Source organism: Genypterus blacodes, unplaced genomic scaffold (genome assembly GCF_046128005.1).
Source record: "Genypterus blacodes isolate CSIRO-AG114 ecotype Tasmania unplaced genomic scaffold, CSIRO-AGI_Gbla_v1 ptg000291l_1, whole genome shotgun sequence".
Classification (NCBI taxonomy): Eukaryota; Metazoa; Chordata; class Actinopteri; order Ophidiiformes; family Ophidiidae; genus Genypterus; species Genypterus blacodes.
This window is the reverse complement of record NW_027467082.1, coordinates 275,936-420,114: the sequence shown is the minus strand read 5'-3', so window position 1 is coordinate 420,114 and position 144,179 is coordinate 275,936. Positions and strand designations below refer to the sequence as shown.

Sequence of the window (144,179 nt, the reverse complement as noted above, 5' to 3'; positions counted from 1 at the left end):
GCTCCAGGTCAGACTGTCCTATTACAAGCAGACAATACTTGGATTTGTTTCAGAAGTTAGCATTTAATATTTCCCTATTTCCTGAAGGAATTTTGTTTACTTTTCAAATATTTGCTTAAAATTGCACTCTGTATGAGTACTGCACTGGAGTCCTGCTGTATGTGGGTTGATGATAATATCCTGTACTCTATTTTTGTGCCAGTCTGGTTCAGGCCCAGAAATGACATCATTCTTTGTCTGAACATTGCAGTAACACTCCTGCCTTCAACAAACTATTTGAACACTGGTGTAATTCCCTTAAGAGTCCTCCTCTAAGTTAAAACTGATAATAATTTTTTTTATACGGTTTCACATTCTTGTCTCAGATCTTCAGTTATACTACAATTATCTACTGGTCCCCGATGCATTCAGGAACCTTGACTTCAAATTACTGAAAAATTATGATTCAGGGTCAATGTGCAATTAATGATCATTATCGTTTTTCCTTTGAACTATCACATTCATGTTTGTTCACATCACAGCAAAGGTTTCTGAAAATGTTCATGCTCTTAATTAACTGTATAAAAGTCACTGTACAGCTCTTCGTCAAAACGTGTGGATTCGTGTTGGTCTGTATCCCCACCTAGAGGTGAAAACGATCATGGGCACGGTGGGTTCTACTCCCAGACATGTTGGTTGTATTGATTTCCTGCATTTCACTTCGGTGCAAAGGTAAAAATGGCTGACAGAGACGGAGCAAGTTGACTTCTGTTTTTCTTCAATCGGAAGTCACTTTGGTGGTTTAGGTGCAGTTTTATGGAAACATATCATGAAAGCCCACGTAACAGGAAACAAACCAACTGCAAATACAGCTGGTGCTTTCATTTTGACTTTGTGTGCGCTTGTGTATTTGTGTTATGTGTCCAGTTGTGTTTTTTTTGTGTCTTTTCTACATGTTTTCATAATAAGGCTTCCACAATCGCATAACCATAATAACTGTATTGATGTTTTGTTTTTCATTTAGTTGCATGGATAGTCGATGTACTTGCTAGGATGCACTTTAAATTATAATTAAATATGATGACTTGCTCTTTATGTGTCGGGAATGTTCATCGACATTGTCATGCTGTGCTGTGATTTATTTTAGAACTTCCGACTCAGAAGTTCTTACTTGTTTTTCTGGCAGAAATGTCCCACCCGGACTCAATCCGTCATGGTTTAAACCAGATTATTATTATTTTTTAATTACTGGGAAATGTGTGTCGCTGTCTTTCGACAACAAGATGGCGTCAACAGCTAGGAACCAAACTTTGCCTTAGCTGCTGATGTGTTATTGTCTTATTTAGAGGTGGTTTTTCGGACTTGTGATGCTTCTTGCTGAATGTTGAAGCTCTTACATGATGCTTACGCTCTGCTGTTGTATATAACTAGCTGTGGTATATAACTAGCTGTGGTTGTTACTTTCTTGGCTGTGTGTTTACCTTTTATGTTCATGTACAGCTGGAAATGTACAGCACATGCAATAGACCTTTTTCATTGCATATATCCTGCTTCTCATGAAAGCTGTTATCAAAAGTTTAGGATGTTGGGACTTCAAAATGACGTTCACCACTCTATTTGTGATATGCTATTATCCTAAGCTTTAACGAAGTGTTGAATGTGTTGCCGCTTCCGGTAAACCACACGAGCAGCTAACATATATGCCTTCCAAAAAACAGTCCAAGTTTGCTAGCGTCTGTCTTCATTCACCTGGAAATGTATTGGCTAATAGTGCTCTGGTGACACCAACAAGGATTAACTAGATTTACTATTGCACTTGACTTTTAACGAGCACTGAAATTGCAACACTTGTGTAGTGTACTGAAATGTCATTATTTTCATCCAAGCAGTTGGAAACTTGAGAGCAAGTAGGCTCGTCTCTAGCATTGACAAATTGTGCTCTTAGGACATCACCTACTCTGTCCTAGCTCCTCTGATGCTCTTGTTTTCTAATCTTTCATTTCTAATTTGTCCTTTTTTCTTTCATTTCTAATTTGTCCTTTTTTCTCATTCATCATAGTACCTAACTTATTGCACTTCTACTCTAGCTCTAGTTATGCTCTTAGCTGTTGGTTTAGGAAGGAAATGCGCTTACGATTTCTTGTGACCTGAAGTTCTTTTATCTACCTTTGTTGAACACACTTATTGTAAGTCGCTCTGGATAAAAGCGTCTGCTAAATGATCGTAATGTAATGTAATGTAATGTGCTATCATTACTAATCATGCTATCATTAAGTTCCAGGTTTAAATTCTGGGGTGAGTACTGTGGTTTTTACTACACCATCCTGCAAGTTTTCTGCTCTTCTATGTAGGCTGAAATCCCAAATAACTGATATGTTATGTAATCTTCTCCTAGATCTTTAAGCATTGGTTCTCTGGGCCTTTAAGGCTGCATGAGTCCTATAGAGGAGTTAGCGATGACTCACCCAAATCATTTGAGTCACACCCCTTTGATGGAAATAGATTTTCAATTTCACAAGTACATTTTAGTTTAACAAATACATTTTAAACATAAACCTTCTTTTCCCCCTTCATTTATTTTTATTCATTAACTACATTCACCCATCACCGGGAGACATATTGTACATTGTATTTGTCAGTCCAAGTGTAAACACACATCGGCAGGATTTCACAACAGTCAAACCGGTGGGACAAAACCAAACCACACTTTTACTGAAAGTCGACTAGATGGTGCTATTTGACCACCTAATGAGCAACACATCAGCTCATCACACACTTCATGGATGGGATCAGGTTCACAGGAAAGCCTCACAATGTGAAATCCAACAACCATATTTCCGCCATCCACATAGCACATTATTCTATGTTTAAGGTAATTGTTGAATAGAAATGTGCTAAAGCAGACGTGATGGGACAGGGTGGTCATCTTTCCTTGGGAAAATGATGGAAAAGAATCACAACTGGAGGATAGCACTCCATCTCCCATTTCCTATGCATGGGCAATTTCTTAAAGTTATGATAGAAACACAGTATCTCCAACATATTTCACATCCATGATAGATATATATATATATAGATCTATATATCTATATCTATATATAGATATATAGATCTATATATAGATATAGATATATAGATATATATGTATAGAAACAGTCTAATGCATAGATTCATGAATAGATGTGTGTGTGTGTGGTGTGTTTTGTGCTGATGACCAACAGGTGGCTCTGCAGCTCTATCACAGCATCACAGCCTATAACCTCCTCCTATAAGACTCCTGTCACATCAATCTCGTTTTTCTTTACTATTTAAGTGTTGTTTATATATGTAACCTGATGAATAAATGACTCTGATTTGTATGTCTGAAGCATACTCTGTATTCTGTCCATACACATATGGAACAAAGAAGTCATAACCCTTGAAGGCTCAGATTTAGAGTTGAGGCTTTCATTTCTTTATGTGAGACATTAAAAATACTACATTCAATATTTGATACACTGTAGATATACAGTCAAATGTGTCCAACAGTACATGTATATACACTGGGCATGTGTGTGTATGTATCCAAATATAGCATAGTGTTCACTTTGTGTTTTTGTCTGTCTTTTCCCCTCTTGGTAATAGGACTTGTAGCCACATGTGAGCATTATTTCATTATTTCAGCATTCATTCAGTGACTCCATCCCACCACCAGCGTCACAGACTTGGGCCGGCTGCCACAGGGTCCTCTGCCAATAAAGGCCACGCACTGTGCTGTGGAGATGACTCCAGAGGCAGCCAATGGTTAGCCTGGATGAGCTAAGTGTCATCCCTCCCAGATGTGAATTCCTTCAAAGCTGCAAGCTACACAGCTCTTACTCACAGTGAGTGTGCATATATGTAAACTATTGAAAATGGAGCACACAGATATCTCTCTTGTCATGGGGATGTACCTTAATCTTGACATGTAAAAGTCCTCTTAAGACCTAACAGCACTGGCAAGCTGCAGCTCATGACGAGCATTTCATCTGGGAAATGTCAAATCACTACTGCTTCATGTAGAGCTATAGCTCACTCTTCTGGACAGTTTGAGTAACACAGAAAATGTTGGTACTGTGCCAGTGCACACAATGATTTGCACAAGTAACTTTAAAACAACAGACATGGAGTTTTGTGTCATAATGCATTTAATCACTGTATTCAAGAAGGCAGAAATGTGCTATTTTTCTCCAAAACTTTCTCCCGTTATGATGGAAAAAAAACACACACACACAAAATAACATGAAAAAACTAAACACAACTCAATATGTGAAGTGTGACAAAAATGCCAGGATTCTTTTGTTAAACCATGCTCCCTAAAAAATAAAAATCCATATTAGGGCCAGGAAATAGTGATCATCATCCCTCTGTGCTCCTCATCATTTGGTCTGAAATGAAAAAATCAGAAAATCAGACGGGATCTGTTGGACGGTTTTATATTCAAATTGAACTGTCAATCTCACCTTGATGAGCGTGACTAAGACATTATAGATGATGGACACAAGGAAAAGGAAGAGGACTGTGAAAACCATATACATGTACACATTCTCCTCCTCCAAGTCCCGGTTGACATCAGCATGCACGTTGTAATCAAAGACAGCACTTGTCTCTGGGATCACTGTAAAAGAATCATGTTGAGAGATGTCTGTTAAGTATGATCAACATTGACTTTGCTACAGTACAAGCTAGATAGTTGCATGGGAGTAAACCATTTCAATTTATGGAGCAACTGGCACCTGGTTTAGATATATTCAGGGCTATGGTGACAGTAGTGTGTGTCACGATGCAGTTGTAGACCACCCCAGATGCCCAAATGCCTGGGTCCAGACGAAGCCGGCTTTGGATGCTGAACTTTCCCTTTGGCCCTTGGTGGGGTTCACTGGTGTTATAGTCCAACAGCTCTGTGGTGTCATCCAGAAACCAGGTAATGTTGATGTTTGCGGGGCTGAAGCCAAACACCAGGCACATCAGCTCACCAGCGCCATGGAACAAGGTTGCAGAAGGTTGCGACGGGGTTACTGCAGCTGGGAATACACACATTGGTATGAATTGATGCTGGGGAGCTTCACGTTACTACAGCTATTGACTCTTTACTCACCAAAAATATCTGTTATTGTTCTTTTGAGAGGAATTTCAGATGATTCATGTTCAACAACACAAGAATACGATTCCTGCTCCTCTGTCCTGGATGCGTTGAGTCGACTGCTCAGTGAATAAGTGCTGCTCCCTGTGTATTTCCACGTAGGGCTGTTGGTGTAGTGAGATAAGGGTAGCTTGTCTCCCTCTCTCTCCCAGTACACTATGACATTGGATGGGAAAAATCCCGTAACCATACAAACCACTGTGAGCATGTTTGATGTTGTCAACTCAGACATTGTCGGCTGAATTATCTTCAGCATTGGTGGATGTAGGGCTTTAGAAAAAAAGAATGCACAATATTAATAGGGTTTACATTTTGCTGGGTCAGAATTAGCAATAACATTCTTATGCATAGTTGTTGGGATCCTACCTGTGCTTCTGCTTACACGGTCCTCGTAGACCTTATTGGAACATTTGTGCTTTCCTTCACAAGACACTTCTTTGTATGAATTCCAGGCCCTTGTTGATACATTGAGGAAGCTCAACAAAGTCTCTGTTCCATTGCTGTGACTGACGGGTGACATTGTAAGGACATTCAGTTGAGATTCTTTCCCCCCTATTTTCCAGGTGATCAAGAAATCTCGGAGACTCGGACCAACCAAAAGACAAGAGATATTCATCTGTCCACTGTTCTGGAGCTCTTGAAGGGTCGGTCCCTGAACATACACACCAACTATATGGGATGATGGTGGTGTAACTGAAAAACAGAATGTGATGGTAAACTTTTTATGGCACTTTTGTAGTGGATAAAATACCAATGTTTGACTCCACCTGAAGTTTGTTGTTATGGCGGTTGAATGTTTCTTTCGTACTACTTTATTTTACCTGCTTCCATTTGGCAGTGGGTTGAGACTGTTATTGTGTTAAGTTTCACTTTACCTGAACAGACGCTGATGTTCTTTGTTTCTTTTTTGATCCCTGACTGGTCAGAAACCTCACATGTGAAGACCTTCCCTGTTTTCCACTCTGTTTGAGGGACAGGAAGTTGACTTCTTATGCCCACACGTCCATTTGCACCCATGCTGATGTCACTGGTTGATGCAGGTGTTTGTGGGGACCCAGAAATCCATTTAATTTGAGGGTTGAAGCCCCATGCAGAGCATAGGAGTGTCTGTGGTTGTGTTTCTTCACTGGGGACAAGAGAGAGCTCCATTGATGGGTCCTCTAAATATATTGAAAAACATATATCAATCAAATGGTCCAATTAAAAGGAATAAAGAGGGAACTTGCATCTGCAAATCAACCGTTTAATGGAAGAACAGTAGCTGTGCTCACCAAATATACCCCCAATGGAGTTGGACTTCCAGCTGTTGGAGAAGCCTTGATTCACTTTGCATGTGAAAGTTTTCCCATCATTCCAGTAAAGCTCAGGGACAGGGAAGTGTCTTGTGACTGAATGGTGGCCTGGGGCTTCCGGGAGTTCAACAAACAGTTTTTCAGAGATGTCAACCCCGTTGGCCTGAAACGTGACATAAAGGTCGCTGGAGGAGAGCTGTGTGATGTCACACTCCAGCACAAACCTGTCTCTCTTCTGTACATCTGGCAACAATCTTCTGATGGCCACAGATGGAGTTGAAAGTGAAGGACCTGGGTGAGAACCAAAACATTATGTTTTTTCATATATTTCATTGGAACGCCACAGCTGATTTGAGTGCTGCACAGTCCTCTTACCTGTAATATTCACAGGCTCCTCTTTGGTTTGGAAGCAGCTGTGTTTAGCGCTGCAAGATACATGCTTGAGGGTTTTCCACTTTTTTAAGGGAACTGTCAGATTGCTGATGATATGAGATGTGTTTCTGGCCTGGCTCACTTTCTTGGGTGTAGACCGTCCATCCATCTTCCAGGTCACTGTGGCATCAAAGACAGTGTTGACCAAGCATGTTGCCTTCACCTCAGACCCTGCAAGCATTACTGTCCTGAAGCTGGGGAGCTCCACATGAATGGAGGGAGAAGTCTCTGAATGAGTTGTTACTGGAACCACAGAAGAAGAATTATTTATAGCAGGATGCAAGACATAATCTTGAGTAGATTGCAATATTACTAAAAAAATATTTTTCATAGAATAAGACCATGACCCACTTAAGACTTTTCAATTACAAGCTTTTGATAAGAGCCACTGCTTCTATTTGGCAGTGGGTTGAGACTGTTATTGTGTTATGTGTTCACTTTACCTGAACAGACGCTGATGTTCTTTGTTTCCTTTTTGATCCCTGACCGGTCAGAAACCTCACATGTGAAGACCTTCCCTGTTTTCCACTCTGTTTGAGGGACAGGAAGTTGACTTCTTATGCCCACACGTCCATTTGCACCCATGCTGATGTCACTGGTTGATGCAGGTGTTTGTGGAGACCCAGAATTCCATTTAATTTGAGGGTTGAAGCCCCATGCAGAGCATAGGAGTGTCTGTGGTTGTGTTTCTTCACTTGGGACCAGAGAGAGCTCCATTGATGGGTCCTCTAAATATATTGAAAAACATATATCAATCAAATGGTCCAATTATAAGGAATAAAGAGGGAACTTGCATCTGCAAATCAACCGTTTAATGGAAGAACAGTAGCTGTGCTCACCAAATATACCCCCAATGGAGTTGGACTTCCAGCTGTTGGAGAAGCCTTGATTCACTTTGCATGTGAAAGTTTTCCCATCACTCCAGTAAAGCTCAGCGACAAGGAAGTGTCTTGTGACTGAATGGTGGCCTGGGGCTTCCGGGAGTTCAACAAACAGTTTTTCAGAGATGTCAACCCCGTTGGCCTGAAACGTGACATAAAGGTCGCTGGAGGAGAGCTGTGTGATGTCACACGCCAGCACAAACCTGTCTCTCTTCTGTACATCTGGCAACAATCTCCTGATGGCCACAGATGGAGTTGAAAGTGAAGGACCTGGGTGAGAACCAAAACATTATGTTTTTTCATATATTTCATTGGAACGCCACGGCTGATTTGAGTGCTGCACAGTCCTCTTACCTGTAATATTCACAGACTCCTCTTTGGTTTGGAAGCAGCTGTGTTCAGCTCTGCAAGATACATGCTTGAGGGTTTTCCACTTTTGTAAGGGAACTGTCAGTTTGCTGATGATATGAGATGTGTTTCTGGCCTGGCTCACGTTCTTGGGTGTAGACCGTCCATCCATCTTCCAGGTCACTGTGGCATCAAAGACAGTGTTGACCAAGCATGTTGCTGTCACCTCAGACCCTGCCAGCATTACTGTCTTGAAGCTGGGGAGCTCCACATGAATGGTTGGAGGGGAGTTTCCGTGAACTGTCACATAAAATAGTTCTGGTCAAAAACGTTACTCACTCTGATGGAGGCATTTCACGCTTTTACTGTGATACATTCACTTACCTGTACAAATGCTCATTGATGCATCGGATTCCCTGTTGCCATGGTTGGACTTGCATGTATACGCTGAGCCTTCTGTCCACTTCTTCATGTCCGGCTCAATCTGACTGGTTACACTGAAGGTTTTCCCCACCTCCTGCACACTCTGCAGCCTTCTTTGGATTGGCACAATGTTTAGAGTACTTTTGTCCACTTCCCATTTCACACTGAGTTCTCCTGGAAAGAAGTCACTTAGCGTGCAGATGAGTTTGACTGTTGAGGCCCCAAATTCACCTTCCCACACAGGGTAGAGTGTGATGTTTGGAGAGACAACCCGTAGCACTGAGGTAAGAACACAGGTTATTTTTTAACAATTAGTTTATTGTCCAAGCTCTCTCAGGACATTTTAGAAATGTACATCATTCAATCAGAAATGTAGATGTACATACCTTAAGTGATTGATCAAGGAACAACTATACAGTCTCAAATCTAGGTGCCTTATTCTTTTATTTAGACTAGATGGCAGACTTGTACTTTTACAGTTTCAGGTGGAAATGTAGCTGGAAGTCTGTTGCACAGATGTTGCAGAATGACAGAGCAGAGTGATCAGTGCGTGCAGCAAGCAGAAGCATTGGGTAACACCCAGATCACAAAAAGTCTCCGAAAAACAGAAGTGAAACATGACACTGAGCAACGGTGCATCACATACAGCAGGTGTGAGGTGTGGTTATGCCAGTAAGAGAAATATACTATACATTTGAATATCTCACAACTGTTTACATATGTTATCATTCAAATCCTTTTTACATGATAACTTGTGACTTTGCTACAGGTTTCAGTTCTCATGGCTATTAATAATAGAGTTGAGAACCAACAGAGTATTTGCATATTGAATTGAACATGGTCTGTTGATTTCCAGATGCTGACCAGCTCAGAGACGTATGATAAAACATAATTATGAAGTAAAAAAATATGATACATAATTAAAGGTTTTAAAGGGGAAAGTGAGTAACAAACATGTTATAATTGATCATTCAAACTCAAAGATAAAATGGCTAAAGCAAGAACATGAAAAGTGTAATGGACATCATATTTTTAGAAATGGAAACACATTTTTAAATGCTATCTTTAGTTAAATGTTTATTTAGGTAGTAATGCTAATCTAAGTAAACCTGAACAAGACAGTGAGAACAATAACAAAGTATAAGAGGACGTCAATGTGGAAATGTTTTAAAACAGAAAGTTAATTTCTTTTCATTTGACCTGAAAAGAAAAACAAAACAAAAAAGTCTTAGTGCACAAACAATATAAACAAAAACACATACATTCTAATTCTATTTGAGCTTAATGCACATCATATACTGTATACAGATCATAGCTGCATCATGAAATGGAGGGAAACCCTCATGTGGGATCCATCTGGTTTGACCTGATTATACATCTCAAGGTTGAAATAAATCAATACATTGTTGCATGAACAACTCAAAACACTGAAAAATGTATAGATATATGCTAAACATATGATCAGTAAAATTTCAGAAAAAATAATGCTTTTGATAATATAATGTAACACTAAATTACATTATGATATAATAACTGTTCACAACTACGCACAACTATGTGTACAGCATATTTGTCATTATTGTCAGCACTATGCGATATGTATTTTGCCAACTTGATTTTAAGTCATTAAAAAATAAAATCATACCTTGAAAGCAGTGGTTCCAATGCTGTACAACAGAGTGATGAGGAAGAGGAGGATGAAGATGAGGCCTGTGATCTCCATGCTGTCTTCATATGCTGTCAGGTCTTTGCTTAATTGGCTGTCAGTCACAATCAGGTAATCTGGATCTATTTAGTATTAAGTCAGAGAGCTTCAGTTATTGCTTTTATGTAAGTGGCCATTCACAACAAGTTCTGGGTGTGTTTTGAAAATAATCACAAAGCTTTTTGGGCTGTGGCGTTTGTCTCTACAGGGGTCAGAATGCATTATGCCACATAGTTCATGGCTTCTTGGCAGTAATGAATATAAAAGTACTGCATGCTTGTTCTGAAATTAAAGTCACACTTAAGTCAATAGAAGGAGTTTTGGACAAGAGGGAGGATGAGAACCGAACTGAGATCCCAACCCCTTAAAAAACATAATTCTAGGTTCAGCTTTTTCTGCTGCCTCCAGCAGAACAAAGTAAGAGTGATATGGTGACCCTGACTTGCTAAATACAAGACTTCTACCCAGTTGTTGTAAAATTGACTTATTGCCGAATCTCCTTGAGCTCTCGTTTCGCATCATTAGGATAAATACTGGCTTGCAAAAGATTGGAGACCTAATTTCATGCCAAGTTATTGTAACTTGACACTTTTGTATCAGATCTAATAGTCAAGACCTATTTTGGACACCGTAGCAGTTACAATCATCCTGATTTGTTTCTGAAAGACCCCACAGGGATGCACGACTTGGACCCAGTAGAGGAACACAAGCAGACAAAGACGAGGCACAAACATTGATGGTGCACGGCTATATTTAGTTGGATTGAATGTTAATCTTAAAAGTAGTTGGGTGGATTAAATGTGAGAAAGTTTATGCCCTGCTATTTTCACTACACCCTGAAGCATATGTTTGATTGGAATACCTTGGCTTGAGGCTAATATAGATGAGCACAGCTGCACTTAAACACATAGACTGCACGAGACGTACATCAACAGTTACAACAGAGTTACAAAGTGATTTTTTTTTATTTTGATTTTGAATTTGCATTTAAAACACAAACAGCACATCATATCACACAAGCAACAAACATTTAACAACAAACAGCAGTAGACACAGCAAGACACCACAACATCTACTGGGCCTAGCACGTTTGAGGGACGTTCATGTTGAGGTTGACCAGGTTGACATTCTCACGTGATCTCTCAGCCATGGACCTCATAATGACGCCAGTTGAGTCCAAAATGGATTCGTGGTAAACTACACAGTTATATACCACATCATTATCTACCCAGTCCTCACGGCTGAGGGTTAACTGGCCATAGACAGAATAGGAGTCATTATTTTCTACAGGGATTGTGGTGGAGAATGTGCCCGCCTCTGCAGGCTTATCATCAATAAGCCAAGACACCGCAATCTGCTGTGGGTAGAAGTCTTTCACATAGCAAGTCAGGGTCACCATATTGCTTTTACGTTGTTCTACTGGAGGCAGCAGAAACACTGACGGACGCTGAAACTTTCCTCCTGCAATCAGGAAAGAACAATTAGGCCTTTATGCTGCAAACCTTCCCAGACATTTCTGCTTCAAACTACATTGATAATGACAATTTCTTACCTCTCTGCTTTTGATAAACTGTCTCAATTGGTGTCAGCAACTGTGAATGGTGTACATAACAGATTCTCTTCAATCCATCGGCCCAAGTTTCATAAGGGATTTCAAGAGAGAGGCTGAGTGATTTCTTTCCATTTTTTTTCATTGTTTTAAGCTTATTCCCGTTCTCATCCTCCCAGATAATCTCGTTCAAATGGTCTGGATTTGACTTCAGTGTGACTTTGCACACCACGTTTGCTGTTTTGTTTAGAAACAATGTAGCAAGTGAAGGGGGGATGATCTCTACTTTCACCAAATCATCAGAGGGAGGCTCAATGGAAGGATCTGTCGGGTGAAGGATCAGTGATGTTTCATTGGGTTGTAATTAACTTACATTAACCAAAAAGAAGAAAAACAGGTCTACTCACCAGTTCCACACTTCTTGCTCCAAGTTGCATTCCAAGTTTGAGGACCTTCTGCATCTTTCCCGTTAAACTTGCATGTAAACACGCCGTCAGTCTCATTGGTCAGAAGAAAACTTGCTGCACTGTACACTTTGGTTCCATTGCCATACTTTGTTTCACCAGCAGGTGTTTTGATCTCATTATTGTCTTTCTGGATTTCCGTTCCATCTCTCAGCCATTTGATGTCATAATCTTTAGGTGAAAACTCTTTGGCAAAGCAGGAGAAGGTCCTTCCAGTCTCCTCATCAGAGGAGGCCAACACTTCAAGAGTTGGCGCCTTAAAAAACGGCACTGAAAAACAAACATATACACAAATATATGTATGCAGAAGCAGGGAATAATATATATGAAGAAGCAACGTGAACTATACCCTACAATGTTGTATTATTAGGTTATAATTTTCCAGGGAACTTGCATGTACAAATGCACACACTTGATGCGAACATGAAAGCTATTTGCTAAAGTCTGCAGAGGTGTCCAAAGGGAAAACAAACTAAAACGACTGAGCCCTTCATGCTTGCTTCTGCATATACATTGATTGTAGAGGCAACAGATTGAACCTTACAGGCTTTAACAGTGAATTATCATCGACAGATCAAGTGAAAGCAGTCAGCGAGGGGAAAGAACAGGGATTATGCAGATGGAGGGGAAAAAGCGGAACATTAACAAACCGCTAAAATAGGTGAAAAGAACATATATGAGTGTGAGAAAGTCAATGAGCATAAACAAACTTCAGCCTTTTCCTTCCACCTTCCTGTCTGGCACACAATTACAACTATTACAACTATCCATGGATCCATTTACATTAGTTTACAAACAAAATAGAATTATTGTTGGATCAGCAAAAGCAGCACAACTAGTTAATTTTGCTTACATATCTGGAATCATAGTTTTCCAGACTAATGATCCTTATTGCTAATGGATTTAGTTATTCCCGTTTTACCAATCAAACGATGTTAGGTTAAAATTGTAAAAATAAATAGGACAGTACAGTACAGTGTGACTGATAGGACTTGGAATGCACAATAACAAACAGTCACTTTTGAATTCCGCCCCAATAAACTAGGATTAATCAATTTAGTACAAATAAATATAAACCAAGATATAGAGATTAGCTTTACGTAAAGATATAAAGGTGCAAATGGATATAGTATATATCAGTTAAATGACAATTATTATTCCTATTAGTTATGTTGATAGTTTTAGAGTCTTACCGGGTGGTCGTGGTATCTGGGCATCAGTAGTATCTCCTCCTGGCAGTGTCGCAGAACATTTAAAAACGTTCGCGGTCGCGGTCCATTCTGCACGATTCACAGTGATCTTAGAGACTCCGGTGAAAAAGTTGTTTTTCTGCACCGAAGGATATTGAACAAAGTCAGGCAGGTTGTTTCCATTTTGGGTCCATTGGAAGGTCAGTGCGGACGGTGAGAATACGGTGGCAAAGCAGCCGAGAGTGACCGTGGGCTCAGACCCAGAACGACATGGCATCAGTGGAAACACAGTCGGTGCTCTTGGTGTGCCTGAGAGAAGACAAGCAAGCATGTGGCATTAAGATAATGAAGCAAAAATTAACCTCAACATCAATTTTAATTCAAAGATCGCAGAAAACCAACAGTCACGTTTAAACTTTGTGTTGCCCTATTCTTCATGACCTTCCTGATAATTAATCATATTTCATTCAGAGTAAGTTAGACAAAAAAACAAATTCAGCATTTCCCTCAAATATGAGGATGATATTAATGTCATTGATAGTCGATGATCATGGCAGCATTAATGTCACCCATATCATTTTATCCCCCTGAATATTACCGAATAAACTGTATATATAAGAAACTTTGCAATAATACAGCAATTATTTACAAGGACAAATCGATTCTTACCTGATGTCACAGTTACTGTTGTACCTTTGCCCCAGTAATCAAAAGCACCGTAGTACCACAGTGCCAAATCTACTACTACCAGTTAATATGTAAGGTCACTTTTGCTGAATAGTCAGTATAAAAACTCTGTCTTTACACTAACATGGTATTTCGTCATTAGATAGACAACTTGAATAAAAAAAGCCATGAAATACATTTCACACAGCAGTTTTCGACACAATGAGTAATACTGAGAAATAAAACTCTAAACATGGCGATGCCCAGTGTGAAACATGTGCCGCTGTAGACTCTAATGTATAAATATTAATCAAACTCTTACCTGATGATACTGTTACTGTCGTGCCTTTCCCCCAATAGGCAAAAGCCCTGTTATCACAGTTGTGAAATGTAACCTACACTGTTCACAAAAACTATCCTCCCATCATGTAGCACATTTGTACACTAAAGGTAATGTCATTTTCTAAAAATCACAATAACATTTTAATAATGTGATTACATTATTAACAGTCTCACAAATTATGTATTACTGCATTAAAAAACCTGCATCCACAAACCCACACAGGGCTTTGTATTGCTTTTATCTTGCGTTGGCTTACCTGTTTGGTTATCTGGATGAAATGAAATAATTTCAACCAACAAACTATTTTGCCGGGTTATCATGACACTCAAAGCATCACAATTGGTAAAAAAATACATTTCAATTCAAACATTTGGACACACTAAAATGAAGGGCTTACCTGATGTGACAGTCACCATTGTGCCTTTTCCCCAGTAGTCAAAACCATAGTCACAGTATAATATTCTGACACAATCAGCGTACAAAAACATGCTCCTAAAAGCTGTTGAATTCAGCCACTGTTTCGAATATTAAACATTAAACGGCGCATTTTGAGAATGAAAATAAAACAAAGCTTTTACCTGTTGTAACAGTCACCGTTGTCCCTTTTCCCCAGTAGTCAAAGTAGTAATCACAGTGACAGATTTAATAGCGCTTTAGCGCAAAGACATAGTCCAATTTGAATCACCGAATGAAATGATTCAATACATTATACGCCTAACACTTAAATCAATAAAGACAAACGTTTTTCACTGACAAAGCCCCTCTTTATTAACCGTATCCCATGGGATGTTCATTTCCTGTGGTCTGGGTTACATAAAATTAAGTGTGTTTGCTAACAGTTGGTGAAAACTTCCTCTTTTTCAAACATTCCTGCCAACTCTATTTCCTGCAGCATATTCATACCACCAAACATACCAATGACAGAAAGAGGAGTGAATGACTATGGAGTTGAGATATGTACAATTCTTGCATTTTCAGAAAATGGCTTTTAGTATATTTAGGAAATCCTTCCAGACCATCGGTGAACTACCATACAAGTAGTAAGCTATTATAAGCTTTACATGCAAATGTGTTTGAAAGTACAACAATGGGAAAAAAAAAATAATAATAACAGAGTATGTGTTAGTCTTTATAGTACTATTTTGAAATTGTACACATGTACGAGTATTTGCTGGGATAATGGGAGTGGAATGAATCCTCCTAGTTTGACTTCTAAAGGAATGCATGTGGATGTCCTCTGTAGGGGACATGAATCAATCATCTTCATTTCAAAAACCGAAATTGGCTACAATATTGAAACCTGTGGAGAGGACATCCAGGGCATTTCAGTAATATCTCACCTGTTGGGATTTGTGACCAAATCAACTCACTCTCTTCAAATTGGCAGATATGGTGTTTCTAAAGGCGGCCACGGGGACAGTAATCTCTATGAAAAAGGAAGGCAGCTACAGAAATGGTCATCAGAAAACGTTTGCAACAGTAACATAGGACGAGTGCAATGATTGCATATGAGTGAAATGATTGCATATGATTAGCTACGATCAGATGTTAGGCCTGAACTGGGAAATGGACACAATGCTCAGATTTGTTGAACTGTGTGCCATTAACAGCTGAATCCAGTACAGATCAGACAATCAAGTTCTGGGAGACTTAAGGAAGACACCCATGAACATGATTGTCCAGGAACAATCTGATTGAAGTCCTCAAAGTCATGTGGGGAGCACTGATGATGAAAAAACAAATTCATTCACGGTCAAAAAGTTCTCATTCTTCTCCCAGGTGCACAATTCATACTCTAGGATAGATTATTTTCTTAAAGACAACTCTCTCAAATCCTGTGTCGCTTCCTCTGATTACCTAAGCATCCTAATATCTGACCATGCCCCCTGGATTATTACATATCCAACTGTCTACATACAAATCCTCCCCTCCCGTGTGGAGGTTTAACTCATTACTGCTGGCAGATAACAATCTCCGATTCCATTGATGACTTTCTTTTGTTTAGTGAAAACGACTCTACTTCATACTCATTGCTCTGGGAGTCGCTGAAAGACTTAGAGGTCAAATTATTTCCTACTCTTCTCACTCCAGTAAAAAACACAACAGCAAGGTTAAAAAACTCTCTGCTACCATCACCTCCCTCGACCAAGAGTGCGCATCGGATCCCTCCCCAGAACCTTTCAAGAAACGCCTTAACCTTCAGACCGAATTTGATCTTATATCCACCAAGGATACCGAGCGCCTACTACTACAAACCCGTGCTACTTACTACGAACATGGCAATAAACCCAGTCGTCTATTGGCACATCAGTTAAAAAGACAATCCACCTCCCGTCTGACACCCAAGATCTGTACTGAAACGAACACCCCCACTACTGACCCCGTGGAAATAAACACCACATGTTAATCATTCTACTCCTCCCTTTACAAGTCCGAATTTCCTTCAGACATCACAGAGATGAATCAGTTCCTTGCCAACCTCAATTTCCCAAACATCAAATCCGACATTGCGATAGCACTGGATTCTTCAATTTCTCTTGAAGAATTACACTCCGCAATCAGAGCCATGCAATCCAACAAAGCCCCAGGCCCCGATGGATTTCCCATAGATTTTTTCAGGAAATTCAGTACTAAACCTGCACCCCTACAATGTTTAATGAATCTCTAGAGAAAGGCACCCTTCCGCCCACCTTGGGTCAAGCTTCAATAGCTCTCCTCCCCAAAAAAGACAAAGACCCCACCGCCTGTGGCTCCTATAGACCTCTATCCCTTGCAATGTCATGTAAAATGCTTGCTTCAACTAAAAAAAACATTCACACCAAGTATCATAATCTAACCATCAAATAATGTAGTCTAGGTCAAATAATACATTTGACAAACAAACCAAATATGTTTAATTTTAAGATGGAAATTTTAATACTAGATATCCTGATTTTATTACTTGATTTGGGCATTTATCATCGGATGCCTGCCAACATTCAATATTCAATGTGGCCTTCTTCCTTCAGTGTGGCATTCTTTGTGTGCACCTGTCAGTCAGAAGTGTTACAACCACAACGACACCCGTGCCTCACCTACAGGTAAGGTCGGAAACTTGGGGCTGAGTCTGACACTAGAAATGTGTTAGTTTGGGGAAGCAAAATGTGTGAAATGTTTTGTGATTGAATTTGAAGGTGCAACTTCTGTATATCAGTCTGCAGGCTTTATACGTAATTGGCAATCACGCCATTGTTGATTCGTCAAGAAAGCTGCATCGACTGAAGAATGCCACACTGAATGATGAATGCCACATCAAATAATGAATGTCGGTATAAAAAATGTAATGGTATGAAAAAATGTAACTGGGCACGAAAAGCAAAAGAAAGACAGAAGAGACAAAAATGGGGGTGGGGGGTGCAGTTGGAATGGCAGAGACATGGGGGTCGGGACCCTCACCCATTTTAATTAGTTTTAGGGATTCAGCAAGCTTAAGAGCCTGAAAGCGTTTCAACAGCTGAGCAAAGGTTTGTCCAACAACAGTAGAGGATGGTATCATTTACATTAAAGTGATGCATTTGTAATTGTAGAGTAAATTTTATTGATAGATAACGAGAATTGAGAGTGGACCTAAACAGGAGCTTTGTGCGACATCTTAATTACATGTTTAGGCGTCAAAGGACTCTTACCACTCTTACTACATTTTATCTCCCAAAGGTACTAGTTTTTTCAGTAGACTGATTCAGTGCAAACAATTCATTTATGTGTACCGGACAAACATCTTTTCTAATATAATTGTTTGAGTGAGTAATTCCAGAGCTTTTCTGCAGCATGAAATTTGCCACTGGTGTGAGAGCCTTTGGCCGTCACATTTAGTTAATAGGTTCCAGTCTGTGGTTTCAGTTTGTTAACTGGATGCGGAAGCACCTGTTGTGGTGAAGTTTCCTGTGTGTTATAGAAATATTACCCAGATAGGATGTTGATTGCCAAAAGTTCAAAATGTGTACAGTTCTGAAAAATACCCCCAGATACTTTTTGAGTACAAAGGAGGAAGCTCACTACAGCCAACAGAGGTTTTTGTCATGCCATGTATCACTGTGCCAGTTCCCGTATACACAGTGACACATCCTCATACAAAAACCTCTGACCTTCTCTTTTAATGTTGATGTGTGGCAACATTTTCTTTTCTTCAGCAGGCTCATTTATTTTGTAGTACCTTTGTTCCACAATCAAAGTCATCATAATAAATGTAATATTACTCTAGTTAAGCAAAAACAATAAAAATGCGACTTTCAACTTTTGACACTTTTCTATCTATAATTTTAATTATTATTTTATAATATTATTATTTATTATTACTATTTTATGTGTATAATATAATATAATCATAACACAAACCCTCTACACTCTCCTGGAATCTGAGGCATTGAAATTCAATTTCCTCACACATTTTTTGCCCCTTTGGATGACCTTACCTAAGAGGGTGATCATCTTTAGTTATTTAGAGAAGTGCAAGTAGTGGTGGTCTCTGTTAAAAACAAATGATCCCGTTACACATGTTATTGTTATCTACAATCATTTCTTCTATGGAAAAAGCTCATATTGCGCATCAACAAGTGGATTGATTGCACATTAATAGAGACATAACTTTCAAGGATTGGAACGAGTGTTGTAATATAATATATGTAATATTATTTTCCCATTAAATCACTGTTATGATATTACTTTTCACACTTATGGGTAGTTGCTAACTGGATTTTGTTAACTTTGTGCTCAATAACAGTAAAGTTGATGAACTGATTCCTATCTTATTCATTTTTAAATGTAATACATGTGCTTGATAATGCACTCTATGTGAAATCGTACCAAATGTGTCACAAATTCTGCATGGACTCACTGTTGCTACATTTTACCTGTTAAATTGACAAAAGACAAAAGTCCATCAGTGTAGTGAATTTAATCATCCAACTGACCTCTACTAACATAAAACATACCCCCGGATTCTTTGTGAGTACAAAGGAGGAAACTCACTAAAGCCAACAGGTTTTTGTCATGCCATGTATCACTGTGCCACATCCCCCCTTACACAGTGACACATCCTCATACAAAAACCTTTGACCTCCTCTTTTAATGTTGATGTGTGGCAACGTTTTCTTTTCTTCAGCAGGGTCATTTATTTTGTAGTACCTTTGTTCCACAATAAAAGTCATCATAATAAATGTAATATTACTCTAGTTAAGCAAAAAAAAAATGCAACTCTCAACTTTTGACACTTTTCTATATATACTTTTAATTATAATTTCATTATTTTATTATTTCACCTGGATAAATAAATCTCTTGAGCTTATATATTTCACTATCAAAAGCTGGATCTGTTTTAACCCCAGTTAATAAACCATCATGGGATACACGTGAATATTTTCAATGTGAGTGGGACTTTAGTATTGAAGACATTTTATAAAACATCAAATATGTACAATACTAAAGAATTAGTGTCAAAAATGCCATTTCAATTATAAAAGAATCCTCTATCAATCTCCAACTCTGCTGAAAGTCATTCACACATTGCAGAGTCTTTCCCTCTGGTTGTAGAGGGTGTTTTTTGTCATAGGTTATATCACTGTGGTAGCTGCTGCTATATGAACCACAGTGATACAAATCTTTACAAAAACCCCGCCCTGTCTTTCAGCTTCCACATGTCACAACTACAGTGCATTCACTTTAAACCAATACGCTTCTACTCCAACTGTTATCTACAATCATTTCTTCAATTATCTAACGTATATATATTTTTTAATAATTTCTTCTATGGAAAAAGCTCATATTGTGCATCACTAAGTGGATTGATTGCACATTAATAGAGACATAACTTTCAAGGATTGGAACGAGTGTTGTAATATAATATATGTAATATTATTTTCCCATTAAATCTCTATTATGATATTACTTTTCACACTTATGGGTAGTTGCTAACTGGATTTTGTTAACTTTGTGCTCAATAACAGTAAAGTTGATGAACTGATTCCTATCTTATTCATTTTTAAATGTAATACATGTGCTTGATAATGCACTCTATGTGAAATCGTACCAAATGTGTCACAAATTCTGCATGGACTCACTGTCGCTACATTTTACCTGTTAATCAGACAAAAGACAAAAGCCCATCAGTGTAGTGAATTTAATCATACAACTGACCTCTACTAACATAAAACATACCCCCAGATTCTTTGTGAGTACAAAGGAGGAAACTCACTAAAGTCAACAGGTTTTTGTCATGCCATGTATCACTGTGGTACCCACTGTATACACAGTGACACATCCTCATACAAAAACCTTTGACCTCCTCTTGAATCCTCGAATGTTGATGTGTGGCAACGTTTTCTTTTTTCAGCAGGGTCATTTATTTTGTAGTACCTTTGTTCCACAATAAAAGTCATCATACTAAATGTAATATGACTCTAAAAATAAAATGCAATTTTCAACTTTTGACACTTCCTGTATAACTATAGGTTAAATTCTGCTTCATTAAACCTAAGCAACTATTGTCATGTAATAATAAACTATTATCTACTAACATTTCTTCTTTTGAAGAAGCTCATATTGCGCATCAACAACTTTCAAGAATTAGACCTAGTGTTCATTTGCACTAAAACACTTCAGAGAGGTTTTGATCACTGTGTGAAGCACTGTGGGTCCCCGTGTACACAGTGAAACAAAGCACTGCCAAAACCTGCTGCACACTCACAACAGTGCCACCATCATTCATCCTTTCATTCACATGCATTTACATGTAGTTACTGTAAAACTGAATATTATCATCAAAGGCAGCATCTTTTGTTTTATTTGTAGTTTTGTTTGTTTGAAGGAACATTTTATTGTTTTTCAATTACACAAATACATTTTTGTTTTACAAATACATTTGCCCTAAAAAGGAAATCACATGAGGCAACATTTAGAGTTTGTTCATTGCTTAACATCGTAGCTATTGAAATCTTGCAGTGCTGTTCTGCTGGTACAATCGAAATAACTCCGAACATTACACTGAATTACACTGAAATATAAATGTGAATGCAATGTGGAGCAAAAAACATGCAACTTAACTTGTCTGATTTGTGTTGTGCACATAACTGCAGGGGAAAGCGATTCTCAATTGAACTGAAATGAGTCATGCTCATCATTTATTCTTTTTATTCTTTACATACTCTTGATTAACAACAGCAGACGTGACACAATTGTTGTCACAACTTGGTTTTTGTTATGGTGTGTAACACTGCCTTGATCTTGGGCCTCCTGGGCAGCGGTCAGCTACAGATTGCAGCAGCTTCTATTTTTTTAGGCTCATGCATATATAAATACACAGAGACTGGCCAAGAGGTCAGAAAATATGTACGGTCTTCCTCTCACTATACGATTCTACTGATAAAACCAAATCACAAATATGTGATGAGCCAGAGACTTTATAGTAGTTATATGTACCCATAATGTTTGTATTGTGTTGTTGTATTTCTTCTGGCTATGCTTTAGGATCTTCAGTGTCAATTAAAGCTTGAACACTACTCATAATTACGTAAGTGTTGTGTGCTTTTCTGACCTTCCTGTGCTTCTTTCTTTCTTTTTAAAAGCTAGAAGTAAATAAAATTATAGCTTAATGATGGAGGTCACAAAATGAAATAGACATGGTCAGAACCCTAAAATGTCCTTGATGTCCAAATTCTGCAATTTCTCACACTCTACAGTTACACCTTTTTATACTAACTGGGAGTATTGGCTCATTAGAAGTATTAGTAAAAGTAGTAGTCTTGCTAAAAGTACTGCTAAAGGTACTACTAGTTGTAGAACTGGTATGAGTATTGTTTTATTGTTATATTGTTGTATAATAGTAGTACTAAAAACACTTCCTCAGAGTGGTAGCAGTCCTAGTATGAGTACTACTACTATGAAACGGTTGGCTTGGTCAGTTTGGTCACTGTTTTGGCAGAGCTTGGACGTCCTGGGCCTCTGGCCAGTACAAGTACCTATACTAGTATAAGTAGTATTAATACATTTTAATGACATGATCGTTTGCTGTGGATTAACATGTGTATGAAGTATGCACATGGATGTATTTTTCACCTATCTGTCACTTTTAATCTAGCTAATACTGCCCCCTCCTGTACGTCAGGGCCCCTGTACTGGTGAGTCACTGGTGAGGCTTGTGTCAACACAGTCATTACAAATATATAACCGTCATTCTATATTTGTTATGACTCAGCACTGAAAAATACATTAAGAACAGGATAGATTTTAAGTCCCTTTTAAACCAAATGTGTTGACCTTTTTACCCTGAAAATGTTTTATTTTGGAGACAAACAAAACAAGAATTTTAAAGGAGCAATCATTTATTTTAGAAAATTATTCTAAAAGCTGTATAAATGTATTTATTATGTATTTAGATCACATAAATTATTATCATGATGATTTATAGAACAGAGACGTTTGTGGAAAAAAACCCTTTTTTTTTGTGAGACTAAATGTTTTGTCCAGTCTAGCAAAACATGAAAAGTCTAGAAGTCCAATGAAAGCCAATAAAAAAGAAATTACAATTACAAAGTCTACTGCCAGCACCGTTCTATTGTAACTGCCTGATGCTGATGTGACTTTAATTTTCATCCACTCCATTTGTTGGTATCTTCCATGTTGTCATGCAGCAAAGCATCTTAAAATGAACGTGTAGATTTCCTTAGTAACTGTTCTCACCACTAAAAAGGAAAACACATCAAACATTTATCTTATATGCACTGAAAACATTTATTATGCCATCCAGTTCAACACAACGAATACATCTAAGCTTAAATATTGCACATCCACTACCATACGCTGTAGTCAATGTACAAAAGAATAAAAAGAATAAAATACCATATGTATATGAAGATCTATCTATGCTATGGCTGTCATATGTAATTGCAGTAAGACAATCAGCACAAACACTTGATATACCAATGGACACACACCAAAGGATGTTTGTCTTGTTTCGAGGAAGGTTATTTGTAGCTCTGACTGTTTGTGTGTGGGGTGGGGGAGGGAGGGGAAGCTCTCTAGGGAAGATATCTTTAGAAGCCACAGGAAACACAAATACCTCCTTCACTTAACTGATAACAGAAGTGAGAGCACAAAAGACCTCAAAAGCATTTACAAAGACAGTATCATACCAAGTTGGAGTCATTTACACGTTTGAACACATGTTACATCTGTATTCAGTTGTCTCTCCCCCTTAGTTTAAGAAAGCCCACTTACAGACATGGCCATAAAAGCCCAATAATAAATGTGGTGATATTTACTTTACAAACTGCCACAGATACATCTCATTTACATATCAATGGAATGTTAATTAACAAGTTGAAAGTTGTTACAAAAACTAAATCATTCCTTAGCAACATTAGGTTTGGGTATCATTTCATATAGGAAATATAGGTAACTTTGTTTTGCTAGTTTTTCTACGACTTCCATTTGTAAAAACAAAAAATCCAAAATGCCGATCGGCTACGACTCCCTTTACTGTCTCTGCATCTGAAAGAAACAACGAAAATGTAGTTAAAAAACAACTTAAAACTACAGCTAAACAGTTACAAATAAAAAGCAGTCACCCTCGCACTCGTGATTAACCCCTGCAGGCCCCCCTACAAATCTACAGGCTGTCCCCGTCTGTCCCATATTGTTCTTCTTATTGGTGCTAGAAGCTGCTTCCTGTCATTCGTTTACCTTGATCAGGCTGAATATCATGGTATAGGAGAGAGAGAATATGAAGAGGAATATGAAGGACGAGGCTGTGGACCACAGACTGCTGAACTCATCATAGTCCACGTCATTGTCTGTGCAGTTTAGAGCACAATCCGTAGGCAGCTCTACGAAGGAGAAGGTACATGAGATTAGCTGAGGTATTCTGTAAATGTGTATGTGTGTGTGTTTTATATTAGTGAAATTATACCAGAATTTAATCTTGGAATATGTATTATAGTATTTATAATATAGCAATTAAACTACTTGCATGATCAGCATGTGTGAAACTGAGTACAGTATGTGAGCTCTCTGCTGACACAAACCTTTCACTTTCTTTGCTCTTACTTTGCATTTAAGTCAAATCAAGGACATTCAACAAAAAGCGTCTCCATGCTGCAACATTTATTGAAACACGTATCACACTGACAATGCAGTGACTTGCACAGGTACAACATTAAGCACATAACACGACGACAAAAACCAAAGTGACACGTACAAAGCCATCACAGAGTGAACGTTTTCCACAGAGAGACAGAAGGGCAACATACACAAAAGACCACGTCTAAAGGTGAAGCCTATTTACTTTCACATGTGTTACGCTGCTCCTTAGACACTCCTCTTGGTTTGACAGCATAATCGGCGCCAGCATACCAAACATTGCAGGAGAAAACTACATTCTTTTCCCACTTCTCCTTGGTGGTGGTGTAAACATTTGTAACCGAGAAGCCATTTTGGGTCTCCCTTGGTGGGAAGGTGATGCCGTCAGTGTAGCTCCCAGTCTTATTGCCAACTTGTTCTGACCAGGTGATGTAGTAATCACACTGCGAGGCACTGGAGACCAGACACACCAGACTGACGGAGCCTGATTGGCTGATTTCCTCCTCTGGAGGCACATAGACTGTTACTTTAAGGTCCTTTCCATCTGAAACAGATATTTGGTTTACCATGGAGGCTGATATATGAGCCTTATGCCTATATGACATGTCTGTGTGTGTAGTTTAGTGAGTATAGTAACATCAGATGGCAACATACCTCCTTTGTGGAGAGAGAGATCTTGAATAACTGGTGTCATGTCCTCCCACAGGGCATAACAGCGGACTTTGTTAACAGTGGCCCAGTCTCTGCGAATCAGCGTGTTGGTTTTGCTGTAAAGTTTTCCTTCCTTCTTTAGCGGTAGATTTGTATCACTGCTGACATTTTGCCCATCAACCTGCCAACTGATTCTAGTGTTGGATACAATGTCGTTGTCCACTCCAGTAATGGTGCATTCAAACTCTGCCTGGTTGTTCTTGAAGATCATGTGTGCTCTTGGAGGATGCAGTGTCATTGTCACAGGAGCTACAGGAGGGAGTGACAGAGAGAGAACACACGTCCATGTCCACATGACAGGAGAAAGACACCATTCTGTCCTAATCCTTTCAATGCTAGATTACTTTCAGATAGTGACAACCTGGCTCATACTGTACCTGTTGAGGCTTTCTTTGTAATGGTTTTTCCACTGTGAATGACCTCACAGCTATAGACATCGTTACTGTCCCACTCTGTCTTGTTGACCTTCAGGACACTGACAGCAGAATGGAGGGAACCCGTTTTCAGGGTGGACCACTTGTTGAAACCATTCAGCTCTTGGTTATTTTTCTTCCATTTGACTGACAAGGTTACAGGGCGAAAGGCTTCAATCATGCATATGAGGGACTGGGTATCTCCATTTGGCACTGAGAGTAAAGTTACTTCTGGGTGAAATACAGAATCTGAGAACAAGGGGAAACATAGGTATAGAGGTCATTCATTGTCAGATATAAATATCAAAATGATTGTCTTCAATGAGTATATAAATCTTAGAAAGACGTAACATTTTTACTATCACATACTTTCTACAGTCACTGTTTGAGGGGTTCCTTCATGATTTACAGAACAACGAAAAGAGCTCCTGGAATCCCATTGAGATCTCGCTACGTGGACCAGGCTGACCCCCGTATAAGCGTTGTTCCTCATAACCGAGGGATATTGTTGAGAAGACAATTTGCTGCCACTGCTACTCGTCCACTGAAAAGTGACAGCTTCTGGGTAGAAGCCATATGCGAGGCATCCCAGTGTGATTGTATTTCCAGCCCCAGTGCTGCATTGATGCAAAGGGACCACAGACGGTGGTGTTGTTGGGGTTTGAACTGTGTAAAGAAGTTGTAAAAGGTGTTATAACACATGAATACAAAGACATCTAAATTGTAAAAAAAAAAAAGAAAACTAAATGCACACAGATATTTACATTCAAACACAATTTATCGAATCTCTCAAACTGCATTTTTGTCACTGTAATCATATCAACAATATTAGTATCACTATGTTTCAACATGCATCTGCTGTAGAGATCTTTGAAAAATTTGGAAATTTCAATTTATAATTTCACAAATTACAATTACAATATACATTTGAAATAATTAAAAAAAATGGATTAATGGCAAGTTGCAAAAACAGAAGACTTATCAAATCAAAGTTATTTTTGATTTGAATAAAGGAAGATTACTCAAGAAAAACATTAACGTGACACAGTTTGATCGACGTCCACAGGACAAACAATTAATTATTTGAAAATGTAACGTTTTCAGTGAAATAATTCATTGAAAACGTTCCGATGATCAAGTTTGACCTGTAGTATATTTGCACTTTGTCGTTTTAAAACAAGTTTCTTGAAAATATTTACTTGCTGGTGTCTATTCAATTGTTAAGTGAAGGACGTGTTTTAGATTTCATATTTAACAACTATTGTTTACACACAGTATACTAAAGAAAACAAACTAAAGGGTAATAAAGGCTCTACACAGATGCAGACATTCATCACCAGCAGTTACATTTTACCTTCATAAATTAATATCAAACTGTATAGTTACGGGGTTTTTTTCAGCTTTCTAAAAACCTGTTGCATCAAATATCTTTCATCTGTCTAACCTTAACCGAAAACCACAAAGACACCAAATCTGCTCTCTACCCTCAGGACACTTGACCTTGACACTTTCAAGGTATAAATGTAAAATATCCTGGTGAACAGTAGATATTCTGATCAAACGTGACTTACCTGAAGAAACGGTGACTTTGGTCCCACGACCCCACAGGTCAAAGTAACACAGTGATACATCTCCATTCAGTGCTTGAACAAAAACCCTGAGCATCTAAAAACCACACTAAAACTTCAGTAAATGCATGAAATAAACAGTAACATGGTTTATCATGTGGGTAATATAATATATTACAGTCATCCTAAATGTTTTAATGTTTTATTGATACATGAGCAGATCTATAAGTAACATTTACTGGAAGACGTATTCTTTTATCTGTGTAATAACCCAAACTTTTGCCTACTAAATAACTCACAAACATCATGACATAACCGTTACGTCATGATATAAAGACAAGATATACAAATGTCTTTTTCCTTTTTCCTTTTCTCATCACGAATGTGCATAAACTTGAGGTTTTTGCACTTTGGTTTTTGTAAAGGCATCTTTCTTAGTGGCCCATCCCATAGTGCCACAATGATACACACTGATACAAAAACCAAACTCCACTGGAAATCTCTCATGCACAGTGTTTACAATAGTGATATACTACGCAAACTACAGTATATAGAAGGATTAAAAGACATATTTCTTACCTCGAGGGCTCTGCTATAAATAGAACATTTTTCAGTTTTCAGTTGAGCTCTGTTTTCCTGTTGTATAAGTGTGTAGCTTCCACACACTCACAGAGTTCTGCTGCTGGGTGCTGACTGTAGCTAAAGAGCATACTGTATACAAGAAACACAAATGGATAATGGATGGATATTTGGGTGGATGAGTGGAAAGAAAATGTAGGAATAGACTGGCGGGAGGTCGAGCGGTTAGACATGCAGACAGACAGAAGGATGGGTGGGTGGATGGGTGGGTGGATGGGTGGGTGGGCGGCTGAATGCTCTGTGCTTGACTTGACAGAGTACAGGAGGGTGAGAAATTTTGTGAGACATTTACTAAGTCCAGAATGTCTATCAACATTAATTATCATTTACACTCAGTTTATCATGTTTGTGACTTGACAGAGTACAGGAGGGTCAGAAATGAAGGATTTTGTCCAGCTGCTCAATCTACTCCAGCCACTGTGGCTTTCGAGCACAATAATAAACAGCAGAGTCTTCGGTCTTCAGGCTGTTCATCTGCAGATACACCTGGTCCATGTTGTTGTCTCTAGAAATGGTGAAGCGGTTCTTCACAGACTGGGAATACGATATAGTGCTACCACTCGGAGCAGAAATGTAGGCGATCCATTCCAGTCCTTTCCCTTCAGCTTGTCTGATCCAGCCAATATGAGCGTCATCATCTGATATTCCTGCATATGTACAGGTCAGTTTGTGAGAGTCTCCATGCTGCTTTACCACTGCTTCAGACTGAGTCAGAGTCTGAAGCAGTGAATGAAAGATATGTTGCGTCCTTCACCAGTCAAAGCTGACAGCATTAGAAATGTGACACACGTAGCTGAAGCCATGATGATCTGCTCAGGAGTCTGATCTCACTTCTTCAAATACAGAAGGAACACAGCAGGGTTTTGCATCGACTCCTCCTCGCAATCATGAATAGTCAAAATATGGTGTGTGGCCATCAGAGTTTGTGGTCGCTTCTCTGGAGTAATATCTTTGTTCAAGAGATGTAGTGCAAGAGAACAGTGCAGGAGTTGATTCAGTTTCTTCTACTTCTTGGGATTTTATTATTTTTTTCTTGCAAACAGAACCCATTCATGGCAGGAAAACAAACACATAATCTGATAATTAGTCAATTGATGACTTGCAGGATTTCTTTGATTTGGACTGATTCTTCTTGCAGATGAGAAGGCAAACCACCATCAGATCATCAGAACTTAGAGATGACTTGAGCTCCTTCATAAAGATATACATGATACATCTTATCCTATAATTGTATGCACAATGTCATGTAAAATGTTTGCTTCAATAAAAACAAATAGCACAAAAAATAAATAAAAAAATTATTCCACCAACAACACCTGAGGAGGTGCAGTGTCAGGAAACTGTATGTGGATTATAAAGGAAGAACATTATGGACTTGTTGTGTCTTTAACATGAACTCAGTTGTTTCTGAGGTCATTTTATACAGCTGAAGCTTTTCATGATTCAAGACAGTGAGTGTTCTCAAAGTTTGAGTTCAGTAGGATTTTGTACAGCTGCTTCACAACTTCAGTCACTGTGGCTCTCGAGCACAATAATAAACAGCAGAGTCTTCAGTCTTCAGATTGTTCATCTGCAGATACACCTGCTGTCTGCTGTTGTCTCTGGAGATGATAAACCGGCCCTTGACTGACTGAGAGTAGTAAGCAGTGCTACTATAATGATTAGCAACCCACTCCAGTCCTTTTCCAGGAGCCTGTCTGATCCAGCCCATCCAGTAGCTGCTGAGCGTGTACCCAGAGACTGTACAGGTCAGTTTGTGTGAGTCTGCAGGGTTTTTAACCACTGCTTCAGATTGTGTCAGAGTTTGAGCAGCAACACCTGTCAAGATAATAAAAGATCATTATATACATTGAAGTGCATTCTTGACATCATTGGAAACATCAGATCCAGATGTGTAGAGCTTCACCTGCCCAGCAGACAGCTAAAAGCAGCAGTGCTGTCCTGTAGTCCATCATGCTAAAGTGTGTGTCCACTGTTCTCTGTCAGCCTCTCTGCAGTCACATATGTAGAGGAGGAAGACATCCAAGTTTTGCATTGACTCCTCCTCACAGGGAGGAAGGACACAACTGGACTGGACTTTGCTCTCAGTTGCTGTTTAGTCAAAATGTAGAACAGCAAAATTATTTTGTGTTCATGTATTTACATATAAGAAACATACAGGATCTTTTTATACACAAAGCCTTTGTCACACAGCACAACAGCAAAGATCAATGGTTGATTTTTTTTGTCATTTCATGGCCATCAATGTACAACAAACTCAATCTACCCTTCATAGGTTTAAACAGGAAAATATGTTACATTTGTATCTGGAGGAATGAAACTATTCTCTAAACTTCTGTCTCCAGTAAAACATTATAAAATATTAATAATAATAATAATAATAATAATAATAATAATAATAATAATAATTATTATTATTATTATAATTATAATTATAATTATAATTATAATAACCATAACATATTAGTACAGCTCAGCTTCATGGTGAAGTTTTGGATCAGTTCATCTATTTATTTGTTTATGAGGCAGTGTTTGGTTTTGTGTAATTTACTGTATTTATTTCTACATTATATATGCTAATTACACAAACAAATCAATAGTTCAATATAAATAGTTTAGAAAAAAGAGAGTGGGTCATGATTAAACTACTCTGATGTCAAATAACTGACAACAACTGACTAACATTCCAGTGCTTCAGCTAAATAGAGGAAGTGGTTTGTGTATGTTGTCTCTGTTACTGTTTCCCACTGTGTTCCTCCTGCACAGTGATACACTGCAGTGTCCTCGGCCTTCAGATGGTTCATCTGTAGGTAGACTTTCTGGCTGGAGTCGTCTCTGGAGATGGTGAATCTGCCCTTGACTGACTGGGAGTAGTAGGTGGAAGTACTACCTGTGTGTATGAAAGCGATCCATTCTGGTCCTTTACCCGCAGCCTGCCTGATCCAGTTCCACACTGTGCTACTAAAACTAAACCCTGAGGTTGTGCAGGTGAGTCTGTGGGATTCTCCAGGTGTTTTGAGCACCGGTCCAGACTCGGTTATGCTCCAACCTTTAACACCCGTGCAAACAAACAGAGCAGCAAGCAAGAGCGTTAGCTTCATGTCAGCCATGTTTACAGCGTGCTTAGAATGTCTTCAAAGCAATGAAAGCCCTTTAAATATGATGGGAGCTGTCTCCCTCACACAATTTGTTTATTGCAAACTCCTCCCACATCTCAGCCAGCATCTGTGATTCCATGCATCTGGAGCAAAATATCATGCAAAACAAAAGAACATGTGAGTGTTTACAGTGGTGGTGTTATTAGTGTTGGTTATTCTATTGTTCAATATCAGGTTCTGGTTGATTTTCACTTAATTCCTTTGCCTAAATATGAGAGATATTCTTAATTTATTAACTCTATCATCTTTTGTTGATTTGTTCATGTGGACATTTCACTATCAATATTTTTCTAAATATGCGATATTCATTTCATTTTTTATTCTATATCTTATTCCAGCTGTAGCTCTGGTTAGTATTTTGGGCTTAAGAGGGAGAAATATCAAACTTTGTACCTTATTTAAGGATTCAAAGAGCTGTCAGTGATGTGAGACAGTGAGTGTTCTCAAAGTGTGAGTTCAGTAGGATTTTGTGCAGCTGCTTCACAACTTCAGTCACTGTGGCTCTCGAGCACAATAATAAACAGCAGAGTCTTCAGTCTTCAGATTGTTCATCTGCAGATTCAGCTGCTGTCTGCTGTTGTCTCTGGAGATGATAAACCGGCCCTTGACTGACTGAGAGTAGTAAGCAGTGCTAGTATCATGAGAAGCAACCCACTCCAGTCCTTTTCCAGGAGCCTGTCTGATCCAGCCCATCCAGTAGCTGCTGAGTGAGAACCCAGAGACTGTACAGGTCAGTTTGTGTGAGTCTGCAGGGTTTTTAACCACTGCTTCAGATTGTGTCAGAGTTTGAGCAGCAACACCTGTCAAGATAATAAAAGATCATTATATACATTGAAGTGCATTCTTGACATCATTGGAAACATCAGATCCAGATGTGTAGAGCTTCACCTGCCCAGCAGACAGCTAAAAGCAGCAGTCCTGTCCTGTAGTCCATCATGCTAAAGTGTGTGTCCACTGTTCTCTGTCAGCCTCTCTGCAGTCACATATGTAGAGGAGGAAGACATCCAAGTTTTGCATTGACTCCTCCTCACAGGGCGTGAAGTTGGTCTGGACTCTAACTCGTGTTTGGTGAACTGTGAGTAGTGCTTGATTGTACATCTAAGGAGTTTGGCCGCCCCCTACAGGTTCAAGTAGAGACGACACAATCTCTGTATAAACGTGGAAAGGACTTTACAACTACTGTATATTATTGTGAATTCTGAATGACTTTAGGTGACATTTAGTTGTTGTTTATTTCCTACAGTACTGCAGAGGTCAATGTTTCACATTTATAATGTTTCTACAAATGTTATCGAGTGTTGTTTGTATCAAATATACAGCGTGTCATCATTGTGAATGGTTGAACTGCTCACTCAGTAGATCTTTTGTGCTTGGTTATTCATTAAGCAAATTGAATTATATATGGATGTTCAGTCTGTATTCATGGTGATGTAATACTTTATACTGTGGTAAGTAGACATTACAGTGGAGGGAGGGGAGGGAGGATCGCTCTTTGAAAAGCTCTGTGATGATTTTGTTCAGCGTTGCTTGCTCTTGTGTCACTGTGCCTCACGAGCACAATGATAAAGTGCAGAGTCTTCAGCTTTCAGACTCTTCACCTCTAAGTACACAACATTTCGGGAAGTGTCTTTGGTGATGGTAAACTGGCCCTGGAGACTTTGGGCAAATATTGTTCCAGTTCCACTGTCAATACGTCCGATCCATTCCAGTCCTTTTCCTGGTTTCTGACGAATCCAGTGCAGCCATGCAAGAGGAAGTCCATCCACCTTACAGGACAGTGTGACGGACTCTGCGGCGCTCCTGACCACAGCCTCTGAGGAGGTGAGGGACTGGCCACCAACAGCTGAGAGACACACGCAGAGTTTAGATGATGGGAAGACAGCAGGCGATCCATTTTCCAACAGCGAATAAGTACTTCACTCACCTGAAATGAGAGCCAAGAGGAAGACACTTTCCACAGCTGCCATGGTGGAAACCTTACTGAATCTGCCACTGCTGGAGATGAAGAGATGTGTGATACGGACAGACTGGGTGGAGACTGTGGCTCAATCCTCATATTTGCATTGTTACCAGTCTTGATCTGGAGGTACTTAAAGATCACAAAGACAAGCACTGTTTGTCAAATGGGCAACAGCTGATAGCGTGTGTGGAAATAGAGGAAATAGAGGAAAAGCAATCTTGAATGTTTTCTTCTTTCTGAATTATTTCATTGTTAAAAACATATTTACTCAGATGTAAAAATGTGTTCTGTTCATGTTACAAACTTTGGTGCATTCAGTGTCACCCTAAACCCATTTTGGCATTTGCTGATAATAGCTGGATGCCAATTTTACACTATGGCTCTGTGGTTTGGGGATTCAATGTGACATTTACTGCTACTCAAATACTGCGATTTGTATTCTCAGCCTCGTCAAAAGTGATTTAATCTAGCAAACTCCATTGATCAAATATGTTTCCATTCGTCAGATGCTTTGGAGTTGTCTTTCTGTTTTGGTGTGTTGGTTTAAATGATATAAACATTAGTCAAAGAAACTGAAGAGTGGTCAGACAAAACTGTTTTATTTGTTTTATTTTTAACAAATAAAGTTGTGCCTCCATAATAAAACATTGCCCTCCATGTGCATCTTTCTTCCTGATCAGTTTAAAGTGTGAAAATACATGGGCTCCTCCTCTGGTCACTTTGTGCATCAACTGTGCAGACACTGAGGGGTTTTTGTGCAGGTCCACTGATGGTTTGTATCATTGTGAGTCTCTGGCACAGTAATACACAGCAGAGTCTTCAGGCTGCATATTCTGTCCGTTCAGAGTCGCTGTGTTTGTAGACGTTTCCAAGGAGATACTGAACTTGTTTTTAAGTGAATCTTTGAAGAAAGTGTAATGAGTACTTTTCATTCCAATCCACTCCAGTCCTTTCCCTGCAGGCTGTCTGATCCAAGCTGCATAATAGCTGCTAAAAGAATACGTGACCTGACATCTGATGGTCAGCTGTTGACCTGGCTGCACACTCACAGAGGCTGGCTGTGTCAGCTGTTCACACCTCACACCTGTAAAGAAAAACATGTTCAATCTTCAGTCGGTGTTGAACAGAGTGAGACCTATAAAAGAGTCTCAGTGAAACTCACAGGATCCAGCAGACAGCAGCAGCAGCAGCAGAGCTACAGAGAACATGGTTGGTATTGAAGGTGATCTGCTGGGAGCTTCTCTCCTTCTGCCTCAGCTGACAGCATGATAGGAAGAGTTTATAGCAGACTGGAAGGAAGTTCACTTTGCATAGAAAAGGAAACTGACAGGCTATAAAAGAGGCTCCAGGTCAGACTGTCCTATTACAAGCAGACAGTACTTGGATTGTGTGTATGAGTCATCTTTTAATATTTCAATACTTCCCCCAGAAAATGAGTTTATTTTTCATACATTAACTGAAACTGAATGTGTTGCAGGTCCTGCTGTATATGTTTAGATGATAATGTCCCTTACTCTTTATTTGTTACGTACATTTGAAGTGTATCAAGTATGTCACAGAAAGGAAAAACAAGATAAATGATTAATATGTGATCATGCTCTTGTCTCAGACCTTCAGTTATTATTCAGTTCTCAACTAGTTTTAACTTGAAGGCTCCTTCATTTCAGATTATTGGAAAATTACTGGGATTCACCATTGTAATTGTTGTTGTACAGAGTGTTGCTCTCTCCTGTGTCACTGTGGCTCTCCAGCACAATAATAAAGAGCAGAATCTTCAATATTAGAGGTTGTTGTAGTGTTAAGTATGGTGTTGATGTGAAGATACACCTGCTGCTGTCTGCTGCTGTCTCTGGAGATGATAAACAGACCTCAGATTAACTGACAGTGCAGCTCCTGTATATATACCTAAGTATAAAGACATTAACTATATGGGTATGTATGATGGGTATATCAGCTCAGTGTAAGTATGAGTACAGTAGGACTTTGTCCAGTTGCTCAGCTAACTTTAGTCCCTGTGGCTCTCCAGCACAATAATAAAGAGCAGACACAGATTAACCTCTGATTATTTTTTATGAATATTGTCTCTATTGATTATGGCAATTTTCATCAGAGATTTCTATCAAATCCAGCTTTTTATTTGTCCTATGCTTGTCATTATAACTCATGATTATAATATTCATCATTACACTTTCGTACATGCAACGTTGTTCAACCATAAGCACAGCTGTTTCTTTCACACTGACTTCACATCAACTAAGGAGCAGTCCTCATTGTCTTCATTTACACCTCCTGCTGCCCCCTGGAGGTCAATATATAAAACACTTCTTTGGGTTTTTGTAAAGCCTCTCTCCTTGTTCTCATCACTGTGAGTCTCTGGCACAGTAATAGACTGCAGAGTCCTCTGGCTTCAGGTTGGGCAGTCTCAGATAAAGCATGCTGTTGCTATCATCTCTTGTGATTTCTGCACGTCCTTTCACACTGCTGGCATAAGCTGTTGTGCTTCCACCGGTGCTAATATACGCCAACCATTCAAAAGCTTTTCCTTCAGCTTGTCTTATCCAGCCCATATAATAGCTGCTGAAGGTAAAGCCAGTACCCCTGCAGGAAAGACTGAGAGTTTCCTGAGGCTGTTTCAACACTGGAGTGGAGGGAATGGACTCCATAGCCTGGCCATTCACAGCTGCCAAACAACAAGAGAACAGACAGAAGGTGAGAAAAAGGAGAATAAGGAGGAACTGTAAAACAACCAAAAACCTTTTTTCCTCTTTCAAGCAGCATGAAGCGTCACACACTCACAGGGCAGGAAGAGAGCTGTCAGCAGAAGGCACAGTTTGTTGGCCATCCTAGAGTTGAAGATGTGAAGTCAGCTGCTCCACACAGCACAGTGAGACAGCCAGTCAGTGTGAGGACAGATGTAAGCACTCTGCAGCTCTGTATTTGCATTGTGATGAAGGTCAGAGGTTATTCAAATACACCTTTACATACAAATGATGACATCACAACTGCCGGTGCTCCTGATCTTTACAAAGTGCACGCAACCAAAAACAGGGAGGAGGGAGTGGCTACAGTACTGCCACTCATGTACAGCTTCTCTGTATCTGAGTGGATTCAGTGTTAGTCATGTTTTATCTGTGTTGTTCCTGAAACCTGAGTAGCACAAAAATATGAAGAGTAATAATTGTAAATATATATTTGTAGATATTATTATGTTGATCTGCAGGATAAACTCCATATCTCACAATGTAACAGCAGGTCATGTTAGAGTTTACATCCAGCCTTGACTTTCTCTGATGTGGATGACATCATCATGTAATATTACTCATTTTACTACGCTGTCTGTTCAATTCTTTGTTTTTTTAAATTCTCCACTTTCACAATTTTATATGAATGTCTGCATGATTGAATAACATTCAGTGGCCTCTAACATGTTAAGCAGGGAATCAGTCTTGAATGATTGTGAGGTCTCATAGCGCCTCCTCTGGTGGGTTTGTGGAACTGTGCAGACACTGAGGGGTTTTTGTGCAGGTCCACTGATGGTTTGTATCATTGTGAGTGTCTGGCACAGTAATACACAGCAGAGTCTTCAGGCTGCATATTCTGTCCTTTTATAGTCACTATTCTGGCAGAAGTGTCTCTGCTGTAACTGAATTTGTTCTTCAGAGCTTCATTTTTATAAAAGTCGCCTCCACCCCACTGATGGAAAATCCAATCCATTGGTTTTTCTTTGCTTTGTCTGATCCAACCTGTTGCATAGCTGTTATCAGTCAAAGAATAACCAGAGACTGTGCAGGTGATGGATAAAGACTGTCCAGGCTGAACGTTCACTGAGTCTGGCTGGATGAGATCAATACTGTACACACCTGTGGAAAGAGAAGAAACAATAAATCTTCATCATTCCTCTCACTGCTCAGTGTCTGTAATGTGCGGTGGTATGAATCCACTGGAAGCTACTCACAGGATCCAGCAGACAGCAGCAGCAGCAGCAGAGCTACAGAGAACATGGTTGGTATTGAAGGTGATCTGCTGGGAGCTTCTCTCCTTCTGCCTCAGCTGACAGCATGATAGGAAGAGTTTATAGCAGACTGGAAGGAAGTTCACTTTGCATAGAAAAGGACACTGACAGGCTATAAAAGAGGCTCCAGGTCAGACTGTCCTATTACAAGCAGACAGTACTTGGATTGTGTGTATGAGTCATCTTTTAATATTTCAATACTTCCCCCAGAAAATGAGTTTATTTTTCATACATTAACTTAAACTGAATGTGTTGCAGGTCCTGCTGTATATGTTTAGATGATAATGTCCCTTACTCTTTATTTGTTACATGAATTTGAACTTGAAGTGTATCAAGTATGTAAAGGAAAAGTAAAACACGATAAATGATTACAATGTGTTGATGCTCTCAGACCTTCAGTTATTTTACAATTCTCAACTAGATTTAACTTGAAGGCTCCTTCATTTCAGATGATTGGAATGTTACTCATAGATGTGCGATTTATCATTGCTAATGTTTTTGTTTGTGATGTAGACCAACACAGTACTTTTCAGATTACTTAACTTAGTAAATATATATTCAGAAATATTTGTGTTTACTTGACTACACATCCAAATTAAAATATATATTTGTAGTCCATTATTTTCCAACCTTTGATGATGGATGGATATTTAGGCCACTGTGGTACAAAAAATTAAAAAGAATTGCAATGTTGGCAAAAAAAGTGTCAATGAAATATTTAAGATAAAAAGTCAGAAAGTGACAGAGATTACATAATATTATGGTAATTCAGATTAAGTTCATGCCGGAATCAAAAGTTCTGAATGTCACCAAGAGGAGAAAGAGATTATTTTACTTTCAATACTTGAGTACTGTTATTATCCACAAAATACTTTTGATACTTGAGTAGAATTTACATCAACATCTAAGTTCATTTTACTCAAACATTTTTCCTCATTGATGTCTTTCACTTGTAACAAAGTCATTTTGGAATGAAGAATAAATGATGAATCTATACTTTAACACAAGTGCAGCTTCCAGGTTCTTGCTCCTCCATGTTGTATCTGTAATAGTTATATTTTCCACATCACATGAAGTTCACCTCACAGTTCTGATTCAGTGAACACATTCATGTGTTTATGCTCTTCATCATTATTGACGGTGATGAGTCAAATGTTGCTAAAGAGACTTTTTGGAGATTTCAGATTGTGTCAAAATAATGTTTCAGCAGAATCTGTATTGTGCTTCATTCCTCTCTGTTGTAACTGCTCACATTATGAGTTAGAGAGAGAAAGGTCAAGATAAACAGTGGTGTGATGGCGCCCCCTCTGGTGGCTTCGTGAACAACTGTGCAGACACTGAGGGGTTTTTGTGCAGGTCCACTGATTGTTTGTATCATTGTGAGTCTCTGGCACAGTAATACACAGCAGAGTCTTCAGGCTGCATATTCTGTCCGATCAGAGTCACTGTCTTTGTGGACGTTTCCAAGGAGATACTGAACTTGTTTTTCAGTGAATCTTTGAAGAGAGTGCCACCAGTATTTTTCATTCCAATCCACTCCAGTCCTTTCCCTGCAGGCTGTCTGATCCAAGCTGTCCAATAGCCAAGAGAATAAGAGACCTGACATCTGATGGTCAGCTGTTGACCTGGCTGCACACTCACAGAGGCTGGCTGTGTCAGCTGTTCACACCTCACACCTGTAAAGAAAAACATGTTCAATCTTTAGTCGGTGTTGAACAGAGTGAGACCTATAAAAGCAGACAATGCTTGGATTTGTTTCAGAAGTTATCATTTAATATTTCCCTATTTCCTGAAGGAATTTTGTTTACTTTTCAAATATTTGCTTAAAATTGCACTCTGTATGAGTACTGCACTGGAGTCCTGCTGTATGTGGGCTGATGATAATATCCTATACTCTATTTTTGTGCCAGACTGGTTCAGGCCCAGAAATGACATCATTCTTTGTCTGAACATTGCAGTAACACTCCTGCCTTCAACAAACTATTTGAAACTGAGTTAAAACTGATAATAATTTTTTTTATACGGTTTCACATTCTTGTCTCAGATCTTCAGTTATACTACAATTATCTACTGGTCCCCGATACATTCAGGAACCTTGACTTCAGATTACTGACAAATTATGATTCAGGGTCAATGTGCAATTAATGATCATTATCGTTTTTCCTTTGAACTATCACATTCATGTTTGTTCACATCACAGCAAAGGTTTCTGAAAATGTTCATGCTCTTAATTAACTGTATAAAAGTCACTGTACAGCTCTTCGTCAAAACGTGTGGATTCGTGTTGGTCTGTATCCCCACCTAGAGGTGAAAACGATCATGGGCACGGTGGGTTCTACTCCCAGACATGTTGGTTGTATTGATTTCCTGCATTTCACTTCGGTGCAAAGGTAAAAATGGCTGACAGAGACGGAGCAAGTTGACTTCTGTTTTTCTTCAATCGGAAGTCACTTTGGTGGTTTAGGTGCAGTTTTATGGAAACATATCATGAAAGCCCACGTAACAGGAAACAAACTAACTGCAAATACAGCTGGTGCTTTCATTTTGACTTTGTGTCAGTTGTGTATTTGTGTTATGTGTCCAGTTGTGTTTTTTATGTCTTTTCTACATGTTTTCATAATAAGGCTTCCACAATCGCATAACCATAATAACTGTATTGATGTTTTGTTTTTCATTTAGTTGCATGGATAGTCGATGTACTTGCTAGGATGCACTTTAAATTATAATTAAATATGATGACTTGCTCTTTATGTGTCGGGTATGTTCATCGACATTGTCATGCTGTGCTGTGATTTATTTTAGAACTTCCGACTCAGAAGTTCTTACTTGTTTTTCTGGCAGAAATGTCCCACCCGGACTCAATCCGTCATGGTTTAAACCAGATTATTATTATTTTTTAATTACTGGGAAATGTGTGTTGCTGTCTTTCGATAACAAGATGGCGGCAACAGCTAGGAACCAAACTTTGCCTTAGCTTCTGATGTGTTATTGTCTTATTTAGAGGTGGTTTTTCGGACTTGTGATGCTTCTTGCTGAATGTTGAAGCTCTTACATGATGCTTACGCTCTGCTGTTCTATATAACTAGCTGTGGTATATAACTAGCTGTGGTTGTTACTTTCTTGGCTGTGTGTTTACCTTTTATGTTCATGTACAGCTGGAAATGTACAGCACATGCTTCAAACCTTTTTCATTGCATATATCCTGCTTCTCATGAACGCTGTTATCAAAAGTTTAGGATGTTGGGACTTCAAAATGACGTTCACCACTCTATTTGTGATATGCTATTATCCTAAGCCTTAACGAAGTGTTGAATGTGTTGCCGCTTCCGGTAAACCACACGAGCAGCTAACATATGCCTTCCAAAAAACAGTCCAAGTTTGCTAGCGTCTGTCTTCATTCACCTGGAAATGTATTGGCTAATAGTGCTCTGGTGACACCAACAACCATTAACTAGATTTACTATTGCACTTGACTTTTAACGAGCACTGAAATTGCAACACTTGTGTAGTGTACTGAAATGTCATTATTTTCATCCAAGCAGTTGGAAACTTGAGAGCAAGTAGGCTCGTCTCTAGCATTGACAAATTGTGCTATCATTACTAATCATGCTATCATTAAGTTCCAGGTTTAAATTCTGGGGTGAGTACTGTGGTTTTTACTACACCGTTCTGCAAGTTTTCTGCTCTTCTATGTAGGCTGAAATCCCAAATAACTGATATGTTATGTAATCTTCTCCTAGATCTTTAAGCGTTGGTTCTCTGGGCCTTTAAGGCTGCATGAGTCCTATAGAGGAGTTAGCGATGACTCACCCAAATCATTTGAGTCACACCCCTTTGATGGAAATAGATTTTCAATTTCACAAGTACATTTTAGTTTAACAAATACATTTTAAACATAAACCTTCTTTTCCCCCTTTATTTATTTTTATTCATTAACTACATTCACCCATCACCGGGAGACATATTGTACATTGTATTTGTCAGTCCAAGTGTAAACACACATCGGCAGGATTTCACAACAGTCAAACCGGTGGGACAAACCAAACCACACTTCTACTGAAAGTCGACTAGATGGTGCTATTTGACCACATAATGAACAACACATTAGCTCATCACACACTTCATGGATGGGATCAGGTTCACAGGAAAACCTCACAATGTGAAATCAAACAACCATATTTCAGCTATCCACATAGCACATTATTCTATGTTAAAGGTAATTGTTGAATAAGGGAGGCAGTAGCTCAGTGGGTAAAGCCGCCGCTTGGAAACCGGAGGGTTGCCGGTGTGTCCCTGCCGAGGCGCCCCTGAGCAAGGCACCGAACCATCAATTGCTCCCCCCTCTGTAATGGGTGGTAATGTAATGTAAGTCGCTCTGGATAAAAGCATCTGCCAAATGATCGTAATGTAGTGTAATGAATAGAAATGTGCTAAAGCAGACATGATGGGACAGGGCGGTCATAATGTAAAAGAACCACAACTGGAGGATAGCACTCCATTTGCTATGCATGGGCCATTTCTTAAAGTTATGATAGAAACACAGTATCTCCAACATATTTCACATCCCTGATATATATATATCAGGGATGTGAAATATGTTTGAGATACTGTGTCATCAGCACAAAACACATCACACACACACACCTATTCATGAATATATGCATATATATATATATATATATATATATATATATATATATATATATATATATATGCATATATATATATGCATATATATATATGCATATATATATATATATATATATATATGCATATATATATGCATATATATATATGCATATATATATATATGCATATATATATATATCCTATAAGACTCCTGTCACATCAATCTCGTTTTTCTTTACTATGTAAGTGTTGTTTATATATGTAACCTGATGAATAAATTACTCTGATTTGTATGTCTGAAGCATACTCTGTATTCTGTCCATACACATATGGAACAAAGAAGTCATAACCCTTGAAGGCTCAGATTTAGAGTTGAGGCTTTCATTTCTTTATGTGAGACATTAAAAATACTATATTCAATATTTGATACACTGTAGATATACAGTCAAATGTGTTTAACAGTACATGTATATACACTGGGCATGTGTGTGTATGTATCCAAATATAGCATAGTGTTCACTTTGTGTTTTTGTCTGTCTTTTCCCCTCTTGGTAATAGGACTTGTAGCCACATGTGAGCATTATTTCAGCATTCATTCAGTGACTCCATCCCACCACCAGCGTCACAGACTTGGGCCGGCTGCCACAGGGTCCTCTGCCAATAAAGGCCACGCACTGTGCCAGATGACTCCAGAGGCAGCCAATGGTTAGCCTGGATGAGCTAAGTGTCATCCCTCCCAGATGTGAATTCCTTCAAAGCCACAAGGTACACAGCTCTTACTCACAGTGTGTGTGCATATATGTAAATTATTGAAAATGGAGCACAAAGATATCTCTGTGTTGTCAAGGGGATGTACCTTAATCTTGACATGTAAAAGTCCTAGTTTGAGTAACACAGAAAATGTTGGTACTGTGCCACTGCACACAATGATTTGCATAAGTAACTTTAAAACAACAGACATGGAGTTTTGTGTCATAATGCATTTAATCACTGTATTCAAGAAGGCAGAAATGTTCTATTTTTCTCCAAAACTTTCTCCCATTATGATGAAAACAAACACACACACACAAATTAACATGAAAAAAATAAACACAACTCAATATGTGAAGTGTAACAAAAATGCCGGGATTCTTTTGTTAGACCGAGGGCTCTTAAAAATAAAAATCCATATCAGGGTCACAAAATAGTGATCATCATCCCTCTGTGCTCGTCATCATTTGGTCTAAAATGAAAAAATCAGAAAATCAGTCGGGATCTGTTGGAGGGTTTTATATTTAACTTGAACTGTCAATCTTGCGTATCTCACCTTGCTGAGTGTAACCAAGACATTAGAGATGATGGACACAAGGAAGAGGACTGTGAAAACCATATACATGTACACATTCTCCTCCGAGTCCCGGTTGACATCAGCATGCACGTTGTAATCAAAGACAGCACTTGCCTCTGGGATCACTGTAAAAGAATCATGTTGAGAGATGTCTGTTAAGTATGATCAACATTGACTTTGCTACAGTACAAGCTAGATAGTTGCATGGGAGTAAACCATCTCAATGATGATGTTAAACTTGGCTCTTCTGTAGTGGATAAAGTACCAATGATTGTCTCCACCTGAAGTTTGTTTATATGCCGGTTGAATGTTTCTTTCGAACTTTGCTTTATTTTACCTGAACAGACGCTAAGGTTCTTTGTTTCTTTTCTGATCACACGCCAGCACAAACCTGTCTCTCTTCTGTAAATCTGACAGAAATCTCCTGATGGCCACAGATGGAGTTGAAAGTGAAGGACCTGGGTGAGAACCAAAACATTACTTTTTTTCTTATATTTCATTCAAACCCCACAGCTTTGGTTTGGAAGCAGCTGTTGGAATATAACAATGTCAAACATATATAAGTAAATGCAGGAACTGAGATTAATATAGTTACAGTAACCAAATTGCTGGCTCCGGCAAGTCTGGTAATGAAACAGTAAACCAGAGGATTTGACAATCCTCACTCCAGGTGGGCTAGATAACACATATCTGCCAACAGGTGAAGAGTGCAGCTGAGGTTCACTCTATCACCTTATCAAAGCCTAAGCATTTGTGGGCCAGCAAAAGGTAGAAAAGAGCCTCTCGGTTTGGGGGTCTTAGCCAGATCAAAGGAGGTTACCGAAGGGTTAATCTGACGTACTGTTGTTCTTTAATTTAAACAAAGACATATTCTGGGTTTTCCACTGTTTAAAGGAAACTGTCAGATTAAGGAAACTGTCTTTTGATTGGCTCAATGTTTAGAGTACTTTTGTCCACTTCCCATTCCACACTGAGTTCTCCTGGAAAGAAGTCACTTAGGGTGCAGATGAGTTTGACTGTTGAGGCCCCAAATTCACCTTCCCACACAGGGTAGAGTGTGATGTTTGGAGAGACAACCCGTAGCACTGAGGTAAGAACACAGGTTATTTGTTAACATTTAGTTTATTGTCAAAGCTCTCAGGAAATTTTAGAAATGTACATCATTCAATCAGAAATGTAGACGTACATACCTTAAGTGATTGATCAAGGAATAAACTATACAGTCTCAAATCTAGGTGCCTTATTCTTTTATTTAGACTAGATGGCAGACTTATACTTTTACAGTTTCAGGTGGAAATGTAGCTGGAAGTCTGTTGCACAGATGTTTCAGAATGACAGAGCAGAGTGATCAGTGCGTGCAGCAAGCAGAAGCATTGGGTAACACCCAGATCACAAAAAGTCTCCGAAAAACAGAAGTGAAACATGACACTGAGCAACGGTGCAGCACATACAGCAGGTGTGAGGTGTGGTTATGCCAGTAAGAGAAATATACTGTACATTAACATTCTCACAACAGTTTACATATGTTATCATTCAAATCTTTTTACATGACTACTCGTGACTTTGCTACAGGTTTTAGTTCTCATGGCTATTAATAATAGAGTTGAGAACCAACAGAGTATTTGCATATTGAATTGAACATGGTCTGTTGATTTCCAGATGCTGTTGAGGTCAAAGAAGAGGTAACGAGAGGAAACACATAATAAAACAGTGATAAAGAAAAAAATATGATACATAGAAGTGATATAACTTCATATATTTTTCAAAAGGAAAGTGAGTCATAAGTATAAGTATAATGTATCAAAGTTGAAGATAATGGCAATTAAATGAAATGTGAAATGGACATTTCCTGAATGTTATCTTTAGTTAAATGCTGATTGAGAGCATTCACAGAGTATAGAGAAGGATGTCAATGTGAAAATGTTAAATGGAAACTTCATTTCTTTTCATTTGACCTGAAAGGAAAAACAAACAAAAAAGAGGAAGTATAAGAATTACTGCACAAAAAATGTGAAAAATACATAGACATATCCTAATATTTGGCCAGTAAAATACATTACAATTATAATTTAATTTAATTTAAGTTATTATATTTTTTCACCAACAAATGAATGAATGTCATTTGATTCATATGTTTTACAACAACATCTAACACAGTATCTGTGTGATAACGTGCAGTCTATTCACAAAATCCAATATAAATACTACATATCCATAATAACGCTTTGTATTTTGCCTACTTGGTTTTAAAAGCAGTGGTTCCAATGCTATATAGCAGAGTGATGAGGAAGAGGAGGATGAAGATGAGTCCTGTGATCTCCATGTTGTCTTCATATGCTTTCAGGTCTTCGCTAAATTGGCTGTCAGTCAGAAACAGGTAATCTGGACCTGTAGTATTCAGTCAGAGAGCTTCAGTTATTGCTTTTATGTGGCAATCAGCAACAAGTTGTGTGTGTTTTAAAAACACACAAAGCTTTTTGTGCTGTGGCGTTTGTCTCTGCATGGGTTAGAATGCATTATCCCACATACACCATGGCTACTTGGCAGTAATGAATCTTACTGAAAGTACTGTTTATTCTAAGTTTGGGGACATTTTCTCTTTAATGGCAGTGGAAAGAAAAGTTTCTTTGCTGGAGAACGGAACTGAGCTTGCAACATCTTTAAAAAAAAAAAAAAAAAATGTAAATTGTTCTCTCATGCTTACGGGAGAAACATTTCAGCGTCCATCAGCTTCTGACAAAGTAAAAGCGATATGGTGACCCTGACTCGCTACGTGAAAGACTCCCCAGAGCAGATTGTAGTAACTTGGCTCATTGACAAATCCCCTTGAGCTCACAGTCAGTGAAAAATGGGAATACAGGTTATTGCTACTTTTGTATCAAATCTAATACTCAAGACATATTTTAGACACCTTAGCAGTTACAATGATCCTGATTTGTCACTGAAAGACCCCACAGGGATGCACAACCTAACCCAGTAGAGGAACATGCAAACATAGAGGAGGCACAAACATTGATGGTGCACTGGCTATATTAAGTTGGCTGATTATTTAGTGGATGTTAATCTTAAGAGTAGTTATCAGTCAGATGGTGGTGGAAACTTTATGCCCTGCTATTTTCACTATACTCTGAGGCATACACAGTATGTACTATGTTTGATGGGAGTACCTTGGTTTCAGACTTAATGTGGATGAGCACAGGTGCACTTAGCTAAACAGATAGACTGTACGAGACGTACATCAACCTCAGTTAGAAATGGATTTGTTTTAATTTTGATTTTGAATTTGCATTTAAAACACAAACAGCACATGATATCACAAGCAACAAACATTAAACAACAAACAGCAGTAGACACAGCAAGACACCACAACATCTACTGGGCCTTGCACGTTTGAGGGACGTTCATGTTGAGGTTGACCAGGTTGACATTCTCACGTGATCTCTCAGCCATGGACCTCATAATGACGCCAGTTGAGTCCAAAATGGATTCGTGGTAAACTACACAGTTATATACCACATCATTATCTACCCAGTCCTCACGGCTGAGGGTTAACTGGCCATAGACAGAATAGGAGCCATTATTTTCTACAGGGATTGTGGTGGAGAATGTGCCCGCCTCTGCAGGCTTATCGTCAATAAGCCAAGACACCGCAATCTGCTGTGGGTAGAAGTCTTTCACATAGCAAGTCAGGGTCACCATATTGCTTTTACGTTGTTCTACTGGAGGCAGCAGAAACACTGACGGACGCTGAAACTTTCCTCCTGCAATCAGGAGAGAACAATCAGGCCTTTATGCTGCAAACCTTCCCAGACATTCCTGCTTCAAACTACATTGATAATGACAATTTCTTACCTCTCTGCTTTCGATAAACTGTCTTAATTGGTGTCAGCAACAGTAAATGGTGTACAAAACAGGTTCTCTTCAATCCATCGGCCCAAGTCTCATAAGGGATTTCAAGAGAGAGGCTGAGTGATTTCTTTCCATTTTTTTTCATTGTTTCAAGCTCATTCCCGTTCTCATCCTCCCAGGTAATCTTGTCCAAATATCCTCTTTTTGACTTAAGTGTGACTTTGCACACCACGTTTGCTGTTTTGTTTAGAAACAATGTAGCAAGTGAAGGGGGGATGATCTCTACATTCACCAAATCATCAGTGGGGGCCTCTGTCGGGTGAAGGATCAGTGATGTTTCATTGGGTTGTAATTAACTTACATTAACCAAAAAAAACAGGTCTACTCACCACTTTGACACTTCTCTTTCTTGCTCCAAGTTGCATTCCAAGTTTGGAGACCTTCGGCATCTTTCCCGTTAAACTCGCATGTAAACTCGCCGTCAGTCTCATTGGTCAGAAGAAAACTTGCTGCACTGTACACTTTGGTTCCATTGTCATACTTTGTTGCAGCAGGTGTTTTGATCTCATGATTGTTTTTCTGGATTTCCATTCCATCTCTCAGCCATTTGATGTCATAATCTTTAGGTGAAAACTCTTTGGCAAAGCAGGAGAAGGTCCTTCTAGTCTCCTCATCAGAGGAGGCCAACACTTCAAGAGTTGGCGCCTTAAAAAACATCACTGAAAAACAAACATATACACAAATATATGTATGCAGAAGCAGGGAATAATATATATGAAGAAGCAACGTGAACTATACCCTACAATGTTGTATTATTAGGTTATAATATAAGCACTTCATGCTTGCTTCTACATATACATTGATTGTAGAGGCAACAGATTGAACCTTACAGGCTTTAAAAGTGAATTATCATGGGCAGATTAAGTGAAAGCAGTCAGCGAGGGGAAAGAACAGGGATTATGCAGATGCTGCTAATAGATATAGTACATAGTTATAGTACATTTCATTTATTTTATGTTGATAGTTTTAGAGTCTTACCAGGTCGTATTATCGGACCATGAACAAAAACTCCCCCTGGAAGTGTCGTGGAACATTGAAAAGTGTTGTTTGGGGTCCAGTCTGCATCCTTCACCCGGATCTGAGAGACTCCTGTAAAAAAGTTGTTTTTCTGCACCGAAGGATATTGAACAAAGTCAGACAGGTTGTTTCCATTTTGGGTCCATTGGAAGGTCAGTGCGGACGGTGAGAATCCCGTGGCAAAGCAGCCGAGAGTGACCATGTCCCCGGTCTCAGAACCACATGGCATCAGTGGAAACACAGTCGGTGCTCTTGCTGTGCCTGAGAAAAGACAAGCAAGAATGTGGCATTAAGATAATGAAGCAAAAATAAACCTCAATGTAAATACATTTTAATTTAAACATTGCAGACAACAAAAAAAGTGACATTTGAACTTTATCTTACTTTATTTTATCTTTTTCTATATTATTTTCCCTATTCTTCCTGAGCTTATCCTACCTGTATTAAGCATTATCCTCAAATATGTCATTGATAGTCGATGCCCATGGCATCATTAATGTCACTCTTATACAGTTTATTCAGTAATATTCAGAGGGATTCAATTATAAAATAATATTTGAAATAATACAGCGATTTTTGACCAGAACAAAATGTATTCTTACCTGATGTTACAGTTAATGTTGTACCTTTACCCCAGTAGTCACAAAAACCTTGCACTGTAAAAACAGTAATGTCAGTGAAATTAATGGTTAAATTATGTAAACATTGCAATAGTTAAAAACTGTAAACTGCCAAATATTGAAAATTGTGTTTTACCGTTGTAAAAATATGCTAAAATAGCAGTATCTATCAGTGTTACTGAAAGAATGTCATTTTTTTCACAATAGAATTTACAGTGCAGTTTCTTTAAAAGTTAAGTTTGGTCATTACAAACAAAGAAGGAAACCGTATTCTATGCAGGTAAATTTCCAATTATGACAATCATAACATTTTATTAATGTGATTAAAAATGTATCTTGCTTATCATAAATGTTGACATACCTGAGGAGACAGTGACTGTAGTCTCTGTCCGCCAACATACGCATTCTTTACACAGTGTAACAAATTAATTGCCACAGCATTCAAAAACCTGCTCCCACAAACAATCATCTTGCTTCTGCTTTCCTTTTTGTTTTTGAGTACAGAAAAGCGGCCATATGCATCGATATCATTACAAATAATATTGAGAAACAATTCATCTTGACTGAAAGTGATTTTATTTTACTTACCAGAGGTCACAGTGACTTATGTAACTTCCCCCAGTAGTTTATTTATCCCCAGTAGCTGCTACAGTGATGCCTAGATATCTGCATTTAATACAAATAATTGAAATGAAGAAAGACCAATATGTTTCACTGACAAAGCCCCTCTTTATTAACCAGATCCCATATCCAGTTTGATGTAACCCATTTCCTGTGGTTGCTCTGGTTGGTGAAAACTTTCTCTTTTTCAAACATTCCTGCCAAGTTTATTTCCTGCAGCAACAACCAAAGCAATAACATAGAGGAGTGATGAATAATGATCATCAAGTTAAAATATGTACAATTCTTGCAGAAGTTTTTTCCGAAAATTAAGTTTTTTTTAAGTAAATCTTTCCATTAGATCAGTGGTTCCCAAACTTTTCTACCTCATTGCGTGTGCAAACACACACACACACACACACACACACACTTTAGCTACCAAACTCCACTGGAATTTATTTTTAAAAAGTCTAACCATTTAATACTGTGTAGCTTTTACTGTGAAAGAGCATTTCTGCTTTCAACTTATTTTCTTTTTTTTGTATAAAGGAGGAAGGGTTTTTGTCATGTGATGTATCACTGTGGTAGCCCAGTGTACACAGTGACACATACTCAACATACTCACATACAAAAACCTTTGACCTCCTCTTTTAATGTTGACATTTTAAAACATAAAGAACTTTTTACTTTTAGCACAACTAGTATAATTGTAGGTTATTATTATATTAGAGTTTACCTATTATTGTTAAACTATAAAATCATATTTTTTTCGCCGTACATTATACAGCTTTAAGAAATCATACACTTTAAATTCTTCTAGCAATGTTCAAATTGTGTCTTCATGTAAGACATTTGTTACAGCCACTTAATTTCATTTGTTTATGTAAAGTTGACAGTATTTGTAATTACTGTACATCAGGGGTGCCCAATATGTCGATCGCGATCGACCTGCGATTGCATCGCATTCCGAAAAAAAATAAAATAAAAATATATATATATATATATTTTTTTTTTTTTAAGCATATCGTTAAAAGTTAGCAAACACCGGCAAGTACGCCGCTGCACACCCGGCCGAGTCGGCACCCTAATCTAATGGTCTATGAGAATAAAGTAAAGAGTGCACAAGACAGTGTTGTGTCTTGTGCTCTGTGTCTTGTGTCTTGTGCACTCTCTCCCCCCCCCCGCCAACAGAAAACGCTTTCTTACTGGAGCAAATTAAGGAAATATCTGCAGCAAACAAATAAGTAACTTGTTTGTAACACACCCCTTGCTATGATGTGCCCATAACTGCAGGGGAAAGCATTTATAAATTCAACAAAAGTGAGTAATGCTCATCATTCTGTCTTGTTGTGCTCCGCTTGGTGTCACAACCTGGTTTTTGTTATAGTGTGTAACACAGTGCTCCCCAAGGGGTCACCACAGTGGCATATGCACGTGCAAAAACCTTGGCACAAATGTTAGGATAAAGGAGTGAGGAAACTAATGCAATTACATCAAGTTGAGAGATACCAATAGTACTGAAGCTACTAGTAAAAGTACTACTACTAGTAGTAGAACTGGTACAAATGATAGCAGAAATGGTTTACTAGGACTTAAAGTAATAGTAAAAGTAGTAGTAGTAGCAATACTGGTATGAGCAGTGGGCTTGGTAAGTTTAGTCACAGCTGGGGCAGGATATTCTGGCGTCTGGCCAGGGGGCTGTTGGGTCATTCCTGGTGGGTCATAGAAGAAGTACTAATAGTACTAAAAGTAATTGCACCAACGTATACTACTAGTAGTATGTAGTAGTACATTTGAATGTTTGTATGTACATTGTCGTATTTCTCACAAATTGGTTTCACTTTGTGAGTTCTTTCTCACTGTTGATGTACATCATACTGCGTACTACTGTACATCAGTGCATGTCCTAGCTTTTGTGGAGAGATTCGGCCCAGTTACTGCCACTTGGGATTCATTACATTACATAACATTACGAGCATTTGGCAGAGGCTTTAATCCAAATAGGAGGATACCTTGTAAAAAAATGATACTCAATAGGAATGTTATAGATGTAAAAGTATTTTACATACTTTCTACATTTTTATCTTAGGCCTGTCTTTGATCTGCGTCCTGTTTGTTTGCCTGTGAGGTGACGACACCTGATTTTCCACAGGGTACCAAAAATGCCTATCTGTTGCCTGTATGAACAGTAAGGGAACACCCTGCAGTAAGGGAACACCCTGCGGACAACATATATGCCTGAGTGAGGACATGGAGCTCAGCAACTTGAACAGAACAATTATCTTGTAGGCAGTTGGTTTCAATGACACCAGAATCACTTTCAACAGCAAAAGCCGCGTCCCCTAAGCCTACAGCACTCAACAGTTATGTTTGGAAGGCAGAACAGGATGTTGTTGTAAAGAAGCCATCTCGCAGGAGATAAGTGTGATGTCTTCTGCTCGAGTGGGATGGAATAAAAAGCGTGAAGAACGGGCAAATTCAACGGAGCACAACCCACAATATCATGTGATACAACAACAGCCTTCTCAGCAGCTGCCACAGCCCTGAGGCATAACGGAACTCCTAATGCACCACTATCTCATTTGGAGGGGAAGTATGCAAAACCTTAATCGTGAATTTACCACTGTGGCGTTGTAGCGAACGGACATCAGGAAATCCACTTTCTTATCCGCCGTCTCAGTGGCTAGAAGGTCAGGGTTAGGCAGTCCTAACGTTGGAGTCCTAGAGTCTAGGACCCCAACATTTGTTGTAGACACCTTTACCATGAGATTCCACGTGTTGAATCACAAAATGTACCATTCTAAATAAAAATACAAGTAAAACCCCCACATTTTTCAATAAACGAAAATGAAATTCTTGAGCTTTTACATCACTAAGGAGTCATACAACAAGAGGCGTGGACTCGCCTGTGCAACAATCAAAAACCAACAGGAAGAAGACACACATACATTGAACAGTATATATTGTATGAAAATCAAAGCTTCGGGGCTTATGTTGTGAAAATGTAGACTGCTAACTGGGAAGCAGATGAGACCTCAACTGAGACCACGAGTCCTCAGCTGAGTCAATACTTCTCTATTGCTTAATAAACAGCTTTTTATGTGACCTCTCTCTACTTGAATTCCTGCTTGCCGGCCTGAAGAAGAATTTTGAATGTGACAGTCCTTTTCAGAAAGGCTAAAATGTTTTTTATAATTCATATTTTTACCACATCAATGTACAAAACCTGCATTTGCAGTAATATTCGGCCAGCAGGCGCACGCTGGATTTGGCAATGACCGCCCTGTAAACAGCCCCGATAAAAGGCAACAAATTACGAATGTGAATGGCAAGTGTGTGCGTATCTCATTTGCGAACCCGTCTGTGGAGCGCCACTCCACCAAAGTCCACGGCAGCTTTTCACGGGACTTTCCAGCTGCTAGCAGGGCGTCATGTGTGAAGAATTCCCTAGAGTTCCCATATCATGTCTTTTAGCTCTTTTAGGTGAACAATGGGAGCCGTCTCCCGTCCAAGAGCTGTTTCAATTTTTTCTGCAACTTAACACAAGACAGAATGATAGGATGGTCTCGGTCTACTACAGGTACAGAGTAGTGCGCGAAAAGATGAGTGACAGCTGGGGGAAAAAGCAGCATTTGGATGCAATTTAACAATTGAGACAACAAAAAGGCAGAATGCAGAATTTGCAGAAGTAAGCTGTCATGTCGAGTAGGGTCCTTAAAAAAACCTGCACAGACATGAGAACTGTGCATCCAACAGTCCATTGCTAAGAAAAAAGAAGCTCCACCCAGGCTCTCAATCCAGTGTGTGTTCTTCCAAACAGGAAAACACTCCAAACTGTATGACAGAGAACGTGCTTCACTGCAAGTACATTACAGAACTATTTTAATTCTTCGTGAAAATGAAACCACATTCACTATCATTTTATTAACATCAGAACAGAATGAATGCATGTGAAGTACAGATGATATGGGAACTACAGGGAATTCCCTGAATTACAGGGAATGTGAAGGGAAGTTGTGGCAGTGATATGTGGACAGACAGAAAATGAGAAATATGAAGGTATAGTATTAGTTAAATAGTAAAATAAGTAATAACATTGTTTTGTTTTTTTACTATGAGATTAATATCATGTGAATTTATTGGTTTTGAGGTTGATACTGAAAATGTATACAGAAAAAAACAAGCTCATGTTGTTGAATTGAAGTGCATTTTGATACAAAATGTGAGTGTTGAGTGTTGGATATCAACATTTTGTAAATGTTCACACAAAAGACGCTTATTCAGCTGGTTCGGGTGGAGAATCGGCCATGTGGATAAATGTTACGAAAAATGTAAAACATGAGTAGCTCTCGGACACTTTTATTTTGTCAAAGTAGCTCTCCGAGACAAAAAGGTTGGAGACCCCTGCTTTAAATGATATCGCGTCATGGCCACATATCTCCAGCAAACAGCACACGATTGGAGCAAGCAGGGTGTTGCCTAAAAGCTTAGAAGCTCTGCTATTGGAACAAACCAACATTGATAAAGTCAGTGTAGGTGGGATAGAGTAATGTCCACGAGAAGTGCTTAGTCAGTTTTCTCTCAAGCAGCTCATTGAGTCTGAGCGGATAGCTTGATTTATTATGAGTTTGCCAGATGCAGATGCAGATGCATGCGTCTGATGAAGATGTGTAGCTTCTGCAGAAAGAAGTTTTAAGGTCAGCGAGCATAAGGAGTGAGTCGGTCAGTAACAGTCAGTCCATGGCCATGAGTGAATTCAGAGAGTGGGGATTCAAGGGCTGCATAGTCACAGATCCACTGTTGACAGTAACCTGTCACACCCAGAAATGACATCATTTGTTTCCATGTGATCCCTCCTCCTCAAAGCTGTTTGGTATTTGTGCCGGTCTGCTGGTGGTTTGAATCATTGTGGTGTCCCCGCAGAGCACATACTCGATTATTGGTTGTTTGTTTTTCTGTGGGGAGACGTACACAGTAATACACAGCAGAGTCTTCAGGCTGCAGGTTCTGTCCTTTTATAATCACTGTCTCAACTGAAGTGTCTCTGCTGTAACTGAATTTGTTCTTCAGAGCTTCATTTTGATGCAAGTCGCCTCCATCCCACTGATGGAAAATCCATTCCAGTGGTTTTTCTTTGCTCTGTCTGATCCAACCTGTTGCATAGCTGTTATCAGTCAAAGAATAACCAGAGACCTGACAGGTGATGGACAAAGACTGTCCAGGCTGCACATCCACTGAGTCTGGCTGGATGAGATCAATACTGTACACACCTGTGGAAAGAGAAGAAACAATAGATCTTCATCATTCATCTCACTGCTCAGTGTCTGTAATGTGCGGTGGTATGAATCCACTGGAAGCTACTCACAGGATCCAGCAGACAGCAGCAGCAGCAGCAGAGCTACAGAGAACATGGTTGGTATTGAAGGTGATCTGCTGGGAGCTTCTCTCCTTCTGCCTCAGCTGACAGCATGATAGGAAGAGTTTATAGCAGACTGGAAGGAAGTTCACTTTGCATAGAAAAGGACACTGACAGGCTATAAAAGAGGCTCCAGGTCAGACTGTCCTATTACAAGCAGACAATACTTGGATTTGTTTCAGAAGTTATCATTTAATATTTCCCTATTTCCTGAAGGAATTTTGTTTACTTTTCAAATATTTGCTTAAAATTGCACTCTGTATGAGTACTGCACTGGAGTCCTGCTGTATGTGGGTTGATGATAATATCCCATACTCTATTTTTGTGCCAGACTGGTTCAGGCCCAGAAATTACATCATTCTTTGTCTGAACATTGCAGTAACACTCCTGCCTTCAACAAACTATTTGAACACTGGTGTAATTCCTTTAAGAGTCCTCCTCTAAGTTAAAACTGATAATAATTTTTTTATACGGTTTCACATTCTTGTCTCAGATCTTCAGTTATACTACAATTATCTACTGGTCCCGGATACATTCAGGAACCTTGACTTCAGATTACTGACAAATTATGATTCAGGGTCAATGTGCAATTAATGATCATTATCGTTTTTCCTTTGAACTATCACATTCATGTTTGTTCACATCACAGCAAAGGTTTCTGAAAATGTTCATGCTCTTAATTAACTGTATAAAAGTCACTGTACAGCTCTTCGTCAAAACGTGTGGATTCGTGTTGGTCTGTATCCCCACCTAGAGGTGAAAACGATCATGGGCACGGTGGGTTCTACTCCCGGACATGTTGGTTGTATTGATTTCCTGCATTTCACTTCGGTGCAAAGGTAAAAATGGCTGACAGAGACGGAACAAGTTGACTTCTGTTTTTCTTCAATCGGAAGTCACCTTGGTGTTTTATGTGCTGTGTAATGGAAACATATCATGAAAGCCCACGTAACAGGAAACAAACCAACTGCAAATACAGCTGGTGCTTTCATTTTGACTTTGTGTGCGCTTGTGTGTTTGTGTTATGTGTCCAGTTGTGTTTTTTATGTCTTTTCTACATGTTTTCATAATAAGGCTTCCACAATCGCATAACCATAACAACTGTATTGATGTTTTGTTTTTCATTTAGTTGCATGGATAGTCGATGTACTTGCTAGGATGCACTTTAAATTATAATTAAATATGATGACTTGCTCTTTATGTGTCGGGTATGTTCATCGACATTGTCATGCTGTGCTGTGATTTAATTTAGAACTTCGGACTCAGAAGTTCTTACTTGTTTTTCTGGCAGAAATGTCCCACCCGGACTCAATCCGTCATCTTTTAAACCAGATTATTATTATTTATAAATTACTGGGAAATGTGTGTCGCTGTCTTTCGACAACAAGATGGCGGCAACAGCTAGGAACCAAATTTTGCCTTAGCTGCTGATGTGTTATTGTCTTATTTAGAGGTGGTTTTTCGGACTTGTGATGCTTCTTGCTGAATGTTAAAGCTCTTACATGATGCTTACGCTCTGCTATTGTATATAACTAGCTGTGGTTGTTACTTTCTTGGCTGTGTGTTTACCTTTTATGTTCATGTACAGCTGGAAATGACGTTCACCACTCTATTTGTGATATGCTATTATCCTAAGCCTTAACGAAGTGTTGAATGTGTTGCCGCTTCCGGTAAACCACACGAGCAGCTAACATATGCCTTCCAAAAAACAGTCCAAGTTTGCTAGCGTCTGTCTTCATTCACCTGGAAATGTATTGGCTAATAGTGCTCTGGTGACACCAACAAGGATGAACTAGATTTACAATTGCACTTGACTTTTAACGAGCACTGAAATTGCAACACTTGTGTAGTGTACTGAAATGTCATTATTTTCATCCAAGCAGTTGGAAACTTGAGAGCAAGTAGGCTCGTCTCTAGCATTGACAAATTGTGCTATCATTACTTATCATGCTATCATTAAGTTCCAGGTTTAAATTCTGGGGTGAGTACTGTGGTTTTTACTACACCGTTCTGCAAGTTTTCTGCTCTTCTATGTAGGCTGAAATCCCAAATAACTGATATGTTATGTAATCTTCTCCTAGATCTTTAAGCGTTGGTTCTCTGGGCCTTTAAGGCTGCATGAGTCCTATAGAGGAGTTAGCGATGACTTCACCCAAATTATTTGAGTCACACCCCTTTGATGGAAATAGATTTTCAATTTCACAAGTACATTTTAGTTTAACAAATACATTTTAAACATAAACCTTCTGTCCCCCTTCATTTATTTGTGGAACGCTTCATTTACTACATTCACCCATCAACGGGAGACATATTGTACATTGTATTTGTCAGTCCAAGTGTAAACACACATCGGCAGGATTTCACAACAGTCAAACCGGTGGGACAAAACCAAACCACACTTTTACTGAAAGTCGACTAGATGGTGCTATTTGACCACCTAATGAGCAACACATCAGCTCATCACACACTTCATGGATGGGATCAGGTTCACAGGAAAACCTCACAATGTGAAATCCAACAACCATATTTCCGCCATCCACATAGCACATTATTCTATGTTTAAGGTAATTGTTGAATAGAAATGTGCTAAAGCAGACGTGATGGGACAGGGCGGTCATCTTTCCTTGGGAAAATGATGGAAAAGAATCACAACTGGAGGATAGCACTCCATCTCCCATTTCCTATGCATGGGCAATTTCTTAAAGTTATGATAGAAACACAGTATCTCCAACATATTTCACATCCATGATAGATAGATATATATATATAGATCTATATATCTATATCTATATATAGATCTATATATAGATATAGATATATAGATATATATGTATAGAAACAGTCTAATGCATAGATTCATGAATAGATGTGTGTGTGTGTGGTGTGTTTTGTGCTGATGACCAACAGGTGGCTCTGCAGCTCTATCACAGCATCACAGCCTATAACCTCCTCCTATAAGACTCCTGTCACATCAATCTCGTTTTTCTTTACTATTTAAGTGTTTTTTATATATGTAACCTGATGAATAAATGACTCTGATTTGTATGTCTGAAGCATACTCTGTATTCTGTCCATACACATATGGAACAAAGAAGTCATAACCCTTGAAGGCTCAGATTTAGAGTTGAGGCTTTCATTTCTTTATGTGAGACATTAAAAATACTATATTCAATATTTGATACACTGTAGATATACAGTCAAATGTGTTTAACAGTACATGTATATACACTAGGCATGTGTGTGTATGTATCCAAATATAGCATAGTGTTCACTTTGTGTTTTTGTCTGTCTTTTCCCCTCTTGGTAATAGGACTTGTAGCCACATGTGAGCATTATTTCAGCATTCATTCAGTGACTCCATCCCACCACCAGCGTCACAGACTTGGGCCGGCTGCCACAGGGTCCTCTGCCAATAAAGGCCACGCACTGTGCCAGATGACTCCAGAGGCAGCCAATGGTTAGCCTGGATGAGCTAAGTGTCATCCCTCCCAGATGTGAATTCCTTCAAAGCCGCAAGCTACACAGCTCTTACTCACAGTGAGTGTGCATATATGTAAACTATTGAAAATGGAGCACACAGATATCTCTCATGTCATGGGGATGTACCTTAATCTTGACATGTAAAAGTCCTCTTAAGACCTAACAGCACTGGCAAGCTGCAGCTCATGACGAGCATTTCATCTGGGAAATGTCAAATCACTACTGCTTCATGTAGAGCTATAGCTCACTCTTCTGGACAGTTTGAGTAACACAGAAAATGTTGGTACTGTGCCAGTGCACACAATGATTTGCATAAGTAACTTTAAAACAACAGACATGGAGTTTTGTGTCATAATGCATTTAATCACTGTATTCAAGAAGGCAGAAATGTGCTATTTTTCTCCAAAACTTTCTCCCGTTATGATGAAAAAAAAACACACACAAAATAACATGAAAAAACTAAACACAACTCAATATGTGAAGTGTGACAAAAATGCCAGGATTCTTTTGTTAAACCATGTGCCCTAAAAAATAAAAATCCATATCAGGGCCAGGAAATAGTGATCATCATCCCTCTGTGCTCCTCATCATTTGGTCTGAAATGAAAAAATCAGAAAATCAGACGGATCTGTTGGACGGTTTTATATTCAAATTGAACTGTCAATCTCACCTTGATGAGCGTGACTAAGACATTATAGATGATGGACACAAGGAAAAGGAAGAGGACTGTGAAAACCATATACATGTACACATTCTCCTCCTCCAAGTCCCGGTTGACATCAGCATGCACGTTGTAATCAAAGACAGCACTTGTCTCTGGGATCACTGTAAAAGAATCATGTTGAGAGATGTCTGTTAAGTATGATCAACATTGACTTTGCTACAGTACAAGCTAGATAGTTGCATGGGAGTAAACCATTTCAATTTATGGAGCAACTGGCACCTGGTTTAGATATATTCAGGGCTATGGTGACAGTAGTGTGTGTCACGATGCAGTTGTAGACCACCCCAGATGCCCAAATGCCTGGGTCCAGACGAAGCCGGCTTTGGATGCTGAACTTTCCCTTTGGCCCTTGGTGGGGTTCACTGGTGTTATAGTCCAACAGCTCTGTGGTGTCATCCAGAAACCAGGTAATGTTGATGTTTGCGGGGCTGAAGCCAAACACCAGGCACATCAGCTCACCAGCGCCATGGAACAAGGTTGCAGAAGGTTGCGACGGGGTTACTGCAGCTGGGAATACACACATTGGTATGAATTGATGCTGGGGAGCTTCACGTTACTACAGCTATTGACTCTTTACTCACCAAAAATATCTGTTATTGTTCTTTTGAGAGGAATTTCAGATGATTCATGTTCAACAACACAAGAATACGATTCCTGCTCCTCTGTCCTGGATGCGTTGAGTCGACTGCTCAGTGAATAAGTGCTGCTCCCTGTGTATTTCCACGTAGGGCTGTTGGTGTAGTGAGATAAGGGTAGCTTGTCTCCCTCTCTCTCCCAGTACACTATGACATTGGATGGGAAAAATCCCGTAACCATACAAACCACTGTGAGCATGTTTGATGTTGTCAACTCAGACATTGTCGGCTGAATTATCTTCAGCATTGGTGGATGTAGGGCTTTAGAAAAAAAGAATGCACAATATTAATAGGGTTTACATTTTGCTGGGTCAGAATTAGCAATAACATTCTTATGCATAGTTTTTGGGATCCTACCTGTGCTTCTGCTTACACGGTCCTCGTAGACCTTATTGGAACATTTGTGCTTTCCTTCACAAGACACTTCTTTGTATGAATTCCAGGCCCTTGTTGATACATTGAGGAAGCTCAACAAAGTCTCTGTTCCATTGCTGTGACTGACGGGTGACATTGTAAGGACATTCAGTTGAGATTCTTTCCCCCCTATTTTCCAGGTGATCAAGAAATCTCGGAGACTCGGACCAACCAAAAGACAAGAGATATTCATCTGTCCACTGTTCTGGAGCTCTTGAAGGGTCGGTCCCTGAACATACACACCAACTATATGGGATGATGGTGGTGTAACTGAAAAACAGAATGTGATGGTAAACTTTTTATGGCACTTTTGTAGTGGATAAAATACCAATGTTTGACTCCACCTGAAGTTTGTTGTTATGGCGGTTGAATGTTTCTTTCGTACTACTTTATTTTACCTGCTTCCATTTGGCAGTGGGTTGAGACTGTTATTGTGTTAAGTTTCACTTTACCTGAACAGACGCTGATGTTCTTTGTTTCTTTTTTGATCCCTGACTGGTCAGAAACCTCACATGTGAAGACCTTCCCTGTTTTCCACTCTGTTTGAGGGACAGGAAGTTGACTTCTTATGCCCACACGTCCATTTGCACCCATGCTGATGTCACTGGTTGATGCAGGTGTTTGTGGGGACCCAGAAATCCATTTAATTTGAGGGTTGAAGCCCCATGCAGAGCATAGGAGTGTCTGTGGTTGTGTTTCTTCACTGGGGACAAGAGAGAGCTCCATTGATGGGTCCTCTAAATATATTGAAAAACATATATCAATCAAATGGTCCAATTAAAAGGAATAAAGAGGGAACTAAAATCTGCAAATCAACCGTTTAATGGAAGAACAGTAGCTGTGCTCACCAAATATACCCCCAATGGAGTTGGACTTCCAGCTGTTGGAGAAGCCTTGATTCACTTTGCATGTGAAAGTTTTCCCATCATTCCAGTAAAGCTCAGGGACAGGGAAGTGTCTTGTGACTGAATGGTGGCCTGGGGCTTCCGGGAGTTCAACAAACAGTTTTTCAGAGATGTCAACCCCGTTGGCCTGAAACGTGACATAAAGGTCGCTGGAGGAGAGCTGTGTGATGTCACACTCCAGCACAAACCTGTCTCTCTTCTGTACATCTGGCAACAATCTTCTGATGGCCACAGATGGAGTTGAAAGTGAAGGACCTGGGTGAGAACCAAAACATTATGTTTTTTCATATATTTCATTGGAACGCCACAGCTGATTTGAGTGCTGCACAGTCCTCTTACCTGTAATATTCACAGGCTCCTCTTTGGTTTGGAAGCAGCTGTGTTTAGCGCTGCAAGATACATGCTTGAGGGTTTTCCACTTTTTTAAGGGAACTGTCAGATTGCTGATGATATGAGATGTGTTTCTGGCCTGGCTCACTTTCTTGGGTGTAGACCGTCCATCCATCTTCCAGGTCACTGTGGCATCAAAGACAGTGTTGACCAAGCATGTTGCCTTCACCTCAGACCCTGCAAGCATTACTGTCTTGAAGCTGGGGAGCTCCACATGAATGGAGGGAGAAGTCTCTGAATGAGTTGTTACTGGAACCACAGAAGAAGAATTATTTATAGCAGGATGCAAGACATAATCTTGAGTAGATTGCAATTTTACTAACAAAATATTTTTCATAGAATAAGACCATGACCCACTTAAGACTTTTCAATTACAAGCTTTTGATAAGAGCCATTGCTTCTATTTGGCAGTGGGTTGAGACTGTTATTGTGTTATGTTTTCACTTTACCTGAACAGACGCTGATGTTCTTTGTTTCCTTTTTGATCCCTGACCGGTCAGAAACCTCACATGTGAAGACCTTCCCTGTTTTCCACTCTGTTTGAGGGACAGGAAGTTGACTTCTTATTCCCACACGTCCATTTGCACCCATGCTGATGTCACTGGTTGATGCAGGTGTTTGTGGAGACCCAGAATTCCATTTAATTTGAGGGTTGAAGCCCCATGCAGAGCATAGGAGTGTCTGTGGTTGTGTTTCTTCACTTGGGACCAGAGAGAGCTCCATTGATGGGTCCTCTAAATATATTGAAAAACATATATCAATCAAATGGTCCAATTATAAGGAATAAAGAGGGAACTTGCATCTGCAAATCAACCGTTTAATGGAAGAACAGTAGCTGTGCTCACCAAATATACCCCCAATGGAGTTGGACTTCCAGCTGTTGGAGAAGCCTTGATTCACTTTGCATGTGAAAGTTTTCCCATCATTCCAGTAAAGCTCAGCGACAAGGAAGTGTCTTGTGACTGAATGGTGGCCTGGGGCTTCCGGGAGTTCAACAAACAGTTTTTCAGAGATGTCAACCCCGTTGGCCTGAAACGTGACATAAAGGTCGCTGGAGGAGAGCTGTGTGATGTCACACGCCAGCACAAACCTGTCTCTCTTCTGTACATCTGGCAACAATCTCCTGATGGCCACAGATGGAGTTGAAAGTGAAGGACCTGGGTGAGAACCAAAACATTATGTTTTTTCATATATTTCATTGGAACGCCACGGCTGATTTGAGTGCTGCACAGTCCTCTTACCTGTAATATTCACAGACTCCTCTTTGGTTTGGAAGCAGCTGTGTTCAGCTCTGCAAGATACATGCTTGAGGGTTTTCCACTTTTGTAAGGGAACTGTCAGTTTGCTGATGATATGAGATGTGTTTCTGGCCTGGCCCACGTTGCTGGGTGTAGACGCTACATCCATCTTCCAGGTCACTGTGGCATCAAAGACAGTGTTGACCAAGCATGTTGCTGTCACCTCAGACCCTGCCAGCATTACTGTCTTGAAGCTGGGGAGCTCCACATGAATGGTTGGAGGGGAGTTTCCGTGAACTGTCACATAAAATAGTTCTGGTCAAAAACGTTACTCACTCTGATGGAGGCATTTCACGCTTTTACTGTGATACATTCACTTACCTGTACAAATGCTCATTGATGCATCGGATTCCCTGTTGCCATGGTTGGACTTGCATGTATACGCTGAGCCTTCTGTCCACTTCTTCATGTCCGGCTCAATCTGACTGGTTACACTGAAGGTTTTCCCCACCTCCTGCACACTCTGCAGCCTTCTTTGGATTGGCACAATGTTTAGAGTACTTTTGTCCACTTCCCATTTCACACTGAGTTCTCCTGGAAAGAAGTCACTTAGCGTGCAGATGAGTTTGACTGTTGAGGCCCCAAATTCACCTTCCCACACAGGGTAGAGTGTGATGTTTGGAGAGACAACCCGTAGCACTGAGGTAAGAACACAGGTTATTTTTTAACAATTAGTTTATTGTCCAAGCTCTCTCAGGACATTTTAGAAATGTACATCATTCAATCAGAAATGTAGATGTACATACCTTAAGTGATTGATCAAGGAACAACTATACAGTCTCAAATCTAGGTGCCTTATTCTTTTATTTAGACTAGATGGCAGACTTGTACTTTTACAGTTTCAGGTGGAAATGTAGCTGGAAGTCTGTTGCACAGATGTTGCAGAATGACAGAGCAGAGTGATCAGTGCGTGCAGCAAGCAGAAGCATTGGGTAACACCCAGATCACAAAAAGTCTCCGAAAAACAGAAGTGAAACATGACACTGAGCAACGGTGCATCACATACAGCAGGTGTGAGGTGTGGTTATGCCAGTAAGAGAAATATACTATACATTTGAATATCTCACAACTGTTTACATATGTTATCATTCAAATCCTTTTTACATGATAACTCGTGACTTTGCTACAGGTTTCAGTTCTCATGGCTATTAATAATAGAGTTGAGAACCAACAGAGTATTTGCATATTGAATTGAACATGGTCTGTTGATTTCCAGATGCTGACCAGCTCAGAGACGTATGATAAAACATAATTATGAAGTAAAAAAATATGATACATAATTAAAGGTTTTAAAGGGGAAAGTGAGTAACAAACATGTTATAATTGATCATTCAAACTCAAAGATAAAATGGCAATAGCAAGGACATGAAAAGTGTAATGGACATCATATTTTTAGGAATAGAAACACATTTTTAAATGCTATCTTTAGTTAAATGTTTATTTAGGTAGTAATGCTAATCTAAGTAAACCTGAACAAGACAGTGAGAACAATAACAAAGTATAAGAGGACGTCAATGTGGAAATGTTTTAAAACAGAAAGTTAATTTCTTTTCATTTGACCTGAAAAGAAAAACAAAACAAAAAAGTCTTAGTGCACAAACAATATAAACAAAAACACATACATTCTAATTCTATTTGAGCTTAATGCACATCATATACTGTATACAGATCATAGCTGCATCATGAAATGGAGGGAAACCCTCATGTGGGATCCATCTGGTTTGACCTGATTATACATCTCAAGGTTGAAATAAATCAATACATTGTTGCATGAACAACTCAAAACACTGAAAAATGTATAGATATATGCTAAACATATGATCAGTAAAATTTCAGAAAAAATAATGCTTTTGATAATATAATGTAACACTAAATTACATTATGATAATATAATAACTGTTCACAACTACGCACAACTATGTGTACAGCATATTTGTCATTATTGTCAGCACTATGCGATATGTATTTTGCCAACTTGATTTTAAGTCATTAAAAAATAAAATCATACCTTGAAAGCAGTGGTTCCAATGCTGTACAACAGAGTGATGAGGAAGAGGAGGATGAAGATGAGGCCTGTGATCTCCATGCTGTCTTCATATGCTGTCAGGTCTTTGCTTAATTGGCTGTCAGTCACAATCAGGTAATCTGGATCTATTTAGTATTAAGCCAGAGAGCCTCAGTTATTGCTTTTATGTAAGTGGCCATTCACAACAAGTTCTGGGTGTGTTTTGAAAATAATCACAAAGCTTTTTGGGCTGTGGCGTTTGTCTCTACAGGGGTCAGAATGCATTATGCCACATAGTTCATGGCTTCTTGGCAGTAATGAATATAAAAGTACTGCATGCTTGTTCTGAAATTAAAGTCACACTTAAGTCAATAGAAGGAGTTTTGGACAAGAGGGAGGATGAGAACCGAACTGAGATCCCAACCCCTTAAAAAACATAATTCTAGGTTCAGCTTTTTCTGCTGCCTCCAGCAGAACAAAGTAAGAGTGATATGGTGACCCTGACTTGCTAAATACAAGACTTCTACCCAGTTGTTGTAAAATTGACTTATTGCCGAATCTCCTTGAGCTCTCGTTTCGCATCATTAGGATAAATACTGGCTTGCAAAAGATTGGAGACCTAATTTCATGCCAAGTTATTGTAACTTGACACTTTTGTATCAGATCTAATAGTCAAGACCTATTTTGGACACCGTAGCAGTTACAATCATCCTGATTTGTTTCTGAAAGACCCCACAGGGATGCACGACTTGGACCCAGTAGAGGAACACAAGCAGACAAAGACGAGGCACAAACATTGATGGTGCACGGCTATATTTAGTTGGATTGAATGTTAATCTTAAAAGTAGTCGGGTGGATTAAATGTGAGAAAGTTTATGCCCTGCTATTTTCACTACACCCTGAAGCATATGTTTGATTGGAATACCTTGGCTTGAGGCTAATACAGATGAGCACAGCTGCACTTAAACACATAGACTGCACGAGACGTACATCAACAGTTACAACAGAGTTACAAAGTGATTTTTTTTTATTTTGATTTTGAATTTGCATTTAAAACACAAACAGCACATGATATCACAAGCAACAAACATTAAACAACAAACAGCAGTAGACACAGCAAGACACCACAACATCTACTGGGCCTAGCACGTTTGAGGGACGTTCATGTTGAGGTTGACCAGGTTGACATTCTCACGTGATCTCTCAGCCATGGACCTCATAATGACGCCAGTTGAGTCCAAAATGGATTCGTGGTAAACTACACAGTTATATACCACATCATTATCTACCCAGTCCTCACGGCTGAGGGTTAACTGGCCATAGACAGAATAGGAGTCATTATTTTCTACAGGGATTGTGGTGGAGAATGTGCCCGCCTCTGCAGGCTTATCATCAATAAGCCAAGACACCGCAATCTGCTGTGGGTAGAAGTCTTTCACATAGCAAGTCAGGGTCACCATATTGCTTTTACGTTGTTCTACTGGAGGCAGCAGAAACACTGACGGACGCTGAAACTTTCCTCCTGCAATCAGGAAAGAACAATTAGGCCTTTATGCTGCAAATCTTCCCAGACATTTCTGCTTCAAACTACATTGATAACGACAATTTCTTACCTCTCTGCTTTTGATAAACTGTCTCAATTGGTGTCAGCAACTGTGAATGGTGTACATAACAGATTCTCTTCAATCCATCGGCCCAAGTTTCATAAGGGATTTCAAGAGAGAGGCTGAGTGATTTCTTTCCATTTTTTTTCATTGTTTTAAGCTTTTTCCCGTTCTCATCCTCCCAGATAATCTCGTTCAAATCGTCTGGATTTGACGTCAGTGTGACTTTGCACACCACGTTTGCTGTTTTGTTTAGAAACAATGTAGCAAGTGAAGGGGGGATGATCTCTACTTTCACCAAATCATCAGTGGGGGGATCTGTCGAGTGAAGGATCAGTGATGTTTCATTGGGTTGCAATTAACTTACATTAACCAAAAAAAAGAAAAACAGGTCTACTCACCCCTTTCACACTTCTCTTTCTTGCTCCAAGTTGCATTCCAAGTTTGAGTACCTTCTGCATCTTTCCCGTTAAACTTGCATGTAAACACGCCGTCAGTCTCATTGGTCAGAAGAAAACTTGCTGCACTGTACACTTTGTTTCCATTGTGATACTCTGTTTCACCAGCAGGTGTTTTGATCTCATTATTGTCTTTCTGGATTTCCGTTCCATCTCTCAGCCATTTGATGTCATATTCTTTAGGTGAAAACTCTTTGGCAAAGCAGGAGAAGGTCCTTCCAGTCTCCTCATCAGAGGAGGCCAACACTTCAAGAGTTGGCGCCTTAAAAAACGGCACTGAAAAACAAACATATACACAAATATATGTATGCAGAAGCAGGGAATAATATATATGAAGAAGCAACGTGAACTATACCCTACAATGTTGTATTATTAGGTTATAATTTTCCAGGGAACTTGCATGTACAAATGCACACACTTGATGCGAACATGAAAGCTATTTGCTAAAGTCTGCAGAGGTGTCCAAAGGGAAAACAAACTAAAACGACTGAGCCCTTCATGCTTGCTTCTGCATATACATTGATTGTAGAGGCAACAGATTGAACCTTACAGGCTTTAACAGTGAATTATCATCGACAGATCAAGTGAAAGCAGTCAGCGAGGGGAAAGAACAGGGATTACGCAGATGGAGGGAAAAAAGCGGAACATTAACAAACCGCTAAAATAGGTGAAAAGAACATATATGAGTGTGAGAAAGTCAATGAGCATAAACAAACTTCAGCCTTTTCCTTCCACCTTCCTGTCTGGCACACAATTATAACTATTACAACTATCCATGCATCCATTTACATTAGTTTACAAACAAAATAGAATTATTGTTGGATCAGCAAAAGCAGCACAACTAGTTAATTTTGCTTACATATCTGGAATCAAAGTTTTCCAGACAAATGATCCTTATTGCTAATGGATTTAGTTATTCCCGTTTTACCAATCAAACGATGTTAGGTTGAAATTGTAAAAATAAATAGAACAGTACAGTACAGTGTGACTGATAGGACTTGGAATGCACACGAACAAACAGTCACTTTTGAATTCCGCCCCAATAAACTAGGATTAATCAATTTAGTACAAATAAATATAAACCAAGATATAGAGATTAGCTTTACGTAAAGATATAAAGGTGCAAATGGATATAGTATATATCAGTTAAATGACAAATTATTATTCCTATTAGTTATGTTGATAGTTTTAGAGTCTTACCGGGTGGTGGTGTTGGTGGTGGTATCTGGGCATCAGTAGTATCTCCTCCTGGAAGTGTCGCAGAACATTTAAAAACGTTCGCGGTCGCGGTCCATTCTGCACGATTCACAGTGATCTTAGACACTCCGGTGAAAAAGTTGTTTTTCTGCACCGAAGGATATTGAACAAAGTCAGGCAGGTTGTTTCCATTTTGGGTCCATTGGAAGGTCAGTGCGGACGGTGAGAATCCGGTGGCAAAGCAGCCGAGAGTGACCGTGGACTCAGACCCAGAACGACATGATATCAGTGGAAACACAGTCGGTGCTCTTGGTGTGCCTGAGAGAAGACAAGCAAACATGTGGCATTAAGATAATGAAGCAAAAATTAACCTCAACATCAATTTTAATTCAAAGATCGCAGAAAACCAACAGTCACGTTTAAACTTTGTGTTGCCCTATTCTTCATGACCTTCCTGATAATTAATCATATTTCATTCAGAGTAAGTTAGACAAAAAAACAAATTCAGCATTTCCCTCAAATATGAGAATGATATTAATGTCATTGATAGTCGATGATCATGGCAGCATTAATGTCACCCATATCATTTTATCCCCCTGAATATTACCGAATAAACTGTATATATAAGAAACTTTGCAATAATACAGCAATTATTTACAAGGACAAATCGATTCTTACCTGATGTCACAGTTACTGTTGTACCTTTGCCCCAGTAATCAAAAGCACCGTAGTACCACAGTGCCAAATCTACTACTACCAGTTAGTATGTAAGGTCACTTTTGCTGAATAGTCAGTATAAAAACTCTGTCTTTACACTAACATGGTATTTCGTCATTAGATAGACAACTTGAATAAAAAAAGCCATGAAATACATTTCACACAGCAGTTTTCGACACAATGAGTAATACTGAGAAATAAAACTCTAAACATGGCGATGCCCAGTGTGAAACATGTGCCGCTGTAGACTCTAATGTATAAATATTAATCAAACTCTTACCTGATGATACTGTTACTGTCGTGCCTTTCCCCCAATAGTCAAAAGCCCAGTTATCACAGTTGTGAAATGTAATCTACACTGTTCACAAAAACTATCCTCCCATCATGTATAGCACATTTGTACACTAAAGGTAATGTCATTTTCTAAAAATCACAATAACATTTTAATAATGTGATTACATTATTAACAGTCTCACAAATTATGTATTACTGCATTAAAAAACCTGCATCCACAAACCCACACAGGGCGTTGTATTGCTTTTATCTTGCGTTGGCTTACCTGTTTGGTTATCTGGATGAAATGAAATCATTTCAACCAACAAACTATTTTGCCGGGTTATCATGACACTCAAAGCATCACAATTGGTAAAAAAATACATTTCAATTCAAACATTTGGACACACTAAAATGAAGGGCTTACCTGATGTGACAGTCACCATTGTGCCTTTTCCCCAGTAGTCAAAACCATAGTCACAGTATAATATTCTGACACAATCAGCGTACAAAAACATGCTCCTAAAAGCTGTTGAATTCAGCCACTGTTTCGAATATTAATCATTAAACGGCGCATTTTGAGAATGAAAATAAAACAAAGCTTTTACCTGTTGTAACAGTCACCGTTGTCCCTTTTCCCCAGTAGTCAAAGTAGTAATCACAGTGACAGATTTAATAGCGCTTTAGCGCAAAAACATAGTCCAATTTGAATCACCGAATGAAATGATTCAATACATTATACGCCTAACACTTTCCCTGATCTACATTTGTAGTTTTCTGTATTCATCCTATTTAAAGGAAGGCTGCAATATACATCAACATAATGACAATTAAAATTGAAAAACAATATATCTTGACTTGACATTGATTCTAATATTACTTACCAGAAGTTACGGTGACTTGTGTTCCTTTCCCCCAGTAGTCAAAGTAGTCCTCACAGTGATGTCAAGTTATCTGTGTGTAATACAAATACCAAAACATAATTTTAATCAATAAAGACAAACGTTTTTCACTGACAAAGCCCCTCTTTATTAACCATATCCCATGGGATGTTCATTTCCTGTGGTCTGGGTTACATAAAATTAAGTGTGTTTGCTAACAGTTGGTGAAAACTTCCTCTTTTTCAAACATTCCTGCCAACTCTATTTCCTGCAGCATATTCATACCACCAAACATACCAATGACAGAAAGAGGAGTGAATGACTATGGAGTTGAGATATGTACAATTCTTGCATTTTCAGAAAATGGCTTTTAGTATATTTAGGAAATCCTTCCAGACCATCGGTGAACTACCTTACAAGTAGTAAGCTATTATAAGCTTTACATGCAAATGTGTTTGAAAATACAATACAATCATCTTCATTTCAAAAACCGAAATTGGCTACAATATTGAAACCTGTGGAGAGGACATCCAGGGCATTTCAGTAATATCTCACTTGTTGGGATTTGTGACCAAATCAACTCACTCTCTTCAAATTGGCAGATATGGTGTTTCTAAAGGCGGCCACGGGGACAGTAATCTCTATGAAAAAGGAAGGCAGCTACAGAAATGGTCATCAGAAAACGTTTGCAACAGTAACATAGGACGAGTGCAATGATTGCATATGAGTGAAATGATTGCATATGATTAGCTACGATCAGATGTTAGGCCTGAACTGGGAAATGGACACAATGCTCAGATTTGTTGAACTGTGTGCCATTAACAGCTGAATCCAGTACAGATCAGACAATCAAGTTCTGGGAGACTTAAGGAAGACACCCATGAACATGATTGTCCAGGAACAATCTGATTGAAGTCTCAAAGTCATGTGGGGAGCACTGATGATGAAAAAACAAATTCATTCACGGTCAAAAAGTTCTCATTCTTCTCCCAGGTGCACAATTCATACTCTAGGATAGATTATTTTCTTAAAGACAACTCTCTCAAATCCTGTGTCGCTTCCTCTGATTACCTAAGCATCCTAATATCTGACCATGCCCCCTGGATTATTACATATCCAACTGTCTACATACAAATCCTCCCCTCCCGTGTGGAGGTTTAACTCATTACTGCTGGCAGATAACAATCTCCGATTCCATTGATGACTTTCTTTTGTTTAGTGAAAACGACTCTACTTCATACTCATTGCTCTGGGAGTCGCTGAAAGACTTAGAGGTCAAATTATTTCCTACTCTTCTCACTCCAGTAAAAAACACAACAGCAAGGTTAAAAAACTCTCTGCTACCATCACCTCCCTCGACCAAGAGTGCGCATCGGATCCCTCCCCAGAACCTTTCAAGAAACGCCTTAACCTTCAGACCGAATTTGATCTTATATCCACCAAGGATACCGAGCGCCTACTACTACAAACCCGTGCCACTTACTACGAACATGGCAATAAACCCAGTCGTCTATTGGCACATCAGTTAAAAAGACAATCCACCTCCCGTCTGACACCCAGGATCTGTACTGAAACGAACACCCCCACTACTGACCCCGTGGAAATAAACACCACATGTTAATCATTCTACTCCTCCCTTTACAAGTCCGAATTTCCTTCAGACATCACAGAGATGAATCAGTTCCTTGCCAACCTCAATTTCCCAAACATCAAATCCGACATTGCGATAGCACTGGATTCTTCAATTTCTCTTGAAGAATTACACTCCGCAATCAGAGCCATGCAATCCAACAAAGCCCCAGGCCCCGATGGATTTCCCGTAGAGTGTTTCAGGAAATTCAGTACTAAACCTGCACCCCTACTCCTTGCAATGTTTAATGAATCTCTAGAGAAAGGCACACTTCCGCCCACCTTGGGTCAAGCTTCAGTAGCTCTCCTCCCCAAAAAAGACAAAGACCCCACCGCCTGTGGCTCCTATAGACCTCTATCCCTCGCAATGTCATGTAAAATGCTTGCTTCAACTAAAAAAAACATTCACACCAAGTATCATAATCTAACCATCAAATAATATAGTCTAGGTCAAATAATACATTTGACAAACAAACCAAATATGTTTTATTTTAAGATGGAAATTTTAATACTAGATATCCTGATTTTATTACTTGATTTGGGCATTTATCATCGGATGCCTGCCAACATTCAATATTTAATGTGGCCTTCTTCCTTCAGTGTGGCATTCTTTGTGTGCACCTGTCAGTCAGAAGTGTTACAACCACAACGACACCCGTGCCTCACCTACAGGTAAGGTCGGAAACTTGGGGCTGAGTCTGACACTAGAAATGTGTTAGTTTGGGGAAGCAAAGTGTGTGAAATGTTTTCTGATTGAATTTGAAGGTGCAACTTCTGTATATCAGTCTGCAGGCTTTATACGTAATTGGCAATCACGCCATTGTTGATTCGTCAAGAAAGCTGCTGACTGAAGAATGCCACACTGAATGATGAATGCCACATCAAATAATGAATGTCGGTATAAAAAATGTAATGGTATGAAAAAATGTAACTGGGCACGAAAAGCAAAAGAAAGACAGAAGAGACAAAAATGGGGGTGGGGGGTGCAGTTGGAATGGCAGAGACATGGGGGTCGGGACCCTCACCCATTTTAATTAGTTTTAGGGATAGAGTCAGCAAGCTTAAGAGCCTGAAAGCGTTACAACAGCTGAGCAAAGGTTTGTCCAACAACAGTAGAGGATGGTATCATTTACATTAAAGTGATGCATTTGTAATTGTAGAGTAAATTTTATTGATAGATAACGAGAATTGAGAGTGGACCTAAACAGGTGCTTTGTGCGACATCTTAATTACATGTTTAGGCGTCAAAGGACTCTTACCACTCTTACTACATTTTATCTCCCAAAGGAACTAGTTTTTTCAGTAGACTGATTCAGTGCAAACAATTCATTTATGTGTACCGGACAAACATCTTTTCTAATATAATTGTTTGAGTGAGTAATTCCAGAGCTTTTCTGCAGCATGAAATTTGCCACTGGTGTGAGAGACTTTGGCCGTCACATTTAGTTAATAGGTTCCAGTCTGTGGTTTCAGTTTGTTAACTGGATGCGGAAGCACCTGCTGTGGTGAAGTTTCCTGTGTGTTATAGAAATATTACCCAGATAGGATGTTGATTGCCAAAAGTTCAAAATGTGTACAGTTCTGAAAAATACCCCCAGATACTTTTTGAGTACAAAGGAGGAAGCTCACTACAGCCAACAGAGGTTTTTGTCATGCCATGTATCACTGTGCCAGTTCCCGTACACACAGTGACACATCCTCATACAAAAACCTCTGACCTTCTCTTTTAATGTTGATGTGTGGCAACATTTTCTTTTCTTCAGCAGGCTCATTTATTTTGTAGTACCTTTGTTCCACAATCAAAGTCATCATAATAAATGTAATATTACTCTAGTTAAGCAAAAAACAATAAAAATGCGACTTTCAACTTTTGACACTTTTCTATCTATAATTTTAATTATTATTTTATAATATTATTATTTATTATTACTATTTTATGTGTATAATATAATATAATCATAACACAAACCCTCTACACTCTCCTGGAATCTGAGGCATTGAAATTCAATTTCCTCACACATTTTTTGCCCCTTTGGATGACCTTACCTAAGAGGGTGATCATCTTTAGTTATTTAGAGAAGTGCAAGTAGTGGTGGTCCCTGTTAAAAAACAAATGATCCCGTTACACATGTTATTGTTATCTACAATCATTTCTTCTATGGAAAAAGCTCATATTGCGCATCAACAAGTGGATTGATTGCACATTAATAGAGACATAACTTTCAAGGATTGGAACGAGTGTTGTAATATAATATATGTAATATTATTTTCCCATTAAATCTCTGTTATGATATTACTTTTCACACTTATGGGTAGTTGCTAACTGGTGCATGTGCTTGATAATGCACTCTATGTGAAATCGTATCAAATGTGTCACAAATTCTGCATGGACTCACTGTTGCTACATTTTACCTGTTAAATTGACAAAAGACAAAAGTCCGTCAGTGTAGTGAATTTAATCATCCAACTGACCTCTACTAACATAAAACATACCCCCGGATTCGTTGTGAGTACAAAGGAAGAAGCTCATTAAAGCCAACAGGTTTTTGTCATGCCATGTATCACTGTGCCACCCCCCGAGTAGTCACAGTGACACATCCCTATACAAAAACCTTTCACCTCCTCTTTTAATGTTGATGTGTGGCAATGTTTTCTTTTCTTCAGCAGGGTCACTCATTTTGTAGTACCTTTGTTCCACAATAAAAGTCATCATAATAGATATAATATTACTCTAGTTAAGCAAAAACAATAAAAATGCAACTCTCAACTTTTGACACTTTTATATATAAACTTATAGGTTGAATTCTGCTTCATCAAACCTAAGCAAGTATTGTGGAGTAATATCAACTATTTTTGTTATTTGTTGTGGTTTGTGCTTATGAGATCTTGTTAAGCAAATATGTAGCAGGCTTTTTCTAACATCATCATCTTCTGAATGTAACTGGCTGGCTGACATCACCTTAGTTACACACTTAATGGTAGTCGTATGTTTTGGTCATATTATTTCACCTGTATAGATAAATCTCTTGAGCTCATATATTTCACTATCAAAAGCTGGATCTGTTTTAACCCCAGTTAATAAACCATCATGGGATACACGTGAATATTTTCAATGTGAGTGGGACTTTAGTATTGAAGACATTTTATAAAACATCAAATATGTACAATATTAAAGAATTAGTGTCAAAAATGCCATATCAATTATAAAAGAATCCTCTATCAACCTCCAACTCACACATTGCAGAGTCTTTCCCTCTGGTTGTAGAGGGTGGTTTTTGTCATAGGTTATATCACTGTGGTTGCTATATGAACCACAGTGATACAAATCTTTACAAAAACCCCGCCCTGTGTATCAGCTTCCACAAGTCACAATTACAGTGCATTCACTTTAAACCACAACGCTTCTACTCCAACTGTTATCTACAATCATTTCTTCAATTATCTAACATATATATTTTTTCAAATCATTTCTTCTATGGAAAAAGCTCATATTGCGCATCAACAAGTGGATTGATTGCACATTAATAGAGACATAACTTTCAAGGATTGGAACGAGTGTTGTAATATAATATATGTAATATTATTTTCCCATTAAATATCTATTATGATATTACTTTTCACACTTATGGGTAGTTGCTAACTGGATTTTGTTAACTTTGTGCTCAATAACAGTAAAGTTGATGAACTGATTCCTATCTTATTCATTTTTAAATGTAATACATGTGCTTGATAATGCACTCTATGTGAAATCGTACCAAATGTGTCACAAATTCTGCATGGACTCACTGTTGCTACATTTTACCTGTTAAATTGACAAAAGACAAAAGTCCGTCAGTGTAGTGAATTTAATCATCCAACTGATCTCTACTAACATAAAACATACCCCCGGATTCTTTGTGAGTACAAAGGAGGAAGCTCATTAAAGCCAACAGGTTTTTGTCATGCCATGTATCACTGTGGTACCCCCCCGTATACACAGTGACACATCCTCATACAAAAACCTTTGGCCTCCTCTTTTAATGTTGATGTGTGGCAACGTTTTCTTTTCTTCAGCAGGGTCATTTATTTTGTAGTACCTTTGTTCCACAATAAAAGTCATCATAATAAATGTAATATTACTCTAGTTAAGCAAAAAAAAAAATGCAACTCTCAACTTTTGACACTTTTCTATGTATACTTTTAATTATAATTTCATTATTTTATTATTTCACCTGTATAGATAAATCTCTTGAGCTCATATATTTCACTATCAAAAGCTGGATCTGTTTTAACCCCAGTTAATAAACCATCATGGGATACACGTGAATATTTTCAATGTGAGTGGGACTTTAGTATTGAAGACATTTTATAAAACATCAAATATGTACAATATTAAAGAATTAGTGTCAAAAATGCCATATCAATTATAAAAGAATCCTCTATCAACCTCCAACTCTGCTGAAAGTCATTCACACATTGCAGAGTCTTTCCCTCTGGTTGTAGAGGGTGGTTTTTGTCATAGGTTATATCACTGTGGTTGCTATATGAACCACAGTGATACAAATCTTTACAAAAACCCCGCCCTGTGTATCAGCTTCCACAAGTCACAATTACAGTGCATTCACTTTAAACCACAACGCTTCTACTCCAACTGTTATCTACAATCATTTCTTCAATTATCTAACATATATATTTTTTCAAATAATTTCTTCTATGGAAAAAGCTCATATTGCACATCAACAAGTGGATTGATTTCACATTAATAGAGACATAACTTTCAAGGATTGGAACGAGTGTAGTAATATAATATATGTAATATTATTTTCCCATTAAATCTCTATTATGATATTACTTTTCACACTTATGGGTAGTTGCTAACTGGATTTTGTTAACTTTGTGCTCAATAACAGTTAAGTTGATGAACTGATTCCTATCTTATTCATTGTTAAATGTAATACATGTGCTTGATAATGCACTCTATGTGAAATCGTACCAAATGTGTCACAAATTCTGCATGGACTCACTGTCGCTACAATTTTACCTGTTAATCAGACAAAAGACAAAATCCCATCAGTGTAGTGAATTTAATCATACAACTGACCTCTACTAACATAAAACATACCCCCAGATTCTTTGTGAGTACAAAGGAGGAAACTCATTAAAGTCAACAGGTTTTTGTCATGCCATGTATCACTGTGGTACCCAGTGTATACACAGTGACACATCCTCATACAAAAACCTTTGGCCTCCTCTTGAATCCTCGAATGTTGATGTGTGGCAACGTTTTCTTTTTTCAGCAGGGTAAATTATTTTGTAGTACCTTTGTTCCACAATAAAAGTCATCATACTAAATGTAATATGACTCTAGTTAAGGAAATTAAAAATAAAATGCAATTTTCAACTTTTGACACTTCCTGTATAACTATAGGTTAAATTCTGCTTTATTAAACCTAAGCAACTATTGTCATGTAATAATAAACTATTATCTACTAACATTTCTTCTTTGGAAGAAGCTCATATTGCGCATCAACAACTTTCAAGAATTAGACCTAGTGTTGATTTGCATTCTAAAACACTTCAGAGAGGTTTTGATCACTGTGTGAAGCACTGTGGGTCCCCGTGTACACAGTGAAACAAAGCACTGCCAAAACCTGCTGCACACTCACAACAGTGCCACCATCATTCATCCTTTCATTCACATGCATTTACATGTAGTTACTGTAAAACTGAATATTATCATCAAAGACAGCATCTTTTGTTTTATTTGTAGTTTTGTTTGTTTGAAGGAACATTTTATTGTTTTTCAATTACACAAATACATTTTTGTTTTAGAAATACATTTGCCCTAAAAAGGAAATCACATGAGGCAACATTTAGAGTTTGTTCATTGCTTAACATCGTAGCTATTGAAATCTTGCAGTGCTGTTCTGCTGGTACAATCGAAATAACTCCGAACATTACACTGAATTACACTGAAATATAAATGTGAATGCAATGTGGAGCAAAAAACATGCAACTTAACTTGTCTGATTTGTGTTGTGCACATAACTGCAGGGGAAAGCGATTCTCAATTGAACTGAAATGAGTCATGCTCATCATTTATTCTTTTTATTCTTTACATACTCTTGATTAACAACAGCAGACGTGACACAATTGTTGTCACAACTTGGTTTTTGTTATGGTGTGTAACACTGTGCCACCCCACCCCACCCCACCACAGTGGCATATGGGTGTGCAAAAACCTTGGCACACATTTTTGGATAAAGGAGCGAGGAAACCGATGCAATCACATCAAATTGAGAGATTCCAGGTCACCTATACCCACTTGGAATAGGAATAGGAAACCAGACCACCCAAAAGATGATAACCGGGCCGGGTTTGACCACAGGACCTTCTGGTTATGAGGTACGCGTTGGGACCAACCTGGATTATTTTTAGAATCCTCATTTGGAGCAGACAAGGGTTAAGCATTTTTAAATGTGAGACATCAGCGTTATGATCGACATCTTCGTGTTCTGGTCTGAGCCTTGATCTTGGGCCTCCTGGGCAGCGGTCAGCTACAGATTGCAGCAGCTTCTATTTTTTTAGGCATATATAAATACACAGAGACTGGCCAAGAGGTCAGAAAATATGTACGGTCTTCCTCTCACTATACGATTCTACTGATAAAACCAAATCACAAATATGTGATGAGCCAGAGACTTTATAGTAGTTATATGTACCCATAATGTTTGTATTGTGTTGTTGTATTTCTTCTGGCTGTGCTTTAGGATCTTCAGTGTCAATTAAAGCTTGAACACTACTCATAATTACATAAGTGTCGTGTGCTTTTCTGACCTTCCTGTGCTTCTTTCTTTCTTTTTAAAAGCTAAAAGTAAATAAAATTATAACTTAACAAAAAATGAAATAGACATGGTCAGAACACTAAAATGTCCTTGATGTCCAAATTCTGTAATTTCTCACACTCTACAGTTACACCTTTTTATACTAACTGGGAGTATTGGCTCATTAGAAGTATTAGTAAAAGTAGTAGTCTTGCTAAAAGTACTGGTAAAGGTACTACTAGTTGTAGAACTGGTATGAGTATTGTTTTATTGTAATATTGTTGTATAATAGTAGTACTAAAAATACTTGCAAAAGTCCTCATAGTGGTAGCAGTCCTAGTATGAGTACTACTACTATGAAACGGTTGGCTTGGTCAGTTTGGTCACTGTTTTGGCAGAGCTTGGACGTCCTGGGCCTCTGGCCAGTACAAGTACCTATACTAGTATAAGTAGTATTAATACATTTTAATGACATGATCGTTTGCTGTGGATTAACATGTGTATGAAGTATGCACATGGATGTATTTTTTTTACCTATCTGTCACTTTTAATCTAGCTAATACTGCCCCCTCCTGTACGTCAGGGCCCCTGTACTGGTGAGTCACTGGTGAGGCTTGTGTCAACACAGTCATTACAAATATATAACCGTCATTCTATATTTGTTATGACTCAGCACTGAAAAATACATTAAGAACAGGATAGATTGCACCCTTTTTACCCTGAAAATGTTTTATTTTGGAGACAAACAAAACAAGAATTTTAAAGGAGCAATCATTTATTTTAGAAAATTATTCTAAAAGCTGTATAAATGTATTTATTATGTATTTAGATCACATAAATTATTATCATGATGATTTATAGAACAGAGACGTTTGTGGAAAAAAGCTCTTTTTTTTGTGAGACTAAATGTTTTGTCCAGTCTAGCAAAACATGAAAAGTCTAGAAGTCCAATGAAAGCCAATAAAAAAGAAATTACAATTACAAAGTCTACTGCCAGCACCGTTCTATTGTAACTGCCTGATGCTGATGTGACTTTAATTTTCATCCACTCCATTTGTTGGTATCTTCCATGTTGTCATGCAGCAAAGCATCTTAAAATGAATGTGTAGATTTCCTTAGTAACTGTTCTCACCACTAAAAAGGAAAACACATCAAACATTTATCTTATACGCTCTAAAAACATTTATTATGCCATCCAGTTCAACACAACGAATACATCTAAGCTTAAATATTGCACATCCACTACCATACGCTGTAGTCAATGTACAAAAGAATAAAAAGAATAAAATACCATATGTATATGAAGATCTATCTATGCTATGGCTGTCATATGTAATTGCAGTAAGACAATCAGCACAAACACTTGATATACCAATGGACACACACCAAAGGATGTTTGTCTTGTTTCGAGGAAGGTTATTTGTAGCTCTGACTGTTTGTGTGTGGGGTGGGGGAGGGAGGGGAAGCTCTCTAGGGAAGATATCTTTAGAAGCCACAGGAAACACAAATACCTCCTTCACTTAACTGATAACAGAAGTGAGAGCACAAAAGACCTCAAAAGCATTTACAAAGACAGTATCATACCAAGTTGGAGTCATTTACACGTTTGAACACATGTTACATCTGTATTCAGTTGTCTCTCCCCCTTAGTTTAAGAAAGCCCACTTACAGACATGGCCATAAAAGCCCAATAATAAATGTGGTGATATTTACTTTACAAACTGCCACAGATACATCTCATTTACATATCAATGGAATGTTAATTAACAAGTTGAAAGTTGTTACAAAAACTAAATCATTCCTTAGCAACATTAGGTTTGGGTATCATTTCATATAGGAAATATAGGTAACTTTGTTTTGCTTGTTTTTCTACGACTTCCATTTGTAAAAACAAAAAATCCAAAATGCCGATCGGCTACGACTCCCTTTACTGTCTCTGCATCTGAAAGAAACAACGAAAATGTAGTTAAAAAACAATTTAAAACTACAGCTAAACAGTTACAAATAAAAAGCAGTCACCCTCGCACTCGTGATTAACCCCTGCAGGCCCCCCTACAAATCTACAGGCTGTCCCCGTCTGTCCCATATTGTTCTTCTTATTGGTGCTAGAAGCTGCTTCCTGTCATTCGTTTACCTTGATCAGGCTGAATATCATGGTATAGGAGAGAGAGAATATGAAGAGGAATATGAAGGACGAGGCTGTGGACCACAGACTGCTGAACTCATCATAGTCCACGTCATTGTCTGTGCAGTTTAGAGCACAATCCGTAGGCAGCTCTACGAAGGAGAAGGTACATGAGATTAGCTGAGGTATTCTGTAAATGTGTATGTGTGTGTGTTTTATATTAGTGAAATTATACCAGAATTTAATCTTGGAATATGTATTATAGTATTTATAATATAGCAATTAAACTACTTGCATGATCAGCATGTGTGAAACTGAGTACAGTATGTGAGCTCTCTGCTGACACAAACCTTTCACTTTCTTTGCTCTTACTTTGCATTTAAGTCAAATCAAGGACATTCAACAAAAAGCGTCTCCATGCTGCAACATTTATTGAAACACGTATCACACTGACAATGCAGTGACTTGCACAGGTACAACATTAAGCACATAACACGACGACAAAAACCAAAGTGACACGTACAAAGCCATCACAGAGTGAACGTTTTCCACAGAGAGACAGAAGGGCAACATACACAAAAGACCACGTCTAAAGGTGAAGCCTATTTACTTTCACATGTGTTACGCTGCTCCTTAGACACTCCTCTTGGTTTGACAGCATCTTTGGCGCCAGCATACCAAACATTGCAGGAGAAAACTACATTCTTTTCCCACTTTTCCTTGGTGGTGGTGTAAACATTTGTAACCGAGAAGCCATTTTGGGTCTCCCTTGGTGGGAAGGTGATGCCGTCAGTGTAGCTCCCAGTCTTATTGCCAACTTGTTCTGACCAGGTGATGTAGTAATCACACTGCGAGGCACTGGAGACCAGACACACCAGACTGACGGAGCCTGATTGGCTGATTTCCTCCTCTGGAGGCACATAGACTGTTACTTTAAGGTCCTTTCCATCTGAAACAGATATTTGGTTTACCATGGAGGCTGATATATGAGCCTTATGCCTATATGACATGTCTGTGTGTGTTGTTTAGTGAGTATAGTAACATCAGATGGCAACATACCTCCTTTGTGGAGAGAGAGATCTTGAATAACTGGTGTCATGTCCTCCCACAGGGCATAACAGCGGACTTTGTTAACAGTGGCCCAGTCTCTGCGAATCAGCGTGTTGGTTTTGCTGTAAAGTTTTCCTTCCTTCTTTAGCGGTGGATTTGTATCACTGCTGACATTTTGCCCATCAACCTGCCAACTGATTCTAGTGTTGGATACAATGTCGTTGTCCACTCCAGTAATGGTGCATTCAAACTCTGCCTGGTTGTTCTTGAAGATCATGTGTGCTCTTGGAGGATGCAGTGTCATTGTCACAGGAGCTACAGGAGGGAGTGACAGAGAGAGAACACACGTCCATGTCCACATGACAGGAGAAAGACACCATTCTGTCCTAATCCTTTCAATGCTATATAGATTACTTTCAGATAGTGACAACCTGGCTCATACTGTACCTGTTGAGGCTTTCTTTGCAATGGTTTTTCCACTGTGAATGACCTCACAGCTATAGACATCGTTACTGTCCCACTCTGTCTTGTTGACCTTCAGGACACTGACAGCAGAATGGAGGGAACCCGTTTTCAGGGTGGACCACTTGTTGAAACCATTCAGCTCTTGGTTATTTTTCTTCCATTTGACTGACAAGGTTACAGGGCGAAAGGCTTCAATCATGCATATGAGGGACTGGGTATCTCCATTTGGCACTGAGAGTAAAGTTACTTCTGGGTGAAATACAGAATCTGAGAACAAGGGGAAACATAGGTATAGAGGTCATTCATTGTCAGATATAAATATCAAAATGATTGTCTTCAATGAGTATATAAATCTTAGAAAGACGTAACATTTTTACTATCACATACTTTCTACAGTCACTGTTTGAGGGGTTCCTTCATGATTTACAGAACAACGAAAAGAGCTCCTGGAATCCCATTGAGATCTCGCTACGTGGACCAGGCTGACCCCCGTATAAGCGCTGTTCCTCATAACCGAGGGATATTGTTGAGAAGACAATTCGCTGCCACTGCTACTCGTCCACTGAAAAGTGACAGCTTCTGGGTAGAAGCCATATGCGAGGCATCCCAGTGTGATTGTATTTCCAGCCCCAGTGCTGCATTGATGCAAAGGGACCACAGACGGTGGTGTTGTTGGGGTTTGAACTGTGTAAAGAAGTTGTAAAAGGTGTTATAACACATGAATACAAAGACATCTAAATTGTAAAAAAAGAAAAGAAAACTAAATGCACACAGATATTTACATTCAAACACAATTTATCGAATCTCTCAAACTGCATTTTTGTCACTGTAATCATATCAACAATATTAGTATCACTATGTTTCAACATGCATCTGCTGTAGAGATCTTTGAAAAATTTGGAAATTTCAATTAATAATTTCACAAATTACAATTACAATATACATTTGAAATTATTAAAAAAAATGGATTAATGGCAAGTTGCAAAAACAGAAGACATATCAAATCAAAGTTATTTTTGATTTAAATAAAGGAAGATTACTCAAGAAAAACATTAATGTGACACAGTTTGATCGACGTCCACAGGACAAACAATTAATTATTTGAAAATGTAACGTTTTCAGTGAAATAATTCATTGAAAACGTTCCGATGATCAAGTTTGACCTGTAGTATATTTGCACTTTGTCGTTTTAAAACAAGTTTCTTGAAAATATTTACTTGCTGGTGTCTATTCAATTGTTAAGTGAAGGACGTGTTTTAGATTTCATATTTAACAACTATTGTTTACACACAGTATACTAAAGAAAACAAACTAAAGGATAATAAAGGCTCTACACAGATGCAGACATTCATCACCAGCAGTTACATTTTACCTTCATAAATTAATATCAAACTGTATAGTTACGGGTTTTTTTTCAGCTTTCTAAAAACCTGTTGCATCAAATATCTTTCATCTGTCTAACCTTAACCGAAAACCACAAAGACACCAAATCTGCTCTCTACCCTCAGGACACTTGACCTTGACACTTTCAAGGCATAAATGTAAAATATCCTGGTGAACAGTAGATATTCTGATCAAACGTGACTTACCTGAAGAAACGGTGACTTTGGTCCCACGACCCCACAGGTCAAAGTAACACAGTGATACATCTCCATTCAGTGCTTGAACAAAAACCCTGAGCATCTAAAAACCACACTAAAACTTCAGTAAATGCATGAAATAAACAGTAACATGGTTTATCATGTGGGTAATATAATATATTACAGTCATCCTAAATGTTTTAATGTTTTATTGATACATGAGCAGATCTATAAGTAACATTTACTGGAAGACGTATTCTTTTATCTGTGTAATAACCCAAACTTTTGCCTACTAAATAACTCACAAACATCATGACATAAGCGTTACGTCATGATATAAAGACAAGATACACAAATATGTTTTTCCTCTCCGATTTTCTCATCACAAATGTGCATAAACTTGAGGTTTTTGCACTTTGGTTTTTGTATAGGCATCTTTCTTAGTGGCCCACCCCATAGTGCCACAATGATACACACTGATACAAAAACCAAACTCCACTGGAAATCTCTCATGCACAGTGTTTACAATAGTGATATACTACACAAACTACAGTATATAGAAGGATTAAAAGACATATTTCTTACCTCGAGGGCTCTGCTATAAATAGAACATTTTTCAGTTTTCAGTTGAGCTCTGTTTTCCTGTTGTATAAGTGTGTAGCTTCCACACACTCACAGAGTTCTGCTGCTGGGTGCTGACTGTAGCTAAAGAGCATACTGTATACAAGAAACACAAAATAATGGATGGATATTTGGGTGGATGAGTGGAAAGAAAATGTAGGAATAGACTGGCAGGAGGTCGAGCGGTTAGACATGCAGACAGACAGATGGATGGGTGGGTGGATGGGTGGGTGGGCGGGTGAATGCTCTGTGCTTGACTTGACAGAGTACAGGAGGGTGAGAAATTTTGTGAGACATTTACTAAGTCCAGAATGTCTATAAACATTAATTATCATTTACACTTAGTTTATCATGTTTGTGACTTGACAGAGTACAGGAGGGTGAGAAATGAAGGATTTTGCACAGCTGCTCAATCTACTCCAGTCACTGTGGCTCTCAAGCACAATAATAAACAGCAGAGTCTTCAGTCTTCAGGCTGTTCATCTGCAGATACACCTGGTCCATGTTGTTGTCTCTAGAAATGGTGAAGCGGTTCTTCACAGACTGGGAATACGATATAGTGCTACCACTCGGAGCAGAAATGTAGGCGATCCATTCCAGTCCTTTCCCTTCAGCTTGTCTGATCCAGCTGATATCAGCGCTAGAATCTGATATTCCTGCATATGTACAGGTCAGTTTGTGAGAGTCTCCATGCTGCTTTACCACTGCTTCAGACTGAGTCAGAGTCTGACTCCAAACACCTGCAGAGAAAACAGCTTGATGAGAACAAAACCAAATAACCTTAACAATGAATGAAAGATATGTTGCGTCCTTCACCAGTCAAAGCTGACAGCATTAGAAATGTGACACACGTAGATCATCAGAACTTAGAGATGACTTGAGCTTCTTCATAAAGAAAAAAAAAACATGATAGATCTTATCCTATAATTGCATGCACAATGTCATGTTAAATGTTTGCTTCAATAAAAAAAAATAGCACAAAAAAAATAAAAAATAAAAAAATAAAAAAATAATATACATGAAACATTTTTTGCCATATTTCGTTTGAGTATAAAACTTGAAGTAAATAAATCTATAGAGTATAAACTAGAGAATGAGATACAATATACATAATGACATTTATGAGCTGGTACGTTGTAATGTACACATAATGAATAAATAATAATGTATCAAAATAGATTGTTAATGTATTTTCAATTGTTATTGTGAATGAAGTACTGTGTCTTTTTCCTTTTTTAGATAAGAGCAACAATTCCACCGACACCACCTGAGGAGGTGCAGTGTCAGGAAACTATGTGGATTATAAAGGAAGAACATTATGGACTTGTTGTGTTTTTAACATGAACTCAGTTGTTTCTGAGGTCATTTTATACAGCTGAAGCTTTTCATGATTGAAGACAGTGAGTGTTCTCAAAGTGTGAGTTCAGTAGGATTTTGTACAGCTGCTTCACAACTTCAGTCACTGTGGCTCTCGAGCACAATAATAAACAGCAGAATCTTCAGTCTTCAGATTGTTCATCTGCAGATTCAGCTGCTGTCTGCTGTTGTCTCTGGAGATGATAAACCGGCCCTTGACTGACTGAGAGTAGTAAGCAGTGCTACCACTATGAGTAGCAACCCACTCCAGTCCTTTTCCAGTAGCCTGTCTGATCCAGCCCATCCAGTAGCTGCTGAGTGTGAACCCAGAGACTGTACAGGTCAGTTTGTGTGAGTCTGCAGGGTTTTTAACCACTGCTTCAGATTGTGTCAGAGTTTGAGCAGCAACACCTGTCAAGATAATAAAAGATCATTATATACATTGAAGTGCATTCTTGACATCATTGGAAACATCAGATCCAGATGTGTAGAGCTTCACCTGCCCAGCAGACAGCTAAAAGCAGCAGTCCTGTCCTGTAGTCCATCATGCTAAAGTGTGTGTCCACTGTTCTCTGTCAGCCTCTCTGCAGTCACATATGTAGAGGAGGAAGACATCCAAGTTTTGCATTGACTCCTCCTCGCAGGGAGGAAGGACACAACTGGACTGGACTTTGCTCTCAGTTGCTGTTTAGTCAAAATGTAGAACAGCAAAATTACTTTGTGTTCATGTATTTACATATAAGAAACATACAGGATCTTTTTCTACACAAAGCCTTTGTCACACAGCACAACAGCAAAGATCACTCGTTGATTTTTTTGTCATTTCATGGCCATCAATGTACAACAAACTCAATCTACCCTTCATAGGTTTAAACAGGAAAATATGTTACATTTGAATCTGGAGGAATGAAACTATTCTCTAAACTTCTGTCTCCAGTAAAACATTAGAAAATAATAATAATAATAATAATAATAATAATAATAATAATAATAATAATAATAATAATTATAATTATAATTATAATTATAATTATAATTATAATTATAATTATAATAACCATAACATATTAGTACAGCTCAGCTTCATGGTGAAGTTTTGGATCAGTTCATCTATTTATTTGTTTATGAGGCAGTGTTTGGTTTTGTGTAATTTACTGTTTTCATTTCTACATTATGTATGCTAATTACACAAACAAATCAATAGTTCAATATAAATAGTTTGGAAAAAAGAGAGTGGGTCATGATTAAACTACTCTGATGTCAAATAACTGACAACAACTGACTAACATTCCAGTGCTTCAGCTAAATAGAGGAAGTGGTTTGTGTATGTTGTCTCTGTTACTGTTTCCCACTGTGTTCCTCCTGCACAGTGATACACTGCAGTGTCCTCGGCCTTCAGATGGTTCATCTGTAGGTAGACTTTCTGGCTGGAGTCGTCTCTGGAGATTGTGAATCTGCCCTTGACTGACTGGGAGTAATAGATGGAAGTACTACCTGTGTGTATGTAAGCGATCCACTCTGGTCCTTTACCCGCAGCCTGCCTGATCCAATTCCACCCTGAGCTACTAAAACTAAACCCTGAGGTTGTGCAGGTGAGTCTGTGGGATTCTCCAGGTGTTTTCAGCACCGGTCCAGACTCGGTTATGCTCCAACCTTTAACACCCGTGCAAACAAACAGAGCAGCGAGCAAGAGCGTTAGCTTCATGTCAGCCATGTTTACAGCGTGCTTAGTATGGCTTCAAAGCAATGAAAGCCCTTTAAATATGATGGGAGCTGTCTCCCTCACACAATTTGTTTATTGCAAACTCCTCCCACATCTCAGCCAGCATCTGTGATTCCATGCATCTGGAGCAAAATATCATGCAAAACAAAAGAACATGTGAGTGTTTACAGTGGTGGTGTTATTAGTGTTGGTTATTATATTGTTCAATATCAGGTTCTGGTTGATTTTCACTTAATTCCTTTGCCTAAATATGAGAGATATTCTTAATTTATTAACTCTATCATCTTTTGTTTATCTGTTCATGTGGACATTTCATTATCAATATTTTCCTAAATATGCGATATTCATTTTATTTTTTATTCTATATCTTATTCCAGCTGTAGCTCTGGTTAGTATTTTGGGCTTAAGAGGGAGAAATATAAAACTTTGTACAGTATTTAAGGATTCAAAGAGCTGTCAGTGATGTGAGACAGTGAGTGTTCTCAAAGTGTGAGTTCAGTAGGATTTTGTACAGCTGCTTCACAACTTCAGTCACTGTGGCTCTCCAGCACAATAATAAACAGCAGAGTCTTCAGTCTTCAGATTGTTCATCTGCAGATACACCTGCTGTCTGCTGTTGTCTCTGGAGATGATAAACCGGCCCTTGACTGACTGAGAGTAGTAAGCACTGCTAGTATCATGAGTAGCAACCCACTCCAGTCCTTTTCCAGGAGCCTGTCTGATCCAGCCCATCCTGTAGCTGCTGAGTGAGAACCCAGAGACTGTACAGGTCAGTTTGTGTGAGTCTGCAGGGTTTTTAACCACTGCTTCAGATTGTGTCAGAGTTTGAGCAGCAACACCTGTCAAGATAATAAAAGATCATTATTTACATTGAAGTGCATTCTTGACATCATTGGAAGCATCAGATCCAGATGTGTAGAGCTTCACCTGCCCAGCAGACAGCTAAAAGCAGCAGTCCTGTCCTGTAGTCCATCATGCTAAAGTGTGTGTCCACTGTTCTCTGTCAGCCTCTCTGCAGTCACATATGTAGAGGAGGAAGACATCCAAGTTTTGCATTGACTCCTCCTCACAGGGAGGAAGGACACAACTGGACTGGACTTTGCTCTCAGTTGCTGTTTAGTCAAAATGTAGAACAGTAAAATTACTTTGTGTTCATGTATTTACATGTAAGAAACATACAGGATCTTTTTCTACACAAAGCCTTTGTCACACAGCACAACAGCAAAGATCACTGGTTGATTTTTTTTGTCATTTCATGACCATCAATGTACAACAAACTCAATCTACCCTTCATAGGTTTAAACAGGAAAATATGTTACATTTGTATCTGGAGGAATGAAACTATTCTCTAAACTTCTGTCTCCAGTAGTAAATAACAGTAACAATAATGATATAATATCAGTACAGCTCAGATTGATGTTGAAGTTTTGAATCATCAATCTCTCCGTCTCTTTGTTTATTTCCAATAACTTAACTAGTTTTTATTGTGGTTCACTAAATTGATTCTTCAAGATAATCATTGATAGATTCATATTTATACTTTAATAATTAAATGTACAAAATGAATACATTATACCTTAAATGTGTGTATATAGTGTATGTTGATGCAACATGAAGTACTTTTGTGAGATCATTTCCCTGCTTGTTGTCTGTGGAGGTTTGGTCACAGCTGCTCCACTGTCTTCAGTCACTGTGGCTCTTCGAGCACAGAAGTAAACAGCAGAATCCTCTGCTGTCAGGCTCCTGGCCTCCAGGTACTGAGTGCTGCTGGGCACATCTTCAGTCAGCGTGAAACGGCTTTCAAAGGAGCTGCTATAGCTAGCAGAGTTTGAACCTGAGTTCATTCTTGCCATCCACTCCAGAGCTTTCCCTGGTCTCTGCCGTATCCAATGAATATAATAATCTGTCATGTCAAACCCAGATATGACACATGACATCTTCACTGTCTCTCCAGGTCTCTTTACCTGAGAGGGAGACTGGTCCAGTTTGATGTCACCTAACACTCCTATAAGCAAAGAAAAGGACATCCATCAAATGTTAAACTCTCATGTGAGTCAGTGACACAGAAAGCTTAAAGTGTGTAACTACACAAATCCCTGACTTACCATGAAGAGTTACTAGAAAGAACAAACTGCACACAATCATCTTATAAACAGTGTGATGAAGAGTTTTCTGCTCAAAGTTCCAGTTGTTCTGTCACAAATGTCACTGGTTGTTGGTATATAAAGAAGGAAGAGTTTGCATAGACCGCCCCCTACAGGTTTAAATAGAGGAACATGTTACACAAACAAGTTTCACTGTTCAGATCTCAGATGATGATGTGTGAGTCACAGCTTTTGTAGATATCACACATGTTTTTGAGTTTTTGGACAAAGATTAACAGTTTCATCATAGTTTCATTCAGATGAGTCTATGATCAACCGCATGTTATCAAAGATCTGTTAATATTGGGGACATGAATCTGTAATGCACTCGCACTTTATTGATCTGGACTACAAGAAGACAGACATCAATAGTCTCCTATCATTCACTTCTTTATTTGTCAGGAAGAAACACAATCACACTAAGTTTTGCTTTGTTTATTCCTCTGTGTCTCATTGGGACAAACACACACAGCTGCATTCAGTCCTCAGTCTCTGCCCTGAAAGTGCTGCTTGCACAGGATGTGTCTCCAGCTGAGGGGTTTTTGTGCAGGTCCACTGATGGTTTGTATCATTGTGGGTCTCTGGCACAGTAATACACAGCAGAGTCTTCAGGCTGCATATTCTGTCCGTACAGAGTCGCTGTGTTGGTGGAATCATCTAAGGAGATACTGAAGATGTTCTTTAGTGAATCTTTGTAGTATGAAGTTGATGATTGTTTCATTCCAATCCACTCCAGTCCTTTCCCTGCAGGCTGTCTGATCCAAGCTGTGTAATAGCTGTTAACAGAATAAGAGACCTGACAGGAGATGGTCAGACGTTGACCTGGCTGCTTACTCACAGAGCCTGGCTGTGTCAGCTGTTCACACTTCACACCTGTTTAAAAAAGAAATATGTGTGAGAAATTAGCCAGTTCCTTTGCAAAGGGAGAAATGCTGATGCAGTCCAACTCTGAGACACTCACAGCATCCAGCAGTCAGCAGCAGCAGCAGCAAAGTCACACAGAACATGATTGTGTTGGAGCTGAAGAGATGGAAGCTTCTGTTCCTCTTTAACCTCCACTGACAGGCGGATATGAAGTCTTTATATCTGAACATGGAGACTGAGTCATTTACATACTGAGCACATGACACACTGACGTGAATATAACAGAGAAGCAAATGGATGAAGTAGATTTGAGTCATTTGCAGAAACAGCTTACTGAGCTTCACTGTAACACTTCACTTCAACCTGCTGTCTGCTGGTATTACAGCCAGCTTATGATACTGCAGACTGTGTCAGACATGTTAGACTGGATTCTGGCTGTCAAACTTCATGAAAACTTCCATGGGCCTCATCATCAATATTTGTTCATATGAACAAAGACGAAAAGTCACGACTGGTTGATGAAATGTGCACAAGAGTTTGTTAGTTAGTTCATATATCACATGACAAGAAGAGGAAAAACATTGTTACTGCTTATCAGAATACTTTCTGTTTGAGTGGAGTTGAGAAAAATACTTATTTTTACTGTGAATCAAGAATAATTCTGTTGAAGGTAAATATATAGAGAGAGATTTATATTTATAATAGCTGTTAATAATCCAGTGCTGCTAATTCTCTCAGGGGGAGAGGATGTGCTGGCCCTCACTTATTCTACATGAGTCGCTCTAAAGACTTCATTTGAATTTTGTGAGACATTTACGAAGTCCAGAATGTCTATCAACATTAATTATCATTTAAACTCAGTTTATCATGTTTGTGACTTGACAGAGTACGGGAGGGTGAGAAATGAAGGATTTTGCACAGCTGCTCAATCTACTCCAGTCACTGTGGCTCTCTAGCACAATAATAAACAGCAGAGTCTTCAGTCTTCAGGCTGTTCATCTGCAGATACACCTGGTCCATGTTGTTGTCTCTGGAAATGGTGAAGCGGTTCTTCACAGACTGGGAATACAATTTAGTGCCACCACTCGGAGCAGAAATGTGGGAGATCCATTCCAGTCCTTTCCCTTCAGCTTGTCTGATCCAGCTGATAAAAGCGTCATCATCTGATATTCCTGCATATGTACAGGTCAGTTTGTGAGAGTCTCCATGCTGCTTTACCACTGCTTCAGACTGAGTCAGAGTCTGACTCCAAACACCTGCAGAGAAAACAGCTTGATGAGAACAAAACCAAATAACCTTAACAATGAATGAAAGATATGTTGCGTCCTTCACCAGTCAAAGCTGACAGCATTAGAAATGTGACACACGTAGCTGAAGCCATGATGATCTGCTCAGGAGTCTGATCTCACTTCTTCAAATACAGAAGGAACACAGCAGGGTTTTGCATCGACTCCTCCTCGCAATGATGAAAAGTCAAAATATGGTGTGTGGCCATCAGAGTTTGTGGTCGCTTCTCTGGAGTAATATCTTTGTTCAAGAGATGTAGTGCAAGAGAACAGTGCAGGAGTTGATTCAGTTTCTTCTACTTCTTGGGATTTTATTATTTTTTTCTTGCAAACAGAACCCATTCATGGCAGGAAAACAAACACATAATCTGATAATTAGTCAATTGATGACTTGCAGGATTTCTTTGATTTGGACTGATTCTTCTTGCAGATGAGAAGGCAAACCACCATCAGATCATCAGAACTTAGAGATTACACTACAATCGTTTGGCAGACGCTTTTATCCAAAGCGACTTACATTACATTATATTACCACCCTTCGCAGAGGGTGGAGCAATTGAGGGAACGGTGCCTTGCTCAGGGGCACCTCGGCAGGGACTTGAACCGGCAACCCTCCGGTTCTCAAGCGGAAGCTCTACCCACTCGACTACTGCCTCCCAGATGACATGACTTCAACGTCTTCATACAGATATACATGATACATCTTATCCTATAATTGTATGTGCAATGTCATGTAAAATGTTTGCTTTAATAAATACAAATAGCACACAAAAAATTAAAAATAAAAAATAAAAAAATTAAGATATACATGAAACATTTTTTGCCATATTTCGTTTGAGTATAAAACTTGAAGTAAATAAATCTATAGAGTATTAACTAGAGAATGAGATACAATATACATAATGACATTTATGAGCTGGTACGTTGTAATGTACACATAATGAATAAATAATAATGTATCAAAATAGATGGTAATGTATTTTGAATTGTTATTGTGAATGAAGTACTGTGTCTTTTTCCTTTTTAGATAAGAGCAACAATTCCACCAACAACAACTGAGGAGGTGCAGTGTCAGGAAACTGTATGTGGATTATAAAGGAAGAACATTATGGACTTGTTGTGTTTTTAACATGAACTCAGTTGTTTCTGAGGTCATTTTATACAGCTGAAGCTTTTCATGATTCAAGACAGTGAGTGTTCTCAAAGTGTGAGTTCAGTAGGATTTTGTACAGCTGCTTCACAACTTCAGTCACTGTGGCTCTCGCGCACAATAATAAACAGCAGAATCTTCAGTCTTCAGATTGTTCATCTGCAGATACACCTGCTGTCTGCTGTTGTCTCTGGAGATGATAAACCGGCCCTTGACTGACTGAGAGTAGTAACCATTGGCATTATTGTGATAAGCAACCCACTCCAGTCCTTTTCCAGCAGCCTGTCTGATCCAATGCATCCAGTAGCTGCTGAGTGTGAACCCATAGACATAACAGGTCAGTTTGTGTGAGTCTGCAGGGTTTTTAACCACTGCTTCAGATTGTGTCAGAGTTTGGGCAGCAACACCTGTCAAGATAATAAAAGATCATTATATACATTGAAGTGCATTCTTGACATCATTGGAAACATCAGATCCAGATGTGTAGAGCTTCACCTGCCCAGCAGACAGCTAAAAGCAGCAGTCCTGTCCTGTAGTCCATCATGCTAAAGTGTGTGTCCACTGTTCTCTGTCAGCCTCTCTGCAGTCACATATGTAGAGGAGCAAGACATCCAAGTTTTGCATTGACTCCTCCTCACAGGGAGGAAGGACACAACTGGACTGGACTTTACTCTCAGTTGCTGTTTAGTCAAAATGTAGAACTGCAAAATTACTTTGTGTTCATGTATTTACATGTAAGAAACATACAGGATCTTTTTCTACACAAAGCCTTTGTCACACAGCACAACAGCAAAGATCACTGGTTGATTTTTTTTGTCATTTCATGACCATCAATGTACAACAAACTCAATCTACCCTTCATAGGTTTGAACAGGAAAATATGTTACATTTGTATCTGGAGGAATGAAACTATTCTCTAAATTTCTGTCTCCAGTAGTAAATAACAGTAACAATAATGATATAATATCAGTACAGCTCAGATTGATGTTGAAGTTTTGAATCATCAATCTCTCCGTCCCTTTGTTTATTTCCAATAACTTAACTAGTTTTTATTGTGGTTCACTAAATTGATTCTTCAAGATAATCATTGATAGATTCATATTTATACTTTAATAATTAAATGTATAAAATGAATACATTATACCTTAAATGTGTGTATATAGTGTATGTTGATGCAACATGAAGTACTTTTGTGAGATCATTTCCCTGCTTGTTGTCTGTGGAGGTTTGGTCACAGCTGCTCCACTGTCTTCAGTCACTGTGGCTCTCGAGCACAGAAGTAAACAGCAGAATCCTCTGCTGTCAGGCTCCTGGCCTCCAGGTACTGAGTGCTGCTGGGCACATCTTCAGTCAGCGTCAAACGGCTTTCAAAGGAGCTGCTATAGGTAGCAGAGTTTGAACCTGTGTTCATATATGCCATCCACTCCAGAGCTTTCCCTGGTCTCTGCCGTATCCAATGAATATAGTAAGCTGTCATGTCAAACCCAGATATGACACATGACATCTTCACTGTCTCTCCAGGTCTCTTCACCTGAGAGGGAGACTGGTCCAGTTTGATGTCACCTAACACTCCTATAAGCAAAGAAAAGGACATCCATCAAATGTTAAACTCTCATGTGAGTCAGTGACACAGAAAGCTTAAAGTGTGTAACTACACAAATCCCTGACGCACCATGAAGAGTTACTAGAAAGAACAAACTGCACACAATCATCTTATAAACAGTGGGATGAAGAGTTTTCTGCTCAAAGTTCCAGTTGTTCTGTCACAAATGTCACTGGTTGTTGGTATATAAAGAAGGAAGAGTTTGCATAGACCGCCCCCTACAGGTTTAAATAGAGGAACATGTTACACAAACAAGTTTCACTGTTCAGATCTCAGATGATGATGTGTGAATCACAGCTTTTGTAGATATCACACATGTTTTTGAGTTTTTGGACAAAGATTAACAGTTTCATCATAGTTTCATTCAGATGAGTCTATGATCAACCGCATGTTATCAAAGATCTGTTAATATTGGGGACATGAATCTGTAATGCACTCGCACTTTATTGATCTGGGCTACAAGAAGACAGACATCAATAGTCTCCTATCATTCACTTCTTTATTTGTCAGGAAGAAACACAATCACACTAAGTTCTGCTTTGTTTATTCCACTGTGTCTCATTGGGACAAACACACACAGCTGCATTCAGTCCTCAGTCCTCAGTCTCAAACAGGTAAGACTGGATTTGGATTTGTTTCAATTAACCCATGTAAAAAAAAAAAAAAAAAAAAGTAGGAAAAAATCTGGCACTCAAACTTCATGAAAACTTCCATGGGCCTCATCATCAATATTTGTTCATATGAACAAAGACGAAAAGTCACGACTGGTTGATGAAATGTGCACAAGAGTTTGTTAGTTAGTTCATATATCACATGACAAGAAGAGGAAAAACATTGTTTCTGCTTATCAAAATACTTTCTGTTTGAGTGGAGTTGAGAAAAATACTTATTTTTACTGTGAATCAAGAATAATTCTGTTGAAGGTAAATATATAGAGAGAGATTTATATTTATAATAGCTGTTAATAATCCAGTGCTGCTAATTCTCTCAGGGGGAGAGGATGTGCTGGCCCTCACTTATTCTACATGAGTCGCTCTAAAGACTTCATTTGAATTTTGTGAGGCATTTACGAAGTCCAGAATGTCTATCAACATTAATTATCATTTAAACTCAGTTTATCATGTTTGTGACTTGACAGAGTACGGGAGGGTGAGAAATGAAGGATTTTGCACAGCTGCTCAATCTACTCCAGTCACTGTGGCTCTCTAGCACAATAATAAACAGCAGAGTCTTCAGTCTTCAGGCTGTTCATCTGCAGATACACCTGGTCCATGTTGTTGTCTCTGGAAATGGTGAAGCGGTTCTTCACAGACTGGGAATACAATTTAGTGCCACCACTCGGAGCAGAAATGTGGGAGATCCATTCCAGTCCTTTCCCTTCAGCTTGTCTGATCCAGCTGATATCAGCGTCATCATCTGATATTCCTGCATATGTACAGGTCAGTTTGTGAGAGTCTCCATGCTGCTTTACCACTGCTTCAGACTGAGTCAGAGTCTGACTCCAAACACCTGCAGAGAAAACAGCTTGATGAGAACAAAACCAAATAACCTTAACAATAAATGAAAGATATGTTGCGTCCTTCACCAGTCAAAGCTGACAGCATTAGAAATGTGACACACGTAGCTGAAGCCATGATGATCTGCTCAGGAGTCTGATCTCACTTCTTCAAATACAGAAGGAACACAGCAGGGTTTTGCATCAACTCCTCCTCGCAATGATGAAAAGTCAAAATATGGTGTGTGGCTATCAGAGTTTGTGGTCGCTTCTCTGGAGTAATATCTTTGTTCAAGAGATGTAGTGCAAGAGAACAGTGCAGGAGTTGATTCAGTTTCTTCTACTTCTTGGGATTTTATTATTTTTTTCTTGCAAACAGAACCCATTCATGGCAGGAAAACAAACACATAATCTGATAATTAGTCAATTGATGACTTGCAGGATTTCTTTAATTTGGACTGATTCTTCTTGCAGATGAGAAGGCAAACCACCATCAAATCATCAGAACTTAGAGATTACATTACAATCATTTGGCAGACGCTTTTATCCAAAGCGACTTACATTACATTATATTACCACCCTTCGCAGAGGGTGGAGCAATTGAGGGATCGGTGCCTTGCTCAGGGGCACCTCGGCAGGGACTTGAACCGGCAACCCTCCGGTTCTCAAGCGGAAGCTCTACCCACTCGACTACTGCCTCCCAGATGACATGACTTCAACGTCTTCATACAGATATACATGATACATCTTATCCTAAAATTGTATGCACAATGTCATGTAAAATGTTTGCTTCAATAAAAAAAAAAATAGCACAAAAAATAAATAAATAAATAAATAAATAAATAAATTAAGATATACATGAAACATTTTTTGCCATATTTCGTTTGAGTATAAAACTTGAAGTAAATAAATCTATAGAGTATTAACTAGAGAATGAGATACAATATACATTATAACATTTATGAGCTGGTACGTTGTAATGTACACATAATGAATAAATAATAATGTATCAAAATAGATTGTTAATGTATTTTGAATTGTTATTGTGAATGAAGTACTGTGTCTTTTTCCTTTTAAGATAAGAGCAACAATTCCACCAACAACAACTGAGGAGGTGCAGTGTCAGGAAACTGTATGTGGATTATAAAGGAAGAACATTATGGACTTGTTGTGTCTTTAACATGAACTCAGTTGTTTCTGAGGTCATTTTATACAGCTGAAGCTTTTCATGATTCAAGACAGTGAGTGTTCTCAAAGTGTGAGTTCAGTAGGATTTTGTACAGCTGCTTCACAACTTCAGTCACTGTGGCTCTCGAGCACAATAATAAACAGCAGAGTCTTCAGTCTTCAGATTGTTCATCTGCAGATACACCTGCTGTCTGCTGTTGTCGCTGGAGACAAACCGGCCCTTGACTGACTGAGAGTAGTAAGCAAGCCACCATTATGAGCAAAAACTTCTGTCTCCAGTAAAACATTATAAAATAATAATAATAATAATGATAATAATAATAATTATATATATATATTATATAATGTATCATTTCTACATTATATATGCTAATTACACAAACAAATCAATAGTTCAATATAAATAGTTTAGAAAAAAGTGAGTGGGTCATGATTAAACTACTCTGATGTCAAATAACTGACAACAACTGACTAACATTCCAGTGCTTCAGCTAAATAGAGGAAGTGGTTTGTGTATGTTGTCTCTGTTACTGTTTCCCACTGTGTTCCTCTTGCACAGTGATACACTGCAGTGTCCTCGGCCTTCAGATGGTTCATCTGTAGGTAGACTTTCTGGCTGGAGTCGTCTCAGGAGATGGTGAATCTGCCCTTGACTGACTGGGAGTAATAGATGGGAGAACTATCTGTGTCTATGTAAGCGATCCACTCTGGTCCTTTACCCGCAGCCTGCCTGATCCAGTTCCACCCTGTGCTACTAAAACTAAACCCTGAGGTTGTGCAGGTGAGTCTGTGGGATTCTCCAGGTGTTTTGAGCACCGGTCCAGACTCGGTTATGCTCCAACCTTTAACACCCGTGCAAACAAACAGAGCAGCGAGCAAGAGCGTTAGCTTCATGTCAGCCATGTTTACAGCGTGCTTAGTATGGCTTCAAAGCAATGAAAGCCCTTTAAATATGATGGGAGCTGTCTCCCTCACACAATTTGTTTATTGCAAACTCCTCCCACATCTCAGCCAGCATCTGTGATTCCATGCATCTGGAGCAAAATATCATGCAAAACAAAAGAACATGTGAGTGTTTACAGTGGTGGTGTTATTAGTGTTGGTTATTCTATTGTTCAATATCAGGTTCTGGTTGATTTTCACTTAATTCCTTTGCCTAAATATGAGAGATATTCTTAATTTATTAACTCTATCATCTTTTGTTTATTTGTTCATGTGGACATTTCATTATCAATATTTTCCTAAATATGCGATATTCATTTTATTTTTTATTCTATATCTTATTCCAGCTGTAGCTCTGGTTAGTATTTTGGGCTTAAGAGGGAGAAATATCAAACTTTGTACAGTATTTAAGGATTCAAAGAGTTGTCAGTGATGTGAGACAGAGAGTGTTCTCAAAGTGTGAGTTCAGTAGGATTTTGTGCAGCTGCTTCACAACTTCAGTCACTGTGGCTCTCGAGCACAATAATAAACAGCAGAGTCTTCAGTCTTCAGATTGTTCATCTGGAGATACACCTGCTGTCTGCTGTTGTCTCTGGAGATGATAAACCGGCCCTTGACTGACTGAGAGTAGAGAGCAGTGCTACTATAATGATAAGCAACCCACTCCAGTCCTTTTCCAGGAGCCTGTCTGATCCATCCCATCTCGTAGCTGCTGAGTGTGAACCCAGAGACTGTATAGGTCAGTTTGTGTGAGTCTGCAGGGTTTTTAACCACTGCTTCAGATTGTGTCAGAGTTTGAGCAGCAACACCTGTCAAGATAATAAAAGATCATTATTTACATTGAAGTGCATTCTTGACATCATTGGAAACATCAGATCCAGATGTGTAGAGCTTCACCTGCCCAGCAGACAGCTAAAAGCAGCAGTCCTGTCCTGTAGTCCATCATGCTAAAGTGTGTGTCCACTGTTCTCTGTCAGCCTCTCTGCAGTCACATATGTAGAGGAGGAAGACATCCAAGTTTTGCATTGACTCCTCCTCACAGGGAGGAAGGACACAACTGGACTGGACTTCCTCCTCATCTTCATATTCTCTTGCATGTTTGCATGTCTTAAGCAGAATAACTATCAGCATTAACATAACAACAAGCCTATAGGCCTTGAATAGTTAATATACAGTTCATCATGTCCCAGGTAACACACACATAGTGTTTATCAAAGGCAACGTGGGACATCTTCAACTCATTCAAATCTTTAAAGTATAAATCTAAATCCAACCTATAAGTAATGACCTCTACATAAAAACAGAGCAATCTCTCCGTCTCTTTATTTATTTCCAATAACTTAACTAGTTTTTATTGTGGTTCACTAAATTGATTCTTCAAGATAATCATTGATAGATTCATATTTATACTTTAATAATTAAATGTACAAAATGAATACATTATACCTTAAATGTGTGTATATAGTGTATGTTGATGCAACATGAAGTACTTTTGTGAGATCATTTCCCTGCTTGTTGTCTGTGGAGGTTTGGTCACAGCTGCTCCACTGTCTTCAGTCACTGTGGCTCTCGAGCACAGAAGTAAACAGCAGAATCCTCTGCTGTCAGGCTCCTGGCCTCCAGGTACTGAGTGCTGCTGGGCACATCTTCAGTCAGCGTCAAACGGCTTTCAAAGGAGCTGCTATAGCTAGCAGAGTTTGAACCTGCGTTCATTCTTGCCATCCACTCCAGAGCTTTCCCTGGTCTCTGCCGTATCCAATGAATAAAGTAACGTGTCATGTCAAACCCAGATATGACACATGACATCTTCACTGTCTCTCCAGGTCTCTTCACCTGAGAGGGAGACTGGTCCAGTTTGATGTCACCTAACACTCCTATAAGCAAAGAAAAGGACATCCATCAAATGTTAAACTCTCATGTGAGTCAGTGACACAGAAAGCTTAAAGTGTGTAACTACACAAATCCCTGACTTACCATGAAGAGTTACTAGAAAGAACAAACTGCACACAATCATCTTATAAACAGTGGGATGAAGAGTTTTCTGCTCAAAGTTCCAGTTGTTCTGTCACAAATGTCACTGGTTGTTGGTATATAAAGAAGGAAGAGTTTGCATAGACCGCCCCCTACAGGTTTAAATAGAGGAACATGTTACACAAACAAGTTTCACTGTTCAGATCTCAGATGATGATGTGTGAGTCACAGCTTTTGTAGATATCACACATGTTTTTGAGTTTTTGGACAAAGATTAACAGTTTCATCATAGTTTCATTCAGATGAGTCTATGATCAACCACATGTTATCAAAGATCTGTTAATATTGGGGACATGAATCTGTAATGCACTCGCACTTTATTGATCTGGGCTACAAGAAGACAGACATCAATAGTCTCCTATCATTCACTTCTTTATTTGTCAGGAAGAAACACAATCACACTAAGTTTTGCTTTGTTTATTCCACTGTGTCTCATTGGGACAAACACACACAGCTGCATTCAGTCCTCAGTCTCTGCCCTGAAAGTGCTGCTTGCACAGGATGTGTCTCCAGCTGAGGGGTTTTTGTGCAGGTCCACTGATGGTTTGTATCATTGTGAGTCTCTGGCACAGTAATACACAGCAGAGTCTTCAGGCTGCATATTCTGTCCGTACAGAGTCGCTGTGTTGGTGGAAGCATCTAAGGAGATACTGAAGATGTTCTTTAGTGAATCTTTGTAGTATGAAGATGTTCCAACTTTCATTCCAATCCACTCCAGTCCTTTCCCTGCAGGCTGTCTGATCCAAGCTGTCCAATAGCTGTTAACAGAATAAGAGACCTGACAGGAGATGGTCAGACGTTGACCTGGCTGCACACTCACAGAGGCTGGCTGTGTCAGCTGTTCACACTTCACACCTGTTTTAAAAACAAAAAACAAATATGTTTGAGATATTAACCAGTTCCTTTGCAAAGGGAGAAATGCTGATGCAGTCCAACTCTGAGACACTCACAGCATCCAGCAGTCAGCAGCAGCAGCAGCAAAGTCACACAGAACATGATTGTGTTGGAGCTGAAGAGATGGAAGCTTCTGTTCCTCTTTAACCTCCACTGACAGGCGGATATGAAGTCTTTATATCTGAACATGGAGACTGAGTCATTTACATACTGAGCACATGACACACTGACGTGAATATAACAGAGAAGCAAATGGATGAAGTAGATTTGAGTCATTTGCAGAAACAGCTTACTGAGCTTCACTGTAACACTTCACTTCAACCTGCTGTCTGCTGGTATTACAGCCAGCTTATGATACTGCAGACTGTGTCAGACATGTTAGACTGGATTCTGGCTGTCAAACTTCATGAAAACTTCCATGGGCCTCATCATCAATATTTGTTCATATGAACAAAGACGAAAAGTCACGACTGGTTGATGAAATGTGCACAAGAGTTTGTTAGTTAGTTCATATATCACATGACAAGAAGAGGAAAAACATTGTTACTGCTTATCAGAATACTTTCTGTTTGAGTGGAGTTGAGAAAAATACTTATTTTTACTGTGAATCAAGAATAATTCTGTTGAAGGTAAATATATAGAGAGAGATTTATATTTATAATAGCTGTTAATAATCCAGTGCTGCTAATTCTCTCAGGGGGAGAGGATGTGCTGGCCCTCACTTATTCTACATGAGTCGCTCTAAAGACTTCATTTGAATTTTGTGAGACATTTACGAAGTCCAGAATGTCTATCAACATTAATTATCATTTAAACTCAGTTTATCATGTATGTGACTTGACAGAGTACGGGAGGGTGAGAAATTAAGGATTTTGCACAGCTGCTCAATCTACTCCAGTCACTGTGGCTCTCGAGCACAATAATAAACAGCAGAGTCTTCAGTCTTCAGGCTGTTCATCTGCAGATACACCTGGTCCATGTTGTTGTCTCTGGAAATGGTGAAGCGGTTCTTCACAGACTGGGAATACGATATAGTGCCACCACTCGGAGCAGAAATGAAGGCGATCCATTCCAGTCCTTTCCCTTCAGCTTGTCTGATCCAGCCGATATCAGCGCTAGAATCTGATATTCCTGCATATGTACAGGTCAGTTTGTGAGAGTCTCCATGCTGCTTTACCACTGCTTCAGACTGAGTCAGAGTCTGACTCCAAACACCTGCAGAGAAAAGCAGCTTGATGAGAACAAAACCAAATAACCTTAACAATGAATGAAAGATATGTTGCGTCCTTCACCAGTCAAAGCTGACAGCATTAGAAATGTGACACACGTAGCTGAAGCCATGATGATCTGCTCAGGAGTCTGATCTCACTTCTTCAAATACAGAAGGAACACAGCAGGGTTTTGCATCGACTCCTCCTCGCAATGATGAATAGTCAAAATATGGTGTGTGGCCATCAGAGTTTGTGGTCGCTTCTCTGGAGTAATATCTTTGTTCAAGAGATGTAGTGCAAGAGAACAGTGCAGGAGTTGATTCAGTTTCTTCTACTTCTTGGGATTTTATTATTTTTTCTTGCAAACAGAACCCATTCATGGCAGGAAAACAAACACATAATCTGATAATTAGTCAATTGATGACTTGCAGGATTTCTTTGATTTGGACTGATTCTTCTTGCAGATGAGAAGGCAAACCACCATCAGATCATCAGAACTTAGAGATGACATGAGCTCCTTCATAAAGATAAACATGATACATCTTATCATATAATTGTATGTGCAATGTCATGTAAAATGTTCGCTTCAATAAAAAAAAAAATAGCACAAAAAATAAATAAATAAATAAATAAATAAATAAATAAAGATATACATGAAACATTTTTTGCCATATTTCGTTTGAGTATAAAACTTGAAGTAAATAAATCTATAGAGTATTAACTAGAGAATGAGATACAATATACATTATAACATTTATGAGCTGGTACGTTGTAATGTACACATAATGAATAAATAATAATGTATCAATATAGATTTTTAATGTATTTTGAATTGTTATTGTGAATGAAGTACTGTGTCTTTTTCCTTTTTTAGATAAGAGCAACAATTCCACCAACAACAACTGAGGAGGTGCAGTGTCAGGAAACTGTATGTGGATTATAAAGGAAGAACATTATGGACTTGTTGTGTTTTTAACATGAGCTCATTTGTTTCTGAGGTCATTTTATACAGCTGAAGCTTTTCATGATTGAAGACAGTGAGTGTTCTCAAAGTGTGAGTTCAGTAGGATTTTGTACAGCTGCTTCACAACTTCAGTCACTGTGGCTCTCGAGCACAATAATAAACAGCAGAGTCTTCATTCTTCAGATTGTTCATCTGCAGATACACCTGCTGTCTGCTGTTGTCTCTAGAGGTGATAAACCGGCCCTTTACTGACTGAGAGTGGTAACCACTGCCACCATCATCAGAAGCAACCCACTCCAGTCCTTTTCCAGGAGCCTGTCTGATCCAGCCCATCCAGTAGCTGCTGAGTGTGAACCCAGAGACTGTACAGGTCAGTTTGTGTGAGTCTGCAGGGTTTTTAACCACTGCTTCAGATTGTGTCAGAGTTTGAGCAGCAACACCTGTCAAGATAATAAAAGATCATTATTTACATTGAAGTGCATTCTTGACATCATTGGAAACATCAGATCCAGATGTGTAGAGCTTCACCTGCCCAGCAGACAGCTAAAAGCAGCAGTCCTGTCCTGTAGTCCATCATGCTAAAGTGTGTGTCCACTGTTCTCTGTCAGCCTCTCTGCAGTCACATATGTAGAGGAGGAAGACATCCAAGTTTTGCATTGACTCCTCCTCACAGGGAGGAAGGACACAACTGGACTGGACTTTGCTCTCAGTTGCTGTTTAGTCAAAATGTAGAACTGCAAAATTAATTTTGTTCATATATTTACATGTAAGAAACATACAGGATCTTTTTCTACATAAAGCCTTTGTCACACAGCACAACAGCAAAGATCACTGGTTGATTTTTTTGTCATTTCATGACCATCAATGTACAACAAACTCAATCTACCCTTCATAGGTTTACAGGAAAATATGTTACATTTGAATCTGGAGGAATGAAACTATTCTCTAAACTTCTGTCTCCAGTATAACATTATAAAATAATAATAATAATGATAATAATGATAATTATATATATTTATATATATTATATAATGTATCATTTCTACATTATATATGCTAAGTACACAAACAAATCAATAGTTCAATATAAATAGTTTAGAAAAAAGAGAGTGGGTCATGATTAAACTACTCTGATGCCAAATAACTGACAACAACTGACTAACATTCCAGTGCTTCAGCTAAATAGAGGAAGTGGTTTGTGTATGTTGTCTCTGTTACTGTTTCCCACTGTGTTCCTCTTGCACAGTGATACACTGCAGTGTCCTCGGCCTTCAGATGGTTCATCTGTAGGTAGACTTTCTGGCTGGAGTCGTCTCTGGAGATGGTGAATCTGCCCTTGACTGACTGGGAGTAATAAATGGGAGAACTATCTGTGTGTATGAAAGCGATCCACTCTGGTCCTTTACCCACAGCCTGCCTGATCCAGTTCCACCTTGAGCTACTAAAACTAAACCCTGAGGTTGTGCAGGTGAGTCTGTGGGATTCTCCAGGTGTTTTCAGCACCGGTCCAGACTCGGTTATGCTCCAACCTTTAACACCCGTGCAAACAAACAGAGCAGCGAGCAAGAGCGTTAGCTTCATGTCAGCCATGTTTACAGCGTGCTTAGTATGGCTTCAAAGCAATGAAAGCCCTTTAAATATGATGGGAGCTGTCTCCCTCACACAATTTGTTTATTGCAAACTCCTCCCACATCTCAGCCAGCATCTGTGATTCCATGCATCTGGAGCAAAATATCATGCAAAACAAAAGAACATGTGAGTGTTTACAGTGGTGGTGTTATTAGTGTTGGTTATTCTATTGTTCAATATCAGGTTCTGGTTGATTTTCACTTAATTCCTTTGCCTAAATATGAGAGATATTCTTAATTTATTAACTCTATCATCTTTTGTTTATTTGTTCATGTGGACATTTCATTATCAATATTTTCCTAAATATGCGATATTCATTTTATTTTTTATTCTATATCTTATTCCAGCTGTAGCTCTAGTTAGTATTTTGGGTTTAAGAGGGAGAAATATAAAACTTTGTACAGTTTTTAAGGATTCAAAGAGCTGTCAGTGATGTGAGACAGTGAGTGTTCTCAAAGTGTGAGTTCAGTAGGATTTTGTGCAGCTGCTTCACAACTTCAGTCACTGTGGCTCTCGAGCACAATAATAAACAGCAGAATCTTCAGTCTTCAGATTGTTCATCTGCAGATACACCTGCTGTCTGCTGTTGTCGCTGGAGATAAACCGGCCCTTGACTGACTGAGAGTAGAGAGCAGTGCTACCAGTATGAGCAGCAACCCACTCCAGTCCTTTTCCAGCAGCCTGTCTGATCCAACCCATCCAGTAGCTGCTGACTATGAACCCAGAGACTGTAAAGGTCAGTTTGTGTGAGTCTGCAGGGTTTTTAACCACTGCTTCAGATTGTGTCAGAGTTTGAGCAGCAACACCTGTCAAGATAATAAAAGATCATTATATACATTGAAGTGCATTCTTGGCATCATTGGAAACATCAGATCCAGATGTGTAGAGCTTCACCTGCCCAGCAGACAGCTAAAAGCAGCAGTCCTGTCCTGTAGTCCATCATGCTAAAGTGTGTGTCCACTGTTCTCTGTCAGCCTCTCTGCAGTCACATATGTAGAGGAGGAAGACATCCAAGTTTTGCATTGACTCCTCCTCACAGGGCGTGAAGTTGGTCTGGACTCTAACTCGTGTTTGGTGAACTGTGAGTAGTGCTTGATTGTACATCTAAGGAGTTTGGCCGCCCACTACAGGTTCAAGTAGAGACGACACAATCTCTGTATAAACGTGGAAAGGACTTTACAACTACTGTATATTATTGTGAATTCTGAATGACTTTAGGTGACATTTAGTTGATGTTTATTTCCTACAGTACTGCAGAGGTCAATGTTTCACATTTATAATGTTTCTACAAATGTTAGCGAGTGTTGTTTGTATCAAATATACAGCGTGTCATCATTGTGAATGGTTGAACTGCTCACTCAGTAGATCTTTTGTGCTTGGTTATTCATTAAGCAAATTGAATTATATATGGATGTTCAGTCTGTATTCATGGTGATGTAATACTTTATACTGTGGTAAGTAGACATTACAGTGGAGGGAGGGGAGGGAGGGTCGCTCTTTGAAAAGCTCTGTGATGATTTTGTTCAGCGTTGCTTGCTCTTGTGTCACTGTGCCTCACGAGCACAATAATAAAGTGCAGAGTCTTCAGCTTTCAGACTCTTCACCTGTAAGTACACAACATTTCGGGAAGTGTCTTTGGTGATGGTAAACTGGCCCTGGAGACTTTGGGCAAATATTGTTCCAGTTCCACTGTCAATACGTCCGATCCATTCCAGTCCTTTTCCTGGTTTCTGACGAATCCAGTGCAGCCATGCAAGAGGAAGTCCATCCACCTTACAGGACAGTGTGACGGACTCTGCGGCGCTCCTGACCACAGCCTCTGAGGAGGTGAGGGACTGGCCACCAACAGCTGAGAGACACACGCAGAGTTTAGATGATGGGAAGACAGCAGGCGATCCATTGTCCAACAGCGAATAAGTACTTCACTCACCTGAAATGAGAGCCAACAGGAAGACACTTTCCACAGCTGCCATGGTGGAAACCTTACTGAATCTGCCACTGCTGGAGATGAAGAGATATATGTGATACGGACAGACTGGGTGGAGACTGTGGCTCAATCCTCATATTTGCATTGTTACCAGTCCTGATCTGGAGGAACTTAAAGATCACAAAGACAAGCACTGTTTGTCAAATGGGCAACAGCTAATAGAGCGTGTGTGGAAATAGAGGAAATAGAGGAAAAGCAATCTTGAATGTTTTCTTCTTTCTGAATTATTTCATTGTTAAAAACATATTTACTCAGATGTAAAAATGTGTTCTGTTCATGTTACAAACTTTGGTGCATTCAGTGTCACCCTTAACCCGTTTTGGCATTTGCTGATAATAGCTGGATGCCAATTTTACACTATGGCTCTGTGGTTTGGGGATTCAATGTGACATTTACTGCTATTCAAGTACTGCGATTTGTATTCTCAGCCTCGTCAAAAGTGATTTAATCTAGCAAACTCCATTGATCAAATATGTTTCCATTCGTCAGATGCTTTGGAGTTGTCTTTCTGTTTTGGTGTGTTAGTTTAAATGATATAAACATTAGTCAAAGAAACTGAAGAGCGGTCAGACAAAACTGTTTTATTTGTTTTATTTTTAACAATTAAAGTTGTGCCTCAATAATAAAACATTGCCCTCCATGTGCATCTTTCTTCCTGATCAGTTTAAAGTGTGAAAATACATGGGCTCCTCCTCTGGTCACTTTGTGCATCAACTGTGCAGACACTGAGGGGTTTTTGTGCAGGTCCACTGATGGTTTGTATCATTGTGAGTCTCTGGCACAGTAATACACAGCAGAGTCTTCAGGCTGCATATTCTGTCCGTTCAGAGTCGCTGTGTTTGTAGACGTTTCCAAGGAGATACTGAACTTGTTTTTAAGTGAATCTTTGAAGAAAGTGTAATGAGTACTTTTCATTCCAATCCACTCCAGTCCTTTCCCTGCAGGCTGTCTGATCCAAGCTGTGTAATAGCTGCTAAAAGAATACGTGACCTGACATCTGATGGTCAGCTGTTGACCTGGCTGCACACTCACAGAGGCTGGCTGTGTCAGCTGTTCACACCTCACACCTGTAAAGAAAAACATGTTCAATCTTCAGTCGGTGTTGAACAGAGTGAGACCTATAAAAGAGTCTCAGTGAAACTCACAGGATCCAGCAGACAGCAGCAGCAGCAGCAGAGCTACAGAGAACATGGTTGGTATTGAAGGTGATCTGCTGGGAGCTTCTCTCCTTCTGCCTCAGCTGACAGCATGATAGGAAGAGTTTATAGCAGACTGGAAGGAAGTTCACTTTGCATAGAAAAGGACACTGACAGGCTATAAAAGAGGCTCCAGGTCAGACTGTCCTATTACAAGCAGACAATACTTGGATTTGTTTTAGAAATTATTGTTTAATAGCTCCGTCTTTTCACCTGTTGATTTGTAGACGCTTAATAGGTTTTCATTCATGTTTCATCTATCTATCTATCTATCCATCTATCTATCTATCTATCTATCTATCTATCTATCTATCTATCTATCTATCTATCTATCTATCTATCTATCTATCTATTTTGATATGTTAATGTCCTTCATTCTTTATTTGTTTTGTGAATGTGAAGTATAAACAGCAACTCTTCACTTGGCTTTGTGTGTTGAGTGTTTGTGTTGTTCTCTCCTGTGTCTCTGTGGCTGTGGAGCACAATAATAAACAGCAGAATCTTCTGTTTTCAGGCTGTTCATCTGGAGATACACCTGCTGTCTGCTGTTGTCTCTGGAGATGATCAAGCGGCCCTGGATTGACTGAGAGTAGTAAAGTGCTGTCACCATCACTGATAGAAGCTTCACACTCCACATATTTGACTATCAGTTACACTTTTTGTTGTCACATTGTCTATCATCAATGTGACATCAATGCACCACAGATGAACCTGTTTTTATTATTTATGAATATTATACATTTATCCATATTGTTTTTTGTTGATTTTGTCAATTTTCATCAGTTTTCTATCAAATCCAGCTTTTTATTTGTCCTATGCTTGTCATTATAACTCATGATTATAATATTCATCATTACACTTTCGTACATGCAAAGTCGTTCAACCATAAGCACAGCTGTTTCTTTCACACTGACTTCACATCAACTAAGGAGCAGTCCTCATTGTCTTCATTTACACCTCCTGCTGCCCCCTGGAGGTCAATATATAAAACACTTCTTTGGGTTTTTGTAAAGCCTCTCTCCTTGTTCTCATCACTGTGAGTCTCTGGCACAGTAATAGACTGCAGAGTCCTCTGGCTTCAGGTTGGGCAGTCTCAGATAAACCATGCTGTTGCTATCATCTCTTGTGATTTCTGCACGTCCTTTCACACTGCTGGCATATAATGTTGAGCTTCCAAAGGTGCTAATATACGCCAACCATTCCAAAGCTTTTCCCTCAGCTTGTCTCATCCAGTGCATCCCATAGCTACTGAAGGTAAAGCCAGTACCCCTGCAGGAAAGACTGAGAGTTTCCTGAGGCTGTTTCAACACTGGAGTGGAGGGAATGGACTCCATAGCCTGGCCATTCACAGCTGCCAAACAACAAGAGAACAGACAGAAGGTGAGAAAAAGGAGAATAAGGAGGAACTGTAAAACAACCAAAAACCTTTTTTCCTCTTTCAAGCAGCATGAAGCGTCACACACTCACAGGGCAGGAAGAGAGCTGTCAGCAGAAGGCACAGTTTGTTGGCCATCCTAGAGTTGAAGATGTGAAGTCAGCTGCTCCACACAGCACAGTGAGACAGCCAGTCAGTGTGAGGACAGATGTAAGCACTCTGCAGCTCTGTATTTGCATTGTGATGAAGGTCAGAGGTTATTCAAATACACCTTTACATACAAATGATGACATCACAACTGCTGGTGCTCCTGATCTTTACAAAGTGCACGCAACCAAAGATAAAAGAGCATTTGTCTGTCTGATGGATTTGATTTTTGCGCCGTAGTCCTGCTGTATATGTGTTGATGATAATGTCCCTAACTCTTTATTTGTTATATGATTTGAACTTGAAGTGTATCAAGTATGTGAAGGAAAAGTAAAACACGATAAATGATTACAATGTGTTGATGCTCTTGTCTCAGACCTTCAGTTATTATTCAATTCTCAACTAGTTTTAACTTGAAGCGTCCTTGATTTCAGATTATTGGAAAATTAGTCATAGCTGTGCGATTTATCATTGCTAATGTTTTTGTTTGTGATGTAGACCAACACAGTACTTTTCAGAGTACTTAACTTAGTAAATATATATTCAGAAATATTTGTGTTTACTTGACTACACATCCAAATTAAAATATATATTTGTAGTCCATTATTTTCAAACCTTTGATGATGGATGGATATTTAGGCCACTGTGGTACAAAAAATTAAAAAGAATTGCAATGTTGGAAAAAAAAAATGTGAATAAAATATTTTGAATAAAAAGTCAGAAAGTGACAGAGATTACATCATATTATGGTAATTCAGATTAAATTCATGCCGGTTTTAAAAATTCTGAAAGTCACCAAGAGGAGAAAGAGATTATTTTACTTTCAATACTTGAGTACTGTTATTATCCACAAAATACTTTTGATACTTGAGTAGAATTAACATCAACATCTAAGTTCATTTTACTCAAACATTTTTCCTCATTGATGTCTTTCACTTGTAACAAAGTCATTTTGGAATGAAGAATAAATGATGACTCTATACTTTAACACAAGTGCAGCTTCCAGGTTCTTGCTCCTCCATGTTGTATCTGTAAAAGTTATATTTTCCACATCACATGAAGTTCACTTCACAGTTCTGATTCAGTGAACACATTCAGGTGTTTATGCTCTTCATCATTATTGACGGTGATGAGTCAAATGTTGCTAAAGAGACTTTTTGGAGATTTCAGATTCACTGAGTGTCCAGTCACTTTACTACGCTGTCAGTTAAATTGTTTCTTTAAAATGTCCCCACTTTCATAATTTTTGATGAATCATCAATTAAAAATTAATTCACATTAAAGAAAATATCTGCATCATTGAATAACATTCAGTGGCCTCTAACATGTTAAGAAGGGAATCAGTCTTGAATGATTGTGAGGTCTCATAGCGCCTCCTCTGGTGGGTTTGTGGAACTGTGCAGACACTGAGGGGTTTTTGTGCAGGTCCACTGATGGTTTGTATCATTGTGAGTCTCTGGCACAGTAATACACAGCAGAGTCTTCAGGCTGCATATTCTGTCCGTTCAGAGTCGCTGTGTTTGTGGACGTTTCCAAGGAGATACTGAACTAATTTTTTAGTGAATCTTTGTAGAAAGAGGCACCAGTATATTTCATTCCAATCCACTCCAGTCCTTTCCCTGCAGGCTGTCTGATCCAAGCTGTGTAAAAGCTGCCAAAATCATAAGTGACCTGACATCTGATGGTCAGCTGTTGACCTGGCTGCACACTCACAGAGGCTGGCTGTGTCAGCTGTTCACACCTCACACCTGTAAAGAAAAACATGTTCAATCTTCAGTCGCTGTTGAACAGAGTGAGACCTATAAAAGAGTCTCAGTGAAACTCACAGGATCCAGCAGACAGCAGCAGCAGCAGCAGAGCTACAGAGAACATGGTTGGTATTGAAGGTGATCTGCTGGGAGCTTCTCTCCTTCTGCCTCAGCTGACAGCATGATAGGAAGAGTTTATAGCAGACTGGAAGGAAGTTCACTTTGCATAGAAAAGGACACTGACAGGCTATAAAAGAGGCTCCAGGTCAGACTGTCCTATTACAAGCAGACAATACTTGGATTGTGTGTATGAGTCATCTTTTAATATTTCAATACTTCCTACAGAAAATGAGTTTATTTTTCATACATTAACTTAAACTGAATGTGTTGCAGGTCCTGCTGTATATGTTTAGATGATAATGTCCCTTACTCTTTATTTGTTATCTACATTTGAAGTGTATCAAGTATGTCACAGAAAGGAAAAACAAGATAAATGATTAATATGTGATCATGCTCTTGTCTCAGACCTTCAGTTATTATTCAGTTCTCAACTAGTTTTAACTTGAAGGGTCCTTCATTTCAAATGATTGGAAAATTACTGGGACTTATCATGGTAATTGTTTTTGTACAGAGTGTTGCTCTCTCCTGTGTCACTGTGGCTCTCCAGCACAATAATAAAGAGCAGAATCTTCAATATTAGAGGTTGTTGTAGTGTTTAGTATGGTGTTGATGTGGAGATACACCTGCTGCTGTCTGCTGCTGTCTCTGGAGATGATAAACAGACCTCAGATTAACTGACAGTGCAGCTCCTGTATATATACCTAAGTATAAAGACATTAACTATATGGGTATGTATGATGGGTATATCAGCTCAGTGTAAGTATGAGTACAGTAGGACTTTGTCCAGTTGCTCAGCTAACTTTAGTCCCTGTGGCTCTCCAGCACAATAATAAAGAGCAGACACAGATTAACCTCTGATTATTATTTATGAATATTGTGCATTTTTGAATATTATTTCTTTATTGATTATGGAAAATGTCTTGCTTGTCATTATAACTCATGATTATAATATTCATCATTACACTTTCGTACATGCAAAGTCATTCAACCATAAGCACAGCTGTTTCTTTCACACTGACTTCACATCAACTAAGGAGCAGTCCTCATTGTCTTCATTTACACCTCCTGCTGCCCCCTGGAGGTCAATATATAAAACACTTCTTTGGGTTTTTGTAAAGCCTCTCTCCTTGTTCTCATCACTGTGAGTCTCTGGCACAGTAATAGACAGCAGAGTCCTCTGGCTTCAGGTTGGGCAGTCTCAGATAAACCATGCTGTTGCTATTATCTCTTGTGATTTCTGCACGTCCTTTCACACTGCTGGCATAATATGTTGTACCTCCAGCGGAGTTAATATACGCCAACCATTCAAAAGCTTTTCCTTCAGCTTGTCTTATCCAGTTCATCTCAAAGCTACTGAAGGTAAAGCCAGTACCCCTGCAGGAAAGACTGAGAGTTTCCTGAGGCTGTTTCAACACTGGAGTGGAGGAAATGGACTCCATAGCCTGGCCATTCACAGCTGCCAAACAACAAGAGAACAGACAGAAGAGTGAGACAAAGGAGAATAAGGAGGAACTGTAAAACAACCAAAAACCTTTTTTCCTCTTTAAAGCAGCATGAAGCGTCACACACTCACAGGGCAGGAAGAGAGCTGTCAGCAGAAGGCACAGTTTGTTGGCCATCCTAGAGTTGAAGATGTGAAGTCAGCTGCTCCACACAGCACAGTGAGACAGCCAGTCAGTGTGAGGACAGATGTAAGCACTCTGCAGCTCTGTATTTGCATTGTGATGAAGGTCAGAGGTTATTCAAATACACCTTTACATACAAATGATGACATCACAACTGCCGGTGCTCCTGTGCACGCAACCAAAGATATAAGAGCATTTGTCTGTCTGATGGATTTGATTTTTGCGCCGTAGTCCTGCTGTATATGTGTTGATGATAATGTCCCTAACTCTTTATTTGTTATATGAATTTGAACTTGAAGTGTATCAAGTATGTAAAGGAAAAGTAAAACACGATAAATGATTACAATGTGTTGATGCTCTTGTCTCAGACCTTCAGTTATTATTCAATTCTCAACTAGTTTTAACTTGAAGGCTCCTTCATTTCAGATTATTGGAAAATTACTCATAGATGTGCGATTTATCATTGCTAATGTTTTTGTTTGTGATGTGGACCAACACAGTACTTTTCAGAGTACTTAACTTAGTAAATATATATTCAGAAATATTTGTGTTTACTTGACTACACATCCAAATTAAAATATATATTTGTAGTCCATTATTTTCCAACCTTTGATGATGGATGGATATTTAGGCCACTGTGGTACAAAAAATTAAAAAGAATTGCAATGTTGGCAAAAAAAATGTCAATGAAATATTTTAGATAAAAAGTCAGAAAGTGACAGAGATTACATAATATTATGGTAATTCAGATTAAATTCAGGCCGGAATCAAAAGTTCTGAATGTCACCAAGAGGAGAAAGAGATTATTTTACTTTCAATACTTGAGTACTGTTATTATCCACAAAATACTTTTGATACTTGAGTAGAATTTACATCAACATCTACGTTCATTTTACTCAAACATTTTACCTCATTGATGTATTTCACTTGTAACAACGTCATTTTGGAATGAAGAATAAATGATGACTCTATACTTTTACACAAGTGCAGCTTCCAGGTTCTTGCTCCTCCTCTTTGTTTCTGTTATATTTATTTTTCCACATCACATAAAGATGATAAAACAGTTCTGATTCAGTGAACAAATTCATGTGTTTATGCTCTTCATCGTTATTAAATGTGATGAGTCAAATGTTGCTAAAGAGACTTTTGGAGATTTCAGATTCACTGAGTGTCATTTGAAATAATGTTTCAGCAGAATCTGTATTGTGCTTCATTCCTCTCTGTTGTAACTGCTCACATTATGAGTTAGAGAGAGAAAAGTCAAGAAAAACATTGGTGTGATGGCGCCCCCTCTGGTGGCTTCATGAACAACTGTGCAGACACTGAGGGGTTTTTGTGCAGGTCCACTGATGGTTTGTATCATTGTGAGTCTCTGGCACAGTAATACACAGCAGAGTCTTCAGGCTGCATATTCTGTCCGTTCAGAGTCACTGTCTTTGTGGACGTTTCCAAGGAGATACTGAACTGGTTTTTTAGTGAATCTTTGTAGGAAGAGTCACCAGTATATATTGATCCAATCCACTCCAGTCCTTTCCCTGCAGGCTGTCTGATCCAAGCTGTCCAATAGCTGCTAAGAGCATAAGTGACCTGACATCTGATGGTCAGCTGTTGACCTGGCTGCACACTCACAGAGGCTGGCTGTGTCAGCTGTTCACACCTCACACCTGTAAAGAAAAACATGTTCAATCTTCAGTCGCTGTTGAACAGAGTGAGACCTATAAAAGAGTCTCAGTGAAACTCACAGGATCCAGCAGACAGCAGCAGCAGCAGCAGAGCTACAGAGAACATGGTTGGTATTGAAGGTGATCTGCTGGGAGCTTCTCTCCTTCTGCCTCAGCTGACAGCATGATAGGAAGAGTTTATAGCAGACTGGAAGGAAGTTCACTTTGCATAGAAAAGGACACTGACAGGCTATAAAAGAGGCTCCAGGTCAGACTGTCCTATTACAAGCAGACAGTACTTGGATTGTGTGTATGAGTCATCTTTTAATATTTCAATACTTCCTCTAGAAAATGAGTTTATTTTTCATACATTAACTGAAACTGAATGTGTTGCAGGTCCTGCTGTATATGTTTAGATGATAATGTCCCTTATTCTTTATTTGTTATCTACATTTGAAGTGTATCAAGTATGTCACAGAAAGGAAAAACAATATAATTGATTAATATGTGATCATGCTCTTGTCTCAGACCTTCAGTTATTATTCAGTTCTCAACTAGTTTTAACTTGAAGGCTCCTTCATTTCAAATGATTGGAAAATTACTGGGATTCATCATTGTAATTGTTTTTGTACAGAGTGTTGCTCTCTCCTGTGTCACTGTGGCTCTCCAGCACAATAATAAAGAGCAGAATCTTCAATATTAGAGGTTGTTGTAGTGTTTAGTATGGTGTTGATGTGGAGATACACCTGCTGCTGTCTGCTGCTGTCTCTGGAGATGATAAACAGACCTCAGATTAACTGACAGTGCAGCTCCTGTATATATACCTAAGTATAAAGACATTAACTATATGGGTATGTATGATGGGTATATCAGCTCAGTGTAAGTATGAGTACAGTAGGACTTTGTCCAGTTGCTCAGCTAACTTTAGTCCCTGTGGCTCTCCAGCACAATAATAAAGAGCAGACACAGATTAACCTCTGATTATTATTCATGAATATTGTCTCTATTGATTATGGCAATTTTCCTCAGCGTTTCCTATCAAATCCAGCTTTTTATTTGGCCTATGCTTGTCATTATAACTCATGGTTATAATATTCATCATTACACTTTCGTACATGCAAAGTCATTCAACCATAAGCACAGCTGTTTCTTTCACACTGACTTCACATCAACTAAGGAGCAGTCCTCATTGTCTTCATTTACACCTCCTGCTGCCCCCTGGAGGTCAATATATAAAACACTTCTTTGGGTTTTTGTAAAGCCTCTCTCCTTGTTCTCATCACTGTGTGCGTCTGGCACAGTAATAGACTGCAGAGTCCTCTGGCTTCAGGTTGGGCAGTCTCAGATAAAGCATGCTGTTGCTATCATCTCTTGTGATTTCTGCACGTCCTTTCACACTGCTGGCATATGTTGTGCTTGCATCGGTGTAAATGATCCCCAACCATTCCAAAGCTTTTCCTTCAGCTTGTCTTATCCAGTTCATCCCATGGCTACTGAAGGTAAAGCCAGTACCCCTGCAGGAAAGACTGAGAGTTTCCTGAGGCTGTTTCAACACTGGAGTGGAGGGAATGGACTCCATAGCCTGGCCATTCACAGCTGCCAAACAACAAGAGAACAGACAGAAGGTGAGACAAAGGAGAATAAGGAGGAACTGTAAAACAACCAAAAACCTTTTTTCCTGTTTCAAGCAGCATGAAGCGTCACACACTCACAGGGCAGGAAGAGAGCTGTCAGCAGAAGGCACAGTTTGTTGGCCATCCTAGAGTTGAAGATGTGAAGTCAGCTGCTCCACACAGCACAGTGAGACAGCCAGTCAGTGTGAGGACAGATGTAAGCACTCTGCAGCTCTGTATTTGCATTGTGATGAAGGTCAGAGGTTATTCAAATACACCTTTACATACAAATGATGACATCACAACTGCCGGTGCTCCTGATCTTTACAAAGTGCACGCAACCAAAAACAGGGAGGAGGGAGTGGCTACAGTACTGCCACTCATGTACAGCTTCTCTGTATCTGAGTGGATTCAGTGTTAGTCATGTTTTATCTGTGTTGTTCCTGAAACCTGAGTAGCACAAAAATATGAAGAGTAATAATTGTAAATATATATTAGTAGACATTATTATTATTTGTAGATATTATGTTTATAACATAATATTATGGATAAACAGATTTAGTTCATGTCTGCATCAGAAGTTCTGCATGTCACCGTGAGGAGCAAGAGATTATTTTACTTTCAGTACTGGAGTACAGTTATTAGCCAATATATACTTTTGGTACTTGAGTGGAATTTACATCAACAGCTAAATTCATTTTACTCAAACATATTTCCTCATTGATGTATTTCACTTGTAACAAAGTCATTTTGGAATGAAGAATAAATGATGAATCTATACTTTAACACAAGTGCAGCTTCCTGGTTCTTGCTCCTCCATGTTGTATCTGTAATAGTTATATTTTCCACATCACATGAAGTTCACCTCACAGTTCTGATTCAGTGAACACATTCATGTGTTTATGCTCTTCATCATTATTGACGGTGATGAGTCAAATGTTGCTAAAGAGACTTTTTGGAGATTTCAGATTGTGTCAAAATAATGTTTCAGCAGAATCTGTATTGTGCTTCATTCCTCTCTGTTGTAACTGCTCACATTATGAGTTAGAGAGAGAAAAGTCAAGAAAAACATTGGTGTGATGGCGCCCCCTCTGGTGGCTTCATGAACAACTGTGCAGACACTGAGGGGTTTTTGTGCAGGTCCACTGATTGTTTGTATCATTGTGAGTCTCTGGCACAGTAATACACAGCAGAGTCTTCAGGCTGCATATTCTGTCCGTTCAGAGTCACTGTCTTTGTGGACGTTTCCAAGGAGATACTGAACTTGTTTTTTAGTGAATCTTTGAAGTAGGAGCTACCAGTATCTTTCATTCCAATCCACTCCAGTCCTTTCCCTGCAGGCTGTCTGATCCAAGCTGTCCAATAGCTAAGAGCATAGGTGACCTGACATCTGATGGTCAGCTGTTGACCTGGCTGCACACTCACAGAGGCTGGCTGTGTCAGCTGTTCACACCTCACACCTGTAAAGAAAAACATGTTCAATCTTCAGTCGCTGTTGAACAGAGTGAGACCTATAAAAGAGTCTCAGTGAAACTCACAGGATCCAGCAGACAGCAGCAGCAGCAGCAGAGCTACAGAGAACATGGTTGGTATTGAAGGTGATCTGCTGGGAGCTTCTCTCCTTCTGCCTCAGCTGACAGCATGATAGGAAGAGTTTATAGCAGACTGGAAGGAAGTTCACTTTGCATAGAAAAGGACACTGACAGGCTATAAAAGAGGCTCCAGGTCAGACTGTCCTATTACAAGCAGACAATACTTGGATTGTGTGTATGAGTCATCTTTTAATATTTCAATACTTCCTCTAGAAAATGAGTTTATTTTTCATACATTAACTGAAACTGAATGTGTTGCAGGTCCTGCTGTATATGTTTAGATGATAATGTCCCTTACTCTTTATTTGTTATCTACATTTGAAGTGTATCAAGTATGTCACAGAAAGGAAAAACAAGATAAATGATTTCTTTGTGATCATGCTCTTGTCTCAGACCTTCAGTTATTATTCAGTTCTCAACTAGTTTTAACTTGAAGGCTCCTTGACTTCAGATTTTAGGAAAATTACTGGGACTTAGCATTGTAATTGTTGTTGTACAGAGTGTTGCTCTCTCCTGTCTCACTGTGGCTCTCCAGCACAATAATAAACAGCAGAATCTTCAATATTAGAGGTTGTTGTAGTGTTTAGTATGGTGTTGATGTGGAGATACACCTGCTGCTGTCTGCTGCTGTCTCTGGAGATGATAAACAGACCTCAGATTAACTGACAGTGCAGCTCCTGTATATATACCTAAGTATAAAGACATTAACTATATGGGTATGTATGATGGGTATATCAGCTCAGTGTAAGTATGAGTACAGTAGGACTTTGTCCAGTTGCTCAGCTAACTTTAGTCCCTGTGGCTCTCCAGCACAATAATAAAGAGCAGACACAGATTAACCTCTGATTATTATTTATGAATATTGTGCTTTTATGAATATTATTGCTTTATTGATTTTGGAAAATGTCTTGCTTGTCACTATAACTCATGATTATAATATTCATCATTACACTTTCATACATGCAAAGTCATTCAACCATAAGCACAGCTGTTTATTTCACACTGACTTCACATCAACTAAGGAGCAGTCCTCATTGTCTTCATTTACACCTCCTGCTGCCCCCTGGAGGTCAATATATAAAACACTTCTTTGGGTTTTTGTAAAGCCTCTCTCCTTGTTCTCATCACTGTGAGTCTCTGGCACAGTAATAGACTGCAGAGTCCTCTGGCTTCAGGTTGGGCAGTCTCAGATATGTTGTGCTTTGGGCATCATCTCTACTTAATTCTAAACGTCCTCTCAAACTGCTGACATACGTGTTTCTGCTTGCAGTAGAGAAACTGTTCCCTATCCATTCCAACGGTTTTCCTGCAGTTTGTCTTATCCAGGTCATAGCACAGCAGCTAAACGTGAAGCCAGATCCCCTGCAGGACAGACTGAGAGTCTCCCCGGGATTCTTCACCACTGAACTGGAAGGAATGGACTCCATACTCTGACCTGTGCACCCTGCTGAGACAAAGAGATAGAGAGAAACAGAGAGACAGAGAGAATGACAAGGAACATAAGACAATGATCAATGAAATGTCCTTCTATCACTGAGTGATCATGAATCCATGTTGGCTCTTAAAAAGTCCAATCAACAAGAGGAGAACTCACGGGACAGAGAGAGAGCGAGAAACAGAAGAAAAATCATCTTTTGACCTCTGAGGCTCCACACAAACACAAGCCCAGTGAGCAGGACAGAAATATACAACACACACCAGAGATTTGCATCAGGATGTCTTGGAGGGAGTGGCTACAGTACTGCCACTCATGTACAGCTTCTCTGTATCTACTGGATACACAGAAGCCAGAGACTGGAAGGAAGTTCACTTTGCATAGAAAATGAAACTGACAGGCTATAAAAGAGGCTCCAGGTCAGACTGTCCTATTACAAGCAGACAATACTTGGATTGTGTGTATGAGTCATCTTTTAATATTTCAATACTTCCCCCAGAAAATGAGTTTATTTTTCATACATTAACTTAAACTGAATGTGTTGCAGGTCCTGCTGTATATGTTTAGATGATAATGTCCCTTACTCTTTATTTGTTATCTACATTTGAAGTGTATCAAGTATGTCACAGAAATGAAAAACAAGATAATTGATTACATTGTGTTGATGCTCTTGTCTCAGACCTTCAGTTATTATTCAGTTCTCATCAAGTTTTAACTTGAAGGCTCCTTGATTTTGTTTGTGGTGCAGAGCAACAAAGTTTAAATATTTCATCACAGTATCAATAGATGAATTTGTCGTTTTGTGGAGTATATATAGTATATATCAATAATTATGTTTACTGGACTTCACATCTAAGTAAAATTTATATTTGTAGTCCATTATTTTTCAAAGCTCTGAAATATTTTGAATAAAAAAGTCAAAAAGTGATTAAGATAATATAATATTATGGAAATAGAGATTTTGTTCATGTCTGTATCACAAGTTCTGAATGCTAACCTGAGGAGCAAGAGATAATTTTACTTTCAATACCTGAGGATCCAAAAAATACTTGTACCTGAGTAAAAATTAACAACTACAGCATTTTACCTCATTGATGAATTATACTTGTAACAAAGTCATTTTTTAATAATAAATAAATGATGACTCTATACTTTTACACAAGTGCAGCTTCCAGGTACCTGCCCCTCCTCTTTGTTTCTGTTATATTTATTTTTCCACTTCACATAAAGATCATAAAACAGTTCTGAATCAGTGATCAAGGTCATGTGTTTATGATCTTCATCATTATTGACGGTGATGAGTCAAATGTTGCTAAAGACTTTTTGGAGATTTCAGATTCACTGAGTGTCAAAATAATGTTTCAGCAGAATCTGTATTGTGCTTCATTCCTCTCTGTTGTAACTGCTCACATTATGAGTTAGAGAGAGAAAATCAAGAAATACAGTGGTGTGGTGGCGCCCCCTCTGGTGGCTTCATGAACAACTGTGCAGACACTGAGGGGTTTTTGTGCAGGTCCACTGATGGTTTGTATCATTGTGAGTCTCTGGCACAGTAATACACAGCAGAGTCTTCAGGCTGCATATTCTGTCCATTCAGAGTCACTGTTTTTGTGGACGTTTCCAAGGAGATACTGAACTTGTTTTTTAGTGAATCTTTGTAGTAAGAGTCACCAGTATATTTCATTCCAATCCACTCCAGTCCTTTCCCTGCAGGCTGTCTGATCCAAGCTGTGTAATGGCTGCTAAGAGCATAAGACACCTGACATCTGATGGTCAGCTGTTGACCTGGCTGCACACTCACAGAGGCTGGCTGTGTCAGCTGTTCACACCTCACACCTGTAAAGAAAAACATGTTCAATCTTCAGTCGGTGTTGAACAGAGTGAGACCTATAAAAGAGTCTCAGTGAAACTCACAGGATCCAGCAGACAGCAGCAGCAGCAGCAGAGCTACAGAGAACATGGTTGGTATTGAAGGTGATCTGCTGGGAGCTTCTCTCCTTCTGCCTCAGCTGACAGCATGATAGGAAGAGTTTATAGCAGACTGGAAGGAAGTTCACTTTGCATAGAAAAGGACACTGACAGGCTATAAAAGAGGCTCCAGGTCAGACTGTCCTATTACAAGCAGACAGTACTTGGATTGTGTGTATGAGTCATCTTTTAATATTTCAATACTTCCTCTAGAAAATGAGTTTATTTTTCATACATTAACTCAAACTGAATGTGTTGCAGGTCCTGCTGTAAATGTTTAGATGATAATGTCCCTTACTCTTTATTTGTTACGTACATTTGAAGTGTATCAAGTATGTCACAGAAAGGAAAAACAAGATAAATGATTAATATGTGATCATGCTCTTGTCTCAGACCTTCAGTTATTATTCAGTTCTCAACTAGTTTTAACTTGAAGGGTCCTTGACTTCAGATTTTAGGAAAATTACTGGGACGTAGCATTGTAATTGTTTTTGTACAGAGTGTTGCTCTCTCCTGTGTCACTGTGGCTCTCCAGCACAATAATAAAGAGCAGAATCTTCAATATTAGAGGTTGTTGTAGTGTTTAGTATGGTGTTGATGTGGAGATACACCTGCTGCTGTCTGCTGCTGTCTCTGGAGATGATAAACAGACCTCAGATTAACTGACAGTGCAGCTCCTGTATATATACCTAAGTATAAAGACATTAACTATATGGGTATGTATGATGGGTATATCAGCTCAGTGTAAGTATGAGTACAGTAGGACTTTGTCCAGTTGCTCAGCTAACTTTAGTCCCTGTGGCTCTCCAGCACAATAATAAAGAGCAGACACAGATTAACCTCTGATTATTATTTATGAATATTGTGCATTTATGAAAAATATTTCTTTATTGATTTGGGAAAATGTCTTGCTTGTCATTATAACTCATGATTATAATATTCATCATTACACTTTCATACATGCAAAGTCATTCAACCATAAGCACAGCTGTTTCTTTCACACTGACTTCACATCAACTAAGGAGCAGTCCTCATTGTCTTCATTTACACCTCCTGCTGCCCCCTGGAGGTCAATATATAAAACACTTCTTTGGGTTTTTGTAAAGCCTCTCTCCTTGTTCTCATCACTGTGAGTCTCTGGCACAGTAATAGACTGCAGAGTCCTCTGGCTTCAGGTTGGGCAGTCTCAGATAAACCATGCTGTTGCTATTATCTCTTGTGATTTCTGCACGTCCTTTCACACTGCTGGCATAATATGCTGTGCTTCCAGTGTCAAAATACCCCAACCATTCCAAAGCTTTTCCCTCAGCTTGTCTTATCCAGTGCATATTAAAGCTACTGAAGGTAAAGCCAGTACCCCTGCAGGAAAGACTGAGAGTTTCCTGAGGCTGTTTCAACACTGGAGTGGAGGGAATGGACTCCATAGCCTGGCCATTCACAGCTGCCAAACAACAAGAGAACAGACAGAAGGTGAGACAAAGGAGAATAAGGAGGAACTGTAAAACAACCAAAAACCTTTTTTCCTCTTTAAAGCAGCATGAAGCGTCACACACTCACAGGGCAGGAAGAGAGCTGTCAGCAGAAGGCACAGTTTGTTGGCCATCCTAGAGTTGAAGATGTGAAGTCAGCTGCTCCACACAGCACAGTGAGACAGCCAGTCAGTGTGAGGACAGATGTAAGCACTCTGCAGCTCTGTATTTGCATTGTGATGAAGGTCAGAGGTTATTCAAATACACCTTTACATACAAATGATGACATCACAACTGCTGGTGCTCCTGATCATTACAAAGTGCACACAACCAAAAACAGGGAGGAGGGAGTGGCTACAGTACTGCCACTCATGTACAGCTTCTCTGTATCTGAGTGGATTCAGTGTTAGTCATGTTTTATCTGTGTTGTTCCTGAAACCTGAGTAGCACAAAAATATGAAGAGTAATAATTGTAAATATATATTTGTAGATATTATTATATTGATAACATAATATTATGGTAATACAGATTAAGTTCATGTCTGTATCAGAAGTTCTGCATGTCACCGTGAGGAGCAAGAGATTATTTTATTTTCAGTACTGGAGTACAGTTATTCGCCAATATATACTTTTGGTACTTGAGTAGAACTTACATCAACATCTAAGTTCATTTTACTCAAACATATTTCCTCATTGATGTATTTCACTTGTAACAAAGTCATTTTGTAATGAAGAATAAATGATGAATCTATACTTTAACACAACTGCAGCTTCCAGGTTCTTGCTCCTCCATGTTGTATCTGTAATAGTTATATTTTCCACATTACATGAAGTTCACCTCACAGTTCTGATTCAGTGAACAATTCATGTGTTTATGATCGTCATCATTATTGACGGTGATGAGTCAAATGTTGCTAAAGAGACTTTTTGGAGATTTCAGATTCACTGAGTGTCAAAATAATGTTTCAGCAGAATCTGTATTGTGCTTCATTCCTCTCTGTTGTAACTGCTCACATTATGAGTTAGAGAGAGAAAAGTCAAGAAAAACATTGGTGCGATGGCGCCCCCTCTGGTGGCTTCATGAACAACTGTGAAGACACTGAGGGGTTTTTGTGCAGGTCCACTGATGGTTTGTATCATTGTGAGTCTCTGGCACAGTAATACACAGCAGAGTCTTCAGGCTGCATATTCTGTCCGTTCAGAGTCACTGTTTTTGTGGACGTTTCCAAGGAGATACTGAACTTGTTTTTCAGTGAATCTTTGAAGTAGGAGCTACCAGTTCCTTTCATTCCAATCCACTCCAGTCCTTTCCCTGCAGGCTGTCTGATCCAAGCTGTCCGATAGCTAAGATCATAAGTGACCTGACATCTGATGGTCAGCTGTTGACCTGGCTGCACACTCACAGAGGCTGGCTGTGTCAGCTGTTCACACCTCACACCTGTAAAGAAAAACATGTTCAATCTTCAGTCGGTGTTGAACAGAGTGAGACCTATAAAAGAGTCTCAGTGAAACTCACAGGATCCAGCAGACAGCAGCAGCAGCAGCAGAGCTACAGAGAACATGGTTGGTATTGAAGGTGATCTGCTGGGAGCTTCTCTCCTTCTGCCTCAGCTGACAGCATGATAGGAAGAGTTTATAGCAGACTGGAAGGAAGTTCACTTTGCATAGAAAAGGACACTGACAGGCTATAAAAGAGCATTTGTTCGTTTCATGGATATGATTTCTGCGCTGTAGTCCTGCTGTATATGTTTTGATGATAATGTCCCTAACTCTTTATTTGTTATGTACATTTGAAGTGTATGAAGTATGTCACAGAAAGGAAAACCAGATAAATGATTCAAATGTGTTCATGCTCTTGTCTCAGACCTTCAGTTGTTATACCAAAGGTCCTTGATTTCAGTTTACTGGAAAATTTCTGATAGACGTGTGCTTCATCATTATTAATGTTTTTGTTTGTGATGTGGAGCAAAAAAGTACAAATATTTCAATACAGTATTAATGGATTTTTTTTAGAGAATTATTACTTTCATGGATATAATATATTTTCAGAAATGATTATGTTTACTTCACTACACATCTAAATTAAAATATATTTTTGTATTACTTTATTTTCAAACCTTTTGGTGATGGAATATTTAAGCCACAGTAGTACAAAAATAAAGAATTTATTGCAATGTTTGTAAAAAAAAAAAAAAAAAATCAGATCAGAAAGATTTTGTAACTAGAAGTCAAAAAGTGACAAATATAACATAATATTATGGTAATTCAGATTAAGTTCATGTCTGTATCAGAAGTTCTGCATGTCACCGTGAGGAGCAAGAGATTATTTTACTTTCAATACTTGAGTACTGGTATTATCCAAAAAACACTTTTGGTACTTGAGTAGAATTTACATCAACATCTAAGTTCATTTTACTCAAACATTTTTCCTCATTGATGTATTTCACTTGTAACAACGTCATTTTGGAATGAAGAGTAACTGATGAATCTATACTTTAACACAAGTGCAGCTGTTTTCTGTTGATTATGGAAAATTTCATCAGTTTTCTCTTAAAGCTTTTTATTTGTCCTATGCTTGTCATTATAACTCATGATTATAATATTCATCATTACACTTTCGTACATGCAACGTCGTTCAACCATAAGCACAGCTGTTTCTTTCACACTGACTTCACATCAACTAAGGAGCAGTCCTCATTGTCTTCATTTACACCTCCTGCTGCCCCCTGGAGGTCAATATATAAAACACTTCTTTGGGTTTTTGTAAAGCCTCTCTCCTTGTTCTCATCACTGTGAGTCTCTGGCACAGTAATAGACTGCAGAGTCCTCTGGCTTCAGGTTGGGCAGTCTCAGATAAACCATGCTGTTGCTATCATCTCTTGTGATTTCTGCACGTCCTTTCACACTGCTGGCATAATATGTTGTGCCTCCACCGGTGTAAATCCACGCCAACCATTCCAAAGCTTTTCCTTCAGCTTGTCTTATCCAGCTCATTCCAAAGCTACTGAAGGTAAAGCCAGTACCCCTGCAGGAAAGACTGAGAGTTTCCTGAGGCTGTTTCAACACTGGAGTGGAGGGAATGGACTCCATAGCCTGGCCATTCACAGCTGCCAAACAACAAGAGAACAGACAGAAGGTGAGACAAAGGAGAATAAGGAGGAACTGTAAAACAACCAAAAACCTTTTTTCCTCTTTAAAGCAGCACGAAGCGTCACACACTCACAGGGCAGGAAGAGAGCTGTCAGCAGAAGGCACAGTTTGTTGGCCATCCTAGAGTTGAAGATGTGAAGTCAGCTGCTCCACACAGCACAGTGAGACAGCCAGTCAGTGTGAGGACAGATGTAAGCACTCTGCAGCTCTGTATTTGCATTGTGATGAAGGTCAGAGGTTATTCAAATACACCTTTACATACAAATGATGACATCACAACTGCCGGTGCTCCTGATCTTTACAAAGTGCACGCAACCAAAAACAGGGAGGAGGGAGTGGCTACAGTACTGCCACTCATGTACAGCTTCTCTGTATCTGAGTGGATTCAGTGTTAGTCATGTTTTATCTGTGTTGTTCCTGAAACCTGAGTAGCACAAAAATATGAAGAGTAATAATTGTAAATATATATTAGTAGATATTATTATGTTGATCTGCAGGATAAACTCCATATCTCACAATGTAACAGCAGGTCATGTTAGAGTTTACATCCAGCCTTGACTTTCCTGGATGTGGATGACATCATCATGTAATATTACTCATTTTACTACGCTGTCTGTTCAATTCTTTGTTTTTTTAAATACTCCACTTTCATAATTTTTAATGAATCATCAATTCATATTTGAAGAAAATTAAAGAAAATATCTGCATGATTGAATAACATTCAGTGGCCTCTAACATGTTAAGCAGGGAATCAGTCTTGAATGATTGTGAGGTCTCATAGCGCCTCCTCTGGTGGGTTTGTGGAACTGTGCAGACACTGAGGGGTTTTTGTGCAGGTCCACTGATGGTTTGTATCATTGTGAGGATCTGGCACAGTAATACACAGCAGAGTCTTCAGGCTGCATATTTTGTCCGTTCAGAGTCGCTGTCTTTGTGGACGTTTCCAAGGAGATACTGAACTTGTTTTTTAGTGAATCTTTGTAGTAAGAGGCACTAGTATGTTTCAATCCAATCCACTCCAGTCCTTTCCCTGCAGGCTGTCTGATCCAAGCTGTGTAATAGCTAAGATCATAAGTGACCTGACATCTGATGGTCAGCTGTTGACCTGGCTGCACACTCACAGAGGCTGGCTGTGTCAGCTGTTCACACCTCACACCTGTGAAGAAAAACATGTTCAATCTTCAGTCGGTGTTGAACAGAGTGAGACCTATAAAAGAGTCTCAGTGAAACTCACAGGATCCAGCAGACAGCAGCAGCAGCAGCAGAGCTACAGAGAACATGGTTGGTATTGAAGGTGATCTGCTGGGAGCTTCTCTCCTTCTGCCTCAGCTGACAGCATGATAGGAAGAGTTTATAGCAGACTGGAAGGAAGTTCACTTTGCATAGAAAAGGACACTGACAGGCTATAAAAGAGGCTCCAGGTCAGACTGTCCTATTACAAGCAGACAATACTTGGATTGTGTGTATGAGTCATCTTTTAGTTTTTCAATACTTCCTCTAGAAAATGAGTTTATTTTTCATACATTAACTCAAACGGAATGTGTTGCAGGTCCTGCTGTATATGTTTAGATGATAATGTCCCTTACTCTTTATTTGTTACGTACATTTGAAGTGTATCAAGTATGTCACAGAAAGGAAAAACAAGATAAATGATTAATATGTGATCATGCTCTTGTCTCAGCCCTTCAGTTATTATTCAGTTCTCAACTAGTTTTAACTTGAAGGGTCCTTGACTTCAGATTTTAGGAAAATTACTGGGACTTATCATTGTACTTGTTTTTGTACAGAGTGTTGCTCTCTCCTGTCTCACTGTGGCTCTCAAGCACAATAATAAACAGCAGAATCTTCAATATTAGAGGTTGTTGTAGTGTTTAGTATGGTGTTGATGTGGAGATACACCTGCTGCTGTCTGCTGCTGTCTCTGGAGATGATAAACAGACCTCAGATTAACTGACAGTGCAGCTCCTGTATATATACCTAAGTATAAAGACATTAACTATATGGGTATGTATGATGGGTATATCAGCTCAGTGTAAGTATGAGTACAGTAGGACTTTGTCCAGTTGCTCAGCTAACTTTAGTCCCTGTGGCTCTCCAGCACAATAATAAAGAGCAGACACAGATTAACCTCTGATTATTATTTATGAATATTGTGCTTTTATGAATATTATTTCTTTATTGATTATGGCAATTTTCATCAGAGTTTTCTATCAAATCCAGCTTTTTATTTGTCCTATGCTTGTCATTATAACTCATGATTAATATATTCATCATTACACTTTCATACATGCAAAGTCATTCAACCATAAGCACAGCTGTTTCTTTCACACTGACTTCACATCAACTAAGGAGCAGTCCTCATTGTCTTCATTTACACCTCCTGCTGCCCCCTGGAGGTCAATATATAAAACACTTCTTTGGGTTTTTGTAAAGCCTCTCTCCTTGTTCTCATCACTGTGAGTCTCTGGCACAGTAATAGACTGCAGAGTCCTCTGGCTTCAGGTTGGGCAGTCTCAGATAAACCATGCTGTTGCTATCATCTCTTGTGATTTCTGCACGTCCTTTCACACTGCTGGCATAAAATGTTCCACTTGCATCGGAGTAAATAAATGCCAACCATTCCAAACCTTTTCCTTCAGCTTGTCTTATCCAGCTCATTCTAAAGCTACTGAAGCTAAAGCCAGTACCCCTGCAGGAAAGACTGAGAGTTTCCTGAGGCTGTTTCAACACTGGAGTGGAGGGAATGGACTCCATAGCCTGGCCATTCACAGCTGCCAAACAACAAGAGAACAGACAGAAGGTGAGAAAAAGGAGAATAAGGAGGAACTGTAAAACAACCAAAAACCTTTTTTCCTCTTTAAAGCAGCATGAAGCGTCACACACTCACAGGGCAGGAAGAGAGCTGTCAGCAGAAGGCACAGTTTGTTGGCCATCCTAGAGTTGAAGTCAGCTGCTCCACACAGCACAGTGAGACAGCCAGTCAGTGTGAGGACAGATGTAAGCACTCTGCAGCTCTGTATTTGCATTGTGATGAAGGTCAGAGGTTATTCAAATACACCTTTACATACAAATGATGACATCACAACTGCCGGTGCTCCTGATCTTTACAAAGTGCATGCAACCAAAAACAGGGAGGAGGGAGTGGCTACAGTACTGCCACTCATGTACAGCTTCTCTGTATCTGAGTGGATTCAGCGTTAGTCATGTTTTATCTGTGTTGTTCCTGAAACCTGAGTAGCACAAAAATATGAAGAGTAATAATTGTAAATATATATTAGTAGATATTATTATGTTGATCTGCAGGATAAACTCCATATCTCACAATGTAACAGCAGGTCATGTTAGAGTTTACATCCAGCCTTGACTTTCTCGGATGTGGATGACATCATCATGTAATATTACTCATTTTACTACGCTGTCAGTTCAATTGTTTCTTTAAAATGTCTCCACTTTCATAATTTTATATGAATGTCTGCATGATTGAATAACATTCAGTGGCCTCTAACATGTTAAGCAGGGAATCAGTCTTGAATGATTGTGAGGTCTCATAGCGCCTCCTCTGGTGGGTTTGTGGAACTGTGCAGACACTGAGGGGTTTTTGTGCAGGTCCACTGATGGTTTGTATCATTGTGAGTCTCTGGCACAGTAATACACAGCAGAGTCTTCAGGCTGCATATTCTGTCCGTTCAGAGTCACTGTTTTTGTGGACGTTTCCAAGGAGATACTGAACTTGTTTTTCAGTGAATCTTTGAAGTAGGAGCTACCAGTTGCTTTCATTCCAATCCACTCCAGTCCTTTCCCTGCAGGCTGTCTGATCCAAGCTGTGAAATAGCTGCTAAGAGAATAAGAGACCTGACATCTGATGGTCAGCTGTTGACCTGGCTGCACACTCACAGAGGCTGGCTGTGTCAGCTGTTCACACCTCACACCTGTAAAGAAAAACATGTTCAATCTTCAGTCGGTGTTGAACAGAGTGAGACCTATAAAAGAGTCTCAGTGAAACTCACAGGATCCAGCAGACAGCAGCAGCAGCAGCAGAGCTACAGAGAACATGGTTGGTATTGAAGGTGATCTGCTGGGAGCTTCTCTCCTTCTGCCTCAGCTGACAGCATGATAGGAAGAGTTTATAGCAGACTGGAAGGAAGTTCACTTTGCATAGAAAAGGACACTGACAGGCTATAAAAGAGGCTCCAGGTCAGACTGTCCTATTACAAGCAGACAGTACTTGGATTGTGTGTATAAGTCATCTTTTAATATTTCAATACTTCCTACAGAAAATGAGTTTATTTTTCATACATTAACTTAAACTGAATGTGTTGCAGGTCCTGCTGTATATGTTTAGATGATAATGTCCCTTACTCTTTATTTGTTATCTACATTTGAAGTGTATCAAGTATGTCACAGAAAGGAAAAACAACATAATTGATTAATATGTGATCATGCTCTTGTCTCAGACCTTCAGTTATTATTCAGTTCTCATCTAGTTTTAACTTGAAGGCTCCTTCATTTCAGATTATTGGAAAATTACTGGGACTTATCATGGTAATTGTTTTTGTACAGAGTGTTGCTCTCTCCTGTGTCACTGTGGCTCTCCAGCACAATAATAAAGAGCAGAATCTTCAATATTAGAGGTTGTTGTAGTGTTTAGTATGGTGTTGATGTGGAGATACACCTGCTGCTGTCTGCTGCTGTCTCTGGAGATGATAAACAGACCTCAGATTAACTGACAGTGCAGCTCCTGTATATATACCTAAGTATAAAGACATTAACTATATGGGTATGTATGATGGGTATATCAGCTCAGTGTAAGTATGAGTACAGTAGGACTTTGTCCAGTTGCTCAGCTAACTTTAGTCCCTGTGGCTCTCCAGCACAATAATAAAGAGCAGACACAGATTAACCTCTGATTATTATTTATGAATATTGTGCTTTTATGAATATTATTTCTTTATTGATTATGGCAATTTTCATCAGAGTTTTCTATCAAATCCAGCTTTTTATTTGTCCTATGTTTGTCACTATGACTCATGATTATAATATTCATCATTACACTTTCGTACATGCAAAGTCATTCAACCATAAGCACAGCTGTTTCTTTCACACTGACTTCACATCAACTAAGGAGCAGTCCTCATTGTCTTCATTTACACCTCCTGCTGCCCCCTGGAGGTCAATATATAAAACACTTCTTTGGGTTTTTGTAAAGCCTCTCTCCTTGTTCTCATCACTGTGAGTCTCTGGCACAGTAATAGACTGCAGAGTCCTCTGGCTTCAGGTTGGGCAGTCTCAGATAAACCATGCTGTTGCTATTATCTCTTGTGATTTCTGCACGTCCTTTCACACTGCTGGCATAATTTGTTGCGCTTCCATCGGTGTAAATATATCCCAACCATTCCAAAGCTTTTCCTTCAGCTTGTCTTATCCAGTGCATATGATAGCTACTGAAGGTAAAGCCAGTACCCCTGCAGGAAAGACTGAGAGTTTCCTGAGGCTGTTTCAACACTGGAGTGGAGGGAATGGACTCCATAGCCTGGCCATTCACAGCTGCCAAACAACAAGAGAACAGACAGAAGGTGAGAAAAAGGAGAATAAGGAGGAACTGTAAAACAACCAAAAACCTTTTTTCCTCTTTAAAGCAGCATGAAGCGTCACACACTCACAGGGCAGGAAGAGAGCTGTCAGCAGAAGGCACAGTTTGTTGGCCATCCTAGAGTTGAAGATGTGAAGTCAGCTGCTCCACACAGCACAGTGAGACAGCCAGTCAGTGTGAGGACAGATGTAAGCACTCTGCAGCTCTGTATTTGCATTGTGATGAAGGTCAGAGGTTATTCAAATACACCTTTACATACAAATGATGACATCACAACTGCCGGTGCTCCTGATCTTTACAAAGTGCACGCAACCAAAAACAGGGAGGAGGGAGTGGCTACAGTACTGCCACTCATGTACAGCTTCTCTGTATCTGAGTGGATTCAGTGTTAGTCATGTTTTATCTGTGTTGTTCCTGAAACCTGAGTACCACAAAAATATGAAGAGTAATAATTGAAAATATATATTAGTAGATATTATTATGTTGATCTGCAGGATAAACTCCATATCTCACAATGTAACAGCAGGTCATGTTAGAGTTTACATCCAGCCTTGACTTTCTCGGATGTGGATGACATCATCATGTAATATTACTCATTTTACTACGCTGTCAGTTCAATTGTTTCTTTAAAATGTCTCCACTTTCATAATTTTATATGAATGTCTGCATGATTGAATAACATTCAGTGGCCTCTAACATGTTAAGCAGGGAATCAGTCTTGAATGATTGTGAGGTCTCATAGCGCCTCCTCTGGTGGGTTTGTGGAACTGTGCAGACACTGAGGGGTTTTTGTGCAGGTCCACTGATGGTTTGTATCATTGTGAGGATCTGGCACAGTAATACACAGCAGAGTCTTCAGGCTGCATATTTTGTCCGTTCAGAGTCGCTGTCTTTGTGGACGTTTCCAAGGAGATACTGAACTTGTTTTTTAGTGAATCTTTGTAGTAAGAGGCACTAGTATGTTTCAATCCAATCCACTCCAGTCCTTTCCCTGCAGGCTGTCTGATCCAGGCTGTGTAATAGCCAAGATCATAAGTGACCTGACATCTGATGGTCAGCTGTTGACCTGGCTGCACACTCACAGAGGCTGGCTGTGTCAGCTGATCACACCTCACACCTGTAAAGAAAAACATGTTCAATCTTCAGTCGGTGTTGAACAGAGTGAGACCTATAAAAGAGTCTCAGTGAAACTCACAGGATCCAGCAGACAGCAGCAGCAGCAGCAGAGCTACAGAGAACATGGTTGGTATTGAAGGTGATCTGCTGGGAGCTTCTCTCCTTCTGCCTCAGCTGACAGCATGATAGGAAGAGTTTATAGCAGACTGGAAGGAAGTTCACTTTGCATAGAAAAGGACACTCACAGGCTATAAAAGAGGCTCCAGGTCAGACTGTCCTATTACAAGCAGACAATACTTGGATTTGTTTTAGAAGATATTGTTTAGTATCTCTGTCTTTTCACTTATTGATTTGTAGACGCTTAATATGTTTTCATTTGTATGTTTCATCTATCTATCTATCTATCTATCTATCTATCTATCTATCTATCTATCTATCTATCTATCCATCTATTTTGATCTGTAAATGACCTTCATTCTTTATTTGTTTTGTGAATGTGAAGTATAAACAGCAACTCTTCACTTGGCTTTGTGTGTTGAGTGTTTGTGTTGTTCTCTCCTGTGTCTCTGTGGCTGTGGAGCACAATAATAAACAGCAGAATCTTCTGTTTTCAGGCTGTTCATCTGGAGATACACCTGCTGTCTGCTGTTGTCTCTGGAGATGATCAAGCGGCCCTGGATTGACTGAGAGTAGTAAAGTGCTGTCACCATCACTGATAGAAGCTTCACACTCCACATATTTTACTATCAGTTACACTTTTTGTTGTCACATTGTCTATCATCAATGTGACATCAATGCACCACAGATGAACCTGTTTTTATTATTTATGAATATTATACATTTATCCATATTGTTTTTTGTTGATTTTGTCAATTTTCCTCATAGTTTTTTATCAAATCCAGCTTTTTATTTGTCCTTTGCTTGTCATTATAACTCATGATTATAATATTCATCATTACACTTTCATACATGCAAAGTCATTCAACCATAAGCACAGCTGTTTCTTTCACACTGACTTCACATCAACTAAGGAGCAGTCCTCATTGTCTTCATTTACACCTCCTGCTGCCCCCTGGAGGTCAATATATAAAACACTTCTTTGGGTTTTTGTAAAGCCTCTCTCCTTGTTCTCATCACTGTGAGTCTCTGGCACAGTAATAGACTGCAGAGTCCTCTGGCTTCAGGTTGGGCAGTCTCAGATAAACCATGCTGTTGCTATTATCTCTTGTGATTTCTGCACGTCCTTTCACACTGCTGGCATACTTTGTTGCGCTTCCATCGGTGTAAATATATCCCAACCATTCAAAAGCTTTTCCTTCAGCTTGTCTTATCCAGTGCATACTAAAGCTACTGAAGGTAAAGCCAGTACCCCTGCAGGAAAGACTGAGAGTTTCCTGAGGCTGTTTCAACACTGGAGTGGAGGGAATGGACTCCATAGCCTGGCCATTCACAGCTGCCAAACAACAAGAGAACAGACAGAAGAGTGAGACAAAGGAGAATAAGGAGGAACTGTAAAACAACCAAAAACCTTTTTTCCTCTTTAAAGCAGCATGAAGCGTCACACACTCACAGGGCAGGAAGAGAGCTGTCAGCAGAAGGCACAGTTTGTTGGCCATCCTAGAGTTGAAGATGTGAAGTCAGCTGCTCCACACAGCACAGTGAGACAGCCAGTCAGTGTGAGGACAGATGTAAGCACTCTGCAGCTCTGTATTTGCATTGTGATGAAGGTCAGAGGTTATTCAAATACACCTTTACATACAAATGATGACATCACAACTGCCGGTGCTCCTGATCTTTACAAAGTGCACGCAACCAAAAACACACTAAGACACAATAACAACATTCAACATTCATGTAAAAACACAAATGTTTTATCCCGGCGGATCATTTCAGTGCAGCAAACAAACTGTTTTCAAGTTCAAACTCATTGTTGGGCTCCATCCTGTTGAGTCACTGTGTACTATTCAGATCGATCAGTCATCACCTCCCAGCTACGACATGTGGAGGCGTGTGTGTTCATGGAACGTGTGTTGTGCCAAGAAAGTTTTGAGTTTGATGATTTTCGAACCTACAGACTGGTTTGTATGATTCTAACTGTAAATTATCAGGAGTTTTGGGTTGAGGTTTTCACCACCGTCCGTATGCAAATGAGGCTCAACCACTTCACCACACAAACGATTGTATGAGTCACAAAACAAAGTCAAGGCATGTAGCAAAGATTTGCTCACTACAGACAAATCGACCCTCCTTAGTGTTTGTTACTAAGAGGTTAACTATTACCCAAACAAATTCATCTTCATCATTCGTTTCACATTTGTTCAGTTTGAAGTACTGACTGCATAATGTTGTTACAGCACTGTGCAAACTACAACTCCTCTTCATAACGTGTATCATTTATTCCAGTCCTCTTTCTTTCCTGTTTGCATTTCCCCTTACATTTTTGTATTTGATAAATGAAAAAGTGCTAAATGTTGCTGAATGTCTTCATACAATTCCATTATTCCTTTCTGAAAAATAACTGAATGTGTGGCAGTGAGGAACAATACTTTGCTTCTTTCACCGGCTCGACTGAAAGACTAGAACCTGGACGTCATTGCTGCTTTCTGCTTTATTTGCATTTTCTTTTTGCAGTTGTGCCACCTGACAGAGGAGATAACAGCAAGCGGAAAGGAAAGAAAACATTGATGAATAACTGTGAAGAATTGTCATGCAGCCTGAAGACTTTATTTGTCCCTATGTAAACAATTTACAATAGGAAACTAAAGGGGTAATGCCTGTAATCTGCATTTAATCTAAGCTTTGTTATTGCTTGTTATGGCCTTGCTATAGGAGTCTTCAATGAAAGTGGGGAGGTGTGTGGAGGGGGTGTATCAGAGAGTGTCAGAGGAGAGTGAAAGCAAGCCAGGTCACTGGGAGACGAAAGCCAGACTCGTTTTTCTCGTTCCTGCATATCTCCAAAAGGTGGGACAGACTCGTGTAAACAGCTTAGCTCAGCGCACACAGCGCTCAGGGAGAGGATTGGTGTCTGTACTTTGGATTTAACACTGAAACAGCACTGAAAGGTACAGTGATGTATGTAGATTACATTTGTTTACTTTGTGTGTGTGTGTGTGTGTGTGTGTGTGTGTGTGTGTGTGTGTGTGTGTGTGTGTATGTATGTGTGTGTGTGCGTTTGTGTGCGTGTGTGTGTGTGTGTGTGTGTGTGACAGGTGCTCCTGTCTTTCTTGGCATAAATGTGTTGTGAAACTGTGTGAAACTTTGAAGCTGCCTCACATTTGTCTGCATGAAGGCTTGGCTCAGATGGTTAGGGTGGTTTGGGGGGGGGGGGAGAATGGGAGGAAGAGCTACAGCACATTCAGAGGCCACAAACCTGTGATCGACTTTTTTATTCAGCTGGTGCCGTTTCTCAGGGTTTGGTGGTTGCTTCACCTGCATACCATGCGACCGTATGACAGTGGTTTTTCCTGTAGTCTGCTGTTAACATGCAAATCAACATGCACCTGCTCCACATTCTTACCATCAGCTTACAGAATGTGGCAATATCTTGCTCTCATTCACCAATTTACACATCTTAGGACATTAACCTAAGAGTAATTCCTTTTTATGCATCTGACACTGTCTGCTACGATTCACTATTCATACCAAATAAAGAGATTTTTGAACTTCAGCCTAAATGTTGCTCATCATTTATGTGCCAGTGACTGATGACAGAAAACCAGATCAAACAAAAGCAGCTTTTCACCAAAAACATATAATTCATCACTGTATGTCCCTGATTTGATTACAAACACAACAGATGTCTGCACCACCTCCTGCGGTGGCCCCTAGGAAGCCTTCGGGTGTCAGGGTCATGGTACCTACTGGAGAGCAGCCTCCTCCTGGTGACCTGGTCAGCTACAGGGATCCTGGACAAGGTAGGTACAGGCGTGCGTGCGTGCGTGCGTGCGTGCGTGCGTGCGTGCGTGCGTGCGTGCGTGCGTGCGTGCGTGCGTGCGTCTGCATTGCTTTGTATGAACAGTGAACTGTGTTTTCATAGATACTGCACATGTCCTCCATCCTGTTTTCATCCGGTTTGAAGCGACTCACTGGCTCTTGTCTTCCTCTGCTCAGGCAGCGAAGCCTGCAAGGAGTCAAAACATACGTCTCCCAAATGTGCAGAGATAGAAGTGGTACGTACGTCCATACACAACTGTGTGTGAGCTAACGATGGACTAAACTGTGAAAGCACAAGAAATAACATCAGTCCCATATGGATATCAATGTAAAACCCAGACATTGTTGGCGTTGTGATGACATAAATCACCTCAGAGTGTAAGAATGTGTTACTGAATACTGAACCTCGTCGCTTAACTGGACTTACTGGAATTATTCTTTTTTTCATTGTTGTTCAATTCATTGTCGACTCACCATTAATACTTGAAATACAACCTCTCATCCTGACGTAACATGGACACCAGGAGATGCTGAATCACTGCTTTGACGACATGGAGCGATTCATGGCGCGCTTGCAGCAAACGGCAGAAGCTCAGATCATTGTTAACCAAAGGAAGAAAAAGAAGAGGAGCAAAAAAGGCAAAAAGGACAATCAGGACGGTAAGAGTTCCTCCACGGGGCCCTGAACACACCATTGCACTGTGGTGTTAAGTAGACTTACTGACACTTTACTTGTGGAGTATTTTGCCCCACTGTGTTTTGAATACAGTATCTTTCCACCTTAGTACTGTAAGTTTAGTAGAGAAAATAATGCAAGTCCTTTCTCCAGAACAATTTCCCAGAGAAAACAGTGTTAAAAACTCAACTAGACGGAATACCAGTGTCAAATTGTGCGTTTATGTGTGTGCAGATGATTTGTTGACCCTGAAAGCGTGTCCTCCATCAGAGGAAGAGTTTGTGGACCTCTTTCAGAAAACCAAATACTCCCTCAGTCTGCTGGTGAGTTAAGACTCATCCCAGTTTACAAGTAAATGAGGGCTGAAACGGTGTGAATGAAACCTGAAAGCTGCTGAGTTGTGTCTTATTTCCTGTTTGTTCAGGACCGTCTCAAGTCAGCCATTAAAGATCCAGACGCACCAGAGCTGCTGCATCACGTCTTTGTGCCCCTTGGACTGGTGAGTTTCTCCTCTCTGTCTCCCTCTCTCTCTCTCTCTCTCTCTCTCTCTCTCTCGCACTCTGCGACACCCTGACCCCTGACCCCTGTCACAGATGGTGAAAACGACAGGAGGGCCAGCGTTAGGCGCCGCTGTGGTCAGCCCTGCTTTGACCAGTGGTGCTGTGTCGCTGCTGCAGGAACATCTGACCAGAGAAGAGAAGGAGCTTTGGACTTCACTCGGGCCGTACTGGACTTTACCCCGGTTTGTGTCTTAACATGTTTGTGTCTGTTTGACCGTTTGCAACAATGTTCTAACAAAACCATCTGCTCTTCTTCTTCTCTCCCAGATCGCAGCTTAGTGTGTCTGTCCCTCCGTTCTCACCCGTCTTCATGGATAGGTGGCAACCGCAGGGCTTTGACTCACATGGTCAACCTTTGGAAGACCCCATTGAGTCACAGCATAAAGAGGACACTTTCATGTCTAGGATGCAGGTATAACCGCAAAGGCATCGTACCAGCCCACATTTTATTTCATTGAAAGTTGACCTGTGAGATGACAGACTGGCTGTGTGACATCGTCTCTACAGGAACAAGCCAGGCAGACCCAGGAGAGGCCTCGCTCCACTCATGAAGTGTGAGTATCTCATCTTTAATTGTCTGATTAATCAGGATTTAAAGGAATGTGTATGAAAATAGAGTGATGAAGCTCCGAGTCCTCACATGTGCACAGGTGTCACAGATGCATACATGTTTTCAAATGACATCACTTACATCACCAATACCTCCATGATGCCAGGGGAGGGTCATTATGTCCCGACTTTAGACAGCACCTACATTAGGTTATCACATGCTAAATGGTAAATGATTACAACATCTGAGAATCCCTATGGTTTGACTCTGCTGTGTTCTTGACATCTGTGTTTCAGAGAAGAAACTTGGCTTCCACCAGAAGGCGAGAGACTTTACTGCTGCAGTTACGACTTTGTGGCTAGAAACAGCACTGAACTGTCTGTGCTGCAAGGTGAAACACTCGAGGTATCAACCCAAAGACAAGTACCGACCCTGTAAAAGCAGATAATACTCCTGACATACATCACCTAACTAATTAATTTGCGGATTATCTTCTCTGAAGGTCGTGGAGTCGTCGAAGCGGTGGTGGAAGTGTCGGAATCGCTTCGACCAGATTGGATTTGTTCCATTCAACATCCTGGAACCTCTGTCGGCTGTGAGCAACGCTGAGAGTAACAGCTCAGTGGTGCGCAGAGAGTCCAAGGTAACACGCAACACGCATACACACACACTCAAGAGTGTTATTGTTGTTTTAGTCGGCGCATCAGGCAGAACTGTCTCTGGTACCATTTCTTTGTGCGTTCCCACTCCAGAGGACGCCCCTGTCCCCTCACTCAAACAAGTACTTCTCATATGCACCGCCGAGCCCTGATGGGACCAGTCCAACCTCTATAAGCCCCAAACTGCGACCTCAGAGCATGATTATACCCTCCACAACAACACAGGGAGAGGAGGGAGACAGAGGTAATATATCCATACATACTTTACAAATCATCAAACGTGTGATTTCCTGGGACTTCATGAATCCTGTAAGACTGAACGTGTATAATGTGCCAAATCATTCGTATGAATACATAAGCAACATAACAACATAGTGTTATATTTGTAGAGGCACCAAATGTCTTTAGTGTGGCTCAAAGTCCATAATGAAGACAAATATCTGTGAACATAAAGCACAAATCTCCAGATGATTGTTGTCTCTGTTGCGCTCACGCAGTCCTGATGGTAAACGAGGAGCTCCATCAGCGGCTGGCAAATGGCAGGCAAGGATCAGTGCGCCCCCTGGTGATTGCCCGCAGCGTTGACACATCCATCCCACTCAACTACCATTCCCCAGCCGCAGAGGTGGAGGCCTGGCTCACTGCCAAGGGCTTCCGGCACCAGTGAGTGAACACAGACGGACCAAACTCCACCTTAGATTAGGTTTACAAATAACTGCTGCTTTGGGGAAATTTGGCCGGTGGGGTGTCGAACCATCTCAACAACGTGCGCCACAAAACCTGTTTCCAATGTCAAAAACTGTGGCCTTTGGACTCTGAAGATGCCGCTAAGAAAGTAAATGAAAGCATGATTTTGTTTGTTCTTCCTTCCGTATGTAGGACAGTTCAGAGTCTGGGTATTCTGACTGGGGCGCAGCTTTTCTCGCTGAATAAAGACGAGTTGCGTGAAGTCTCAGCACAGGAAGGTGTTCGAGTTTACAGCCAGATCATGGTGCAGAAGGCCCTGCTTGAGGTTGGTCTTGTTTGTAGGTGTTGTCTGTTTACTTTTGTTATTTTGCATAAAGTAGCTCAGGACATAGGGACTCAGCTTGGGGAACCGGAGGGTCGCTGGTTCGAGTACTGTATGGACCAAGAAAGTGGACTGGCAGCTGGAGATTGGCCAGTTTGCCTCCAGGGCACTGCCGAGGTGCCCTTGAGCAAAGCACCGAACCGCCCAAACTGCACCAGGGGCGCCTGGCATGGCTGCCCTGCGCTGACTCCTCTGTAAAGCATGCGTGTGTGTGTAAGAGGGGCACGCAAGACACATTTCAGATTGACCTGTTGGCATGGTGACGTGTTTGCATGTGATTTGACTCAATTAAGTTACTTTATCTTCTTCTAAATTATGATTATGACTATTTTTATTATCATTAGTAGTAGTAGTATTGTTGTTGTTGTTGTAGTTGCTGTTATTCTTACTGGTAGTAGTACTAGTAGTATTAGTAATAGTATTAGTATTAGTATTAGTATGATGCGTATTAATTTGGCTGACATTTTTCTGTGTACTTTTCTCAGGATGTGCGTAAAGCCACAGAACTAGAGACGGTGATGCAGAAACAAAAGCTGAAGATCGACCTGAATTCTGTAGCAGTGTAGCAGTGCAAAGGTGCCAACAAACATACACTCACACACACATTGCATCGGAGATCAATGCAGAGAAACAGTAAATGGATGAACTGTACGTCCATGCTAACCTCTAAATCACTTGTGCAGTCGGCTCTCTAATGTGCTGCAGATTCAAAAGTGAGTTAGGCTGGAAATGTTTATTCTGTGTGTAGACTAAAAAACACAGGAGCTGCTGTTGCTCTCAAATTGAGTGACAGATCAATTCATGCAATGACAGTAGACGACTAAATCTAAATCTAAGTTATTAATATTTTATAATACCCATTCTTATAATTTGTTCGCATAACATATATATGTATACATGGTTTTAAAAAAATGAAGGATTGGGAATGTAAGTAATGTAATGTAATGCAAGTATTGTTGTGACAGCAGAGGGGCTTTGACCTTTGACTCCATGTCACCTTGACTAAGTATCACTTTTGTGTTCAGTTGTTTTTGTCAATATTAAAAATATATATTTTATGACATTTACAGTACACTCAATGCAATAAACTTCTTCACGTGCATACCGTGACTGGTTTGTTTGGTTATTGAAATGTGCGTCTGTCTGCCTGTCTGTCTGCCTGCCTGCCTGCCTGCCTGTCTGTCTGTCTGTGAAAGACAAATGACATGATTGGAAGAAATACTGGGTTTTAATGGCACATGAGCAAAACAAGTGAAAGAAAAATAACCTACATGAGATCAAACCTGATTCCTCTCTTATTTATGAGAAGAATTTGAGGTAAATTATCGTCATAGAGCTTTGCACTACAGCAACTATAGTAATTCGATTTCTTTCCTTGAATACTGACAATTATTCACATTTCATACTGGTCACCCACCCAAGACCTGACTCATCTGCTTCATAATAACATGAATGATAGGTGGGACGCATACTGATATTTACATACTGTGACGCTCCAATGCATTTACCTGAGTGGTATGGAGGAATAAACATGATTACAATCAAATATGTTATTAAGTAAACATCAGACAGAAAATTACAATAAAATAATTGCAGTTAAAGTTCAACACACACATTTCAACACACTGTGGATCAATGCAGTTTATCAACATTCAGTTCAGAATAATAAAACACTTCTGACTGAAAAACTGATAAATTACATCTCAGCATATTTCTCCCTTAGATACAAACATATGTACTTATGGCTGCACAATGATACACATATAAAGGCTGTACATATATATGTTCATAATGCATAATGCCCATAAAACTATGAGGAGCATTCATTAAAATCACAGGGTGCACCGTTCAGTTTTCATTCCTCGTAGGTGTTGGTATGGTTACAGCAGGTCCAGGTCAGGAGCTCTTGTCCCTGAAACCACAGCTGAATCTCCCTCTGTGCCCCCTCCAGTGAATCACTGGCATGAACCACATTCCTTTAAAGGGTCAAACACATCAGCAAAGGTCGAATCTATGGTTCCCACTTACTCAGAAAACTGAGGACCGAGTGGATTATTCTGTGTACATTGAATGGGATCAGATGATTTCACGTTACCTGCTGACGTGAATGCTGAAATCCCCTCTGACTGTGCCTGGCCGGGCCTCAGCTGGGTTAGTCTGTCCCACCATGGCCCGAGATGTCTGGACCACATTGTGCCCTTCCCACACCTCAACAAAGCAAAGATTAGAACAGGTGACTGGAGCTCTGTTCACCAAATAGTTAAAGCAAGATCATTCCCATTGTAAATGAAAAGTAAATGGTATGAAAATGAAAGGGTTTGCTTTATGTATTTTCGATTGCAAACAAGAAGCAAGTCCTCACCATGACAACCACAGGCCCAGAGGTCATGTAATGCACCAGACTGGGATAGAAAGGCTTAGTCCTCAGCTCACGGTAATGTTGTGAAAGGAGATCTTCAGACACCTTGACAACAGAGCCAGCTACATTTATTACAGACACCAAAACAGCAGGTATATTACACACACACACACACACACACACACACACACACACATACCAGCAAATAAAATCCATTCAGAATACCTGCAACATTTTCAGGCCCACCAGCTTGAAGCCCTTTTGCTCAAAACGCTGAATGACTTTTCCCACAAGGCGACGTTGGACTCCATCTGGTTTTACAGCAATGAGGGTCCGCTCGGCGATGCCAGGAACACCTGGTGAGGCACAACCGGGGTTTATCCTCATTCCCAATTCTCATACAACCTACACAGTACATCTCAGTAAGGAAATTGGATAATAGAAGGTTAAATAATGACAAAATTACATCTGATGGTGTGGATTTAGGCTCGTTAACTATAGGCCCTATGTATAGGAATGAAAAGAATGAAACTGTGTCACGTTAGGCTGTATGTTTGGATCACATGGGCCACTGTGTGCATCTGCTCGACTCTGCTAACTTGATTTAGCCGTCGCACTGACACGACACGGCAGCTATGAAGAGCTACGACTGCACGACTGATGAATGGCTGCACGCAATCAATTAAAAGCACGTGAGTAGAGGGAGCTCATTACATTACAGCCTATGTGTGCCTGGGTTATCTGGACTGAATGTGAGTCGAGTTGTAATGATAAGGTTTCTGAATTAGATACTGTGTGTTTGCGCTCATGTGGCATAGAGGGAATGTGGACTTTATCACCGATCCCATAGGATGTAGATTATTCAACGCTTCGCAGAGTTTGTCGAACATTACTTTGTAGTAATTGAGGACCATTAGGATGAAAAACCTTAAAACAATATTAACCATCATTCCAATTTGCTGACTGTGTCCATGAGTTTGGTTGATTTAGGTCAGTTCCTCAGATCATCTACCTGCTGCGTCTCTAGCCTACTTCCAGTTCATGACCCCCGCGAACTTGACAAGCAAATTTGTTTTGCAAATGACCCCATTATTTTAGAAAGAAAGAAACATTGAGGCAAAGTTTCTCAGCTGTGCATGACAGGTTTAACAGCCCGTGACCTCATGTGAAGGCAGATTGTTATACTTCCCATTTCCATATTCAAAGTAACGTTTGCTTAGTGTCGCATGTAATCCCGTAATATTCTGCCTGCAGGTTGATCTATTGAGGACACAGGTAAGGTTGGTAGAAGATGGTGGCAGAGTTGACATTCACACAGTAAGGGTTAGGCATTGGCCTTTGGGAGAAAGTTAAACAGCAAGTGACTTACTTGATGTGTTCCTGTGTCCGTGCAGCAGCACAGAGGGAAACGCACGCGCCAAACTTTTGCTGTTTTCCAAACTCCTCAAGTAACACTGAGCATGTTGGAGAATCCTCTTGAGACTGCATCGCTGAAAGATGATCATGTTTGGATGTTTTTACCCTGCAGGGCAGCCAGTCACCCGTCCTGAATCAGAGCTCACGAGTCCTCCCCCACTTCAGCTCGTCTGTGGCTTGACCTCAACACTAACTCCACTCATGCCAGATGGCTGTTTATATTCTCTTACGAAACGTCTCATTTAAACTGCAGTGACGAGCATTTAGCAAGTCAGGTGGATCTAAACTTCCAGGTGCAACCTTTTAAACGCGCATTTACACTTTTGACTGGACAATTTTACATTTTTATTGTCACCTTTTAAACGTGACAATAATGTGCACTGTCCCAGAATTCAACTGTGAGCTTTGAGAGCTTACAGGACAAGATTACAGTCAACACTTTTCCCCTTAAAATGTTGATGCTGCAGTTAAAACGATTAATCGAACACACAGGCATTTATCTAAAACATTATTGGGCAAACTGTGGACTTGGTAACACTTGCTGAATAAAAGCTAACATCTGATTCCAAGCTTGTCGTTAAAGGTATTTTTGCATGCTTGGCACATTTGTAACTAATGCTACATGAGCACACAGAAGGGAAATCATTTCTTAATAAGATCTGTTGCAGCTCAGTTCTTACTGGTGTTAAAAAGTGTGATTGGTCTCCACACAGGAATAGATTCAGATGGGCCGGTTGCAGAGGTAAAGTTGTCCTTGACGCTTGGTCCTGCTGCTTTGGAAGCTTGAAAAGTCAACAAACAACAAGGGGTCATCTACCTTAACATGCTGCCAAAACATAAAGAACCTACGTACCAGTTATATGTAAGCACAGATGCTTTCCAAGTAGCGGTCGATCTCAGTTTAACTTA

At 39.4% G+C, this 144,179-nt stretch overlaps 4 protein-coding genes and 7 gene segments (V, D, J or C); 1 reads left to right on the top strand and 10 right to left on the bottom strand.

The window, feature by feature from the left end:
* Positions 1–2,712: 2,712 nt before the first annotated feature.
* Positions 2,713–14,983, bottom strand: LOC142988027 (uncharacterized). The gene is made up of 14 exons (XM_076137025.1): positions 14,831–14,983; positions 13,428–13,733; positions 8,478–8,795; positions 8,100–8,393; positions 7,704–8,015; positions 7,308–7,592; positions 6,808–7,107; positions 6,412–6,723; positions 6,016–6,300; positions 5,507–5,833; positions 5,096–5,410; positions 4,734–5,021; positions 4,461–4,615; positions 2,713–2,724 (listed from the first exon to the last, which is right to left on the bottom strand). The coding sequence occupies exons 1-14, from the start codon at positions 14,919–14,921 to the stop codon at positions 2,713–2,715; spliced, it is 3,600 nt and encodes a 1,199-aa protein (XP_075993140.1). The 5' UTR covers positions 14,922–14,983.
* An 8,906-nt stretch (positions 14,984–23,889) lies between these two features.
* LOC142987990 (immunoglobulin heavy constant mu-like) lies at positions 23,890–27,965 on the bottom strand. The segment is given in 8 exon segments: positions 23,890–23,955; positions 24,148–24,290; positions 24,749–25,087; positions 25,198–25,503; positions 25,632–25,916; positions 26,037–26,333; positions 27,239–27,332; positions 27,815–27,965. Coding segments are annotated over 7 exon segments (1,479 nt in total).
* A 2,587-nt stretch (positions 27,966–30,552) lies between these two features.
* Positions 30,553–30,984, bottom strand: LOC142988025 (immunoglobulin heavy variable 3-23-like). The segment is given in 1 exon segment: positions 30,553–30,984. A coding segment is annotated over 1 exon segment (432 nt).
* Positions 30,985–46,199: 15,215 nt separating this feature from the next.
* On the bottom strand, positions 46,200–48,928 carry LOC142988024 (Ig mu chain C region membrane-bound form-like; the record flags this gene model as incomplete). The annotated part of the segment is given in 6 exon segments: positions 46,200–46,721; positions 46,813–47,121; positions 47,199–47,528; positions 47,848–48,147; positions 48,489–48,542; positions 48,868–48,928. Coding segments are annotated over 6 exon segments (1,443 nt in total), but the record flags the coding sequence as incomplete, so codon positions are not given.
* Positions 48,929–58,522: 9,594 nt separating this feature from the next.
* Positions 58,523–69,679, bottom strand: LOC142988023 (uncharacterized). Its single transcript, XM_076137024.1, has 15 exons — positions 69,659–69,679; positions 69,507–69,555; positions 67,636–67,950; positions 62,690–63,007; positions 62,312–62,605; positions 61,916–62,227; positions 61,520–61,804; positions 61,020–61,319; positions 60,624–60,935; positions 60,228–60,512; positions 59,719–60,045; positions 59,308–59,622; positions 58,946–59,233; positions 58,673–58,827; positions 58,523–58,598 (listed from the first exon to the last, which is right to left on the bottom strand). The coding sequence occupies exons 1-15, from the start codon at positions 69,677–69,679 to the stop codon at positions 58,590–58,592; spliced, it is 3,585 nt and encodes a 1,194-aa protein (XP_075993139.1). The 3' UTR covers positions 58,523–58,589.
* A 10,132-nt stretch (positions 69,680–79,811) lies between these two features.
* On the bottom strand, positions 79,812–89,037 carry LOC142987994 (immunoglobulin gamma-1 heavy chain-like). The segment is given in 9 exon segments: positions 79,812–79,877; positions 80,070–80,212; positions 80,671–81,009; positions 81,120–81,425; positions 81,558–81,842; positions 81,963–82,259; positions 83,165–83,224; positions 88,534–88,860; positions 88,961–89,037. Coding segments are annotated over 9 exon segments (1,812 nt in total).
* A 14,748-nt stretch (positions 89,038–103,785) lies between these two features.
* Positions 103,786–104,217, bottom strand: LOC142988022 (immunoglobulin heavy variable 3-48-like). The segment is given in 1 exon segment: positions 103,786–104,217. A coding segment is annotated over 1 exon segment (432 nt).
* A 1,583-nt stretch (positions 104,218–105,800) lies between these two features.
* Positions 105,801–106,229, bottom strand: LOC142988021 (immunoglobulin heavy variable 3-74-like). The segment is given in 2 exon segments: positions 105,801–106,105; positions 106,187–106,229. Coding segments are annotated over 2 exon segments (348 nt in total).
* Positions 106,230–111,965: 5,736 nt separating this feature from the next.
* Positions 111,966–115,705, bottom strand: LOC142988020 (Ig heavy chain V region 914-like). The segment is given in 2 exon segments: positions 111,966–112,253; positions 115,646–115,705. Coding segments are annotated over 2 exon segments (348 nt in total).
* A 19,264-nt stretch (positions 115,706–134,969) lies between these two features.
* Positions 134,970–140,193, top strand: LOC142987989 (epidermal growth factor receptor kinase substrate 8-like protein 1). Of its 2 annotated transcripts, none has more exons than XM_076136990.1 (15): positions 134,970–135,110; positions 135,845–135,962; positions 136,159–136,217; positions 136,506–136,641; positions 136,892–136,980; positions 137,082–137,156; positions 137,251–137,399; positions 137,485–137,629; positions 137,725–137,771; positions 138,064–138,172; positions 138,270–138,410; positions 138,520–138,670; positions 138,924–139,089; positions 139,306–139,438; positions 139,981–140,193. In XM_076136990.1, the coding sequence occupies exons 2-15, from the start codon at positions 135,845–135,847 to the stop codon at positions 140,059–140,061; spliced, it is 1,599 nt and encodes a 532-aa protein (XP_075993105.1). In that variant the 5' UTR covers positions 134,970–135,110; the 3' UTR covers positions 140,062–140,193. The 2 variants fall into 2 exon arrangements, with proteins under 2 accessions (XP_075993105.1, XP_075993106.1); XM_076136991.1 differs by having other exon boundaries at positions 134,971–135,120.
* Positions 140,194–140,440: 247 nt separating this feature from the next.
* Positions 140,441–143,472, bottom strand: nme4 (NME/NM23 nucleoside diphosphate kinase 4). Its single transcript, XM_076136999.1, has 5 exons — positions 143,224–143,472; positions 142,080–142,210; positions 141,858–141,959; positions 141,591–141,703; positions 140,441–141,471 (listed from the first exon to the last, which is right to left on the bottom strand). Exons 1-5 carry the CDS (start codon positions 143,357–143,359, stop codon positions 141,351–141,353), a joined length of 603 nt encoding a protein of 200 aa, XP_075993114.1. The 5' UTR covers positions 143,360–143,472; the 3' UTR covers positions 140,441–141,350.
* Positions 143,473–144,179: the final 707 nt, after the last annotated feature.

Coding starts and splice junctions, on each gene's coding strand:
- LOC142988027 (XM_076137025.1), bottom strand. CDS start 14,921: ATGTTTTTGTACGCTGATTGTGTCAGAATATTATACTGTGACTATGGT. Junction 13,734..14,830: donor AATGGTGACTGTCACATCAG/GTAAGCCCTTCA, acceptor GTCTTCTCTCAG/GCACACCAAGAGCACCGACT. Junction 8,796..13,427: donor CCAGATACCACGACCACCCG/GTAAGACTCTAA, acceptor TTCTTACCTCAG/TGCTACGGGTTGTCTCTCCA.
- LOC142988023 (XM_076137024.1), bottom strand. CDS start 69,679: ATGAACATCCCATGGGATATG. Junction 67,951..69,506: donor ACAAGTCACCGTAACTTCTG/GTAAGTAATATT, acceptor GTCTTCTCTCAG/GCACACCAAGAGCACCGACT. Junction 63,008..67,635: donor ACCACCAACACCACCACCCG/GTAAGACTCTAA, acceptor TTCTTACCTCAG/TGCTACGGGTTGTCTCTCCA.
- LOC142987989 (XM_076136990.1), top strand. CDS start 135,845: ATGTCTGCACCACCTCCTGCGGTGGCCCCTAGGAAGCCTTCGGGTGTC. Junction 135,963..136,158: donor CTACAGGGATCCTGGACAAG/GTAGGTACAGGC, acceptor TCCTCTGCTCAG/GCAGCGAAGCCTGCAAGGAG. Junction 137,630..137,724: donor CTTTCATGTCTAGGATGCAG/GTATAACCGCAA, acceptor TCGTCTCTACAG/GAACAAGCCAGGCAGACCCA.
- nme4 (XM_076136999.1), bottom strand. CDS start 143,359: ATGATCATCTTTCAGCGATGCAGTCTCAAGAGGATTCTCCAACATGCT. Junction 142,211..143,223: donor CGGACACAGGAACACATCAA/GTAAGTCACTTG, acceptor GTGCCTCACCAG/GTGTTCCTGGCATCGCCGAG. Junction 141,704..141,857: donor CTGGGCCTGTGGTTGTCATG/GTGAGGACTTGC, acceptor TGCTTTGTTGAG/GTGTGGGAAGGGCACAATGT.